This window comes from Nipponia nippon, unplaced genomic scaffold (assembly GCF_047370975.1).
Source record: "Nipponia nippon isolate SJK-2023a ecotype South Korea unplaced genomic scaffold, ASM4737097v1 scaffold_4, whole genome shotgun sequence".
Taxonomy (NCBI): Eukaryota; Metazoa; Chordata; class Aves; order Pelecaniformes; family Threskiornithidae; genus Nipponia; species Nipponia nippon.
The window spans coordinates 100,378,929-100,485,721 of NW_028262358.1; the positions used below are offsets into that span (position 1 = coordinate 100,378,929).

Sequence of the window (106,793 nt, forward strand, 5' to 3'; positions counted from 1 at the left end):
AGCAGCCAGCCCCGAGAAACGCCATGGCATGTACTCTTACCCTGCAAGAGCAGCAAGGCGAGTCCGTCAGTACAGCCGTGCCAGCCTCAGCAGCAGCTGTGAGAGGTTTCTGCCCCCGGGGTGCACCAGGTGGTAGCGGGGACACCGTTAGCATCAGAGTCATTTGCACTTGCTCACACAAGCTTCTTCAGTTACCTGCAGGTAGTTATAAGGTCTGTGGCATTTCTGTTGTCTGTGCGTGGCTGTAAGGCTGCCAAGCCCATGAAGATGTGACTGGTGCCCACAGGCACCCTACTGCAGTCCTAACCTGCGGGTGAAGGCAGCACTCGTGCTGAAGAGGGCATCCTTTTCTTTCTGTCCTGCCTTATTTACAGCCTGATGGATAATGCATTTTTTTTTTTGAGGGGGACAGAGCACTTTTGGGCCCTGCAGCTTTCAGCGTGGCTCCTCTGTGGTTTACCTAAGGTCACAAAAAACGTAGGACAGGGAATCAGTCTTTGGTGCTGCTGAAACAGGATCTCTGCCATGGAGCTTGCTGGGGCTGAGCATGTGCTTGAAAGACTCCAAGCTGAATGAGTCCCTCCTAAAAAAAGTATGGTTTTGCAGTATTTCCTTGGAAGTTAATGTAGATTTAATTAAAATAGATATATAGAACACCTTTCACTCTTTAAAGCAGTGTTTGGGGGAAGTGTTAAAAAGAGTATATCCAGTTTGAATTACAGGGGAATTTTAAGTAGGCAAAAGTCTGGTATTTGCACATTAGGGTTACTATTCTTGCAAAATAGATCTTATTACAGCTTGGCACAGTGTATAGCAAATTTATCAGTAGAGAAACCAAAATAGCTGGCAGAGCAATACAGTAGGTAGAGCGCTCAGGTTGGATATGGAAAAAACAAATCAAGGTCCCTGTTGCAGACTATCTCTCCAGTTCACATGCTCATCTTTTTATTTTACAGAAATAATTAACTCATTTTCACAATGTGTAGAGACTTCATCAACCCTACCTTAAAATCGGCCATCCACAAGTTACTCTTTCTTTATTTTTCTGGCCCTAGTAGTATGAGATTACTTATACAAAGTGGCATTTATGCAGAAGTCTTGGAAGAGAGTCAGCCCACACCAGCATTGTGGTTAAAGTAATCTTTGAGTAGGGAAGTTGAGGCTCTGATTGTCATATGGATTATGTGATTGAAGCTGGGTTTCCCATATGTTGTTTGAAAGCCTTAATTATCAAGTTACTGGGTTTTCTGGGATGAGGAAAATCTCCTTGCTGCACTTCCGCCCAATTATTCTGAAAGATCATGATTTCATGCCAGTGAAGAAGAAGAAAACATTTAAAAGCTCAGAAACTTTCATAGAACAAGAAAAACGTTTCTAGCCCAGATCTAATTGCAGCACTTCTCATATCTCCTGTCATAACTGTCAGAGGAAAGAATTCCAAGTTTACTTGGTCCTTCAAAACTGCTGGATGATGCTGATCGTTACGAGGATTTGTTTGTTTGGCATCGATGCAGGGTTCCTGTTAGGAAGAAGTGGGGTTGCCACACACAAAAACATAGCTCCAGTAATTGCTCTGTCACTACATGCTCGAGAGCTGTGTTGTGCCATCAGCTCTGCTCCAAGACTTGCAAACTCTCATCTCATCCCTAGTGTCCTCTCCATGCCCTACTGCCAGCGCTCAGTGAGTTTCTGAGGAAAGAGTGAAACCAGAAAGAGAAATAGGCTTTGTATGAGCTAAGGAGAAGAGCTAGGTGAGAGTTTCAGGGGGTGGATCGATGCGAGAGGCTTGGCTGGGCAAAATTAGGCAATGAACTGGGAGCGAGTGATGGAGTACTGGGGGAGGTCTGCCTCGAGGGGGCAGTCTGAGTGACCCACTTGGGGCTGGGTGTCTTGCTGAACACGGTTCCTCAAAGCCACCTTCTGTGAAATCAAGGGCTGTGTATTTGATCCTAAACAGTAGTAGTTTGTACATTTATTCAGCAGCTTAAAAAGAAAACCCGATTCTTTACCATCTTTATTTTGAAAAGACTGCAGTTCCCACTGAAATTCAATATGCTTTCACAGTATCTCCAATCTGCATAAGGAGCTTCAGCCTTCCTAAAGGCATTATTGGTGTGATTACTCAATACATTCAGACTAATGCATGTAAAGATATTTTTCATAACTATTTATCATAGTGAGCTAAATATGGGGTTTGGGGTGCATAGTGTTTGGCTGAGTATACACAAAGGGCTCAGAGCAAACAAAGCAGTCACGATCTCAAGCTGAGCCTGAGTTTTATTAACGTCTTTAATTGACCAGGGTCGATCTTCGTGTGGCCATGGCTGTGACGCTCGCATTCCACCAACAAATCAAAGCATGCTGACTTCAAAGAAAAGGCTTTACATTTTCCAGCAAGAGTGCAGTAATGGTTGTGCATGGATTAGAAAACATGGTTATAATTGCCTTAAGACCTGTCTTTGCTGATACAAGTATTTTCCATATTGCTGATTCTGGCTCATGCACATGGAGCAAATAATAACAATTATTCTTGTTTATTGGGCTAAGAACAAATCTCTTTAAATGTTTGTGCTTTTTTTCCCACTAAAAATGTTAAAACATTACTACATGACCTGCTACTGCTGCATGGATTGGTAGTGTTGTCCTTAGTCACTCACATAGACCAGTTGATTGAGCAAATTAAATATTTTTTCCCCAAGATTCACTCATACCTAAAAGGATACATCTTGATAGGCTTAAGATATTGCCATAAAATGTACTACCCTCTCTTTTAACAGAGAAGATAATTCGTAACTTGATTGCAAGGACTTCAATCAATATCAAAATATTTTACAGTAATTAATTTCTTTGCCATTGGAAAGGAAAGAATCACAAAGACAACAGGTTATTTTCATTATATAAGGGAAACAATGTTAAGAATATCTGAAAATTAAAAAACATATTAAATCAAAGTTTGATTTTAAAAAATTTATCATGATTTGCAGCTAATCCTGGTACTGTTTATTTTTTAAAAGACTTTGTTGTGTGAAAATTAATGGAAAATGAGAATGAGTAGTTCCAAGACCAGCTTGCATGCCGCATAATAGCCAAATACGCTATCAGTTGTCCTCTGATCTTGAAGACCAAGTAACAAAAGGTTTTGTGGTTTTTGCCCTAATGTACAACCAAAGTTTCAGAACTATGGGAGATGTTTGATTGCATCAGCCGTAGTACATTGAGATGTTGAGGCATGCCCCAGAAGATGGTTATCTCTATACTGCACAGCTCAAAGCATGTCCAGCGTTTTCTGGAAATTAGAAATCAGTTTTGTGTTTTCAGTGGGGATATTTCCCCATTGTTGTTTGTGTGGTTTTTTCAACACTGAATCATATAAGGATGCTGGAAACACATTTGTAGAGACTAAAGATTTACATTGATTTTACAATGTGCTAATAGATTTTAAAGATATGGTATGAAAATTAGAATAATCTTTTATTTTCTACAGATCATGATAGTATATTCATTCTGAAGAAGAAGTGTCCCCTTTATATAAAAAAAAAAAAAAAACAACTGAAAAATAACAAAAGATAAAAAGATATTCTTTCTCTGAAAAATGCTGGCTTTTTAGGACATCTTAAAATTACAAAAATTGGTAGAAGTCTGAGTATGATCTGTTAGAAAAGAGAATACTGAGTAACTCAGGTTCACTAGTATGTATACGTTCGGGAGTCTTGTTTTAGAAATATGCCTGTTCTATCTATAAAAACTAATTTTTACAAATTCTTAAAACTCATAAAGCACAGTGGGTAACATATTCTTTGTGTAAAAATCATTACAGCTGTTCCTGTTAAGGCAGAGCTTCAAAAACAGTTAAGGATAATTGTCCACGTAAGGAATTTCATAATTAGATTGAACTGGTAAATTAAAATATATTGAGATGTGTTAAGATGATGATAGACGTCATCCTACATATTAAATTGATGTTATACTGAGTTGTATATTTGAGGCACTCCACACATGAGAAAAAAAAGACATAGTATAGTAAGGAGAAATTCCTAAAACATGTCTTAAAATAAGGCTTCGTCCTTAATTTTTCACAGCTGTGGCCCTCTTTTTCATAAGGAAAGCTGATTACCTTGTTGCTGTTGAGAGGGCTTGGCTTTGCATCCCTCTCCTTCACTCTGATTTCACGTTTGCTCACCTCTCATTCCCTATTCTGTTTTTTTATTTTTATCTTGTAACTTTTTTAACTCCACTAACACAGTGATGCCCTTTTGTTCAAAATGACAAATGTTATTTTGCAGCAGTAGTTGTAATAGCCCATCCAAGCCTGGAGGCAATCGAATAAATCTACCAGATGAAGCATCACACAAAGAACAGCCAAGAGAAAATCTTCCCTTTCTCTGACTTCCACTTCCCCCCATATCCTTCCCTTCCCATGCAGTCACTCACACCTCTTTCACCTCTCCCGTGGGATGAAATTCTCCTGGGATGTGGAGTTTTGGCTTTATATTATTCCTGAGGTTGACTGGCAAGAGGTGGAGGTAAACTATTCTGGTGTATGGTATAACCCACAAATTAGGATACCTTCTTGTGAGACAGAAGATCAAAGTTCACATCTCTCTGCAAATATACCAGGGGATATGAGCCAGCATCCCTGAAAGCCGAGGCAAGTCTTTACAGAAGCAGCGACCTAACTCCAAGAAATAGGACATGGCTGTGAATCCCCATCAGCTGATCTCCTTCCCTCTGCCCAGAGTTAAGCTCCGAAATCCTAAGAAAGTGGAACTGAAGTGCCAGCTTTTCCTTGGCATTTCCTGCTGGTTATTTTAGGTCATGGAATAATATAATCACAGAATGGTTTGCATTGGAAGGGACCTTCAAAGATCATCTGGTCCAGCCCCCTGCCATGGGGCATCTTTCACTCGGTCAGGTTGCTCAAAGCCCCATCCATCCTGACCTTGAACACTTCCAGGGATGGGACATCCACAGCTTGTCTGGGCAACCTGTTCTGGTGTCTCACCACCCTGTCGTGGTTTAACCCCAGCCAGCACCTAAGCACCGCACAGCCACTCGCTCACTCTGCCCTGGTGGGATGGAGGAGAGAAACAGAAGAGTAAGAGTGAGAAAATTCGTGGGTTGAGATAAAGACAGTTTAATAGGTAAAGCAAAAGCCACACATGCAGGCAAAGCAAAACAAGGAATTCATTCACTGCTCCCCATCAGCAGGCAGGTGTTCAGTCATCTCCAGGAAAGCAGGGCTCCATCACACATAATGGGTATTTGGGAAGACAAACGCCATCACTCCAAATGTCCCCCCCTTCGTTCTTCTCCCCCCAGCTGAGCATGACGTCCTATGGTATGGAATAGCCCTTTGGCCGGTCTGGGTCAGCTGTCCTGGCTGTGTCCCCTCCCAGCTTCTTGTGCACCCCCAGCCTACTCGCTGGTGGGGTGGGGTGAGAAGCAGAAAAGGCCTTGACTCTGTGTCAGCACTGCTCAGCAATAATGAAAATATCTCTGTGGTATCAACACTGTTTTCAGTACAAATCCAAAACACAGCCTGATGCTAGCTACCATGAAGAAAATTAACTCTACTGCAGCCAAAACCAGCACACACCCTCGTCATAAAAAATATCTTCCTTATGTCCAGTCTAAACCTGTCCCCCTCCCTGAGCATCCTGGCTTTTGCCCAGGCACCCACCTTTGAGGTGGGGAAGCCAGTGGTCCACCTGGGACAATTATTGCCTGCTGTAGATCTACCTACCGTCTTCACCTTCCCCTCCCTTTCCTGCCTTGTACCTGTGCCTTTGCAGGACCCAGGCTTGTCCCCCCGGTTTCCAGAGGCCAGGCAGCCCCAGAAGCTGAGCTCCCGTGGCGGGGCAGAGGCAGGGAGTGAGGCACGGAAAGGAGGGGTCATTTTAAAGAGCACTCGAGCGCAGGCTCCAGTCTCTTGCTCTCTGTGACAGCAAAGCATCGCACTGGAAACCACAAGCTGGGACTTACCAAGTGGCCTCTGATCTTTCTCTCTCTTTTTTTGCCACCTTTCCTCTCTTTTTGTCTTCTCATTTTTCCAAGGAAGAGGCATTTTCACTGACAGCTTCTTGGACAGCTCTGGGACACCATTTTTCTGAGGAGGGTAAGGGGTTTTTAACTCCTCACTTTGATAGTGATTAGAAGTAACATTTTAAAGGAGGGGGGAAGGTTGTTTGTTTGAATGCATTGTTTTGGGACCCTGAGTGTCCTTTGGCATGAGTTGTTCTTAAGCTAAAATAAATTAGGTGAAAGCAAATAGCTATAGAAAACCAAATCATCCAGGGTTTCCAAAGTTCAGTAACTTGGATTTATTATAGGACCGTTTGATTTGTTTCACTGGTTTTGCATGTCCTGTCACTTATGTGCTTATACACTAAACTAGCTGGTGACATTTCTACTGATAGAAAAGTATTTTTCAGGAAAAAACATTGGAGAGTGAACATTTTTGAACAGAGAGCATAAAATGTCATGGATTTAAATGAGCTCTGCAATGACGCAGTGAGGCAATAAACATTAAATGCTGCGTGTATTAAAATTTGTAAGTTATGGGTCTCTAAAAATATTTAGAACCACAAATATGACTGCCAAAAGAATATTCCCTTGCCAGCTATAAAATTGTGGCTATTAATATGCAAAGATACAACTACATGGGTAACGTACAGAAACATCCAAAAGTTTCATTTTGCTTTTATTCTATGTCAACAAATATACATGACACTTGCGATGGCATAGGTTTTTTTGCAAAAAAGTTGTGTTAAACAACCAAAGTATACTAAAACACCAGCTATACCTTTGATTGAACCTGTCTTAAAATGGCAAGCTGCTGGGAGGTTGCTATTCTGGGAGGTGACTCTGATAGGTCTCAACAGATGCAGCTCCTGGAATGCAGCCGGAGCGGCGGGAGCCGGGCAGCAGCTGACCCCCGCACTGGCACACCGACATTTCGGGGATCACGGCTCACGTCAGCGCGGGCTGACACTGACGCTTTGGGCACACATGGCCTTCTTCTTCGCCTGCTCTGCACATGGCCGTCACCCTGCAGCAGCAGCAAAAAAACCCCTGGTGCTCACAGGCAGCAGCCATTCCTTTCTAAAATTAAATTACCGTTTTGTTACGTGCTGTGTGCTTAAGGAGAAATTGATGTGCTGAGATTTTAGATTGAAATACTACTGGAGTTTTTCATTAGGTTACCTAAAATAATCCAGATATTTGTTAGGTAGCATTTCTTCATGAATGAGCACAAGGATCACAGAGAAAATTAGCTGGTGTAAATTCTTTTAAAATCAATGGATATATTGAAGATAAATGCTATATTTGAATATATTTGAATGCTGATCCCAGCAATTCTGTTTTAACTGGGTTATTGATGATCAGTCCTTTCCTTCAAGGTGTATTTGCATATACATACATTTATTTGAAATAGCTCCTTTGAAAATTACTTAGGGGCCGTCTCACATTGCATTTGACAAAAAGTTGGCTCTTCATTTCAGCAAGAGCTGGAACTTGTCTAGAGTCGATAAGTCTAATTCAAATACCTGTTCTAACATAACTCTATGGGAGTAATTATTAACCTTCATACATAAAGAACTTGTTTAAAATAACACATTCTGCTAGTGTTTGTATGACATTTTTCTCAAATAAAAGTTAGAAAAAATCTTAAATGTAGGATTATAAATTTCAAATTACTGATATTGAAAAGCTAGCACAGTGTGCTATGAGTAGAATGTATTTGTGAATCTGACATGGGAAGCAGAATATCATCAGTCTAGAAAATCAAGTCACAAAAACCTGGAAACAATTTGGAGCAGATACTAAACCTAAAATCAACATGACATCATACTAAAATTCACTTTGTCTTTATGTCTTATGTTGCGGGTTTTTGTTAAAGAATTTCTCCCACTCTTAATATTTCGTGGTCAAACTCTGAACTCACCTGTAAGTCTGTACTAGCCCTGGAGTAAGGATGGACAAAGCTGAGGGCCCATATCTTTCCTATGCTTCAGACTAATTAATTCATATCTAGAGCCTGGATGATTTCAATGTGTATTTACAAAATTTCACACTCTGGCAAACACCTTTAATGTTTAGGAAGAGAATTTAACTCTTTGGACGTGGTGACAATAGGGGAATGTTATTTTTATGACCTTGTTATTAAAAAAAAAGGAATATTTTTAGGTGTTGTAGGTGTATTCTTCACAATTTGACTATCCATTGTTATTAATAAGCAGCCACACTACAATCTCAGATAGTATAATGGTTCTTAGGAAGATAGATAGATTATCCTGCCTGTTTTGGTTTTGTGGCATTTATATTTATTGACAAAGGCTAAATTTGTTGCATGATCCCTCCGCTATTACACTTCACAACTGCAGTGTAGCTCTAAATGTTTTAATTTTATTTTTAGCAAGCTCTCGGCTGTAATATTTCATTGCAGTCATGGCCCCTAAGAAGAAGAATGTGAAGAAGAACAAAGCAGATATCAATGAAATGACTATCATTGTGGAAGATGGCCCTCTCAGTAAACTAAATGGCTTGAATGGACTCTTGGATGGAGGAAATGGTTTCAGCTGCATCTCATCTGAAGTTTCCGACCCATTATATAGCCCAAATCTCTTGGAAGGTCTAAGCAGAATGCGACAAGAAAATTTTCTCTGTGACTTGACTATCAGTACCAAAACCAAATCCTTCAGTGTTCATAAGGTAGTGATGGCTTCAAGCAGTGACTACTTTCACAACATCTTAAAAAAAGATCCATCCACTCAGAGAGTAGACCTCAACGACGTATCCCCATTGGGTCTAGCTACTGTCATCACCTATGCTTACACTGGAAAACTTACTCTCTCACTTTATACAATAGGTAGTATTATTTCCACAGCAATTTATCTACAGATTCACACCCTTGTAAAGATGTGCTGTGATTTTCTAATCCAAGAAATCAGTGTTGAGAATTGTATGTACGTTGCCAATATTGCAGAAACATACGGACTAAAAACAACCAAGGAAGCAGCGCACAAATTTATTAGAGACAACTTCATTGAATTTTCAGAAACGGATCAGTTCTTAAAACTTACTTTTGATCAGATTAATGAACTTCTCGCAGATGATGACTTGCAGTTGCCTTCTGAAATTGTTGCATTCCAGATTGCAATAAAATGGCTGGAATTTGACCAAAAAAGAGTAAAATTTGCTGCTGATCTCTTAGGTAACATCCGTTTTGGTACCATCTCAGCCCAAGACCTTGTCAATTATGTTCAAACCGTACCAAGAATGATGCAAGATGCAGACTGCCATAAGCTCCTAGTGGATGCCATGAACTACCATTTGCTTCCCTACCACCAGAATACATTGCAGTCCAGAAGAACAAGGATCCGTGGAGGTTTCAGAGTCTTAGTTACTGTTGGGGGACGCCCTGCTCTAACAGAAAAGTCTCTTAGCAGAGACATCTTATACAGAGATCCTGAAAACGGATGGAAGAAGCTGAGTGAAATGCCTGCTAAAAGTTTTAATCAATGTGTGACAGTGATGGATGGATTTCTCTATGTGGCTGGTGGGGAAGACCAGAATGATGCCAGGAACCAAGCCAAGCATGCAGTCAGCAATTTCTGCAGGTAACTGGTTATTTATTTAAAAGGGATGGAGAGATTGATTCCACACAATGCCAGTAGATAGACCAAGCTGGTTTGTGACGTGCAGCATGAACCGCTCAGATAAATAAAAAGGGGACAGGGTTGGGGAGGTATGGATGGTATTCTATATTAAAGTTTGCATGAACAGAAATATGCATCTGAAGTTATGCAAAAACTTCACCATGGTTACACATGCACAATGAGAAGTGAGGAAAACCAAGAAAACTTAGTCCAAGTGGAGGAAATAAATAGGAACACAAATAAGAGGTTCCAGGATGTTCTAAGGTACCGTTAAAATGCACCAAATCAGACAAGGTGAGACTTTTTAAATTGCAAGAGCTTCTGATGCCTCACAGAAAGTTCTGAAAAACACCTTTTAGGTATTATAATCTTGACTTTCTATGCACCATCCACCATATTTTCAACAGCTTTTATACTGCATTTCATATCCTTTAGCTTATTTATCAAGAGTTTAGAAAAAATGTCACTGTCTCTTGAAGGCTATATTTCTCTTCTACAATGTACTCCACTTCTGAAATATTACAGTTCCTATCTATAGTCATTCAAGGTCTGCAGTGGTGAAAGCAAGGTCAGAAGGCTAACATGCAGTAGTCAGATGGGTGATACTGGTTTTTAAATAGTTCAGCCTAAAAGCTGACAGCACACAATAGCTTGAAGCAAAGGCTGGAAGTGAGACAACTCAGCTTTTTATCTACAAACAGACTATGGACGTGCAATGGCAATACGCAGCCACAGTCCTACCAGTGCTTCCTTTCCTGCTCCCAGAAGGAACATTCAGCTAACTTCTGAAGACATCAACCGACATGCAAAGTTAATGAATAAGGAATCTTCTCTAGATCATTTTTATTGTGTAATCTACTTTGTCAGAAAAATATCTCATGTAAAGGAAATTAAGCTGTTGCTCTCCCAGTCTTCTGTTTTAAGCTATGCCTCACATTCGCACAAGGAGCTGTGTACTCGGTGCACACCTTGCTGGTGGGGAGGAGGTGGGAGATTCCTTATGGTCCACAGCTGAACAGGGTCTGCTTCCTGTTCTACCATTAACCTCGCGCATGTCAAGTCGCGTCAGTATGTCTGTGGGCTTGCTTTCAGAGCTGCAGATGACGATGCGGTATGACAGCTAACTATTACTGTTTACTTTCCCATAGTCTTTTTCACATGTGATGCTCTGGTCGCCACAGCATGCAACAGGAGAAATGTATGGGCCTGCTAACGTTCCTCACTCAGCTCCGTCAGGAGTCATAATTCGCTATGCCCTATTTCAGAATTGCTCATTTAAATGTCAAGAACAGAGAATGTTATTTCAGATAGGTATGGTGTTAGGAAGCAAAGATGTTCTTTCCACATAATTCTTACACCATATGAGTGGCAGGGAAAGACTACTTACCATTTAGAAAGTACTAAAAAGATGGAAGCATAAATCACCACCTAACATTTTTTAAAACTCTTTCTTTGAGTAAATTTTGACATCTTTGCTGTAGGTGTAAATTGCAAAAAAACTTCTAAAATTTCTATTGTATGTTGAAAGTATCTCTTTCCAATATTCTAATGAGGTTATACAAAATCAAATTACAGAAAAGAGTCAGATTTACTTCATTGAAATAATGCCAGGTTTGAATGATACAAACACATTTTTTCTGCAATCAAAAACTAAATTTATTTGGCAATCTAACCAGGAATATCAGTTTCATTCTACTGAATTCTGTTGGGCTAAATAAATAACTAAAATTTTAGCAACTTCGCAGCTGCAGCAGTAGTGGGACAGAGACAGAACTGTAGAATTCAGCAGGGCAGTATGTGAGACAGTTACCCTCTTTTTTTAATGCTTTCAGATACGATCCTCGTTTCAACACCTGGATTCACCTGGCAAACATGAACCAGCGGCGCACCCACTTTAGCCTGAATGTGTTCAATGGCCTCCTTTTTGCAGTGGGTGGTCGCAACTCTGAGGGGTGCCTCTCCTCGGTTGAATGCTATGTGCCTGCAACGAACCAGTGGCAGATGAAGGCACCCCTGGAGGTGCCCAGGTGCTGCCACGCCAGTGCAGTGGTGGATGGTCGGATCCTGGTCACAGGAGGTTACATTAATAATGCTTACTCTCGCTCGGTGTGCATGTACGACCCCAGCAAAGATAGCTGGCAGGATAAGTCTAGCCTCAGCACCCCAAGGGGGTGGCACTGCGCAGTGTCCCTTCTGGAGAGGGTCTACGTCATGGGTGGGTCTCAGCTTGGGGGGCGAGCCGAAAGGGTCGATGTTCTCCCCGTGGAGTGTTACAGTCCTTACATGGGGCAATGGAGTTACGTGGCGCCGCTTCAAACCGGAGTTAGTACGGCTGGCGCCTCCACCCTTAACGGGAAAATTTACTTAGTGGGTGGCTGGAATGAAATAGAGAAAAAATATAAGAAGTGCATTCAGTGCTATAACCCGGATCTCAATGAATGGACAGAGGAAGATGAGCTGCCTGAGGCCACTGTGGGCGTATCCTGTTGTACGATATCCATGCCCAACACCAAGACGAGGGAGTCCAGGGCCAGCTCAGTCTCTTCTGTCCCAGTCAGCATTTAAGTATGGGTCTAACCAGCAATAAGTAAAAATGTTTACCAGCACAGCAGTATAATTAACCCTTTAAGTAGCATTTTTGTGCTTATATGGAAAAAAGTCATTGGCTTTGCAACACTTTTAACAGTGCAAATTGGCCAGTTTTCATGATCTTTAATACAGGTGGTGCGAAACAGCATATTAGGGATAAGATGAATTTTCTTAGCAGGAAGAGAGAGTTAACCCATAACTGCAGAATTTCATTCTCTTCCTGACTTTGTCACTGACCTACTGTACTATCTGTGGCAAATCATTACTTTCTTTGTGCCTTGGTTTCCTTACCTGTAAAATAGAGACAAACTTGCTTCAGAAAATTGTTGTGAGGCTTTTTTAATACTGAGTGTTAAATGCTTTCAGAACCCAAAATGAAAGTCAAATATTGCTAGTAATAAATCTCAACATACATCAGAAACGTGCTATGTCATCATAAAATTGATCAGTTTTGTTCTTTTCTAAGCATTTTCTATTTTGACAAACAGAAGGCAAAAAACCCCAGACCCCCAAAATATAGCATATAGCGTGTGCAAACTTTCCTTTTGGGGCAGTGGTATTCACAGAAAATTTCTCAAAACATTTTCTCCTTCAGAAGTTTGAAAGAGATCCCTATCTTCTGCCATGAAACCCTTTAATTTTCATATCTAATGCTGTGACATGGCTTTCAAGACCTGAATCCACAAAAAACCTTAGCTCCTATAAGCACAATGGGCCAGCCCCATGGCCTGCCTTGGGTGCCAGGTTTCTCTCCTGACCTCCATGTGTACACCAAGGAGCAGACCACCCCCCCATCCTCCTCTTCACACCAGGGAGACTCTGCTGTCACTCCAGGTGGAAGGCATGAAGGCCAGTCAGTATCTATCCTCCTGTTCCTACTCTTCCCATCTGTGTAGGAATGTACATCCAGGTTATCTTCTTGTTCAAGAAGGTCCTCACCAATGTAAGGAACCAGCAGCTGCCGCAGCAGGGCCAAAATCTGGAAGCTGAGTTTATGCCAGGAGGCACCAAGGGCTAATGGTGTCTAAGAGTGGAGATGCACAGAGCATCCCTCCTACTCAGCATTATTCTGACAAATTCCCAGTTGACTGAGGAATGAAGACAGAATAAAGACTGCAGGATCTGCCTTTAAGAGTAGGGTATATGTGTGGAAAATGGTAAGTCATGGGAAAACTGGATGAAATTGAAGAGACTTTCCTTAATAGTACCAAAGAGATACCTTAACACCTTTCTTACCAGGTGCAGGCAGAACATCACCCAAAGTAACCTTTTCCTGGGCATACCATTATGTATGTCCTTTTGAAGCCTTCATTACAGCCCTATATATGGAGCCTTTATTCACGTTTTTCGAAAGGCTAGACTAATGCTGTTCCTGTTGAAGTCTGTGAAGTTTTCCCAGTGGGCAGAGTGAAATCTTTGCTCAACTTAGATTACCTTCCAAGAACTTTTCTTCCTAATTTCAGCATGCAGTGGGGGAATTAAGCATGAAACCTAATCCTATTCCCTTAGCCAAAGGGATATGCAACCCATAATGTCCCCTGAGAATTTGATCCCAAAGGACTGCTGTCAGCACAAAATGCCTACACCCTTCTGTCGGGGAAGGAAAGAAGCAATACAAGGAACTAAAATGATTTAATATAACCAAAAGGGTAGACGTTCACTCACCTTAACCATTTCATAGAGGCTTGACATGCAGTTTCCTCAGGTTATCATTGGCGTCTCCAGGCGCCGGTGCCAATGAGAAGGCATGCTCTTAGCAATGTTTACAAGGCATCCAGATTTTTTACCTTATTTGCAAAAGGGGAATGCTATAAAATTGTAAGTGCAGATATTGTTGAGGCAAGCATTTTCAGGACTTATGCTCTGCTCTTTGTAGCTTTGTTGCAGCTACATATTGAGCATCAGCACGAGCGTGACACGGTATTAGAGATGAAGTAATTCACTCTGTCAGTTGGGATTAAACTCCATGGTACTCAGTCCTGTTTTCCAGTTCTAACTTATAGTTCATGTCTGCATCCTGACTACACAATTTTAAATCCCAAATTCTATTTTTGAGTGCTGCATGTTATTGGAATATACTGCAGAATATACTGCAACGGCTTTTGGTCAAAGTAACACTGTCATGTAGGTTTGATTAATTTAATTAGCATACAGTTATCCTTTTTCCTGTTTCATTCAAATGAATAATAACTCAAATCCACAGTCACAGAACAAAACATGGAATTGTGTAACAGAGTAAGAATATTTTGTTTTAAATTCGAAAATACTGTTCTTGCCCATTCCAGTCACCAAAAGCATTCTCGTGGATGAGAGCAAAATTTCTCTTTTCCCAAAGTCATGACCATGTGTTCCATATTAAAGTATTTAAAAACCTCTTTGAAAAATCCATCTGCTCCAATAATTTTTTTGTAAAATTTTAATACTATTAGATGAAGTTGATTATCCACCACCAGTCCAATGAAGACACACATACACATATTCAATTATAGCTGTATACATACTCCAGTTATTTAGCGTCTCTAAGGTACCCATAAGATGGTATTTAGGAACTGAAGAAGCAACAATTTTGGCCTCAGACAGACATTGGATGAAATTCTGTCATATGCAAGTGTCTCTTTTCCCCTTTGGGAACTGAGTTCCAAAACGCTATGAGAAATCAGACGTTGCTGCACGCTTTCCTCTTTGTGAGCCAACACTTCCTATACATCAACAACCATCTTCTGTTTTCAAGTAGAAAGGTATTTGTGAACGATGGGCTAAGTGCAATGAAACTACTCTCTTACTACTTAAAGGGTTAAAAACTTTGGGGGCCAAATCCTTTTCATCTTACTCACAAAAAAGTTCCATTGACTTCACTGGGACTACTGAATAAGATGTACAGGATTTTGAACTCTTGGCCAAATTCTGGCAGAACAGTAGATATAGATGCCTGCCAAAACTGTCATACCCTGCAGGAAGACTGCTCCTCAGCCTCCACTGCCCTTGGCCACGACAAGTCCGTAAAGACGTGCCCTAGGACAGGATGCAAGCACCATTGGCCATGTGCTCCTTCTGTAGCACAAATTAGGTACGTACTTCAGGCCAAAAATTTTAGGTAGATTAACAAATGGTACTGTTATCAGTAGCCACTTCAGTGTGGCTTTATATTATTTTCTCTAAACATCTGTTTAGGCTTCAACTGCACATTGAGCCAGGATTTGGCCCTTAATATGTGACAATATCAGCTGGACTTAATATTATTTTGATCATACCAATGTACTGAGCTATTTGTGACATTTTTATGTACAATCCTGTTTTGTTAGAACTGTGAAAAATGATTTGTATGTTGTGTTTTATGGGACGGTGTTCTTTCATTGTCCGGTACCGTATTTTCAGTCTCCAGATGTTCAATAACATCTCAGCTGGACATGAAATATTGTATATCCCAAAAAGAAATTTTAAAATGCAGTTTAGGAAGTACTGTATATGGTAATATTAAGTAGAGCAGAGGGCTTCCAACTGTACGAGATGCAGATTGTTAAACCACTACAGGGATCTTCTTCAATGCTATACTAATAGTAAAAAAAAAAAATATATATATATATATATATATGCTGTTATCTTCAAAATTCCTTATGCCCATGCATTTTATAGTCAACAACATCTGTGCTTCCAAGGAATTCAAATCTGAAAATAAGCTTTCTTCAGTCTGTGAGTGAAAGAGTTTGATAATGTTTTCTTTTCTTGTTTATTCATGCTTGTGTAAGTGCATGGGAGAGTGTGTTACAAGGTTGTGAGGGAGGAACTTACTGTTGGAAAGTTATGCTGAAAGGAAGATTCTGTGCTTAGTTCTTAATCAAGATGAGATCATGATCATTTAATCTCTTCCTGAAGTTAACCCGCAAGATCATCTGTGGATCGGTGAAGAGTTCAATAAGCTTAAGCGCCAACTTCTAGCTGGTCAAAAGGGGAAACAGACAAAATTAGCATCATCCAAAACTATGAGGTGTTGAAAAGTGTTTTGTGTTGAGAATTTTAAATGGCAGTTCTTGCAGGAAAAAGTACATGGTGAATAAAATTACTGAATAAGACCATGCTTTATATTATCCTGAAACTTAGATTAGTTGATCCTACAGTTTTAACTCTTTCCAAACCCATGCTGGGTTTAGGGGGAGTTTTTCGCTGGTAGCAGCTGGATTTGGCAATTCTAGTTGCAAACCCAACAGTCAAACAAATAGTTGTATGAGCATGCGTACCTTCTTGAATTCAGTGGGATTTCTCCTATACACAATTATTCTCATGTGCTTATGTTTGGAAAATTAAAATACGAGAACTAAATCCATGGATAGACAAGTATCAAAGTCCAATGAAAGCCAACATGGAGGTATTAGGCTGATCCTCAGTATCACCATTCAACTACCAACTTACGATGCAGACACATGAAATTTTTTAGAGACTAGATTTCCCATAAGGATTATTTCCTTTGGGATGGCTGCTTAATGAAATCCTCTGTATGCTCCAAGGGTTTTTGTGCAACACACAGGATAGGAGATGCAAGCAGCTCCAGACAGTGGCAAGGGAAAGATGGAGCCCCTTAGTACGGTCAGTAGACTAAGATTTTTGTCCCCATTTCTCAATGATGTTTGAGAAATATGTGCTGGAAGGAAGCACCTACTTCAACATACACATTTCCATAAGCAGCTTTTCTTTATGTTACCTAACTGAGGTAGTCCAGCCTTTCTTATGAAAAGCAAGACTAAATTTTCAATTGCCTGTAACTTGAATTCTCAGTTGAATTGAATTTTCAATCCATTTTAACCCAGTTTACCCAAGCTGGCAGATCTTTTTCAAATTCTGAATCTACCTGCTTGGAGAAGGCAGCTGAAGCCAGTAGTCATACTATAGTCTCCTGACCTTTTTGCAATGAATCTTCTCATCCTTTTGTTAAAGACCTGCTTTGTATAAGTAATCAAAAACATTATAATGCACAGATTTGTAGTTTGACTCCTCCATGCAGGAGGAGGATCTCTTGTCCCTTTTATTTTCTCTTTTCTTGTCCATAACTGAATGACTCATAGGGCACCAAAGAAGATGCACAGATGTGAACAGTACATAAAACCTCATCTGTGAATCTAATTCAAAAAAATCTCATCACTGGTGGCCACAATAAAGAAAAGGACACATTCTGCAATGCCTGTTGGAAAAAAAGGGGTAAAAAAACTAGTCGCTGGTGCTCATTCGCAAGTGTGGCACTGCTCAGATCTCTGTTCCCAGAAGTTCCCTAAAGAATAAAGGAAAAGAATACATGCAATTCTATATAGCTTGTGTGAGAGAGTCAGTTAATACCAGATGAGTTTTGCCATGCAAAAGGCTAGTATGAGTTCATTGTTGTCTCAATGAAAATTAAATTTTCGATAAAAAACATAGACAATTAGTAAATTTATGAGGAATACAGAGTCAATTTCTGTTGGTAAGAATGGGAACACACATTTAAATACACTGGATGTTACACTAGTTGCTGCCTTGGCAGTTTTGTTGTCAACAAGAAAAGTTAAAAATATAATTTATTTGTGTAAAGCATTTCCCTGGCTTATAAGTGTTAGACATACTGCTTATACAAATAGGTTTTCTGATTATACACTTTAAGGATGGACTGTGATAACACAAGGGAACATATTTTAACAGAAAAAATCTGTAAGTGTAATGTGAGAATGTTACTACTTAAAAATGAAAATTTGTAGTGCAGCAGTTGTCGTTGAGAGGAATAACAGCATGTTGGTATTTTTCATTGTATGCTTTAAATAAAACTGTCGACACACAGTGCAAACAAATTATTCTTATTGTAAAATCGGTTGGAAACTGCGAGACTCTTTCTGACAAATGCCTGGTTGCCGTTGAAATATGCTTTGTTTTCTGAGCCCCATGCTGATCCTTGCTTTCATATCAGTTAACCGGAATGTTTGTTACACCCGGGCTGTCAAACCACCTTCACAATAAGCTACACAGTGTGACACTGGAGCCACTTTTATCTTTTTCCTTTTATTACAAGGGCAACAACTTGTTTTTTTAACAATGAATTTCACAGTCATTTGTCATAATCAAAATGCCTAACAAGAAATGACGATAGATCAGATGTCTGATTAGCAACTTAACATGTTTTCATTTGGATTGTATGAGTAACATTATCAGAAATAAAAACATCTAAGTTTCAAGGAAAAAAAAAAATTAGTCCGAATTCTGAAGCGCAATTAAGTTGTGCCACAGACGAGAAGGTTTGAAGCACCAAAAAGTATTCCCTGCGTTTTGACACCAAGGGTTTGTTTCAAGGCGCGATGTGGCATTCGGCCGATGTCATGACCTGAAGGGTTACCCGTCCTGCGGTTGTGTAGAGAGAGTGACCGTGGGCTCCTTTTTCCTAGTAAAGAAAACTTATCAACAATATAACAGCAGTTATACTTACGATAGATTACTTATATGAATATATATCATATTGATATGAAGCAAATTAGACAGACTTCAGAAGGAGCCAAACCATCCCAAAAGGGAGGAGAAAAACAATCCCGGGGGGACACCCAACCAGCCCAAAAGAGGGGAGGACAGACCCAAGCAGTAAGATAACAGACGGAGTCTCCCTTCAAAGCAGATCCTCGTCACAGAGTCTGGAGTCAGCTGGGCATCCCCACAGAGAGTCCAAGAGCTCGTGGAAAGTTCATGTGGGATTCATCTGGGAAGTACTCAAAGAGAGAGGCTCCATGTTGAATAAAAATTAAGTCCTTTTTGTAACAGAAATGTAAGAGGGCATAGGACATCCTACTTTGAGCAGCCAATAGATGCTGCTAATTTCTATTTTTCACCTGTAACAGCCAATAGGTGATGCTGTTTTCTGTTCTTTCAGAGCAATTTTATGTTTCCAGGCTGTTTTCCACCTTCTCAGATGATAAGTTGCCATTACAGTCCCTTGTTTTTGCCTTATCAGTGGTATCTCAGGATGTCTCTGGTTTCTAGGTCCCCGGCTGCACTTTTCAAGGATGCTTGTGGTTCCCAGGCCTAGTCCCCAGGCTTGCAGTTCCAGCCTGGCAAGCCTTTCTCTGTCAGTATTTTTCAGCAGACGATTTCTTCTGTTGACTAATGTTCCCCTTCTAACCAGGCCGCCTTTATGGCTGATGACAGCCAGGTGAGCCAAGACAGCCAGGTGAGCCTGCTGGCCATGAACCAGGACCCATGCACACCTAGAGCAGCAGCTGGGCTCTCTTGGTCTCCTGCCAGGGCTAGTAGCACACAAGTCCTGACTTCACGGAGGGACTAAAGCCGATGTGGCGTTGCTATGTCCTCGCCACAGAAAGGCTAAACAACGTGCTACTGGCATAAGTCATTGCTAAGTGACTTCTTCCTGAAGCCAGAGAGGGAAACAGGGAAGAAACGTTAAATTTCCAACCAAATCTTCTACAGCAACACAACTACCCATGATCTCTTATCGAGAGCAGATAGTAAAATGATCATTGAAGGCTTATCTGTAAAGAAAAAGAGAGAAACTAACAGTTTATTACAACAATTTAGGACCTGTCTCTGAACTGGCAGGCCCTTCATCTTCTGGTTATAATCTCCAAAATAGTCCAAGTAGTTGGGGTGGAAAGAATAATGTTAAATAATGTTAAAAGAAAGAATAAAAAAAGTAAAGAATAACGTGTATCACTGCTGGGAGCTGAAGTAGAGCAGATCAAAATTCAGGGATGATTTTGAGGAAGCAAAAGGGATGATTTTGCTTCAAAATTTAGGGATGGTTTTGAAGAGTCAAGCCATGAATCTGTGTGGTAAAAACTGCTAAAAAGACAGAACTTAGACTATGGTACAAAAGAAAAAAGATTTTAAGCAAGTCTTGACAAATGCATTATTTGCCAGCATCACTAGTAAGTCAAAAATATGGATTAAAGTAAAAATTAGCTGCATCCTTTATCTCTTATGATATTTGCCTTGTTACTTAAGGGTCTGAGAAAACTTATTTTCCTATATTGCAGATACATTTCAGAGCTTATTATATCATCGTTTTCCTTGAAAAACAGTTAAATAGTATAAGTGAAATATTTACTTAATGAAAGCTGATTTCTCCTAAATTATTCATAATTTAGCTGTAGGTCTTGCGTAGATTTATGGTGTCCACTATACCAACTTAAACCCAATATGTAGAGACCTATAAATTGGTATGTTTCTTCTCTCTGTGAAATGCTCACAAGGTAAATACAACCCAAGCCTGTGGCAATGTATTTTGTTTCATCTGAAGGACACAGTGTATTCCTTAAGTAGAATCCCCACATAGCGACACGAGAATAGCTGTAGAGATCAGTAGAGTCAGAATTTTGCTGCAGTTAATTAGAAACAGCCAAATCGAACAGATTGCTTTTATTTTGTGTTATTTATGTATGGGATTATTCTGAGCCAAACAGGGAGTTTGTTGAAGTTACTTATCGAAACAAAAATTCAGAATAAAAGTCTTGCAGTCTGTAACTCGTGTTCTTATCACTTAAACTGGCCACAGAACAAATCACGACTTCTCATTCTATGTACGGTAATGCCATACAGTGCAAACGGTTATATGTGGGGAATATATAGGGCCACAAAAACAATCAGAGGGATGGAACACCTCTGCTATGAGGAAAGGCTGAAAGAGCTGGGGTTGTTCAACCTGGAGAAGAGAAGGCTCCGGGGAGACCTTACTGCAGCCTTTCAGTACTTAAAGGGGGCCTACAAGAAAGATGGGGATAGACTTTTTAGCCAGGCCTGCTGCGACAGGACCAGGAATAATGGTTTTAAACTAAAGGAGGGTAGATTTAGACTGAACACAAGGAAAAAATTTTTTACAATGAGGATGGTGAGACACTGGAACGGGTTGCCCAGAGGGGTGGTAGATGCCCCATCCTTGGAAACATTCAAGGCCAGGCTGGATGGGGCTCTGAGCAACCTGATCTAGTTGTAGATGTCCCTGCCCATTGTAGGGGGGGTGGACTAGATGACCTTTAAAGGTCCCTTCCATCCCAAAAGCAGCACTCCAGAATAGCTACTCAGGTACTACGAACGCTGTGTTGCTTTCCTGAATGTAGCAAAACTTGTCTCTCTCAGCCTAGGTTAACGCCAGCAGAGCGCTTCCGTTTCTTGCCTTTAGTCAAAGATACACTGCTTACCCCGTAAATTAAATTCAATTTACCCTGGTAAAGTAAATTCAAACTGAAACTGGGCGCCTGATGCTCACGCATTCCCATCTTTTCTTAAGGGCTTTGCGCTGCTGAGTCGTTTCGGGAAGGAGACGCTGGAGGGCACCCGAAGGACGGAGCTGGCGCCGGGGCGGGCGGCCGGAGCCGGTACCGGGGGTGGAGCGGCCGGATCCGGTACCAGGGGGGAGCGGGCGGAGCGGGCGGAGCCGGTACCGGGGGCGGAGCGGCCGGAGCCGGTACCCGCGGGGAGCGGCCGGAGCGGGAGCGGCCGGAGCGGGAGCCGCCCTCCTGGCCTGGGCACGGAGCCCCGCTGCTGCCCCGGCCGCGGGGAGAAGCGCGTCCCGGTGGAAAGCTCAGGGCAGCAAAGGGGGAAGGCAGAGGGAAAGCCATAAACCACTTATTTCAGCCGGCAATGCTGGTGGCAGAGGGGAAGGGGGAGAACGAAAAGAAAAACATCAAAGGCAATAGTCACATCATGTAAAAAAGTATATTTCAACAGTGGCGTGCCCACTTTCCTCATCTCATGTCCATCTACTGTCTGCAGACATTTTGGAAGAGAAGACTGCAACTCCGCGGGATCTCAACGGGCTGGCGCAATGATCTGAAAAATGCAGGGTGTAATTCAACAAGGATGAGCTGAAAAATCCCAATTCATTAATATTAAAGTGCACAACAGCGCATGAGGTTTGACAACATTTTCATCAGGAAGAGGCTTCTCAGGGCCTCGTCACCACGAAAGAGCATCGTCCCTGCAGCCGCGGTGAAAAGGATGCTCAGCCTTGCCTGGGGAGGACGTATGTCTTTCGTCTTTTCAGCTCACACCAGGAGCTTTGTTTGCATGTTCCAGATCTGCGATGTCACCACCAACCTATCTGAATGTTTCTCTTTCTCAGTCTCCTCTGTCAGAGCTGTTCCAGTTTGAATAAATAATGTAATATTTACCACCCTTGGAGAGGGAGGGTGAATAAATTTCTTTTCCACCTCCCAAACCAGTGCCCTAAATGCTGATACCTCGGCTCAGGACAAGCTCTTGTAAGAACATTTTTTTCTTTCATCCCAGTGCAGCATGGATACATTTTTGAAATTACCAAAGTTTAGCAGATGGGAAAAACAGTTCTTTCCCATGTTGCTAGCAGAATGGTGCAGCCAACAGATTCCTGGCCCAGCTGCTGCTCTGAAGCTGTTAACGCTGGTCGCTGCATACACTTGAGAGTTCAGCCGATGAATTATAGCTTGCTATAATAAGACTGTTCTGCTTTCCATTAGATCACACTCGCTGGAACAATAGCAAAGGCACTGAAGCAGCCAACGCGGCTGTCAGTGACATTTCAGGGTCTCTTTGCTTCATTGCTGGTGTCAAACAAGTTCTGGCAAAAGGACACCTTGGTCACATTGTCAGAAGTAACAGATCAGCTCTTCTGAAGGAGAAACAGATGTGTCAGGCCAGGTGAACAGCAAAGCACTTAGGCTCCAAAGGAATCTTAGCAAAAGCTGAAAAAAAATGAAAGCGGAGATCATAAATCATGTATTAAAGCTCAATGCAGAGCTCTCTTGTGGTGTTACGTGAGTAATAAATAACACCCGAAGCTGTTAGCAGCAGCTTGAATACTTCTTTATCAAACCACCCTTTGAAACAAAAGATACGCCTATCTCCTGGACTGAAATTGTTGCAGGGAGTCACAGAAAAGAGGCTGGTTCACCCAGCAGAAGCAGAGCAGGAAGATATGTCAGTTTGGGTCACACTACCAGAAGTTGGATCCGTTCATATGAGAAATAAGTGTTCAAAGAATTCCCATATGATCATATCTCCTTGGAAGGGCAGACCACTTAAAAAAGGCCAGATCAGCCATGCAAGTCAGGAAACTGAGTAGTCGCAGGCATTAGCTGCTGGGTAACCTAAGTGTTTCATATCTGCCACTGCTCCTTTGAAACACCGAGGGCAACTCAAGGTCAGGAAGCATAGATTTAAGCACCTATATATGCACTAGATGTTAAACCTCCAGTTACAGGCAATACAGCCAAAGGTACAATATCAGCCAATACAGGCATATAAAGTGATTTATTCAGTCACGCACAAGGTCCTACTTTAGGATGACCGGAGTTGCTCCTTGGGCTTTACTGACTGTATTGGCTAGAGACAAGATTCACACATAAATGTCCAGCACCGTCTGAGCACTGGGAGGGTGTCCTGTCTGGCATCCAGCCATCCCAAAAGGACATGGGTTTCCCTTGTGTTGTGTCAGCCACATGTCTCGGACTTGTGAAATACTTCAAATGGCACCAACATTTAGGCAACTGAATCGAGCTGCTGGTCTCCACTGAGCCATTGATCTCCATAGTCAAAACATAGACAGCAAGCATATTTTTATATATACCTACATGTAGACATGTTAATTTAAGCGCCTCCACCTTGAACTAAATTCCATTCTAGATAATTACGTATCTTTCTCTGCACTTGAAGATTTTGTTGGCTTCAAGTTTTGTTTTGAGGCCGTCATGTCTTTTAATTGTAGAAGCTCTCGCAGTTTGTTTCACTCACCTGAGATACTGTTCAGCAACGGTTCGCGTTCCTAAGCCTTAACAGGCTGGTGCCGAACAAATACCTGTGCACGCAGGTAGCTCAGTGTTTAGAGACTGCTTTTGAACCTTTCTAACTCTGGCTTACTTGTGTTTTGCAGGAAAGTCCCTGGAAGGCAGCCCTATGGCCCTCCTTCAGAGTACACAAAACATCGTTGGGTAGTTATGGGTGAAGCAGGAGTGAAAGTATATGAGAGCACCAGAAAAAGCAGTAAAGTGAGGACAAAGGAATGGTCAGTATTGATAACCGAGGACATGAATGGAAGCAGTCAGACTGGAAAACACTGAGGAATAAGTTGTTCATTTACATCATGACCAGGAGGCCTGTGCTCCCTCAGCAAGAGGACGGCAACAAGGATGTCACATGTGCCATGCTTCTTTCTGCTGTCCCACCAGGAAGATGAAGATACCCAAAAAGAGGAATCACGGACAACAGACAGCAACCTTGCTGGAGATTTATGGAGAATGAAGTTTTTGAGGATGAAACGAGGATCTGGCATTCACTGTTCAGCATTCAGTGTAGGACTCTGAACCATATTTTGGACAGCATCAGCTTGGGAGTGATTGTTCCAGTTAATTTGTTTTGAAGCTTTTCTCCTGGCCTGTATTACTTGTTTTGTTCTTCCTGGAGTGAAACACAAACAAAACCTGCCTGCCATTCAAACTGCTCTGCTGATGAGTCACTGACCCACTCCATAGCTTCAAGCAAGCAACTAGCTCACTCCCTATCTCAGTTGTGCCTTCTGAGAAATAGGGTAATGAGTTATGCTTTGCTGATAATGAAAAAGTGAACATGAATAGAATTGTTCCCAGAAAATAAATTACAAAATAAATATGCATTAACAAGTGATCCTAAGATGGGAACATGCTTCTGGGAGCAACTGCCTTTTCACTAAGGCCAGTCTTGAATAATGCCCTGCCTTATTGTGCTGGTTTTGGCTGGGATAGAGTTCATTTTCTTCATAGTAGCTGGTATGGGGCTGTGTTGGATTTGTGCTGAAAACAGTGTTGATAACAGAGGGATGTTTTAGTTATTGCTGAGCAGTGCTGACGCAGAGTCAAGGCCTTTTCTGCTTCTCACACCACCCCACCAGCGAGGAGGCTGGGGGTGCACAAGAAGCTGGGAGGGGACACAGCTGGGACAGCTGACCCCAACTGACCAAAGGGATATCCCATACCATATGTTGTCATGCTCAGCATATAAAGCTGAGGGAAGAAGAAGGAAGGAGGGGACATTTGGAGTGATGGCATTTGTCTTCCCAAGTAACCGTTATACGTGATGGAGTCCTGCTTTCCTGGAGATGGCTGAACACCTGCCTGCTGGTGGGAAGCAGTGAATGAATTCTTTATTTTACTTTGCTTGCATGCATGGCTTTTGCTTTACTTATTAACCTGTCTTTATCTCAACCCATGAGTTTTCTCACTTTTACTCTTCTGTTTCTCTCCCCCATCCCACTGGGGGGGAGTGAGCCAGCAGCTGGGTGGGGCTTACGTGCTGGCTGGGGTTAAACCATGACACTTACGAAACACTGAGAGTCACAGTGACAAAGCACAAATTGCTACCACGGTTATTAAGGTGATGGTGACTCTTTTCATTCAATGATATTGCAGTGATTAGCAGAAGATAGGGCCCTTTCTGGGTTTTTGTTTCATCCTGTTGTTGTTGTCCGTGGCTGCCCCTCCTGCAGACAGGGCTCAATCCTCCTTCTCCATCTCCTTCTACAAAAAAACAAATGACCGAGCTTAACCAGGCAACTTCTTAGTGGGGAGTGTGTTTTAGAGACATTGTCATAACAACTCCCAGACCCTTCATTTTAGAAGGAATACCACCAACATTCACACATTCAGGACAGAACCGGTACAGTCATGTATTCTCATTTATTTACCTGCATTACCATAAATTTTACAGACTCAGGTTTGTTGACTAAGGCTTTTACTGTGCACAACAAAGAAATGCTCTGACCTGAAGAACTTGGGCTGGGAGGCATCAGGTGGAAAGCAACAGGAAACAGAGACAATCGATCCCAGGCAGCAGTCTCAGCAAAGCAACCATTCAGCCATCATCAGGACTTTAGCAGGCCTGAGGACTTTCAGAGAAAAGAATGAGGTGGTTTTGAGTTGTTTGTAACGACTTTTTCAGAGAAGAGAGAGTGGCTGTGGGGAAAATCACCAAAAGTGCTCATTGGAAAATTATCAAGTTGGAAATGGAAATTTGCATCATAAGCTGATCAGAGGTAGAGCTTGACCTCTAAATGCTGAAAGGGTTATTTTAGAAGTTGTTTAATCTGAGCAGTCACAGCACACAGAGTTGTGATGAGTTCATGGGAATAAGCAATTAGTTCTGTGAGCAGTAAATCCAGTGAAGCCTTGTTTATTTTGAACTAGTGCCTTATTTTCTTACCTACCCAACACAATAACCCTGACAGCTCTCCTGTCCCTGAAGCTCTGTATGACTTTCTCCTCACCTCAGCAGTTCACTCATCTTTTTCTCATGTCCTCTAAATACCAGCTAGGAGAAGGGCAGCATGAGCTCCCTCCGCTTCCCGACAAGGGGCGTGGGCTGGCTGGCAGCTTGATACCCACAGTGACTGGCCCCACCACTGCTGGGAGCACACGCTTCAACTTTTGTCTCATTAAACTTCCTTTCTTATCTAGAGCTGGTCTTCAGAAGTCACGCAGAAAATTCCACTATTCCACTATTCTTCATCTCAGCCACTCATCCTAACTAAGCAGTAAAGAGAGAAAGGCACTCTTAGTCCATGATTCATCCCATCCCAAAATAGACTTCTAAATCAGGTTACTTGAATCATGGTTAAAAGTGCCAACTGGTCTCCACTAACTGTAAGGACAACCTAAGGTGACTATCTCAGATGAAGACATTGATACTACAGAAGTCTAAACTTAGGTGAAATGAATCCTACCCTAATGCCTTTGAGCGGTGTGTCACACTACTGCACGATGTTAAAGTGTGGCAGTTGGTTTAAAAGTTATTAGAGTGGGACAGATGGATGGACGTTGTGATCACCGAAGCCTTCCTTCATCTGGATGCTAGGATGAAAAATCAAAAAGTATTGTGGAAGAGTGAGAAAATAAAAACATATCTGTGCATATTTCCACAGAGGAAGATGCTACATTCAATCAAGAAATTATTCATTGTGTCACTCAGTCTGTTCTAGATTCCATGCTTGTACATCAGGTGTAAATATTTAAGATCTGATCTCCCACCTAATAAACTGCATAAAGCTGCACCCAATAGTTCCTGCATAAAATTCACAGCTGCTCATTAAAGTAGAGAATATAGGGGAAAAGACAGAAAACTCTCCAATCGAGACAAATTTTTTCTTTGAAAAAATAAATTCAGAAAATTACATTTATCCCTTTAATAGCTTAAAAAGAAATTGAGCTTCTATACAGCAGTTCTTTCAGTCTTCAAGCCATTCTCTGCCACTTTTTGAGCTCTCTCCGTCTGCTCAACAGCCCCTGTATGCATGTGAGTGCTTGGAGCAAGGCACTCCAGAGCTGGTGTCACCACCATCTTCCCAGCGGTTAAAACCACCGCACATTGTTTGACAGCAAGTACCAACAAGTTGACCTATTCTGCAAAGGTGAAGTTAGTTCACTTACCTTTCTGTCTTTTGCAAGCCTTTCCAAGAATTAACGTGTATTTTTCCAGTCATAGTTAAAGAAAGAAGGTGATGAATGAAAGAAGATGAAAGAGAAGTCACACAAGACCTATAGGTTCCAACAAGATGAGAATATTTAGTTTTTCTGTGTTGGAAAACAGAAAAAAACAGCCATTAACTTGTAAAGGACCTTGAAACTTTCTCTTGCATGCCCTCTTTTGAGGACAGCCCGAGTTTCCTCATGTCTCTGTTTCTCCAAGCCTGGAGCTATCCTGCAAAATCCCCACTAAGGGCTACCGTGCAGATGCAGAAGTGCTCCACAACTCCAAATTGGTTTCTCAACACAAAAAAAAGCCTATTTTGTGCAACGTCATTGTGAAAAGGTGCCCTGAAACACGCAGTTGTACAATAAATGCTCACCACTTACCTCGCGAGTGAAATCCCGGGACAGCTGGGGAGGGGGCACCTCCCAGAGTCACCTACACACCACTTCTCATATGCAGCCCAGGTTGCCACATGCCCATCTCCACAATTTTGGTGACCGCTTGCTGCTGACGTGTCTGCCGTCCCTAAAAAGGGGAAGTGAGGATCAGAAAGATTTCACCAAGACTCACGAATTCCTGGTGGAGTTGTGAGGTAACAGCCACCCCCAGGCTCAGCCATCTCACATAACCTCGCCCTGTGAAGAAGCACAAGCCCCCAGAGCCAGCAGAAGGGACCACCTTGCATCCTCCTCCCCAGGCCCCCGCAGGGGCAACTCTCGCCATCCCCTCCAGCTCTGCCTCCCATGGACACATGCATCCATGCGGCTGGATGGAAAACCACATCAGGACCTGGAGCCAGATTACAGCTTGTAGTTTTTCTCCCGTTGGCTGAGATTTCAGCCGGATCAATTCCTCTGTCGTTCAGACCAGGCTGGTACGAACTCAAGGGTAGGAATGAGCACGTGAGGGAGGCAGCACTACATCTTTTAGCACCGATTCTGGCTAATGTCAGCTTAGAAATATAATTCCTACCCCTGAACCAACTTCTCAGCCCTAGCAGAGCAGTCCTTTTCAGCTTTTTCTCCATGAATGCGGAGGGCACATGACTGCTGCTGTAACTGGGCTGCACAAGCCATACAGATCGCAAATAGCAGGGGTTGTTTTGAACTGGAATGCAAACTGAAAATGCCAGGAGAGGAGACTCTGAAAGTATTCGCTTCAGAAAAGTCACCAGGTTTTTGAAAAGCTAAATGAAGCAGTCAGCTGCCTGCATTGCATGGGACTCCTCCTGACAGCCCCCAGGGCACACAGGCTGTTCTTTGGTGGGACTGGCAGGCAGAGGGTGAGCTGAGGCAGCCGGGCTTGCGGACTGGCCCTTCTGGATCCAAGCGCAGACCTGCTGAAGCTTCTCGCAAAGCTGGGGATCTCACGCTTTCCATTCTTCCAGCTCTGCTGCAGAAAGCCTGAGGTGCCATCTCAGGGGCAGCCAGCATGGCAAGGCTGTGTCCACCCACCACCCAGCAGCCAAGTGACCTGCCACATTCCCGGGGGACCCCTCTGGTTTGAAGCACTGGTTAAAACTGGTGTGTGCCTATGAAACATTTCCAGTGAATCTGCAGTTCCCCATGAAAGATCAATCTTTCAGCAAATTCCCCTGGCTGCATCCCCCAGAGCCCCAGCCCAGTGGCCAGGGTTTCTGTGCATGGAGGGATGAACAGGAGAGGGAAAGCTTTGGTCATTCTCCAGCATCAGTGCCACACTGCCAAAGGAGCATCTTCTCAGTCCCAGGGAACTGGCCCACAGAAATCCAGCTCAAGTTGCTGGGGCCACTGAGAGTTGCAGAAAACTGCCATTTTGTGGCAGTTAGGATTAAAGATTTTGAGAAGTTTAAACAGAAAAAAAATAGAAAAAACGAGTGCATTCCTTATATTGTGTTAGAAAGACATGCAGTTTAATAAAACGAAGACTTTCTCTAATGTACTGTTTCTTATTAGCCTGGTGAAGGAGTGTCAGCTTTCTTCTGCTGGTAGCATAGCAGAGCTGTGCAATGACCGTCTGTCCCAGCACCATGTGGCTCTAGGTGTTTCATGCTCAGTATATCGTGCAAATACAAAGTTATTGGTTTGCTAGCAAGTTTGCTCATGTGAAATGGGGCCAACAGAGGATGACTGGACAGAAATGATAGGCACCTTTCACATTATAGAAGGGCACATGGTACATGAGCCGCACCATGGCCTGAGACCAGGGACATTCAGCAAATCTAGAATCATGTTACAAACAAATTATGTTGTCAAATCTAAATTAAATTACCCTGAATTTTTATTTTTTGGAGAGGACTGTTATTACATGGATAATAGTATATAGAGTTTTTTGCTCCATTATTTTAATTATGCTCCAAGTTGGTAGTGACTAAGCAACTTGACAAATTCTCATTCCCCGCTCTGCAAAATGAATTAGTAGATTTGGGCTGTATCAGCCCGTGACATGTGTAAAAGGCATCTCTGTGTGTGCTGCTCATTGACATGGGCAGGAGACACCCAGACAAGCCGCTCTCCCCCCAGGAGGGCTGCCAGGCCAGTCTGGCCGGGTGCTGGTGAACTCCTAGGAAATGATGCTGCTACACCGTGACCTCCCCGCAAATACTTTGAAGGCTGCTGCCTCCTCTGGCTGTACACGCCCTTCTCTCCACAAACAGAAATGCACTTTGAAAAGAAAGTCACCTGAGTTTAATTCCTGAAACTATTTTTTCTCCTGAAACTGTTGTGCAAGCTGTGCTCCCTGGAAGTACCAAAATTCTGTTTACATCTGCATTTTCCACTTGAAGCTTTTGGAAATAATTTACAGTGCAAAGGATTAAAATAAACCAACTCACTAGCCAGAAGAGGAGATATCGGTTGTGACAATTATCCCCTTTTCTGTCTTAGATTGTTTCCTACCACTCTTGGTAGGAAAGTGGCAAAGTTGGTGGCAAATTTGATCTATCAATCCAAATGAGGAATTAAAGTCAATTAGGAAGAACAGGTGCCATCTGGAAAACAAGCTGAGAGCTTAAAAATAATTAAGGCTAAAGCTATTCATTTATTCGTACTCCAGAAGACTGTCCTTTGGACTCTCCTGAAGATAACACATTAACATTAGGATGAAATGTTGGCATGCTGTCCAAACTTTTCACCTGATATTGAATTACAAGCTACAGATGCTGAGTCACTGATCTTTTTTAATTTGATCAGAGAAATAACATGACATTGCTCGATGATGGAGACAAAAATGTCTTAACTGGCTGATGAATGCATAAGTGCCAACATGCATGTTGTATACATAGGAGGTCTGCATTTTCACCTTCCCCTTTGTAAACCTAGGAGGTTATTGACACACACACCCCCAGCAAAAATGGGCCTGCACTGAAAGAAAATTATTATTGCAAAGTCAGTCCCGCTAATGTCATGAAATGCTACAATTAAGCTTGCCTTTAATGTGGCATCCTGTTGTGTATATACTATGATACACTTTTTTAATGATACAACTGCATGATGCTCTTGTCAAGAGATCCCTGCTTCATTCAGTACACAGGAACAGCTGCGATGAGAATCTAGGCAGGATTTTTATTAGCACTGTCCTTCTGCACACTCTTATTTACTGAACTCGTTCCCAGTACAGCTCTGAATAGAAAATTTAAAATGTAATATTTTATGTCATTATTCTGAAAGTTCAACTCAGCTGCAGCTGAGTGCTAAGACTCAGTAGTCCAAGATAGGAAACTAAAAAATGTAGACTAAGCAAGCTGTGAAAACCTAGTTTTCAGGTCTTGTGTCCCCCAGGTTGTGTGACACAGCCGTGTCCAGCTGCATTCACTGTGGCACTACTCCTACTCTCCTTGAAAGTTCCCAGTTAACCCTAAAAGCCAACCACATTCTGCAGCAAACACGGCAGAGACCTTTCAGAGAGCAGCACGTTTCAGCCAAACCCCAGAAAATATACATCTTTTACTCTTTTACACAGTTACACCAATGTCCTCAGGCTGACTGACTGACTGTAAGATATGTTTGCACGGTACAGAATCCTACAGAATACAGAATACCTGAAGGTATCATAGGGAAATGTGAAGTTGAAAACCTGAAATTGCCTCTGATCTATCCCAGAATTGACCACTATATCCAATGCCTACATGCACGCACGCAGAAGAACGGACTCCTCTCTTCAAAGGATCCTGAAGGTGGACAGATTGACCAAAACTCACAGAATAACGCAAAGCATCCATTCCTCCTGTTTCCTAGGAGGCAACATGAGTGATGCATTTGTGGCACCGGGAGCGCTGGCCTGAGAGCTGCTGTAAGGCAGTGGCAACTGTGACAGGGGAGCCTCCACCTTCAGACCGCCAAGAGGTCCAATATACTACGCCAAAGAAAAAAGCAACACAAATAGCCTGTTTCTTAAAAAGAAGCTACAGTGGAAACCCATAATCCATTTAAAGGTTTCAGAGGAGAATCTGTTCAGGAAAACCAGCAAGTATGCTCTCTGTGTGGGTTAGCTCTTTCACCCGTGACTTCTTAACATACCAGATCTAGAGGATCTTCAGCAAAGATGCAGGTTTTCATACGTAGATGCCCTCTTGAATCCTCTAGGATATCCTGCCCAGGGGTGCAATAGGTCCTACGTTGTACCTGCAGCACTGTGTGGATGTCTTGGCTACCCTCGGTAGCTTATGTCCAGGTGTCTGCCTTGCTCCCCAACAGCTGAGCTTGTCAGCGTTCTGGCATGCATAGCCCATTTGCTGGCCTACACCCGATACTCCCACATACCTGCCAGCCGCACCTGCCTGGCCAAAGCAGGGTGCCAAAGGCAATGGTGAGTCATTGCAGTGTTCACCCCAAGACGCTGTTGCGTGAGGAACATGGGTTGTTCTTGCTGCATTTTGTTTTTAATGGGGCTTAAGCTGTACTTGCCACAGAGCTTAAAAAGTGGAAAAGAAAGCTGTGCTGGTTTTGGCTGGGATAGAGTTAATTATTTCCTTCATAGAAGCTAGTATGAGGCTATGTTTTGGATTTAGGATGAGAATAATGTTGATAACACACTGATGTTTTAGTTGTTGCTAAGTAGTGCTTACACTAAGTCAAGGACTTTTCACCTTCTCGTGCTCTACCGACTGAGAAGGCTGGAGATATACACAAGAAGTTGGGAGGGAGCACAGCTGGAACAGCTGACCCCAACTGACCAACGGGCTATCCCACACCATATGACATCATGCTCAGCATATAAAGCTGGGGGAAGAAGAAGGAAGGGGGGAACTTTTGGAGTGATGGCGTTTGTTTTCCCAAGTAACCGTTACACATGATGGAGCCCTGCTTTCCTGGAGATGGCTGAACAGCTGTCTGACAGTGGGAAGCAGTGAATGAATTCCTTGGTTTGCTCTGCTTGCATGCGCGGCTTTTACTTTACCTATTAAACTGTCTTTATCTCAACCCACAAGTTTTATCACTTTTACCCTTCTGATTTTCTCCCCCATCCCACCGATGGGGAATCGAGTGAACAGCTGGGTGATGCTGAGTTGCCGGCTGTGGTTAAACCACAACAAAAGCCTTAGGTGGCCTTTCAAGGGAGGATAGCTTGAGAGGTGCCTTTTCTTTTAAACTAATCTCAGCAGAAGAATGAGGAAACAGTCAGATAAGTTTTTAAAATTAATGATGAATCCACACATCAGATAACTGAGCCAGTTTTGAAATCTCGTACGTTTTTATTTTAGATTGAAAAACAGGACTGTTCAAAACTTAAGAGATTAACTGCTTCAACTGCAGCCAATGGAAATATTGTCTTTGACTTCAATAGAAACAGAAAATGTCTTGAGTTACACCTGCAAAAACTTTGAAACACTGGAGTGATTACTGGTTGCTGCCAATCATTAGCTTTCCTCCTTTTCCTCCAACTGAATGATGTTAAATCTTTCATGGGCAGTACATTTCATTACCATTTATTTATTTGCTGTCTAGCTTCATAGTTTCTCTACAGATTTTTGAGAGGAAGATGAATAGCTGATCTGTTTCCAGAATCTATCCTAGGAAAAACCCCAGCTAAACAAACAAATAAACAAAAAACAGAGAAAGCAAGCCTGCCTAGATCCTATGGAGATGGCAAGAGAGATTGCTGTTATCTCTTGGAGGGAGCTGAGAGATAAGCTTACAAAATATGCAGATTTTATTGACCGTCTTCCCTTAGAGCAAAGCCTCGTTGCTGCTGTCTCACTGGCTAATCTGTCGTGTTGCAGTCCCAGCTTTATCCACTTACAGCCACTCTGTGAAAGACAAATACAATCCGTAATGACACATAGAAGTGGCATGTATGTGCAGGATGATGCTGAGGGTGGACTGTGCATGAACAGAACTTGGTTGTTTGTTATTCAGGGGTAGTGGCACTTTACCACAAAGCAGATTAAGCAGCTTGCCACTGCTATAAAGATCTTGTTTCCTTTTTCCTCCTCTTCCTTTCCCTAGACCCAGACCCAGCCACACCATCCTATCCTGTCCTTTGCATTAGCTTTGGTGCTCTTCAGTGACATTCATGCTTTCGGTCAACTCCATATGCCATCACAAACGATTCACCTTTTTTCCAGTTTAATGTTCTTCTTGATTCCAGTACATTGAATTGGCTTGGTGCAGGGTCAGAAAACACAAGCCAGCGTATGTGAGGGGAGGAGAGCCAAGGCAGGAGGAGAGCAGGGAGAAGGGCACAGAGCCTTTTCCTTTATGTGGAAATGAGCTGTTAGACCATCTCAAGCCCAAATGTGCAACTTCACCTGTGGCAGCTTCGCTGCAGACACTTTAATTCTTTGTTATGTGCCCTGTAAACTTGTCTTAACAGCCATTTGCAGCCTGACAGTAATTATATAGGCTGCCTCAGAGGATTGAGCAATAATGTGATATATGGTAAACATAAAGAACTCCAAGAGAAAACTATCTTGGAGACCAGATATTAAATGTGTTTAGAGGCCTAAAATGTAGAGTAGCATCTACTGAGCTGTTTCCAAAGCACTTAGCTATCTCTTGAGAGCTTTCTTTTTGTAGCATCTTTGTCATTTGAGAACCTGGCCCTCACCTCCACACAACTTCTTTGGTCATTTAGGGCTGTGTCTTGCTTTCTACAATGCAGCCTGAGAAACAAGTGTGGTAACACCACCAAAGACCCGGCAGCCTGTGGTCCATGGCTCCTTCTTTCAACAGCGGTGTTTACGTCGTGTGTGGGAGCAGTGGTGAGGCAGCAGCTGGCAGAGCTGTTCCCTCACACAACACGGTTTCTCACAGGGAGAAAGCAGAGCTATTGAGATCATATTCCACCCATTCTTCAGGACCTGAAGCTCTATCCAGGAATACAAGCTGCCAAAGAAAAATACAAGTGGGACGTAAAATTATTTGAATACCTGAACTACTCAACGGAAGGCCAATGTTTCCTTTTTTGATATAGTTGGTCTATTTGCAAATTGGCATTTCAGCTTCATTAGTATTTGCGGAGCTAGCTAACAGCATGTTTTACTCCTGAGATGCCTGGAACGTGCTTAGGCTTATTAATAAATCTAATCTTCTGTTACATATAGTAATACACAGGTTTCTACTTGGGATTTTGAACAACTCTTTCATGACTCCATTAAAGCCTTTTCCTCGGTGGAGTGCCACAGAATTATACAGCTCTTATGAAAAGGAAGATTAGAGCAGACTGGTGGAACTGGAGTAATGAGAAATTTGAGAAGAACAAAGGTTTCTCATGGGATGATCCATATGACCAAAAACTGCACACATGCATACACTAAAAGAGAAATTATAAGGTAGCATAATTCCCATATCAAAGTCCAAGGAGAAAATAACTAGCATTAGACTGAATTATTTTGAGCATGGAGTCTTTTGGCTGTATCTGCTCTTCTTCCCTCTAGCTCTGCTGCTATACGACAAGAACAGCCTGCGCTGCGCGAACATTGCAGCCTTCTCTGCCCCTTTGCACCATGAATGGATCCCTGCGGAGCACAAACCCCGCCAGCAATGCTGCCTTGGCGCTGCTGCTCTACAACCCTAGTTTTGGAAAGAACCAGCTGGCAGCAGCTAATCCCAGGGGCAAAAGCCGGGAATCCTGGTGTCAGCACCACGAAGCGTGGGAGCGCTGTGGGTTTGGCAGGTGGATGGTTGCTTTTTTACACAACTGTGCAAAGTACAGTTCTTGTGATAAAACATTACAGTACATTACAGGTTATTTGGGGCAAAGGTTACATTTGCCCTAGTCTTATCGTGGTGCCTGAGGCATTCTTTGGCAGAAATGGGGATTTGGACAAAGATTAAAGAAGATATGGATATGAGCAACTGGGTTACCACATGGAGGCTGTATTACTGTTACTGGCAGTATTAGCAAGGGTTAGAAATGTGAGGCGTATAATCATTTACAGGCATAGGACAGAAACCAGGCTGTTATTTTCTATAAACCTCAAATACCAGAACAACGGAGCCTTGGGGGATTTAGTAATGTGAAACACGGTTTGGGTTCCAACTCTTACCTCACCTGCTCAGCTTTAACTGTTTCTTTATATTTGAAGTAAAAATCTTCCTGAATGCCACTTGAAAGGCATAGATATATTACAGAGCCTGAGCTGAAAGAGGGAATATAAACAACTGAAATGCGAACCTTGTGCAAAGCAAGGTTATAAACGCAGACTCGATTATATAAAATTGTAGCACTATTTTAAAAGTTTTTTGCCTATCTTTATTATTTTATGATCATAGCTTTAGTATCCGCTGTTGAATGGCCAGGAGAATATGGTTTGTCAACCCTCCCAAGGGAGCGAGTCCAGGAAGGGGTGAGGACACAGTACACACTTCATCCACCCGCTCCTCCGACCTCCTGCACGTGGAGATCAGTAGGTCACCAGCCCTCCCCGAGTCCCACATCAGGGGTTTGCCAGCGAATATACAGCTCAGGCCAACAGGTCCCTCAGTAGTCCTGACCTTTTCAACAGCCCTCTTTGACCCGGTGCTCTCCCCTGTACTTCCCAGTCACTGGTGCTTCGGTCTTCTAAACTCCTTTCTGAGTTACAGCCCACCAAGGACGCAGTGTCATGAGCGCTGAAGGGCTGGCATAGGGCAGGGATGCCACTAACCCGTTGCTGGCTCCTGTTAGCTACGCAGATGCAAGCAGAGGAGACAGGATGAGAAACCACGTCTGCCAAACCACTGCCCAATTCCGCGTCTGCCAAACCACTGCCCAGTTCGCTGCCTGGGGGGCCCTGCTCAGAGCGGGTCGCAGCGGTGGGGGCACAGCGGGGAGGGAAGCTGCGTGCCCTGCCTCCGAGCGCTCTGCCTCCCGCAGGCTGCCTCTCCTTGCAGGCGGCCTTGTCACCCTCCGCTGCCGGCGTCCGCGGGGCACCGTCACTACTCCTTCTTACGAGGAATTTCATGGCAGACCTTATGGGAAACTGAGGCTCTTACTCTAAGATAACTGGATCAACCCCTGGAGCTGGGGGCCTACAGCTAAGGCAAGCAATAATTATTCTAGGTACTTACTTAACTTAAGCATCCTGGATCCCACCCAAAGCAGCTTGACATCTCTGCTCCTCAGCTTGTCTACCCATACACTAGACCACTTGCCAGTTTCTCAGGGGTGCTGTAAATAACAACAATGTATTAAAAAGTGCTATAACTCTAAGTACTAGGCCAACTTTTAAAATTGTATCAGTTAGTCCACGTAGAGAAATTTCATAAAAGGCATTTTCAATATCTTCCGTTTGACTTCTTTTTGAAATGGGTTCTCCAAAACATTTCTAACTTCCCTCTGGAAGAGAGACCTTGAGAGGTACTTGTCTGGTGGAAACACCTTGGAGGTATGAACGCTGATAAGAGTTACCTACAAAGAATATGTTATAACAAATACTGAGTTTCTCTCTCAATGATGTTCTCCTTTTTCAAGGTTTCTTCTTACTATATTGATTTTGCACTGATCTCTATAAAAAACCTTTAGAAAATCACCAAACAACCAATTTCATCAAAGAGACAAGGCGAATGCATTTCCAATATTTTTCAACTTTTCAGTAGAACTTCATACTCCATATAAAGTAGGTTATACACAATGTACAATATGAAGTACCTGAGATGAAAATACTTTGTAATTAAAGATTTGGAGATAAACTTGCAACCGAAGAAGGCGTAATTGATCTCTGGAGACTATTCAGTGTGTGATTACTCGTGGACTATTTTTTCTACTCCTGCTACTTAACATATCCTGTTTTTTCACTATATTCCTGAGAAAAATACTTTGGTGTAATATTATGTCTGAAAATAGATTAGTCTCCACTAGCTACCAAAAGCCAGCGGAACTAAGGTATGGCACTCAATAGAAATTTGAGATTGCTTTTCAAGAGTTTTATAATGGCCATAGCTAAGTAGTACTATTATATAAAAGCCTGTAAGTGATTATTTTTCTTGCCATGGGAAGAGTGGGTTAGTCTTTAAGGAAAACGATGCCCTGGTTATTAGAAAAATACCAAAGGGTATTTGCTGACTGCCTCAGTCTTTCTACCTAGTTGCAGTTCTTGAGACTAAGCTACTGACTGGGACTTAGTAGTTTGGACAAAAATCAATAGAAGAAAACGTATGTGTAATCTTTTTGTGACCATCCCTGCTTCAAATTGACAAAAAGATTGTTTAAATCCGATCATTTTTTGAGACTCCGGAGTTACGTAGGGGCTTGGAAAGCTTTCACTATAGTTTCTGAAAAACTCTTATCAAATCCTGCTCTGCTATCTCATTTTCTTCTTGAAGGTTAGGTTGTTTCCTGCTGCTATTTTATCTAAGCTACGAACACCTGTATGTATGGCCATTTAAAACGCAAGAGGATTATTCCCATTTGGTTCATTGTTATATGACCAAAAGCCTACAGAATGAGCGATCTTGTAACTATTGACTACTCCCACCAGGAATCAATCCCCCACAACTTACACCGCAGTAACAATATTGAATGATGAAAGGAGACAGAACTGCAACACACAAAAAGCTGCCAGGCAATGAACAAATACACAAAGGGGGGAAAAAACAGATCCTGTCTTGGGAAATTTGTGGTATTTTCAGCTTTGCAGATCTAATACTGTGGCAGTTCAGTATCTGAGCTGGACCTGAGCTGAGCGCGTGTGGGTACAGAAGAACTGGAGATTCATCTTAGGTATCTCCCTACATAACAGACATCTACTTTCTCTGGCAGGGAGACTTCACTACATGAGGACACATCAGACTGCTCCCAGGATGGGAAGAACTTGTGGCTCTAGGTTGCTGCCTGGCAGAGGAACATGCCTCCAAGTGGGACGGTTGAGCCCAGGCCACCTGCCGTGGCCCACCCCCAGGCAGGAGCGCAGCATGCTGCTACGGCCACCTTGCCCCTCGGTGGCCTGGGGTGGGTGTACCTGGCACAGCACCTCACAGGCTCTGCTTTTACTTCCCAGTCTGGAAAACACTTAAGGCTGAAAATTGGTGTTAAAACCAAGGTAAGAGCTGCTACTAATGCATCTTACTTAGGAATGCTGCTTTTTTACGCTATGGATCAGTATTTCAGTCTTAGCTGCTGAACTTCTCTGTATAAAACAAATATGCTACAGTTTGAGTACAGCAGGAAAGACAACACCATTGCTAAAGAGAAAAATATGATTTATTTATTCTGCTTTTCAACTAACTTGCAAATACTCCAACTAATATTCAACTAATATTTGGGGGTTTGTGGGTTGTTTTCAGGAGAAGTTAATCATGGATTTAGGACTTCTTGGTGTATCCTCTTTCAGTGCACGACAAGTACACAGACTGACACTCCTGCCCGTGGTAGGAATCCAAATAATCCAGGAATTCAGTCTCTTTCATATGCTGCACACATGTCCATATTCAGTCTTTCGTAAAGCTTAGCTGTCAACAAAGCCTTTGGAAGGACTTTGCACGCAGCCCCCATTTCAGGTCGTGCCTCTATTGTTTCTCCCATCTTATGCCTAAAGAGAAATTTGACTGTTTCTGATATTGATGATGAATTAAATGACATGTTAAAGATAACAACTTGGCATGCAGAGAGGATGAGAAGATAGTCAGTCTTCTGCTTCGTTACTGAGCACCTGGCATTCTTTTATCTTATCTTACACAGTTATTATTTACTAAGAAAAAAACACTGAGGTCAGCCTGTGGAAAACAATATGAAGATAGTCCTCTAGTATAGGCTCCCCAGCTTAGAAGATGCTGGAAAGAAGATAAACTGGGAAATAATTTGGAAGTTCTTACTCTCTTTGGAAGTGCTTTGTATGTTGGCGGCCATCACCAAAGAAGAGCCTCTTTAGCAGAGATTAGGACACAGTGACGGCTAAGTTGGTAGGAGAGGGCGTCTCCAAGGGAACGGGTCGTGGCAGGAGAAAAGGTGAAGATGCAACAGGCGTCCGTCACCAGCTAGTCTGCTCTGAGAGGGAGCAGCTCAGCATTTTGCACACGGAATAACTCACACACTGCAGCCTCTGTTATTACCACTAGCAGCATTCATGACATGATTAGATATGCCAGACTCAATCAAGACACTGCAATCATGTATCGCATACAGCAAAAGAATACGTGGGCTACTAAGAAACTAGAAATTCAAGATCTCTGCAAAAGCAATATGCTGATACAGACCAAAGTGATGAAAAAATGTGATGATTTTCACTTTTGACATAAATGTATGAAACTTTATAGACTGAAATGCACAATTCATTCTTGTTGAAGTAAGTAAAAAGCTCCAACCCTCAAAACCAATTGTATGAATGAGAAATCCCACAAAAAAACCCTAGAAATGCACCACTCGGACTCATGACAGAATTTAATCTTACTGCAGTTGCTTCCATACATCAGATGAGAGCAAGAAAAAGAGGTTTTAAAGCAATACTGAGAAGTCACAACAGTGTTTTCCATACGCTAATTGAGAAGTTAGCTTGGAGAGGAATCAGCATTATAACTTTGACTGGAATAAGTCTGTTAGTCATCCTCCTCACTGCAGAGCAGGAAGGCCTTCACTCGAAGATCCTTCAGAAGATCCTTCACTTGCATCTTTTCAGTGTCTTGAGTCCCCTCTCCCCCCAAATAGATTATTTAATCCAAGTTACTAGTTGGCAAGACTTTCTGCATCAAGAAATCATTGCCTGAGCACAGATCTCTCCAGTGCCTCAGAAAATGCCTGGAGGCCCCCTTGCTCACAACGAGGCCGTTATCACATCTGCTGCTCACCTGAGTCAGTTATACTGGACACAGGTGCATATCATAAATTATAGACCTGGAAACATAAAAATTTGATCAAAAAAGACAATGATCTTTTCTTCTACCAAACATACCATTCCAAAACTTTGAAAGTAGATTGTTCCATCTGAAGTCTTTTTATTTTATTCAGAGAATAACACAGTATTCAGGAATATCAACTTGACAATCACCTCGAACAATGCTGCTTTAAAAATCTTTGCAGATGATTCATAAAGAAAAACAAACCTTTCTTTCTTCCCTGTAACAACAGCCTCATCACAAGACATGTACTTTTTACTTGTTACTTCTAATGACAGCCAGTAAAAGAAAGGATTCTGTAGGAGTGGTCTCACCCATGAGTTTACACATCTTCCATCTCTCCCAGCGGGTATATTCTCAAAGTGCCAAGCTACTCTATTTAGATTTAGTGGCAGCTGATTTGAATGGTTCTGCAGATACACAAGACGAAGTGGATTGTCCTCTGTGGGATTTCTAGGAAGACAGGAACACATGAACCTTAAGGGCAGCTCCTCACAGTTGCAGGTGCCATGTCATATATTCTCCTCCCGCCAACTTACTATCTTCAACCTAAAAGTACATGGGCCTTTTCCCTCGACTATACCAACTGTAAAGCACTTCCACATCCCTACTGATCTTCATCTAAATCCTAACAGCTGATGGCTTTCTAATGGTTTTCAAGGCAAGGATCAGTAAGTCTCCTATGATTTTGTAACTTCAGTACATCTTTATTTCTTAAAATATTTTTGTTTCCTAGCACAGACATTTCTGGGTGTTGTCATGCTGCATCAACACTATCATAAACAGCTGAATCTCACCTGCAAATAATTTTTCCATCTCTGTAAAAAATAATGTTTCCTTTTCACAACTTGATGCAGACAATTTGCGTTCCTTTTCATATAAGGCTTCTCCATTAAGTTTCTGTTCTAAAACAGAGCAGGGAGGAGAACAAAAAAAGTATTTGCTTAACTGGACATACAATTTAATTAGAGCAATTATTCTAATTGCTTCAACTGAACACAAAGTTTAAAAAAAAAAAAACAAAAACAAAAAACCAACACCCCAACAGATTGAAAACGTACTGAAGTCACACTCCCTGGTCACATTTCACAAATAAATGCTAATTTGCTCTGTGATCGGTGGATACTACTTCAGAAATGGGGAATAGTCCCTACCTGGGACTGAAAAGCAGCTACTCAAGAGATAAGGAAATAATGAAGTGGCCTAGTTATAAAACAGATCTTGTTGGAGCAAAGGGAGGGTTTAAGGGGAATCTGGGCTGAGTCTACTCTTAGAAGTTGCATGTTGCTAAGTTTAAGCAAAGGATGTTTCTCAGGAAGAGATATTTCTTCTCCACAAAATGCTTTTCTAGCAAACATATTTTTTTTTTCCAAGTTGAATCCAGAAGATTTTCCTTTGGACTGTCCAGAGAAAGTAGTCAAGTCTAAGGGCTGGGGATATTGGTATGGAGCTAAACTAATATCATCATCCAAGATACTGCCTGTATGTTTAGAGAAGCTTTTTTTCATATTAAGTGTACTGGAAGTAATTATACATGATACTAAGTGTACTGGAAATAATTATACAACATTATGCATGTAGGCAGATATTATACAATGGTGGTTTGTCTTGAAGTCATATTTTATGTGATGCGCAAATGAACGCTTCTGCATGTGATGCTGTCAGCCTCAGAATGGCTTATACTCCTCCTCCGTGCCACAGTTCCCTGCAAAGGAAAAAGACTATAGATAGCCCCGCACTGCCAGAACACGTACATTAGAACTGAAGGGAAAAAGGCATCAGCTGAAGATGGTAAACACCTCATAAACAGAGCTGACTTGTCACACTGTTACGCTGAAGATTACAACATGAGAAAACAGAGTTTACATTTTTATCAGTTTTACTGGTGCAAAAGGAAAATATCTTGGATTTCTGTTATAAACACTGTACTAGCTCTATGGTTGATAAGACTAAGCACAGAGGACTGGAAATAGAGCAGATAATGGCACCGAAATAACACAAAAATGAGCTGAGTTTAAACACGGAGAAAGACAGACACTGAAAATGTGCTTTTGAATTTCAGGCCAAAGAGTAGCATTAGTGGTCAGCTGAAGAGTACGGACTGCATAATAGCAGCCTGCGTTATAATAAAGCTGATCCTGGTTTGGAAATTTTGTGTATGTTGCTGGAAATGTTTACAGTCGACTATACACAGCAGCACACTCAAGCAGCTGGGATCATACCAAATACCCAGTGCTTTCAAAAACATCTCTCAGCAACACAGTGCTCTCACTATCAGCCAAGTGAACTGGGAGCATGGATCCTAAATAACCCAGACAGGTTTGCCCAGACTCATAAGACAACAATGTTAAGTTTGCTCTGATATAACGACATTTGCTCCAAAACCCGGCTCAACTGCCGCAAGAGAAGGAAAGGGGCTAACGCAGCTGGCAGAAAAGCCATTAGGCACTACTTGGCCACATCTGTCACTGCTGGGGCTCCTCAGGTGCTCCAGCTCAAACTTAAAGCTGTGGAAAACCTGAGGCTGAGTGGCAGCGTGGTGGCACCAATGTTGAATCTTGATCTTTTGGTGCAGCTGTCCTCAAATATGCAGGGTGGTGCACAAAGTCTCTTTGTCCTCTCAGATCTGAAATAAAGTACAACTCTGCTTTTGCATGAGGGATACACCTCATCAGACTCCTGTTGTCAAGCATGAGATTTTTTGACCTCCTGATTTTTCAAAAATGAAAAAGGCTGTGGGATTTTTTTAACTAAAAGAAAAGATTGTTCTCTCCTCCCTTAAGCTAACCCAACAGGCCTTCTCCAGATCTACAACAGTACCAACAACAGCATTGCTTTCAATTAGATCAGCCATTACAATTTCAGTCAAAAACATGAGTTTCAAAAAAGTCACGAGCCCCTAAAAACAGCACATTATAAATTAAAGGTTTGTAATTTTAATTATACTGGTCACTGCTTGTTCTTGTTCTGTCAATGCCCTTTTTGTACAAACTTAGGTCATTAAAAAAATAACCAAGATATAAAACATTTCACTTTTGAGTGGTTTCACTTTAATATTTGATAACTTCCACTAATGCACTTTAGATTTATTATCCTAACATGTTGGGAGCTTGTCCTATCCTTGAGGCATCTCATGTCCTGCAAGAAAGACAATTAGGCAGTTCTTGTTAGTACAGTCATTCAGTTAATGAAATATCTAATAATATAGTTCATCCATTAGTGGTCTATACCGCAATTTAAATATTCTACTAATTCTGAAACCCTTAGCTGTGCAATCCTTCTGCATAACAGCCGTGCTTGTCCCCGAGGCCTATGAAGAAAGAGCTCTGGGAACTTAATGAAAACAAGGGTCCAGGCATAATGAATTTCAGCGTCTCAGAAGTGAGAGCCTTTCTCTTCATGTTAATGTTCAGTTCCTTATTTTTGTCTCTTCATTTAGAAAACACTTCAAGTAGCACTGATAGGCCTTCTTTCTATTTTGTATATCAAATGTAAAATCCACACCATGACACACCCCTTCTTCCTCTTTCATAGTATCACAGAGTGCTTTGGGATGGAAGGGACCTTTAAAGGTCATCTAGTCCATCCCCCCTGCAATTGGCAGGGACATCTACAACTAGATCAGGTTGCTCAGAGCCCCATCCAGCCTGGCCTTAAGTGTTTCCAAGGATGGGGCATCTACCACCTCTCTGGGCAACCTGTTCCAGTGTTTCACCACCCTCATTGTAAAGAATTTCTTCCTTATATCCAGTCTGAATCTACCCTCTTTTAGTTTAAAACCATTACCCCTTGACCTATCGCAACAGGCCCTGCTAAAACAGTCTGTCCCCACCTTTCTTATAAGACCCCTTTACGTATTGAAAGGCCATCGCTTTCCTGAGATGAATGCTGTTCCGATTCCCTCCAGGACAATTCCCAGGCAACTCACTCATTATTAACACTAGCGGGGCCGCCTCGCGCCGCAGCAGGGCGTGGGCTGTACTCCTGAGCAGGTGTCTGGGGCAGACGAGGCCTCTCTCTCTGCAGCCTCGCTCCACCCACTCAAAGCATCTATAGGCACCTCACCTGAGGTGCGTGCTCTGATCTGTAATAAACGCACAGCAGCTTGCAGCCCACCGTCCGCGCCTCAGGCCCTTTCAGTCGGGACCTGCGTGCAGGCCCTCGCAGCCGCACCTTTCGCACACCCGGCTCCCCTCCCACCAGCCGGCGGCCGCCCGCTCCAGGCCCCTCTGCTCCCACACCCGGGGCGCGGTGTGGGCCGGCCGGGGGACGGAGGAGGACGTTTTCCCGCCGCCATGTCTGCAGGCCTTCCGCAGGAAGGGACGCCTCCTCCCCCCGTGTTCGGGGCGTGCTCCGGGAAAGCAACGGGGCAGCGGCGCTCTCACACACACGGGCGCCGGCGGAGCCGCTGTTCCCCCGGCGTTTGCTTTCCTAGAAGCGCTCCCTTCCCCGCCAGCGCCGGGGGGAGGCCGCCGAGGCGGCGGCAGCCCCGGGGCCGGCCGACAGCGCCTCAGCCCGCCCGCAGCGAGCCCCGGCCGGGGGGCGGCGCCCGCCGGCGGAAAGTGCTGAGTCACGGCCTGACGCGCCGCCGCCGTCACGTGCGGCGCCGGCCTCGGCTCCCGCCGCCGCCGCCGCCGCGGCGCAGAGCGCACGCCGGGCCGCGCAGGCTCCGCTCTCCTCCTCCCCTCTCCTCCCCGTCCCGGCGCCGCGGGCCGGCATGGGGCTGCTGTCGCAGGGCTCGCCGCTGAGCTGGGAAGAGACGCGGCGGCACGCCGAGCACGTGCGGAAGCACGGCATCCTCCAGTTCCTCCACATCTACCGCGCCCTGCGCGACCGCCACAAGGACGTCCTCAAGTGGGGCGATGAGGTGAGACCCCGGCGCCCACCGCCGCGGCCTCCGCCGCCCGGGAGCCGGTGGGCTGTGCGCCGCGCCGCTCCGGTGCGGCCCGGCCCCGGCCCGCCGCGGTGCCCGGGAGCGGGTCCGGCCGCTGGGCCCCGCGGCTGCTCGGCGGGAGGGGAGAGCTGGGGCTGCCCGGCGGAGCTTTGTTCCCCCCGTGCACACGGTCGCTCGCCGCCTCCGGGTGCGCAGCGGGGTTGCCCCGCTCTTGCCTTGTGATTTTTAAACGCTAAAACAACTGTCGGTGCTTCCGTCAGGCATCCGTAAACCCGCCCGGGCAGCCCCCGCGGAGGGGTGTTCCCGGGAGCCTGGCGGCACTCGCTCGTTCCCATGAGTTTGTTTATTTTCTCTGGAGGGAGGTCTGATGGAGGCATGCGTACGTCTCGGCTCCAAGGTAGTGCCGACGCTGCCTCGGGATCTGTTTTTGGGAGGGGGGCTGGAGGCGGGCGGGTGGGCTCAGCAGCGGCAGCCAGGTCCCTCCGTGGCCCTGGCTTGTCCCTGTGGAAAGGGACCCGCCAAGCCTTGCTTTATCCCGCAGTCTTCCAGGCGTCCAGCCCAAGTCAGCCTGCCTTCCCAACAAGGATGAGGATGATGGCTCGGGTCACGACTTGAACTTTGTTACAGGTGCTTTGTGCCCAAGGACTGTGACTTTATCCGCAGGTCTGACGCGTGTTGCCATGCAAACCTGCGCTGACTTGTGTGCCAGCCTGACAGCACTCTGCGGGGAGCAGAGTCTTCCTCCTGTATTGATCAGTAGGATTCCCAAAGGTCCTGACTTTCCCTGGAGACAAGGAGCAGTTTCGTATGTGCTGTGCTAGAAGCCGTCCTTGATCGTGGTGTTGGTGTGGTCTAGCGTTTGCCACTTGGAGGTGTCTGTGATGTGACTGCAGGGAAGTTGGAAGAGCAGAGTAGGAAGCGAGCAAGGATGGGGGCTTGGCCGTCACATCTCCATCTCATGCTCCTTTTACTTTCTGAATGGCAAATGGCATCTGTGAGAAAACTTTATCCGGGTGGTAACGGTAGCTGTGAACAGATGCTCTTTGCCAGAGGAAAATGCTGTTCCCCTTGTGCACCTTGGGAGACTTTGTCTCTTAAAGTCTGTTCTTCTTTTAAGGAATTGCTGTCATACGTCACATAACTAAGCAAGGCAAGCATTGGAGCACAGGAACTGCTTTCAAGAGGAGTGAGTGGGGGCCTGGCTACTAAAATCTGTCCAGTGAAGGGAATGATGCTGCCAGCATGTCTAGTCTACACCACAGGGTTTCGCAGCCAGAGTGGTATGGACTCAGGAAATTTAAATATACTTACATTTATCCCTGTCTGACATCTCTGTGTTCCTACTTCTCTTGTATGACTGAAGTTATGCTGGCAGAAGAGCCTCATGAACAGTCTTTAGTTCAGGAGTATAGACAGAGCAGAGTCTCCCTGTTGCTTGAGGGTTTTCTCATTAATCTTTCAGATGGGGTACTCATTCTTCAGTGGGTGTTACATTTTAGTTGTCCTTGCTTTCTCAGGGTGAGATTTCACAAGATAGCTAAGGTTGATCCGCTAGCCAGCTGGTTCAGCTTCCCTCCCCTTGCTCCAAGCTTGTGTTTCTTCTGCCTTCTTTGTGTTGTTACTGGCTACACGCATTCAAGAAGTTAACCCAGCAGAAAACTCTTCTCCCGTTCAGTTTTTTAGGGTGGTTCGTTTTCTCAGCAGAGCTTCCGCTGTTTCACTGTGAGATCCAACAAGTTCTGCTTAATGTGAGGCAAGTAGCAGGAGTGTGTGGAGGAAAGGGGCAAGCAGAACTGGCCCCTGCAGCACCCGCGGCTAGTCACTCACTAAACTTAGCTGTATGGTGAGACTGCACCCCAGGAGCCTTGGTTTTCCTTTGGCATGGGGACCGTACTGAAGAAAATATTTATGCTTGGTAAATGGTGGTGCGTTATGTTTAAGGAGATTCACAGTTTTCTTCTGTCATGCCTAGTGTGGCAAGGGGCGGAATTTTAAGAGCAGTATGATTACAGCCGTGATTCTGGTAAGGAGGTAAGAGCCGTATTTGAAATGCCTGTGAACACTGAGAGAAGGTCAGGTAACCCTGATCATCTACCTCTGATTTTAGCAAATGGTATTAAACTCAGGTGTGACAATTTATCTTTATTCTACTGTATTATGCAATTATTATTTTTTTTACATAACACAGCATTTAGGAGTGCATTAATGTACCAGATACTTGTTGCCAGTCTGCTCTTGTGCGCAAACAAAAACATACCTACCTCCGTAACTTAATTTCAGCTGTGCTGTAGACTAGTGGGGAAAGCAGTAAATTCGTTTTCCATTTTTCCTCTCAAATATCTAGTTATTAGAAAGTGGCACGACATTTACATGCAGCTTAGATGAATCAACTCACTAATGGGACAATTTTCATAAAAAGCCTTTTGTGCACTTTGACCTTCATGTATAAAGTCATAGCCTGAGGGTGTTTTATTGTTTTAAAAACCTCTTGAAGATAGAAATCAGGAATGAAGATGATAGACCTCACGTAATGGTAGAGATTAAATCAGAATAAACAAAATTACTTTTGTATTCAAGAGATGTTCCTGAGACTGTGTTTGGCGAAAGATGGGTTGTTTTTTTTACATTGTTTTTAAGGAATGCTTATGAGGGAAAAAGCAACTTTCTTAGCACATACTGAGTTTGTCTTTCAGGGCAGATGTGAATACTTAAAGATTGTCCCCATCTAGCTGATGCCATTATGAAAAAGAAATCCTGTGTTTGCTCGTGCGTATAGAACCAGCCTTTGCTTTGGATCTGTGTTCAACAGGACTCCACTTCGCAGTGTGTGTTGTAAGATTCATTATAGAGCTGTGGTGGTCCTTTGGGGTGCTTGTAACCTCCTAGGGATTCCATTCCCCGTGATCGAAACTGGGGGGAATCGTCACATACTATCTGTTTCTTGGATGCCAGACAGAAGTGTTGAGGCTAAGTGCTAACGGAGCAGAATGGTGGCATTTGCTTTGAAGGAAACAAGGCAGCGTCACAACTTGCATTGCAGGGTAGTGTTCTCTAGTGCTCCCATCCTCCCCTGAGTAAAGAGCTGGAAAGCTCAAAACACTGGTTCTGCTACCTCTTGAAAAGTCAGCTATCTTCTTGCTTGCAGGGTTAGTAGAACCAAGGGGTTTACCAAACAGCTGTTGTCTCTTTTGGGGGCAGTTCTTTTTTTACTCTGTTTTCCACAACCATCAAGTCTTTGCAATGGTAAAAAAAAAAAAAAAAAAAAAAAAAAAAAAAAAAAAAAGCCTGCAAACATGAGTGTAACAGAGGATTAGACTTGCTTAAATCTTTCTAAGAACCTACGTTTGCAGGCAAAAGTCCTTTGCCTCTTAATCATCCTTGTGCCTCATTTAAAACTGACAGTTGGCCTCCCTGTTTATGCTTGGCTTCTCCTGACTGTGGAAAATACAAAACACTGAGCTATCTCATTATCCCTCATCAAACTCCTCCTTATTATCCTTGCCTTAATGCCCACAGAAGTTGGGCAACAGCTAGATCTTGCTGACGAGACCCTGTCACACTAACCAGTACGGTGTCACGGTCTCCTTTTGTTTTCATCTTTTTCTCCCATCCAACAGTGTATGCTTATCTTTGGGTTCGCAGAGTAGTGGCCATTAAGTTTAATTTTTTTTTTTTTGTGCAGCAGATGTAAAAACCTGCAACTTTTTGGTACTGTGTTTTAAAACTCCAGTAGAGTTGGTAGGTACTATGTAAAACAATTAGTTAGTGCAGCTTGGCAGATGTTAGTGGTACCAAAAGAGTTTAAAGGGGGTTTGAGAGTAAGGCAAAGCTTATTCTGCTGCTTCCCAGCTTTTGTCCCAAAAACCTCTCTTTTGTGCCAGCGCATTACCGGTCTCCTGTGCTGTTCAGTGCCTCTCGTCTGCTGATTGTATTCCTCTAGCTGGCGGATGTTGCTTAAATTTCACTTTGTGGCTTAATGCGGACACTGGGATCAGACAAGTGGAATGGCTGGCCCTTGGCTAGGCTCGCTGCCATTGCTTTGTGGTGAGCGTGCACACGAGCATATGAATCACGGCACTTTGCGTGTAACTATGTATACGTATGTATTCATACATGCATGTAATACTTGTCTCCTGTGGTATGTTTTGCTGCTAAATGGTACAGGTTGGTTGTTCTCCAGGCTGAACACCTATCTAGACTGGGAAGACACGATGTAAGGAAGAAGAGTTGGAAAAGGAAAATTGACGGGGACAAAGAAACAATAAAGAGTAAGGAGGAGCTGCTTCAGCATATTAAAGTGTCGAGAAAGGCATGCTGGAGGGAGATCCACTCAGAAGGAGGGGTGTAGAAAGCAAGCATGGGCAAAACATGACAGTTTTATTTGAAAGTGTATGTGAATGAATTGGCAAACTTGCCCAGCCTTGTTTAGTGAAATTGGACGTAATGATCCTTCTGTTGTGTATGAGTCTTGTTCTTGTCAGTGTTGGGATGTAGCACACAATAAGCATCTTCAGCTTTTAGAAAGTTGTTCTCTTCATGGAAACTTGAAGTGAAATTTGGAGGCCTTTAAAGTAGGTTTGATAATAAATTGTGTAAGGCAGTGTGAAAAATGTGCCATTGCACTGCTTGCAAGTTGAAGTCTTCCTGACTTAATTCTGGTGTTTTTCTCTGCGTGTTATCTCTTTCTCAGTCTTTTTTAACCTTCTTTTGGTCTTCTGTGCTTTTGATTCATTTCCCTCCTTATCCGTTAGTTTTTTAATTATACCTTGTAAGTAAGTAAAATGAGAGCTAAAATGAATATTTGCTGCTCAGCACTTCCTCGTGCAAGAAGCGAAGCAACCCTTCTCAGATGCTGCAAGAAGAGAAGCCAGAGGTTTCTTACCAGAATGTCCCAAAGGTGTTGCTTCTGATTAGAAGATGCATGACTCTCTTTAAAGCTTTCTGCTTTTTCCTAATGAAAGGCTGGGCTGTGAAAAGAGCTGCTTTTCCTTTTGAATGATTCTTCCCAGGGACCTAGCTATTGCATTTTTCAGGGCAGTAGCAATGTGTAAATGATGATCAGTGACGTTGCATTACAGTCTGCAGAACTTCAGACTGGTAAAGTAATTGCTACATCTTAAGGAAATGGATTTGTGTTCAGATGCACGCCGTTTGAGGCTCCTGTTTGTCTGTCACCCATTTAAAACTAGGAACGTTTTTTAGGGCGTTTTTTAACAACAATGAATCTAGCTCTCCAGCTGCATAAAATAAGTACAGCTACTATCCCTAAAATACACAGATGAAGTTTTGGTCATCTCTTTGCTAAAAAAATAATAGTGAAGCTTGGTGGGAGACACACACGTGTGCACGGAAATGTTCAAATAGAGATAAAAAAGGACTGTGACTGATAAAAGCAGCAGTAGGCTCAGAGAGCATTACGGTGTACAGGAAAGGTGGTGTTTTCTCATTTTACAAGAAATTTGGCTAACCTAATGGAACAGAAAAGCAGCAGATGTCCTTTTAAGATAATTACTTACTTTACAAAGCCTAGATGTCCTGTGGAACAAGATGGCGTGCAATAGCTTTGAAGCGGAGACAGACGCTTACATCATGACAAGAATAGGCAGTTTATTATCACAGAACGGTTGGGGTTGGAAGGGACCTCTGGAGATCATCTAGTCCAACCCCCTGCTAAAGCAGATTTACCTAGAGCAGGTCTCACAAGATCGCGTCCAGGTGGGTTTTGAATATCTCCAGAGAAGGAGACTCTACAACCTCTCTGGGCAGCCTGTTCCAGTGCTTTGTCACCCTCAAAGTAAAGAAGTTTTCCCTCAGATTCAGATGGAACTTCCTGTGTTTCAGTTTGTGCCCGTTGCCCCTTATCCTGTCGATGGGCACCACTGAAAAGAGTCTGGTCCCATCCTCCTGACACCTGCCCTTAAGATATCTCTAAGCGTTGATAAGATCCTCTCTCAGTCTCCTCCAGGCTAAACAGACCGAGCTCTTTCAGCCTTTTCTCATAAGAGAGATGCTCCGGTCGCCTAATCATCTTTGTAGCCCTCCGCTGGACTCTCTCCAGTTGTTCCTTGTCTTTCTTGAACTGGGGAGCCCACAACTGGACACAGGACTCCAGATGTGGCCTCACCAGGGTAGAGGAGAGGGGGAGGATAACCTCCCTTGACCTGCTGGCCACACTCTTCCTAATGCACCCTGGGGGATACCATTGGCCTTCTTGGCCACAAGGGCACCTTGCTGGCTCATGGTTAACTTGTTCACCGGGACTCCCAGGTTCTTCTCTGCAGAGCTGCTTTCCAGCAGGTCAACCCCCAACCTGTACTGGTGCATGAGGTTATTCCTCCCTGGGTGCAGGACCCTACACTTGCCTTTGTTGAACTTCATTAGGTTCCTCTCTGCCCAACTCTGTGGCCTGTCCTGGTCTCGCTGAATGGGAGCACAACCTTCTGGTGTGTCAGCCATTCCTCCTGGTTTTCTATCATCAGCAAACTTGCTGAGGGTACCCTCTGTCCCTTTGTCCAGGTCATTGATGAAAAAGTTGAACAAGACTGGAACCAGTACTGGGGAAACACTGCTAGCAATTATGGCTTCTTTAAACTCCACATGCTGCAAGATGTACGTCCCTCTATCCAAACCACTTAGATAATTGTTGAGTGATTCATGGAGTTTCTTTAATATTCAGCTGAAACTTTCTAACTAGCTTTTTACTGTATATGTTATAAATAAAACAGAATCACAAAAAAAGCTGTTGTATTTTCCTGGCTGTCAATAATAATCTTCTCTAAAAAAAATTCAGCCAAGTCATTATACAGACATTCATCATCAATATTATGATGATCTCACATTCTCAGTTTGTACAAACAGCTGCAGTATACTGGTGTACAGAAATTGCTTTGTTTTAAAGCTTTTCCTGGGAATCTCATGCTCATAATAAAGCTCATGTAGCCTGGAGTCTTACAAAATTGTTTTTTACGTTTGAGCTCTTGTCATTTTAAGACAATCACTTCTAGTCTCCCCCTCCCCCAGCAAAATTCCTTGAACAGAATGCGTTTTTGAGTTTCTTTCATGCAGAAATTCCTCACGATGGCCCTCTGCCAAACACGGCATGTGTGGATGCATCTGAATGGGAGCTGTCTTAATCGATGTACTCGCCTGCTTGCCGCATGGGGGGAAGCAGCACTCGGAAATCATTTGGTTATTTGTCACGTGTCTGCTTGTTCATCATTTCCATCTGAGCTTTATTCGGCTAAATAAAGGGACAGTGCCATTATTTGTTTACAAATAGATTTAGTGCTTCCTTAATATGTTTAGTGGCTGCACCTGCTATTTATCATAGTGGCATTTCTGGGGCAGGGTCTGAAGGTATGTTGTTCATGCATCAGCTAACGCTGCTTGACAGCTTTGAGTGTATATATGCAACCTCTAAAATAAGTACACTAATGCATGCAAATATAACTCCTTAAATCTTGACTTGAACAAGGTGCCCTTGAAGAGTCGCCATGTTTATTCTTTCCCTGGATGCTTTGGCTGATGGTCATGGAACTACTTTTTCTGCCTAGTTTCAATCCTCGTGTCAGGGAAAGCCTGAACTGAATTACATCTAAACCCTCTAGCTCTCAAAACATGCATGATGTGTTAACCTCCCTGATGACTGATTATTTTGCTCAGTTCTTCTGTGGCTGGGTGATAAGATATGCGTAGGTTGTAGTGCGGCACCACCGACCTACCTGTGAGCTTTGCTGCTGGATGCATTGTGCATGTGACAGGGCAGGCCTCGCTGTAGTTGAGAGGGGATGCTTTTTCAAAAGCTAATTTTGCAATTCATCGAAACCAGTTTGGAGGGGTTTTTTGTTGATTTTTTTTTTTTTTCTTCTTCCCCCTAAACAAGCTGCAATTTGTCATAAACAGTGACCACCCCCATGGTATGCACGGATTTCCTCCCTCCCGATCTCGGATCTTAATAAGAGAAGCTTAAACAATCTGCTCTTTGTATATTTCCGATAAAGAAATATTCTGTTCACAATGAACTTCTTTCTGTGGATGTTAAGTGAATTGCTATGGTCCTGTCATGGGGTTGTTGTCAACTGCAATTCTTCTTTTGCCACAGGACTTTCTCTTCTTGCTACGCGGATGCCTTATTTTAGGAAAGGGCGAGTCGGAAAGATGAGTCAAAGGATGAGTACAGGAAAGATTTTGTTGATGGTGTTGCTTGTTTGTTTTTTTTTTTTTCTTCTTGCTTTCTGATGCAAGAGGCAACTTAGAAGTTTGCGGCATCTTGTTTCACAGTTGAATAAATGGTCTTTTACTAGTCTATGAGAACAGCTAGCCTGTGTGGAATAGAAACTATAGCTGTGCCAAAAAATCCTTGTTTTTTTCTCTTTTAAATATAAAAATTCATAAGTGCGTCTTAAAGGTGTCTTTGCTGCAGAAATCTAAAATTAACAATATCTTAGTCTTTTTTTTAATAGTATTAACCTCAGGTGTTACATAGTACAGCAGTCAAAGAAGAGACACTTAGTTCTCTAATGCGCCCCATCTTGTTAGAAGCATGCAAATGGTTATAACCTCTAGATTTTAGCTTTCAGTAACCCAGTTTCCTGGTTTGTGGTATGCGCAGCACAGGACGTCCTCTAGTCACGTCATATCACATGCAGAAGAAGAAAATCTGCAGCCCTAATGCCAGCAAGTGGGAGGGGGAACAGGCAGGAGCACTTAGCTGGGGCTGGCTGTGTTGAGATGAGAGCCCCTGCATCCTCTTCGTTTTCTTTATCTATGGTCATCTTTATTGTGACATAGAAGTTCTTAATTTTTTGCTTGTCAATGTAATATAAAACAGCAGTTGTGTTTTGTTTTTAGGGCATGGTTTCTGCGAGTTGGTTTCATACAGAGCTGGAGACGGTGCTTTGTTGGATTGGTCACTTCCAATCTGCTTGATCAAAATTAAGCATTTTGGGAAATACATTTGTATCTTGGTCTTGCTGTTCATGGCAGATTTTTGGAATTATTTCTGTGGCAGAGAACACCCGTGGTAGTCTCATGAGTGTGGAAATGCTGTGCCTCATGCCAGTGTGCAGTTTGGGGCTTGCTGGCTATGAACAGGGTAACCAGCCTCTGTGGCACTTCCAGTCTTGTTTTCCTCTGAAATTTGCTCCCTCAGGGCTTAGACTCGCCTTTGTGGGCCAGTAAACCTTTCATTAAAGGTACGTTACCAGCTGATTATTACTGTGGCTCCATGTTTTATTACAGCAGTGGCAAGAAAATAACTGCATTAAAAAAAATTCTTGAGTATTATGGTCTACATCCATTGGAAGTATGTGTACCTATGGAAAAAAAATCTACTTTTTCCATCTTAACACTGAAAACTTGTGGCAGAGGTTCTTTAATGAACAGCAGATTATTAAAACTTTGTTCTCCTGTAGACTGTCATTTTAATGATACATGGTATTTTAATGATGCATTAACTGACCAATAAATGTATGGGAGAACTACTTTTTTTTTTTTTGGTGCCATAATGGAGCTTAATAACTAGAGAAATGGGTTTTGTTTCTTTGATGCTCTTGAGAAGAAAGTTTACCTCAATTTTATTTTCTACTAAATACATAGATATATGAGGCATACTGCATGAAAATATTTATATTAAGTGTTCTAGTGGCTTTTGGTAATAGTAAACAAAAGCCATGAGACCTCATTGAGTGTTTAGGAAAAATTTCCAATTTCTCTTAAAGCTCCAGGCCTGAGGGAAGGTATGTATGAAGAGACCACTAACAATTGCTCCAAGTACATGTGGCAATAATTGCCCAGTGGAAGGACAAAGAAACCATCAGTAAGATTGTCCTTGAGGAACAGTGGTGGTCTGTGAGTCACCTGTCATCAGTTGTGTTGTAGAATTACAGAATGGTTTCAGTTGGAAGGGACCTTCAAAGATCATCTAGTCCAATCCCCCTGCTATGGTCGAGGACACCTTCAACTAGATCAGGTTGCTCAAAGCCCTGAACAACCTGACCTTGAACTCTTCCAGTGATGGGGCATCCACAGCTGAGATGGATGATCAGGAGTGTGGTAAAAGGCGACCGCAGGCAACTGTTTTTCACAGGTGGAGAGCATACAGACTTGCATTGCTTTCCTCTCAAAAAAGCTTCTCTTCAGATCATTCTTCTTAAATTTTTTTCCTCTATTACATAATCTTCTCAGAACCTTACTTCTGAGCTTACCAAAGTCCAGACTGTGTGCTTACCTGTGTTTCATATGCAGAAATAAATACCTTGTGGCGAATACTTTTAATGTTAAAAGGATTTTGACATAAACTCTGGAGCAGAGGCTTTACTCTCAACTATTGGATAGAGTTTGTTCCCAGTGTACTTAGCACGATGGTGTTAAATTGAGTGTGGGAGGAGAGGTTTTGATATTGGAAAGCAGACCACTGCCAAGGCAAGTATTGGGACAGTGATACTATGTCGGATGCGCATTGACTTCGGTTCTCCTTGTTCCTTAGAATTGCTACTAAAGAGTCGCTCGACTGATATTTTTTCATTTCTAGGTAGTGTGCTTTATGCAGAAGTCATATGTGTAATTATGGTCAAATAACTCAGGCATTCAGACGCAATTTCAGACATGCTTACCCATGTCCAGAGAGCAGTCATCTTTCACTTTGCTACCAGGCATGTCCAGCACAACTGTTTGGCTTAATGCATGGGGAGTGGCTTGGCTCCTCCCCAGTTGAGGGCCTTCAAGGTCTCACTTGTGGTTGTATTTCCAGAGGCAATGTCTTTTCAAAAGCCTGAAATTTCCTTGGTAGCCAACTGTGAGAAATAATTGTGACAAGTGAAGTAATGCCATTCTGGGTGCTGTCCTGCTGGCAAGCTAGTGGTGCATAGTCCTTCCCTAGAAGACGTGGCTGTGGAGCGGAGCTGGCGTGGAAGTACTCTGTAGATGCAGGACGTTGCAAGTCAGTATTTGAGAGGAAGGAAGCCTGTAAAGAATAGGTTTTCTTTGTGTTGGCTCATGGGTAGATCTGTTATACTCAGATTATTTGCTTTAACTGAGAATTTATTTGCTTTTTTAATGCATTTAACTTTGAACGATTTTTTTTAGGCTTGCTCTGTGTGTGTGTATTTACAGGTTTCGCTTTGCAACCTTGCTGGCCCAAGTATTGTTCTTTCCTCCTGGTAAGGTGCCACAGCACTTCTGCAAGCCAGACAGACCTGGGCTGGTCGGAGAGGTTCATCCACTGAAGCAGTGTTGTGCGTGTCTGCAGGGAGAAGCTGGGAGGCCACCTCCTGCCCTCGGCAGCCTTGCAGCACGTGCCAGCCGGAGGAGAGATGCGTAGGGTTTGCTGCAGGGTGAGAGCACCGGCTGGGCATGCGTGTCCAAAGTGGCCGCCTTTCTTAACATGGCAGGGTGCGCTTTCCTCGCCGGCTCCTAGCAAGGCTGCTTATCAGCCATCTACATCAGTAATTTGACCTGACGTGTCTTTTGCTGCTTGCTAGGGAGACTAGTTAAAAACAGAGAGAAAAGCAAACTCTAAAGAGCTTGGCAAAATGATGAATTATGAATGTTGGGTAAAAAATTATCAGTGTTGGCTTTTGGACTCTTGAAGCTCTGCCAGGCGTGCTGATGCTTTCAGCTTGGCTGCAATTCTCTGAACTTTATTGTGGATAGAAAACATGTGAGAAGTCTGTGAATGATGAGCTGAAGTTAAATGTAAAAATGTGTGAACTATGAATTTGTTTCTCTCTTTCTAGCTGTAGGCTAAATCTTTTGATGAGCTTAAATTAAATTCTTTAAGGATGCCTATTGAGTCAGTCCCTCTGTTGGCAAGGTACTCTGTGGGTTACTTGGAATTGTTGGCAGCCATCTGAAGCTTTTTTTCTTTCTCATTAAAATTAATGACAGATCTTCTGTGTGTTAAGACAGCTTTGAAGATTTAGTCAATGTTTCCGGAGGCAAGAGTAGTAGTTGTTTCTAAAGCTGGATGCATAAATGCAGTATATTCAGTGCTGCACTCGGGTTATGAAACATTTTGGTTTCTTTGGTTTTGCCGCCTTGGCTTCATGTTTCTTTACGCTTTTGGCTTATTTTCTTTCGTGAAACTTGTAATATGGTTTATAGAGAAGTACAGTGTTCACACCACCAGCTCATTGCAGTTACATTTGGAGAGGGATTTTTAAGCCAGGAGGCTAGTCGTAGTAACATATTCATGTAGCGGTGGACAAGTGTTCAGCTTTGGGGTCTCTGGAAGGCAGCTGCAGTTCCTTTGCCCTCCCTTCTGCTACCAGCCCAAGCGGGCGGTGTGCTGGGACGCCAGGCGGGCGGTGGGCCCGATCCCTGTTCACGCGTCCATCTGTATGGCTCGGAGAACAATGCGCTTGCATACCTCCTCTGGTTTAGGCTGGCTCTGAGTGAGGATGATGCTTTTCCAATGCAGGAGGAGATGGTGTTGAACGTGGTAGGAAACTGGAAGGCGTGAGAGAAGTCCCTTTTTATTGCCAATAATCATGGGCCAAGTGTCACTAGAGAGACTGGTACTAGATAATAACTAAATCAGTGCTGGAGTGCGTTCTGGTTGACTATAGTCTTTAGTTATCTCAAGTAGAGTATTGTGGCATAATACACGCAAACCACACAAAGAAATGCTGTCTTGCACAGAAACTAGAAATCATTATTTTTCTTTAAGGGATTAAAATTTGATCTTAAAAAATATAGAGAACATGTATAATTGCTGAGTGGGTCTTTCCAGAGTTTGTGTCTAATCAGATTCTGTAGAACTACAGACACTCTTGGGTAATGCTAGTTGTGATTTAATCGCAAATCACAACAGAGGATTATATTTGTTGTCATGGTAGCTAGCAATAACGCTTCCATGAACACTGCAGCAACCAAAGAACACGAAGTGCACAAATCCACTTACAGCGTGCTGGGAAACACTTTACAAGTTCCCTGTGTTTTGGCAAGCTGTTTTCCTATATGCATCAGACTTCTGTACAAAATAGAAGTTTCCATGATTTGGTATGCTGCAACTTTAACATCAGCATCTTGCATGAATCTGAACTCCTGGGGCTGGAGCAGTGGCGTTGGTAAGCACCGGCAGATGCAGCTCTCGGCAGTGTCGGAAAACAAAACTGAGGAGCACGGTGCAAAACCTCTGACAAATTGTAGCTGTGGAAGTGCAGTCTGAATTTTTAACTACAGGTTGATGCAGTTGTGAAAATCTCAGAGGCAGCGGTTTGAGAGCCTCCAACAAAAGGCTCTGCGTATCACTGCTGGTCCAGCCAGGGGTTTTCAAAGCCAGCACCCTTGTGATGCATTTCCATGTATGACTTCTGCTTTTACGTGGCAGGAGACATGTCGCGCTTGGGGGCTGTTTTATATGTGCTTCCTAGAACAGCACAAAGCATCCCCTGCCAAATAGGCGTCAGGAAATAGATTGTATCTGTAAGTATGGAAGGGTGCAAGGTGCAGGCAGCTGTTGGGTTACTATACTCGCTGGTGGTCTAAAAGTCCGTACGGGAGCTTTGATAGCGAGTATGCATGGAGATTAGAAAGTTTGACATGAGGGTGTTCCAGGTTTGGCTGCTTTCAGTTAATCTCTGTTAGGGAAACAATATTCTCCAGTGCTGGGACGCAGCACCACTGTAGTTAGTGGCTTGTTGGATCAAGTGTGGGTTGCACCCTGGGGTGGGGACAGGGACGAGGAGGCAGAGGTCCTGGGGGCAAGGTGCGCTGCTGGGCAGGAGGAGAAGAAAAGGTGGCAGCAAAGCTGAAGGAAGAAGGGGTGGAACCCCCTATGCTGTGCCAGGAGCTGGAGCGCGGTAACGGCAGGACTGATGCTGTCTGTAACAACTGTGGTCTTTCCGCAGTGTAAATGAGGCTCTGTCCTGCTGGTCTTAAATAGCCCCAACCAAGTGATGGGTGTAAATGGACACCGTCTTTGTAGAATGACTCTTGTTTGGTTTTTGTCAGCAGCAGAGGCTGTAACTCATGGGATGAGAGAGAGGTGTTTGTGGTTAATAGCTTGCATGGGGTTTTAAATTTTTTTGTCTGAAAAATAATGTGGAGGCAAATACAAATTCGGGAATCTTTTTGCGAAATATCCACAATTAGAAATTGAGGGAAAAAAATTTCAGGGCCGATTTAAAGGAATTTCAATTCTTCCTTCAAGATGAAATAGGCACGCCGCCATCTTTGGCGGTATTGTTTACTGCATTCATAGTTAACGATGGTTTTTAGGCTTCTGTAAATTTCAGTCTGACATCTTTGGTTTTTTTTCACTAGATGCTTAAAATTCTGTGCCGATGTATTTGTGGGTGAACAAAATCTTACCATTTAATTGTTTATTTTGTTTTTATTATTTATAAGGTGGAATATATGTTAGTAAAATTTGACCACGAGAATAAGAAAGTGCGCTTGGTGCTCTGCGGTGAAGAAGTTCTTCAGACACTGCAAGACAAGGGGGAGAAGGTAAACCCCAAGTGAGTAGCTGTTTCCTCTTTGTTTTGTTTTTTTTTTTCTCCTCCTGTTGTGATACTGTACAGAATTTTGTAGACCTGGCTTAACTTTCAAGTCTGCTGTAGGTAAAACTGTAAGCCACAGATACCAATATTTTCAGATAAAGCTGAGGTGCGGGAAGTGAAAGATTTTGAGCACGCTTGCAGGCAGTCCGTGCACCTTTTGTGTTATGACTTGAAGAAAAGGAGGATGTAACAGTGAGCCCGCGGAAGTCGCAGTTTGGGTATTTGTTGTGTCTTGCTTTGGTTTTGTGTCTGTGTGTACACGGTAATCACGTACTACGCCTCCCCTGCCCCGTAAAGCGTATGTGTGCATGCACTTGCCCGCGTATCCCTGGCTGCAGGAGCAAGTGAGGGCTGTATAGGGGAGCCTGTTGTCTGCAGGAGCGCTCTCCCATTTTTGGCAGAATTCGGAAGATAGGTGTAAGGACAGCAGGGCAGTTCTTCCCCATCCTCTCCCATGGAGTTTTCAGGAATAATTGGATCATATCCCTACTTCAACTAGCCAGAGAAGTGTGAATTGCCTGTTAATTGATGGCAGCAGGGAAGGTATTGGGAAGGTATTACTTTTCAGGGGTGACTAGGTGCACTCAAACTTCTATTCCTTTCTTAACCTGATAAATTCCTGAAACAGGACCAGGTATTCCCAGGCAGTAGAAAGAAGAAATTGAGCATAACTTTCGCCTCTTGTACTGTGGAAGCAGTTGAATGTTCTGTATTTTCCAGTTTCAGTTAAAACCCCAAGAAACAAAGCTTGAAACAGATAGGCAAATCCTACTTACGGCACTATGCAGCAACGCTTCCTACTGCCAAACCATGCTTTAATTTCTTTTCACTGCCTCCCAGCCCTGAGGTGCATTGGTAGGTACATTGTGTTACTCTACCAAATAATCAACTTAAGGAGATTTTTCTTGCAAGTTGCGTTCATTTCAGAAATTGTCGCAAATAATCCATCTTTTTTGAAGTTGTAGAAATATTTAAACGAGGCTATTCTTTTATTATAGCCACCCAACACTCTGGCGACCAGAATATGGAAGCTATATGATTGAAGGGACGCCTGGGCAGCCGTATGGGGGAACCATGTCTGAATTCAACACTGTGCAAGATAACATGAGGAAAAGACGGCAAGAGGCCGCTTCTGTGCTCAAAGAAAATGAGGCTGTTTGCACTGTGACATCATTTCCAAGGTGAGATGGTTGCTGAACTGTAATGCTCTGTTCACTATTCTCCTTATATGCTTTTTCTCCTTATTGCATATAGCTAAACTGTACAATGAAATCGAGCAAAATACGCTTCAGTTAAAGTACTTTGACTTAATATTCTGGTTGCATTTCCTAAAATTTTTATTGCAGTGAGACAAATAAGCATATTCTGTATTTTTAGGTTACTTCTAATCTGTGATGATTTTGTATTAGGAGAGAATACTTGAATGCTCGTAATATAAAGTATTGTAGGTAGAGTAGTCTGCCATCTTGAATTGATATGACAAAGCATATATAAAAGGTTTCTCTTTACCTATTTTGCAACCTTTGATCTTTATAAATAGCAGTTTTGTAAAACATGTCTAACCTGATCTATTCTTTTAACACTACTTTTTCACTAAAGCATGCACAGACTTCTTTTGGTGGCTTGTAGCACACAGTAGAACAGGAATGTGATTCTCCTTAGAAAATGAAGACTTAAAACTTCTACAGTACTGTACTTACTGAGTCTAGACAGGAGTGCACCTCTCCTGGGTTTATAACACCCTTACAAAGGGCAGATTTCCTCCTTTTTATTGTTGTAAAGAGACTCGAAGAAATGGAATTCAGGATGTACTTCATTACCTAGGAGAAACCGTGCTTTGTGACCTTCCTTTCAAACATAATCCTATGCAGGGATTTATTATGCTCATTCTAACTAGCCTGGTCAGTCAAATGAATGAAGATAGTTATTTTTAAAATAGTAAGAAAATTGCTTTGCAGTAGAAGAGAAGCAGCAGGCTTCGCTGGCTGGTTTCTTGTGTAGTACAGAATGCAATGGCCCTAAATTCTTGCTGAGAGCAGGAAGGGTACAAAATGTGACTTAGCAGCAAAGTTCAGGTACCAAAATGCCTGCGTTATGCCCCGTGAATGGTATTTTAAGAACACACTGTTGAGAAAATATGCTTCCTTTTTATGGGAGCCATACTGGATATCTTGAAAGTAATAAGAGCTTATTTGAAGTCCAATGGTTAAGTAGCTCTCAGTGTGTTACAGAATTGGTTGTTGGGGGTTTTTTTGCCCTGCAACCTTACACATAGATTATGTCATTTAATAAATTTTGTATACAAACATTTCAGACCTAGTTGTGCAAGGAATAAAGGGAGAGGAGTTCTTCATCACTTTGTAGATACAGAGAAATACTTCTTACATCACTGTAGGAGCAATATATTGGACTTCAGTGAAAGCCAGTAAATATTAAAATGTAGTTTGTTTATTACTTATGGATGAACCCAAACATAATTTCATCCTTCAGAGGCTGCTTTCCCTAGGCTGTTTAGTTTCTTATTTCTGCCTTTTGCTATCTTGCCATTCAAGTCCCTGTTGGTTTGACTGGAGTCTTGCTAATGTATATTTCTGAGGTTTTGTGGGTTTGGGGTTTTTTGCTACATTCTCTCTACAATAGCATGTACATATGCTTGTGTGTGTGCATATGCATGTGTGTATAATAAAAAATACGTGCATCTGAAAAGACAAAAAAAGTGCTGACAGAAGAAAGATAAAGAAGTATGCTTATTCAAATTAAAATAGCTCAGTTAAAAATTAACAAACTTGAAAATGCTTAAATATTTAAAAATACTACCTTAGAAGCTAAATGAGTATCCCTAGTTCTTAAATTTATGAGCCCTTGCTACTGGACCAGAAAGCTGTTTTCCTTCTTGAGGCCTGGAGTGATGCAGTTTACAGTGTTGCACTTATGTAAGTGACTGACTTACACATTCTCCTGGAGAAGCTGGCTGCTCATGGCTTGGATAAGTGCACTCTGCGCTGGGTTAAAAACTGGCTGGACGGTCAAGCCCAGAGAGTGGTGGTGAATGGAGTCAAATCCAGTTGGCAGCCGGTCACAAGTGGTATTCCCCAGGGCTCAGTGCTGGGGCCGGTCCTGTTCAATATCTGTATTGATGATCTGGATGAGGGGATTGAGTGCACCCTCAGTAAGTTTGCAGATGACACCAAGTTGGGTGGAAGTGTCAATCTGCTGGAGGGTGGGAAGGCCCTACAGAGGGACCTGGACAGGCTGGATCGTTGGGCCGGGGCCAACTGCATGAGATTCAACAAGGTTAAGTGCTGGGTCCTGCACTTGGGTCACAACAACCCCATGCAACACTACAGGCTTGGGGAAGAGTGGCTGGGGAGCTGCCTGGCAGAAAAGGATGTGGGGGTGTTGGTTGACAGCCGCCTGAACATGAGCCAGCAGTGTGCTCAGGTGGCCAAGAGGGCCAATGGCATCCTGGCTTGTATCAGGAATAGTGTGGCCAGCAGGACTAGGATAGTGATCGTGCCCCTGTACTCGGCACTGGTGAGGCCGCACCTCGAGTACTGTGTTCAGTTTTGGGCCCCTCACTACAAGAAGGACATTGAGGTGCTGGAGCGTGTCCAAAGAAGGGCAACGAAGCTGGTGAAGGGTCTAGAGCACAAGTCTTATGAGGAGTGGCTGAGGGAGCTGGGGTTGTTTAGTCTGGAATAGAGGAGGCTGAGGGGAGACCTTATTGCTCTCTACAACTACCTGAAAGGAGGTTGTAGTGAGGTTGGGGTCGGTCTCTTCTCCCTAGTAACAAGGGATAGGATGAGAGGAAACGGCCTCAAGCTACGCCAGGGGAGGTTTAGGTTGGATATTAGGAAAAACTTCTTCACTGAAAGGGTAGTCAGGCGTTGGACCAGGCTGCCCAGGGAAGTGGTTGAGTCTCCATCCCTGGAGGTATTTAAAAGATGGGTAGACATGGTGCTTGGGGCCATGGTTTAGTGGTGGACTTGGCAGTGCTTGATTAACGGTTGGACTCGATGATCTTAAGGGTCTTTTCCAACCTTAACGATTCTATGATTCTATGAAGTTGGGTTTAGATGCTGTAGGACAACTGGTATACTTAAACCAGGAAGAAGAAACCAATAGTGAAATACGTGTTGAGCATAAATAATATTTCCAGAAATGTGAGTGTTTCCTGGTATTTTGAGTAGTTTGCTTGTAGTTGTATCAGCTAACCCTTTTTTTATACATCCAAATAGTAGAGCCTCTCAAGATAGCACAATCTTTGGCTTTTATACTGTGCAGCATGGAGAAATTAATCTTCTGCAACTTTACCTTCAGCTTCTCAAATGCTCCTTTGTCTCAGTTGTACTGAAAACCTACTTATTCTTGTTTCAGACGACTCTTAAGCTTACAATGGAGCTTCCAAAGGGGAGGGTTGTATTCTGATATACTTGCATATCTCTCAGCATTTTACGCCTAATAGCTGTAATTTTTCTTTGCTTATTACATTTCTCTCATGGGTTTTTTCAGAGTTCTAAATTACAAACTGCTGTGAGACTTGGGATGTGTGTATCACTTGACACTACCTCTAATTCTTAGAGAGTTGGTTCGGTACATTTTTTTAACGGGGGAGATTGTTGGGAGCAGAGCTGGATAAATTACTTCAGCAGTCAACATTAACCTGTACCCCCTAGAGAAACTCTCAAAGGCACAGAATGCAGCTGCATGTCAGTGTTAATGACAGGTGCTAACTCACTAAAATGTGCCTGTACTCTGCATAATACTGTGAAGTTTCCTGCTTCAGCCACTGAAAAGGTCTATGTTTACTGTCTAATGATAGAGTAGTGGGGGGTTTTTTGTTTTTGTTTTTTTATAAAAAAGGGGTCTGTTTTAATCACCACAGAAGCTGGTTGTTGGCAAGCGCTGACCTTTTAACGGCAACTGTTTTAAGGCGTCTTACTGGCAATACCACATGCATAGGTAGCAGTCTTGAAAAGCGCTTCAGAAATACTCGTGGTAGATGCAAGTTTTAGAAAAATCTCTTTTTATTCCTTTGTCTACTAGAATCCTAATCGCTGATCATCTGACCGTTTCAAAATCACAGTCTGTTTTCATTACAGCTTGGATCTCATTGTTGTGTTACATAGGTTAGGGTGTCCTGGGTTTACACTGCCGGAATATAAGCCAACGCCAGTAGAAGGAGGAGCTTCAAAATCCCTCTTTTTTCCAGATGAAGCCATCAATAAACATCCTAGATTTAGGTAAGAGCATTTGGGGAGTGTGAATGAGAAGCTGAATGTTTTTCTGTGCCTAAATATCATAGGCATGGCTGCAACTTCTTTACATTACTGGAATAGAGAGAGCTATGTAGCTAGTTGCTGGCGGTATCACAGAGATGGTTGTGATGACATGTATTTTCTGTCAACGTGACTTAAAGTAAACTGTTAAGTTCAAGTAACTATGTAGTAGTTCATGCCATTACGAGGGAAGAGGTGTTGATTATGCTACTGCAAAATTGTTTCCAGTTTGAAATCCCACGGCTAACTGCTTCCATCACAGTTAATCCAGCTCTCGCTCAGGTGTGTCACAGCAACATCTCAGTGTACTCAGTAACTTGCCCTAGTTACTCTGAAATGGAGCATGGTGTCAAACTACTTGTATAGTCTGAGAAGGGTTTTAATCGTAAGGTGAGACTTCAGAGAATGAAAACCATTCTATTTAAAAAATAAGCATACCTTTTCACTTGCCCTTGTATTCTTCAGGTCAGTAGCCTCTTACTTCTGCCTATTCCATCAGCATAGTACTGTCAAGTTCGACAAAATAAGACTGACTTTACTGAAGAAAAATTCAGCGTAGTATCTGTTATAGACTATCTTAAACTAGGAAAAGAAGTGTCCTGAGGGGAAATGCTCAGAAGAAATATAGAAGGTTGACATTCTGAAACCCTGAGAATTGCTGAGAGACTAACTGCATTTGCATAAAGAGAAACTTTCAGATATTTCAGCAAACTTTTTTTTTGTTGTAGTACGCTGACCAGAAACATTCGGCACCGAAGAGGAGAGAAGGTTGTGATAAATGTACCAAGTGAGTAAATTCAACCTATCTTTTTTCTTTTTCAAAATAATTGTTCAATCTAATGCTCTGGGTTACTGAGTACCTCCATTTTCCGCACAGTATTTAAAGATAAGAACACGCCATCACCATTTATCGAAACGTTTCCTAATGATGATGGAGAAGCAGCAAAGGCGGCTAAGCCAGACTATATATACATGGATGCTATGGGTTTTGGAATGGGAAACTGTTGCCTTCAGGTAAAATACATCTACTTTCAGGATGTTACTGAATGTTGTCTTCCCTAAATGCTTACCTTTTTAAGACTTGCCTTATGTCTAATTTCTCTCGCTTAATTCAACTGATGCATTTTCAGAGTGGCAGTAGGGGGAAGAAAACAACAAATTTAATCTTATACCTGGTAATCTACTCTTAAAATCCAGGTTTGTTTGTTTCTGTCATGTTTATTTTCTGCTAATATTCAAACGTAATTGAATGCCTTGCTGAAAGGGTTCTTGAACTGGTTAAACCCCATTCAATCAAGCACCTGGTCCTGGAAGTTCAGCACTTTTCAAGTGTGAAAGATCATCTTCCACTGTGGCCTTCTTTCAGGCACGGCCAAGAGACGCTGTGGGAATGGAAACTGAGCTGTCTTGTAGGAATGTGTGGGGTTTTTTGGCTATTCATTTTGGGTTTTTTCCCCTCTTCCCCATTCTTAGAACAGCAAAAGCAGGGAGTGACAAAAAGTCATTGGAATATCTTTAAAAATAAGTAGCTTTCTCCTTCTGTGTAATTTTATTTTATTTACAAACAGCATGAGCTCCTGTATAAAATTTCTCATTCTTAAATATTTTTAGCTATCTGCTAAGGTGTCGTCTTCTCACTGCTTGTACCATGAACCTACCAAATCCACATGGGTAGCTGTCTTCTGTTACTGTGTGCTGGGAGACATTCTTGGTTCTGTTTCCTCCTATTAATGCATGCCCACTTACATGGGCAAAACAAAAGCAATAAAGTTTTCATTCATTTGCCTGAATTACTACTGTTTTACAATATTCTCTGTTTAAATTCAGGTGCTGTGTCTTGGGAGTGCTTTAATCCTTTCAATATTTGTTTGTTTTAAATGTTTCTCTATCATAGTAACCTGATGATAGGGGCTGATGCCTTAGGTAGTATGATGTATTTGACTGTTGATAAAATCTGCCTGTTGCCACCGCCGTCTTGGAAGCAGAGCTAGGACAAGGCTAGTGTTAAGTCTGTAGGGGATTAAAGAAAATTCTCCTAGCTCTTCTTGTTTCACAGCAGTGGCAGAAATAACTCCATTCAAAGCACATCCCTTTGAGACTGAGGAACTACAAAAGCTGAATAAATAAAATCTTGGCAGCAGCTAAGTATGATTTCTTGTCACTAAGGGTAAGCTAGGGAGAATCTGATGAAGTAGTAAAGTGTACATAATGCTGTGTGGTTTTACAAGGTGTTAAGTTTCATATGGTCTATTTTGTACCATCTCTTTCTTATTTAAGACCAATAAAAGAAATACAGCCTTACCATTCAGTCATTGTATGAACTTAGTTAGAAATATATTAAATTCCCTTTTAAGGAATACCACTTTAGTATTCCCCATTCTTTTAATCAGTGGTCAAATTCAAATTTGGTAGCCTTGTTATCATCAAAGGGAGAATGAAAACAAGGCTGGCAGGTACTATAAGCAGCTGCTTGTGTATCAGCTAATAATTCTTGATAACCAACTAGAAGAAAACATGTATTCACCACCTATTTTCTGTAAGGTAGTTTGCAGTATGCATACTTCCTTTCGTTTTTTTCTCACTATGCGCCAAGCTACAACTCGGTTTGATATATTTCCAAGGTTAAAAATAATGTCCTGACGAGCTCAGCTGGGACATCCCGCAGCGGCGGTGGGGTGAGAAGCACTGCCCCTGCGAACGGCAAGGCGAACCATTGCGCTCCTGTCCCTTTTGAGGCTTCACATCCCCATGCCTGCTCAGCCTTGTGCTCGTGGCTGCTGCTTTCCGCAGTCCTTGCTGTGCCTGCAGCCCTCCTCTGGAGAAGACTGCCGTGCCCTTTTCCTCTGTAATGGCATGTTTGGCTAGAAACTGGGTCGAATCCCAGATCTAATGTGATTTGGAATAAACATAAAAAGGAAGGAGAGGCAGATATCACTGTGTCAGGGGAAAGAGTGTAGGTGTCCTGTCCCCTCCCTGCCCCAAGGCAGGCTCCCTAGTGCTGGAAGTCAAAAATTAGTGATGAGAAATCATACTTAGCTGCTTCTTTGCAAGAGTATTAAATAATCTTGTCTTTTCTAAGTGTGTTGTGTTGTGTTTTGTTTTGTTTTTTCCTAATAGCTACTTGAAGGATAGACACAGAAGAAAAATTTTCTCTACTGAACACCCTTTTTCTAACTTGTGATGCTTTAATGATGTTGGCTGCAGATATAAAAAGACAAACAAAACAAATGCAAACAAATGCTGTATTCCTCCTACACCCCTCTCCCCCCAGAAAATTTACCACTGAGCCCACCAGTGAACTCGGGAGCTTGTTGTTTGTTTTTTTTTTTTTTTTTGCTTGGTTGGGTTTTCTAAGGCTTACTTAGGGTTGGATTGGGCGTCAGTGGCAGACAGAGAAGAACCTGTGTGTTTTGTGGGACTCTCTAATTGTAATCTATGGAAGAGCAAAATCTGTGTTTGGCTGGCATTCTTCAGGGCAACAAGCAGCGATGGTAATTTAGAGCTGAAGCCTGTTGTACAATGTTATAATAGTGGTACAAGGGTACGCTCCCACCTAAGTTACCCTCTAATCTATGAATATGTAAACTGTGAAGAAGGAGAGAGAAGCTTTTAATCTGTTTAGTGTCTTTTAACAGTTTTGAAGTGATTGATCCCCTTCTGCATTTTTAAAATGCATAAAGTGTCGGTTCGGGAGGTCTAGAGGGTAAGGTCTGCTACTAGAAATGTGTCTCGTGTTTGATGCTGCTGTGAGCAAATTTCACCAAAAGTTGCAAAGAAGTTATATTTTCCAGTGTCCTATGTGTGGTAGGGCTTCCACGTCATTAATGGCTTCTGCAGATAACATTTCTTTTCCATCTTTTGCTGTGTCCTGACCTCTAACGCAGGCAAAACTGGACTTTGTGGTTTGTTGTTTTTTTTTTTTTAATAAAAGTTACAGTAGACAGGAAGGTATTTATTTTTCCAGGATCAAACAAAGGTGGCTTGAAATGTTCTTTAAAACAGGATTAGCTGTCACATAAAACAAATGTTACATTAGCTGTCACATAAAACAAATGTTACATCTACAATAGTTTGACTGTTGTTTTAAGTAAGTAGGTTCCTGGCTTATTTCCTGAAGGTGTATTACTGGCCCATGTGCATTGTAGATGTTAACTCAGTTTTCTTTGGTTCTGGCAAGTGTTTGTATATTTAGCCTCACAGCTGAAGTGTTGTGGTCTGAAATCTTTTAATGAACATGGAAATGGTGTGGCAAGAAGCTTGTGATAGAAATGCTGCTGATAGAAGGGGCAAAAGTTTGTCCAAGAATTGGGAGGGAACAATCCCACACAAAAAAACCCCCACAAAACCAACCAAACAAAAAAAACCCTTAACATTCTTGGTATTTAAGTCGTTTTATTACATCATTGATTCTAAATCTAGGAAGACTCTGCTTGCGCTAGGATTATAGAAATTGTGATAGCAATTGTACTTTTTCCAACAGGTAACATTCCAGGCTTGCAGTATTTCTGAAGCAAGGTATCTCTATGATCAGCTAGCCACGATCTGTCCCATTGTGGTAAGTAACGGACTTCTATCACATCGGCTCTGTGCAAAAGCCACTACATGTACAAAAATAAAATCTCAATTAAAAAAAACTTGAATGCTACTCACAAATTTGGTACTCTGGGAGAAGCGTCAGTCTCTCGCTAGGTTGTCACATGAGCGGTATGATTTATTTAATGTTCAAAGTACACCACAAAACAGATGATGTCTGTGTCTTCTCTTTTGCCCTCCTTCCGACATGCATGAGACTCATGTTGAATAGTTCTAGAAATACATTTGGGGTTGTTTTTCATGAAAACAAGACAAGCTCACTCCTTAAAACAGTTTATAGTTTTTCAACTCTGGTCTGGTGTTACAGAGGGTTTCAGCTTAAGTTGTCTAAATCTGTCCCTTTTGTAAGCATGTGGTCATAAACAGGTGTTTATAACAGCTGTTATAAAAATAAACTATTGGTCTGGTCTAGGTGGTGAGCAGATCCTGCTCCAAATGAGGTATGTTCCAGCTGTGCTGCTAAGGTGCTTGGCCAAACAAATATAAACAAAATAAAACAATTCCCAGGTGAACTTTCGGAGTTTGGAAGTGCGTGAGCAGAATACTTGCTGATTTGTCATGAAGTTGCTTCTGCCTGTATCATCTTTGTGTTCCTTAAATGCTGATCTGTAGAGGTAATAAATTTGGAGAGCGTCAGATCCCACTTCAGTAATACTAACCCTTCATCTAGGCATTTTCTGGAGATAGCAGTTGAGAGATTTGTGGTTGTATGGGCTTTGGCTGTACGTTAAACTGAAGTATATACTTCAGTTACTTCTGGACCAGCAAGTTTCGCTTTCCAGTGGGGTTGTATTTTGCTTTTGGTTCCTTGGCTTGTCCTTTGTTTTCATATCAGGCTGTTTTATTTCAGATGGCGTTGAGTGCTGCATCTCCATTTTACAGAGGCTACGTGTCTGATATTGACTGTCGCTGGGGGGTAATCTCTGCATCTGTAGATGATCGAACGCGAGAAGAGAGGGGGCTAGAGGTAAGTAACATTAGGTAGTAGATGTCTGGTTTTTTTCAGGCAAAAAAGTCAAATCTCCTTTAGTATCAAATTCTGCTTGTGCTCATCAGAATCCCTAACGAAGGAACATGGCAGTCTTTGTGGTAAACATTCTCCTTGGTTGTACAGTTTACGTTAGCAAATACATATTTTTAGTTAGGTATGGAATCTCAGTAGAACTCCACTCATTCTTCCACAGCTTGCTGAAAAGGTCCTCCTGTGATGAAACTTTCCAGTCTTCTGCCTGAGCCCAAAAAGCAAAAATTGCTTTGGATTAAATAGCAGGTGCTGCTGGGTAATCCAGTAGTATAAACTAGAACTATGTGAAAAGAGCCAGTTGTCAGATCTTGAACTTAAGGAGTTTCTCTAAGCAGGAATTGGTATTCAAGGCACTTATAAAACTATAGAAAATAAATAATTTTTAAAAACTCTACTTGAAATATTTCTTGAACTACCCATTTTAAGAGCACCTCTAACAATGTGCGCATAGAGAAACTGTATCGGTATGTGTTGCAATAGGTATAATAATGCTTTCCAGGTACTTGGGGTAATGGTATGTTACATCAGGAAAATGTTTCCACTTTTAGTGAATTCTAGTCAATGTGTGATGACTGTTTTTTCACTGATACATACATCTGCAACAAAATAGACATAATTCCAGGATCGCTTTCTATTAAGCCTATTTAAGACTCGTGCTTTGAATAGTTTTAATTGAGGCTGTAGGGCTTTTTAAACAGGATAATAATTCTCACATAAGTGTCATTAGTGAGCAAAACTTAGGTAACATTGTTAACAAGCTGTTAAAATATTGTATTCTTAAATTATATAGCCACTGAAGAACAACCATTATAGAATCAGTAAATCCAGATATGATTCCATAGACAGTTATCTATCTGAATGTGGTGAGAAATACAATGACATTGATTTGACAATAGACAAAGATATCTACGAGCACCTAATAAAGGAAGGTAAGTGTTTGCTTCATTATGAGCAGGTTAAGAATTATGCTTGCAGTGTGTGGGGATATTTTATGTTTTCATTCTTGTTTGTTTCAATCATTGTGCATCCCTCAGAGTGACTCCTACTCAGGAAGTATCTGTGTAGCGTGGTCTTGAGAATTTTTTAAGAAGTATTTGTTTGTAACGGAAACTGTCCCTGATTCCAGCTTGAGAAGCTCAGCGTTTGACGCATTAATGTTTTATCTTTGTGGAGAGAGCAGAACTGCTTTAGGAAACATGGCACAGAGATGCATCAGAAAACAGGAAGAATGGCAGCCACACCAATATTCAGCTGCCGTTTCCAAACAAGAACCTGTTCTTTTTTATTTTTTTTTCCCCTTCTCTTTAATCATTTCCTTCCGTCCCGAAGTTGTCATTTAAACTTTAACAGGATGTGGTGGGTTGAGGTGGCATTGCAGAGTTGGATGTTTTCAGTCTTGTAAAGCAAGTAATTTCCTAGAGCCTGCTTTGCTATGTGTGAATTGTTTGTTTGAATTTTCATTTTGTAGGTATTGACCACCTTTTGGCACAGCATATTGCACACTTGTTCATTCGAGACCCATTGACTTTGTTTGAGGAGAAAATACATCTAGATGATGCAAATGAATCCGACCATTTTGAGGTTGTGTCTGATTTAGAGGAATTTAATAAATATATACATAAAATTGCTTATTCTTTATAGTACTGCTTAATTGGAGGATGGCTATATTAGCTGAGAATTTTTTTCCCTGTATTTTTCAATTCAACTAGTTCTTTAGCATATGACTTTGCAGTTATAAGTACATTTATTTATTTGCTTTATCTTTTATTTGGGAGAAGGTGGTGGCTTATAGTTTTTAAACCCAATAAAATATGAAGAGCCCAAACTATAGCTATGTATATAAGTGTTATAGGGAACTGTCTATTTTTATGGCTTCCTAAAAACTGTTTTGCCTGACATTTATATATAAATGTCTCTCTTACACAGCTTTATGAAATAATAGCTATGGTAATAGTAGGTGGTTTTAGTTTGGGATGCATCAGCCCCTCATAAAAACAAATATGTCAGCTAAATCTCAGCCCCCTAGTATCTTATATGTAATCCTCAAACAAAATAGCATAAGAAAGTGTAATAATGTGTTTGTTCCTAGGATGGGTAGTTATACTGTGGTTTTTAGGAAGTCATGCTACTTAGTTTGGAAGCGCTTCTGTAACTTGATGGGCTGTTCCAGGGAAAACATTAGGACTCTAGTTATCTGCTTATTTTTCCTTGATTGTATTATAGAATGACATATATCTTGATTGTGACAGATTATTTCATGTGCTTTGCAGAATATTCAGTCTACAAACTGGCAGACAATGAGGTTTAAGCCACCTCCTCCAAATTCAGATATTGGATGGAGAGTGGAATTCAGACCTATGGAGGTAAGGAAGGCGTCAGTATGCACAAAAGCACGTTTCCTTTTAAGTGGAAAAGTACCAGGCATGCTGCCATCCAGTATCAAACCCTTATTACTTATGCTGTGTTTTCTCCCCTCTGAATTGGTAGACGCAAGTGAAGTGGACAGCAGTGTTTAATCAGACATGGACTGTGGGAATGTAACTGACAGGAGAATCCACTGCAGCACAGCAAAGCATGCTAATGGATTTGGGGTGATGGGGAAAGGAATTAGGCTTGTATGAAAGCAACAGTAAACAAAGCCCCATTTAGCTTCTAGGGACTGTATTTCTCCAGTACTTTTCCTGGTGCTGAACAATTCCACGGTCATTGTTTTGTTTTTCACAAGTGCTTTTATTTTATAGCTGTCTGTTTCTGAGCTCTCTGAATTTAATCCCTTTAAAGTGGAAATTTAAAAGCTATTATACATTTGTAATTACACAGAGAGCCTGAAGGTGCAGGTTATTAGATAGTCTTTTGAAACGCAAGTGTGTTTTGGCATTGGATTAAAGGGTTGAATTTGAAGTGCGTGCATGCATCGTGCATTTGAAGTCACTGCTGATGATTCCAGCTCGTGCATCGCCATCTCTGCTAGTAGAGCGTGTGCGAATACAAGTACCAACATGAATGTTTGAGTCAAACTGTTTTAAACTCGCACAGATATTTATCTACTTCCATGAGTGTGTTCCCACTAAAGTAATATAATCCTTTCATGTCTAGGTCCAGTTAACAGACTTTGAAAACTCTGCATATGTTGTGTTCGTCGTATTGCTAACCAGAGTGATTCTGTCATATAAACTGGATTTTCTCATTCCTTTGTCCAAGGTAGGTGTGAAAGATCCGATCTGTTAAGAGCTAAATGCAACGTATTTGCATCAAGCCCAACTTTTATCCTCTGCAAGCTAGGAACTAATATTTGTGCGCTTATGGAACAGTCATTTATATCTTTCAGTCAGTTCTCATCTATACCAGTACTTGAATCAATTTCAACTCTACAGTATTAAACAAATATTTTACTGCTGTCTCATGGAATTAAGTTTATAGACAAACACTGTGGGAATTTCTGTAGTGCCTAACAGTGTCTGACTACTGCAGAAGTGTCGAGAAATACCATTGTCACAAGACTGTTTTCAGACTGGGAAAGGGCATGTTTCCACCATTTTACATGTGGGGAAAATAACCTGTGGAGGTCAAAATAAAAACTTCAGGTATTTATTTTAAATGGCTGGTGCCTAGGTCTCATTGCCTCTCTCTGCCTATTCTCTATTTTGTTCGTATCTGATGGAGAGGGAAAGGAGGAGTTCAGCATGCTTAGTGTTACACAGTATTTGAATAAAAACAAATACTGCTGATTGTGGTCGCAACTGTGACTTGTTTTTAGACAGACCAGCCATGGAAAATGTGCTTTTTCCTTAATCTTGTCCTCACAATTGTTGAACTGTTTTGGGTGAAACTGTCCTTGCAGTGCTTCTTTCTGGGGCACCTGACCAGAAAATGTCTTTAAATGGATAGTCCTGCAATGTTACAGGTAACTTTAAAAAAGGTCTTGTAGTGCAGAAGGCTTTTGACAGACTGTATGCTAGAAAAGACTGCCGGCATGGGTTACAGCATAGCATTAGTATCCTGTGGCTTTTCTTAGTGTTTTTAATTAAAATGGAGAAAAATACTCAAGTTGTAAATTAATAGTAATCATATGATACAGTTGGTATGATTTCTAAAAGGAGAAATTCTCTTCCTGATGTCAAGGAGTTCAGAATTCATAAATAATGCGGCAATTTAGCACTTACAGTGCATAATTACATTGTTATTTGGAATGTCTCAAAAGTGCAAAATTTTTAGCTGATGAATACCAGTTAAGACTGAAAAAGAGATCAGGTGTTAAAAAAACCTGAACAGAGTTGGGGGACTGAGGGGGCATAAAATTCCTTGAGGTTGCCAAGCAATTTGGCAGGTAATGCAACACAGAATTGCACAACCATTGGTAAGCCTGCCTCTTTCAAGTAAAATAATATGGGCTTATGGGGCTAATCTCACACTAATCTTTGCTGTCTGATAGAGTGCGGTTGTACGCCCATCAGCTACGACTGGAGTTCTTTCAAACTTTCAAAATAGCCTGTTGTGTAAATAGGTTTCATAATATAAAATGAACGAAAACAGATTTTTGAAAACAAAGCTTTGAAAGGTAAGAAGTAAGTGAAGATTTTGCATTGCCCTTAATTAAAGGTCAAACAAAGAATTCAGCAAAGCATATCCCTTCTTTGGAAGACAATACAGTAAAACTAATGTCCAAAAGCTGTGTGATTTTAATTCCCTGAGAACGTAGCGACCAAAGAACTTGGACAAAAATCTTCCGTCCAGAAAGACAGAGCAATGCTTATGTCATCTGCAGAGTGCGTGAGCAGTGCTTTGTAGTTTGTAGACTTTTTGAGAAGCCTGCAATTTAGAACTTCTTTACTAGCGGTCTAAGTTTATCTAACTGTCTAACAGATGTTTGGGTATGGAATAGATACGATTCCCATACAAAGTTACTGGAATTCTGTTTCTGGAAGTTTGTTTAATACAGTAATAACTGTTCTAAAGACTTCAATGATTTTATTAATAAAAGCAGCAAACTATGGCTAGGGAAATGGCAATTTTCTTCTTCTGTACTCATTTAAATTGCATCTAAATGTGCAAGAAGTCTGCCAGATGGAATGCAACCTGCTAATCACAGCTGTTGATGTGTTTTCTTCCAAACTTAGAAGATTAGCGTAGCATGTTCTAACATAATACCGTTACCTTTTCTGCTGGAGACCTAATTTCATAGAACGTCATCTCTTTGTGGTTATGCTTGGGATCCCTGAAGAATGAGATAAACCTTATTTCCACAGCTTGGCCTTGTGTGATGAAATAGTAAGAAACATAGTAGATGTTTCAACTAATGAGACCAAAACGTGAGGGTTTGGGAGAATCCTAATTTTCTAAAATGTCACAAATCTCTGAAATACTTCTTTTGCCAGGTGGATGAAAACATGAAGGTGGCCCAGAAAAGAGATGCTGTCCGGCAGGGAATGTTTTACTTCAGAAAAGATATTTGCAAAGGTATCACAACAAGCAATCTGATTAACGCTGTTGTGGATGTTTAGTGCATCTCTTGCCTTCTAACCGTTTCTTCCTTTCCCTTTGTCATCCATGAAGGTGGAAACGCCGTTGTGGATGGATGTGGCTCTGCACAGAACGGGACAGGCACTGACGCAGAAGAGTACACCTTAATGAGCATTGATACAATTATCAATGGGAAGGTCATAGCCTCTTCTACCTGGAACACACAACTTTCCCCTCCATTCTGCCCTCCCAGAAACCAGACCGAGCGTGTTTTATGCTGACTCTGTTCTCTTACACAGGAAGGAGTCTTTCCTGGGTTGATCCCAATTTTGAATTCCTATCTTGAAAACATGGAAGTGGATGTGGACACAAGGTGCACCATCCTAAACTACCTGAAGCTAATAAAAAAGAGAGCATCTGGTATGTTTGACACTTTTGGACGTTGATTTTCCTGGCGTTTTTCTGCTTGGGCTGTTCTCTAGTTTTCGGTTGGGTAAAACTGGTGGCAGCTGTGGCTGTCTGGTTAAGTGTTGAGTCATAGGAGCAAAGGACTGCAGTGTGTTCTCTGGCTTAAATCTGGTCCTGTCTAATTCTGATTAGAAATGTTTCGTGATCCATTTTAGAACTTAAATTAGGAGTAACTGGTACAGTTACGATTACAGCTTAGAGGGCAATGTATCTCCAATCCAAGATTTCTCTTTTCAGCACCACTTACTGCTGCTTTTGCCAGTGTATTGTCCGCTTTGTATATATACTAATCCTCTTTGCCTGTCACTTGAGTGTTGCGAGTATGTGAGGCTGGGTCTGATAGCCTGGTGTTACTGGTGTGATTCCAAAGCGTGCTGCTCCAAAGCATTCATAAGTCTTAAATTCTGGTATGCTAGAGCATGGGACCTAGTCTTTAGCTCCCTGACAAGAAAGCCCTTCTGTAAGTAGCAGAACTCCTTCAAGGCAGAGCAAACCAGGCTCTTCCCCTGTCTTCCCAATGCTGCAGTGTTTTTGAAGACAGGCAGTATAATGACTCTTTATGCTTCTTTTCAAAATGCAGCAGTATAATGAGTAAAAGATGCAGGCTAAACTTTAATTCAGAACTGGGTGCGTAGCACTGTCTGCAGCAGCTTTATACCTTTCTATGTGCAAATCCTTTGTATGCCTGCCTTGTTGTAAATTTAGCTAGACAGTTAATTTTAGTCTCATAAGTAAAGACATCTTTTTTTTTTTCCTCCCCAATTTTAGACTGAAGTGTTGCATTCCTTTTTAATTCTTTAAAATTGCTGTAGAAGCTTCTAGGTAAAGACCTTTTTAAAGCTGAGGTGAAAATCAGGACTTTCAGTTTAGCAGTAATTCATTTTAGCAGTACTTCAGAATGGTAACAGGTTTTAATTAATTACAGCTTTCACTGTAAATGTTCTTTCCTAAGGATGCTTGTTTGTAGGAGGCTTCTGTCCCTCAGGTAACATAGACAGGGATTTGATGCTTGGCTTAACTGAGGGAGAGAAGAGAAACTGGCAGGAAAAAAAGGTCTGAGGCACATCAGCCCTCAAAATAGCAATGCTTTCAAAATATTCCAGTGTTTGTTGTTGGTTTTTTTCCCTTCAGAAAAATGCTGTTGAAAAAACAAGGAATGCCTAAGTCTTATAGAGGTTTTTTCCCAAGAGCTACTGGCCTGGGCTCGACACCCCGCAGCAGGTGTTCCCCTTCCAAAGAACAATTTTGCTACCTGGTGCGAAGTTGCAGGCATTGCAAAAGTGAACTCGTGTATTTACACAGACCTAAAAGGTGTGAGAGTGAGGTAGATAGAGTCTCAGCTTTATATCTTAACTCTGATAAACTGAAATTATTTTTAAATTATGCTTCTTAAGAACCAGAATTCACAGAATAAAAAGCATTAGGCATTGTATTACTGTGCCATGATGTTACTCAATTGTGAGGTTTGGATTATTCCAGCTTACTCTCAATCTTAAAGCAAATGTTCCTGAACGGCAGCCTGTCCAGCATGAGACATGTCTACAAAGAGTGGCCATTTTTCACATTTCTCTCCTCAAATGGTGAACACAGAGCACTCGTGAGAGTTAAACACTGGCACCTTAGCTGCTGTGGCTTTAACCTTGCCCTGACATAGTTCATCTGTGCTTCGTTCGCATCTTCTCTTGCAGCACAGCTGGGTCTTGCCCTCCTGGTCTCTGTCTAGCTGGTGCGTGACTGCCACCACTCAGTGAGACTACAGATTTGCTAGGCAAAATTTGATGGTGGTATATATTCACCAGATATTGATGAAAGCAGTATTACGATAGCCGCATCAAGTGATCCTTGTCCTGGCGTGCTCTCCTGGTTCCTGGCTGTCCACAGTGTAGGCGGTTTCTTGGCCGAAGGTGGTGCGCAGTAATCATGGTGCTTGATAACCATTCGCAAACATGATTTCCATGATTGTTCCCTTACCCTTCTTGAAGCAGTTACACTTTTGGTCCCCTTCTTACTGTATGACTTTGTAAAGTCATACAGTAAGAAATGCCACGATTTTATTATATGGTCTTTGAAAAATGTAATTGCTGTAGTTTTGCATGTTTAAATGCTCTTCCCAGTCACTTCATGCTATGCCTTCTAGTTCCTGCATTGTAGGATAATGTTTCTCTACTCACTTCTCATCGACATTCATAATTTTGCAAACTTCTCAAGTGTATTGTTGCTTCCGAACTTGCGATTCCCTTTGTCTTGTCTCTTCTCGCTTGGAAGTTTTCTCACGCCTTTTGTCAGTCTGTGGTGCCTTTTCCCAATACTGCTATGTTCTCTGAGAGCTGCACGCGGTGTTCACGATGAAGGTGCTGCAGATTTACACCAGTACAAAGGATGGGGAGTGACTGGGCTGCCTGACCACTAGGTGTCTGTGCTGGTGTAAGCAGGACTGCTCTCCCATCTCCTGCACTGACGGCCTGCAGCAGCTTCTAGTCCAAAAATGCATCCCTCTTTATGCTCCGCTCCGCTCATTTCCCAGCCCCACCAGTTTTCTTGCAGGCCCCCTGCTTCTCGTTGGTTTGAGAAGGTTTTCTTGTGAGTTTTTAGTGCCTTCAACAAATAATGCTTGTTGGATACTTTTTTCCTGCCCTCTTTTCATACAGAAGCATCAACTCTGGCCTTATTTCTTTAAAACATGATTTCTGGTTTTTGAGGGACATTTTTATTTCTAATAACCTTTTTTATTCTGCTTTTTCTTTCCTGTACTTTTCGCAATTTTTCTGATTTGTGTTGATGTACCTCTGTTCAAAACCACTGACAGGATATCTTTAAAGAGTCTTGGATGCTTTTTACTTTTTATTTGTGTGTTCCTCCTTGTTTTCCCTAACTTGATTCTTCTTGCTTTTTATAATATTCTTAACCCAAAGATTTCTGTAGTGGAAGCACTTGACTCTTTCCACTCTTACAAGGAAGCTGAGGTTCCAGTAGCTAATAATGGAAGTTTTGTGAGGCTCTTTGAGCATCCCATCAGCCTACCTTAATGTCTTCCTGTCAGAGTTGCCTTACGCTTGTACTAGTTAAGGTTTGCTTGCATATGCTACATTCAGGAGCAAGATTCAGTAGCCTAAACACTGGTGTCCAGCTGGTCTCCAGCTGCTGCCTTACAGGGATGCAGGTGTCCTGCAAGAGGTGTGTGCCATTTGATGACCCTGTGTAGGAGTGTCGGGGACCCTTAGGCACCTGCTGGCTGCCCCACGGCCTGCGTAGTGAAGCAGAGGCAGTGTGTGTAAACCAGGAGCTGGTATAATAGGGAACCTGCCTGGTTTTTGCTAGGGGAGCTGCCAGAGGGAGAAAGAATAGTAAGTCAAGGTAGACAGCAAAGCTAGCAGCTGAGGTGGATGGATCAACTACAAAATTATTTTATATATATGTAGTTGTTGTAGAGGTGTCTATTGGTTCACCTCAGCCAGATTCTCTGTTAAATGTCATTTAAGACCTCTTACTATACAATCTGTTGGTAACAGCTGGTCCAATAGCTGCTTCTCTCTGCACTGTCTCATTATAACATCTGAAAGTCTAAAGATCACACCAGACGAGTGGGTTTTAGACTATCAGCGATATGTCAGCTTAATTATGCCTACAGTTTAGCCATATTTAAACAAAATACGTATAGGAATGCGTTTCTCATGAAAGCACGGACTATTCATTAATTGTGTATATAATGCATAGAACTTTAGGTGTCATACTGCTAAATTAGATGTATAAACTGTGAAATTTGACTTCCCCTTGCCCACAGGAGAATTAATGACAGTTGCTCGATGGATGAGGGAATTTATCGCACAGCATCCAGACTACAAGCAAGATAGCGTGATAACTGATGAAATGAATTATAGCCTTATTTGGAAATGCAACCAAATCGCACAAGGCCAGGCAGAGTGTCCTGAACTATTGGGGGTAGGATTTAATAAGAAACAAAGTGGAAACAAAACTGGCTCTTTGTAATGAATGTTTCTTAAATAATAGAAAGTTTAAGCCTTTTAGCAAAGCACTAGCAAAGATACTGTGAATCTGGTACAGTTTCATGGTGTGAAGACCAAAACAGGGATACTGCACTATAAAATGGGCCAATCTGCCTAAATATTCATTTAAGGCATCCTAAAATGGGCATATTCTTATTGTCGAGGTTTATACAATGTACATGTAAATAGTAAAATATTTTTATGATTAACATCAATGTATTTTAATAACATTGTATCTAAAGTTATTGTGAATTAGCTTGTAGCTTTTTTATGCTTATTCTAGAAAGAAAAATCATCCTGAACAGCTTTGTAAATGTAATGGTACTTGTATATTATATGCATTCCAGTTACTGAATGTTTACTGTAATTTTTTTTAACCTGGAATGTGCTAAGTAATCTACCTTATTGTGTAAGAAAACAAAACAAAACAAAACAAAACCAACTTCTGGACCTACCTGAATCACAGGTACTTCTTCCTTCCATCTGTGTTTCAAAAGTATGTAAGAACAGATAAATGCATGTGCATCCCATTTGTTAATCTTTACAGCAGTTTCTCAGTTGCCACAAGGCCTGGGTCCACTCATAAACTATAAAACTCAGAGGAACAGATCTGTCTTTATTCAGATAACGCAAGTCTGCCTGTCCGCAGATGCATCGTTATTTTTTCCCCTCTGAAGTAAACTTGTACACTATCGCAGTTCAGAAATTTGCCCGATGATTTAATAGAAAAGCAGTAACGGGGGAGACGTGGTGAAAGAGAGGAGGAAATGAGAGCTGAACATACAGCTCTCTTTACGAAGGAACCAAGAGAGACCTGCTCCGGACTTCAGCGCTCCTTAACTGCTCTTTCCCCCACGTTGCTGTTCCCACAGTGACTGCAGCACAGAACCAAACGCCTGTCCATTCTTCCTAAAGGTTGACTTTCTCATTTGTCATTCATTACTATAAATATTTTTGTCAGCATGTTTATTTCCTATAAGGTACTTTATGTAGATAGCTGAAGTACCTACATAGCTGTAGGTATGGACAACTTAATCCCCTCCAGAAAATAGTGATAAAGAAATCCTGGAATGCACTAATCCTTTGAATTGGGAGCCAGTACTGGGAGTGACTGTAAAGTATTTAAAATTTAGCCATTGCAACTGTAAATAAAGCAAACTTAAGGGGCCTTTTTGATTTAGCTTCTTAACTGACTTCTAGAAGTGAATTGCGTTATGGGTAGATTATGCAAAGCTTAATGCAAGCGTATATAAATACCTAAGGTGTAATGATTTTTTTTAAAAAGAACTAATGGAGAAACTGCAATGAAGAGGTGCACTAAGAAGAAGCTTTTATGTACTGACATTAGACTTTGTTCTGTGTTCACAGGTGTGCTTTAGAGAATAAAAAGAACGCTTTTTTCCTGCGGTGGTGAATTTGTTTTAATCAAGATGTAGGCATATGCTAATTTAGTTTCTGTAATAAAGAAATAAAGATAAAATTTGCAGTACGTGTTGGTCACTTGCATGACTTGAACCCATGTTTTCATATCCAAAAAAGGAGGAGTTGCATACCTGGCAAGCACAGCTAATCTCATCCAGACTCACTGTGTTCACGGTGAAACTTCTTAGGACTAACGCAGATGGTCTGCCACCCCTGCAACAGAGAAGTCCTTGTCATTGTCATGGTAGCATCTGGTGCTGTGCTTGGAAGACCCCTAAAAAAGTTAGAGTGCTTTCCTGGTTCTGCATCAAGACATGTCCTTTTTCCCTTTCAGTTGACATTTAATCACTCTTCTGGCCTAGTAGGTGGCTACTGTCCTGTAAGCGAGGACAAATTTTGTCATGATGCCTAAAAGGTGTGGCTGGAAGTTTCCCTCATGAGTTCTTGTATGCATGTTTTCAGAAAGGATGAGAAAATCAAACTCGTAGCAGCTGCTTGTTTGTTGAGGTGTCCGTGGTTGTGGTATCTAAGCAGCTTACGTTCCCTAGATGAAGAGTTAAGGTATGTGCTGCAGCCTGTGCTCCGTAGTGTGGCATGGTGAAGGCTCTCACGGGTAAACCAGAGTTGCTGCAGGGAGGAGCAAGCTTTGCCACTAGTTTTGAATATACCTTCGAGGTGGCTGGGTGGTATCTGCATGCACTCCGAGGTGGAGAAGCAAGCCCTAGCCCAAGCCTCAAGCTCTGGCTGACCTTTTCCAGAGAGCATGAGAAACTCCCTTGGGCTACGAATTCAGGATTTTTGGTCCTGCAGTTATGAAGTGCGTTCATGGAAACACCGACCTTTCCAACAGCCCCCTGAGCGAAGGGAGGGGAAGAAGCACCAAGGACCTGAGGTGGAACGTGATTGATTCCTTGCCCAGAGACCTTAGTAATGCGTCAGTCTTGGCACTTCCCATGATCGCTATGTGTTGGCCCCAGTTCAACCCCAGTAATTTGCTTCATGCCTTCTGCTCAGTTTTCAGCGAGAAGATCCTGTTGTGACTCGATGCTATAAACAATACTCTGAGGCCCAGTTTTCTCTTGAGACTCAAACTACCTTGAGTACAAGCATCTTTATTTCTGCATTATTTTAGCTATGCTTTTATCATGGCCTAAATCTTCACAATGTGGCTCCTTTTGTGTGTGCACAGAGCTCTGCAAGCAGTTTGCCTTTCTGGGAGTGGTGTCTCAAGAGCCTCGTACAATACTTTGGTCCTGCAAAAGCAACCTGACCTCTGTGAAACAACCGTCACGCAGCTCGGAGAAGCTGCACTGAGGTTTCTTGAAAAATTACCTCATCTTTTGTTGGCAGTCATTTTGTTTAATATTTTTAAGTGGATTATATTCAGTGTGGTGATACGGTTTTGCGGCAAATTTGAGAAAGACTTCCTGCTACATGGGAAGCTGGTTGCAGGAGCGGTGACAGCTGAGGTTATTCCAGCAGCTATCTGGATGGTGTGAGCTGGGTTTCAGCAGGAAAGGATTCCTGCAATCCCTTCCCAAGAGCCAGGCCCTTCCCTCTATCTGCCTCTTAAGGATAAACAGCGACACATAGGCATGCAGAAATACGCTGCTAAGGATGTTCTCTACTCCAGGAGAGCAGATGAGGGGGCAGAAATGCAATAGTTCCCCTTGCTGCAGGGGGTATCAGGAGACGGCTGTTGACTGTAATGCTGAGCAGTGCAAGAACCTGTGATTTACAAGAGAATAGAAGCAAGAATGTGCAATTTAAGCATTATAGCAGAAAACTTCGGTCCCTCAAGGTCTGAAAGACCTGACACTTCATTGGAATTTTCTTGAAGCCAGTTTGGTGAGAAACAGAAACAACATTTGTAAGCAGTGATCTTTGCAACAAGCGTACTTGTACCGTGAGGAGGAGGGGGACGGCGCGGCTCCTGTGGTGGGCAGGTGGCAGAGCAGCAAGTTTTGTGATCGTCATCATGTGAGCTAAACCAAACCCGTCCCCACAGCATTGTCAGTCTTGCTGTGACCTCTTCATTGTGCCCCTGAACCGAAGGGCACCAGGGTGCCTGCAATTGGGAGCGTTTTATAGGAATGAGATCTAGTTTGAATTAAAGGAGAGCTGATCCGCAATCTCTCTTACCTGTAACTCTGGACCACTAACACCAACAGGCCCTGTTTCAAATACTTGCCAAAAAAAGAAAGGTGTGAAGGGACTAATAAACTCGGTTTGCTTCCTCTCTTTCTCTGTGTGGTGGGTTGACCCCGGCCAGCAGCTGAGCACCCACAACACCCACTCGCTTGCTCCCTCCCAGCGGGACAGGGGAGAGTAGGAAGAGCAAAAGCAAGAAAATGTGTGGGCTGGGATTAGGACGGTTTGATAAGGGAGGAAAGAGGGAAAGAACAAGTGATGCAAAGGCAACCACTCACAAGCAGCCCGATGCCCAGCCCATCTCTGAGCAACAGCCGCCCTGGAAGACAAAACCCCCGCCGCCTTCTGCTACCTCAGTTTTATCGCTGAGCACGACGCCATATGGTACAGGCATCCCTTGGCTCAGCTGGGGTCAGCTGTCCCGGCTGCGTCCCCTCCCGAGCTCTTGCCCCCCCCAGCCTACTCGCTGGGGGACAGAGTGGGACACAACGATGGCCTTGACGCCGTGCAAGCACTGCTCAGCAATGGCCACAGCCCCGGCAGGTTATAGACGCTGTTTTAGCTGCAAGTGCAAAGCACAGCACTGCGCAGGCTGCTGCGAGGAAAGGGAAGGCCGGCCCAGCCAGCGGCAGTCCTCTGCGGCCAGGTCACTTCACAGTTCCCCCATCTGTCCTCCTCCAGCCTGCACAGCCGTGCTGCGAGCAAGAAGATGGGATATTGGGTTTCCCCTCGCTGACTATGTGTGCTTAATATTTTCTCTATCGGGATTCAGTGAGTTGCAAATTAAGAATTGAGCTGCAGTGTCCTCAGCATGCAGATCAGGGGGGAGCGGGTGCTGGCAGCCCTGGGTGTATTCCCCCGGGACAGCCACCTCCTGCATTCCCCGCTCCTCAGGTGAGGGGAAAGTGGCACTTAGCCTTTTCTTATGTAAAACATCATATCAGCAAAATATGGTACTGATGCCAAGTAAGTGAAACACCCCACAGCATCATGAGGTAGCAAAGTGTTTTCCGAATTCTACAGAAGAAATCAAGAAGGAGGAAGGGGCAATGAAGCAAAAGGAAATAAAATGGCTCGTTTAAGGTTATGCAGTACCAAAGAAGTGAAAATCCCTTTTCAAACCCTCCTGAAAATCTTGTCTTTTCCGGAAACAGACTGGAACCAGGGGCTGACACTGGCAGAGGTGGTGCAAGGATTTGGTGCTGGAGGGGTCCGGCTTTGGAGGGCTGCAAGGTGAGCCATGGCTGCTGAAAGCCTGGGCAGACCTAGAGCTCCAGGGGCTGTGCATGGCAAATTCAGAGCAGTCATGTCCAATAAGAGCATCTGACTAAGGATTTGTCTGGTTTTGATCCAGCCTTTTCTCCCTCTTTGTGCAGTGCTCCACATATGTAGGTATAACTGCAATGTGAATTTCCATTGATTTTTTCCATCGCTTCATTTAGGAAAAATTCAGTGTTAATTGTATTTTCTTTTGAAGGCCACAACAATTCCTGTGCGTACTGGATAAAACAACTCAGTGAATCTCAAATCCTTGTGATTGCCACAGTGTAACTTTTATTGACTGCTGCGGGCAGGTATGGAGATCTCCGCAGGTTTCGGCGTGCAGGTGCTCACCCTCGGTGCCTCTCGGCGGCGGTTGAGCAAAGCCCTGGAGATGGCAGCAGCAGAGCTCGTACCTTTCCCTGCTGCTGGTCCTAAACCCCACAGAGCTCTGCTCTACTGTGCTCTTCCCCAGAGTCTGGAAGTTTAATGTGACTCCTGATGTCTGTCATCAAGCTGCGGTGTCCCAAGGCGGTGCTCAGCCCGACCCGCTCTGCATGAACAGACCTGGTCCCAGGGACCTCCTTCCGCAGGTGCCCATGCATCATTTTGGCTGCGATCTCTCAGGGCCACGGTGTCTTCTCACCAGCCACAGCTGAGACGCTGCTCCCTGTACTTCACAAACACTCCTTTTCCAGAGACCACTATGATTTGGTGGCAGCACAGCCCGGCTTTTCCAAACATAGCTAGCAACGTTTCCCAGCCAGCTTCAGAAATCTGGCTTCCCACATGGTTCCCCTAATAAACATTCAAATTGCACAGGAAAAATATCTTTCATTTAGAAATCTGCAATTTGTTCATATTATTTATTAGAAAATCTCCTGAAGCTAATGCACATTTCCCCCTTCTACATATATTTGCATGCAATATAATGTTTGCATTGCTGTGCCTTAGTGAACTTACCTCCTCCCGTCTCGGGGCAATTTCTTGGTTTCTTTAAGGTGCCCACTATAGTGTTTATCCCTGGGGTCTTTCTGAGCTCGAGGAGAACAGCAGCAGGTATGCCAGTAGAGCTCTAATAAACTTCTGTGGACACTAGGAAGCCAGTGACCCCCCAGCCCACCGTTTTGTAGCTAACAGCACTCTGCAGAGCCTAGTAAAAAAGACATTTGAAGCCAGTATTTAAAGTGGGAACACTAGATATAATAACTGTTCCCTGGAATAAGATTCTCCTAGAAAGGAGAATATCCTTCTAAGATTCTCCTAGAAAGGTGAAGTCAAGAAGGCTTTGCAGGCTTCGGGGCTCTCTGTCCATTCCCTCTCAGGTAGGAGGAGTCACTGTAAAGCAATGGGAGAAGGAAATGCAAGTTTCTACAGCTTGCCTAGCTGTAGGTGTGAGACATGCTCTCCTCCCAGCGCTTCGCCTGCAGCCCAAATTAAAAAGACATCTGCAGCGCAGCTAACGGCGCTGCTTGGGCAGGAGTGCCCCGACGGTGAGCGCATTTCCAGGCAGAAGCCCACCTGGTTTCTGGTAGGACTTTATCAAAATTGACAGATGCAGTATTTATTCTGACCATATTGGCAAATTATAACGGAAATTGTTTCCTGAAAATGTCCCTGATTTATTTTATTTATAACCTCCCAAATGAGCATGAGGAGCGCAAAGGCTGTAAGGTGAGTAACCCTAAAGGTGAGCCATGCTGCAGGCAGCACTGCTGAGCTACACCCCACTTTTGGGTGTTTCTGGGTCCTCCTCACTGAGATACCACCACCCTGGGCAGAAATAACACGGTATCCACTAGCACCAACGGCAGGTTGCAAGCGTTGGCAGCAGCCCCACCGAGCGCCCCGCGGCTGAGGGAGGATTGCTGCTGCCTGCACCGCTCGCCCTGCCGTCCCCGCTGCAAGGGCGTAGAGGCAGGAGGACAGCAGCTCCTGTCCCAAAACCTTTAAACAACACAGTGTCTTTCCAGGAGAAAAGTGTAACTGTCCATAAATGCTGGCTACGAATTGAGCAACTGCATGAAATCCTACGGCTTATGTGAAGCAAGAAATGGTTATATAGTCTTTTCTAAGTCCAACTTAGAAAACAGTCTAACAGTCTAACTGTTAATTTAGCCCTTGAATTAGTTACGTATCTCAAAGATATTCCGAAAACTGCCCCTGTTACATGACCTGAAGGGAAAGCTGTTATCACGCTGGCAGTGAGAAGGTAAAAATGACCCCAGTGAAGCAAAGTGAGGGTAATACCCAGAGACATCTTGTGCTCAAAAATGACAAATGAAAGTGTTGGTGCATGATGGCTCCTTGTCATTGACTTCCAAGAGTTTGTGTTCTGGCTGGAAAAAGGCTACTTTATAAAATTTTTAAGCAACAACAATTGTTCTTACCCTGGAAAAAGTCCAAGCTCGTATTAAATGTAATTAGATCAAAAGAAAGCAGGTTTTTATGAGGATGACAGTACAGCTTTTGATGAAGGCATCTTAGAGAGTGCCTTGTTACCCGACTACAGCCAGTCTGTGTGGAAGCGAGGAGTCATTTTGTGTACGTTGCTCTGGCAGGTCATGTTCAGAAGAAGAGGCTGTGGGCAGTGGGGAAGAAAGCGTACAGGAGTGAAGCCTATTGGCATCGCGCCTCTGAAACGCCCCACTTTCTCCCCACTCTTTGATTTGTGCTGGGGAAGCAGCTGTGCCAAGATGACCTCGAGCTCTCCAACATTTTTCAGTTACATTTATTCTTTCCCTTAAACTATTTACTAGTTGGACTATATGCCTTCCCATCCGTTCCCATCCGTAAACGCACAGGCAGTGCTGGACATCTAATCCCTGCCAGCTTACTCACAACATGGGCATTCAGAGGCCAAGAACTTGCAGTATTTTTCTTGGCGGTGTAAGGGGCTGGGACTCCGTGCCCGGAGAGCAGCATCACACAGCTGCCTAATGAAAAACAGGAAAGGCTTCCAGAAAACCTCTCCACCGAGGGGAAGGAAGGCTCGGCATCACCCACATTTCATACCCTTCACCCCACCCTGCAGCGTTCCTGTGCCTTACTCATCCCTCTGGCATCAGCTTTTTTTTTTTTTTTTCAATAGCGGTAGGACAGAGGATTGTCAGGGATGTTACCGGAGGGAGGTTAAGCTCCAGAGCCCCCTGATTTTGGCAAGCAGGAGATGTGGCTGTGTAGTCTCAGATACAAACTGGAGTGCTGAACACAAACCACTTCTGCCTGTAATTTCTCACCCCCGCAGGGTGAACTAGAGCAATGCAATATAAACTCTGCTGTGATCCCTGAGCTACAACAGCGTTAACATCACCAGCAAAGCGAAACAGCCCCGGCACGGAGAGTGGAAAACCAGCCACGGTCCTTGCTGGGGTGTGCTTATGGCGCAGGCAGGGACGAGGTCGGGAAAAGCTCATTGCTAAGCCCAAGGCCAGCCCTAGGTGGCCTTCTAAGTTAAGAGGCGATGCAGTGAGCTGGAGAGAGAAAATAACTGTTCTCTGGGGAATAAAGAGAAAAAGGAGCCAGAGCCACAGCAGTGTTTCAGGTCCAAATCCTCTGTAGATTTTGGCCCAAGTGTTTACTCATGGACTTAGCCCCAGCCCATGCGATCGGTGCAAACCTCTTCATGTCCTGGTGTCCCGGGCACCTCTCCAGGAGCTCGTCAGAGCGGTGACTTTGCAGCCCTCACCTGCTGCTTTCCCCAGGGGAAAGGGCGGAGGGGAGCTGAGGCTGGCGGTGGGGCTGCCCAGGGGACACCCCAGCCAGGACCCCTCCGGGCAGACGTGCTGTGTAAATGTCCCGCCAGCAGGGCAGACCCTCTGCATGGTTTGAAAGGGTATGCCGTAGCAGAGCCTGAAAAATAGTCCAGCCTGGCCCTTTCAGGCATGCAGTTCAGCTGTGTAATTGCACTGCTGAGAGCAAAATTGCCACTGTCTGAATTAAAAAGTGTAACATCCCAGTGGTTCCGGACATGATGCATCCTGAACAGCCACGTGAGGTGAACAGGAGAATTCCCCTTTCAAATGCACTTAAGTCTTGCTCTTAAAATAGTCACTTCTAGACAACAAACTTCACTCGCTGTTTTAAAAAAATTGTCTGAGCCTCCTCAGCAAATGGCATAAAATAACGTATTTCAGATTTTAATCTTTTCCCCTTTATTTATGGCACACCCTGACCGGCACAAGTCCCACTGCTTCTGCTGGTTGAGGGATGGGGTCATTTCCAGAGGCACATGTGAAAAGCAGAGCTCCGGAAGGGAGTGACCACATGTTCCTGGAAACTCATTCTGACTTTCCGCTTCCCAGTCATCCCAGCACACGTGGTGTTGTCGGTATCTGCCCATTCCCACTCAGGCTGCAAGGGTTCGAAGACGTGGCATGGCAAGGAGGGGAGAGGGCAGTCCCGCAGCCTGCTTCGGTCCCTCCGGCTGTGACTCCAGCTTCCAGCAATGCAGCATGTTTGGCCTTGCCGTGAGCTGATAAAACGTGATGCCTGCCCTGAACCCAAACTCAGCACTAGGACAAGACATTATTTCTCATCCTACCTTGGAAAAGCAAAATCCATGCAACAAGAAGGAAACTCGGAAGATTCAAACTGTGCAACAGGAGTATCCAGGGAAAAGCTCTGCAGGCTGCTGTGTTTCTCACTGGCTGCCTTCTGTGCTCATGTGTGTTTACAAAGCTTTGTAATGGTTTTCAAGATATACCAGGGCAAGCTGTTCTCCGAGAGAGAGGAACGCTTCCTCCAGGACCATGCTGTCCAGAGGAGGGGACAGTCTGCCAGGGGCATCGCTGGTCAGGGCTTCAGACAGCTGTCGTCTGTTTCCAGCTCTGCTTCCATCCTGAAAGGGAGGTTTTAGCTCCCTTTTGTCCTAATGCAGCCAACAGAGTTTTGTAGTGTGAAAACTTCGGTGCCAAACACGTTTGCCGTTGCAATAACATGCTACAGCACCGCATAGTTAGATCCACACATTTTAACAGGCGGTGGTCTTGATGCTGGTCTAGGAGAGCCCGTGGGATGATGTGGTGTAGCGAGTCTGATGCTCTAACTGCAATTAAAGTGAAAAGCATTATGATCGATTTTATCATCAAACCGCTCTGTCTTTAGCTTTCCCTGGCTGCGCCCAGTGACCGAGAGAGATGACATAGTGACAGCTTCGCACAACCATTTCCTATCTTTTATCACAAACAAATACAGACCATGTACAAATTTGGTCTGTACTGGCTACCTCCTTGCAAACAACTTTTACTGGTGGAGCCCACTGGCAGTAAGGACTCATAATCAGTCAGATTTTGTTTCTCTGATATGTACTGTGAGAAGACATCTGTAGGCTGTGCCCTGGGACACCACAGGCTGCATGTGCCCCCCAGGGGACATTACAGATAGCGCTGAAATCACTAAACACCAGTGCTGTGTCTTCATGGCATACCTCCAGTTGGAGACCAGCTGCTATGACAGGCCCTACAACAGGAGCTGGTGATTTAGCAGCCACTTTCAAAAGCTCTTTCGATGGGGTAGGAAACAGTGACATAATACAAAGTTCCCAGTTTTGTGACCTGCTTGATGATTTCTGTCTGGACAGGCATGAGGAGAAGATCTGAATTCCCACGTACCCAGCAAATCCCAGCCGCCTTGTCCCAGCGCTCCCGTGAGCTCTGTCCTCTTCAAGAAGCAAAGCTGAACCTAGTCTAGAGGAACTGCAAAGATGGCTTTCAGGGAAAAAAGGCTAGTTTCATCATTTCTTCCCTCTTTGTCAGCCTTACTTTCTCCTTCAGGACCACCCCCTCTATCTCCCTCTCTCCATGGTTGAGTCTCCAAATGCTTCTTTTGCTCCAGCAGAATTTTACCCTCCTGATTTTACCCTGCCTTCTTCAGAGCAAGGCAGCTGCCTGCCCTTCTGCAGCTGCAGCCACCCCAAGGATGCAAAGTGGGAGACTGTGCCTGCTTCCCGCTGCCCAAGTGGTGGAAGAGACAGAAAAACCTGTGCAGCCAGACGCAGGCATGAGCCACCCAACAGTCCTCTTAAAATGCCTCATTACTTGTCATTAGAAGGAAGACACTGTAAGGCTTAGGCAGCCTGGACGTGGGGACTGAGTGCCCAGGCTACAAGCCTGTGTGTGGCTTTTTTGTCCATTGTTAACCAAAAAAAAAAAAAAAAAAAAAAGGAAGAAGGAAAAGAGGGAGGTGCTGAAGAGCTCCAGTTTGGCCAAGCTCAGCTTATCTGGCAGCTAATCTCAAAGAAACAAACTGAGATTTCAGTGTGGGCAGAAGGCGGCAGGTCTGACAGAGAGAGTAAGTTGTAAATTGTCTGCAAGGAGACAGGCAAATGAAATTCTTCTTTTATCCAGAGACAGAACAGACAGCAGAAATGGAGACCCACAGGCTATGTAAGAGAAGTGAGAAGATGAGGAGAACCCACCAAAGGCAACCTGATAAAGAGAGGAGATAGTCAGGAGGGAACCCAAGAGTGGCAGAACAGAAGAGAGACAGGGAAGATTAGATAGCAGGGAGAGTTCAGCAGTGTCTGTGAAGCCTGATGGTCCAAGGGAGATAAGGCTGGTGTATTATTTGGGATAGAAGACCTTTTTGTTTGCAAAATTTTACCTTAAAAAGAAATTTAAAAAAAAAAAAAAAAAGAAAAGCTCCTCTAATTTTGAGCCACTCCTTGCAACTTAGACATCCTCAAATGATTGCCAAGGAATGCTTTCGTGTTCTTACCTCGTTAGCTTTGGCATGTGGCGCGGCAGGCAGGCACTCCTCTGCATCTGACTACCGTGGAACCGGTTTTTGACATGCAACTGGCAACTCTTTTCCAGAAATCTTAGCAGTTCCTTCTTCCCAAGAAAAGCTGGGTTTCCATCCTCCCTCTGCTTTTTTCTGTGTGGCGGATAGAAACTGAAAAGGAATGAAGCATTTCTGGGGTAAAATGGTAATTTTACAGGGAGACCGGGCTGCTAGCCATGCCTCAGTCGAAATGTCAGGGCTTGGCACTGAGGAGAGGGAGCTTCTCACGGGTGAGGCTGGAGTGCAGCTGGGTCCCACACAGCCGATGCAGCACTGAGACGATGGCTGTGTGTCCTGCTGCCATGGGACAGCGGCTGAAGGTTTACGTCGCTCGTGGCAGCAATCCTAACACAAACTTCGGCTTTTGCAAGCTTACAGAAATTTTTTATCTTGATCAGGGTGATGAAAGTCCATCTATGTCAACAGTTTTTTCCAAGATCGGTTGAGGCGTCAGACCCTTGCTCATTTGTTGTCTTCTACAAGGGTCTAAGCTCCAGACTCCTCTCACATTTGACCTCCAGTTTCTCTGGTGTCTTGGCACCCACCCCTCCAGACAGAGGGGAGCGCCAAGAGACCTGTGTAGTCCAGTCACTGCTCACACCAGCAATGCCCAGGTCCCAGAGGGACTCAGTTTGGAAGGTAAGCAACAGGCAATGGCAAGCCACAAATTGCGGTAGTGGCCACTTTCTTTTTTTCAAGAGGGGCTTAGCAGAAAAAGATGTTGTCTCAAAGTTCATATGAGACCCTTGTGGTTAGGGCACTTCTCAGAAAGTGGAAGGTCAGATGCTCTGCTGCCTCAGATGGTTCAAATACACTTAGTCTCCACACAGAGTACCTAAACCAATTCCTTAACTTATTTTCTAAGGGGTCGCTAGAAAGAATGGAAATTCTCCACCCTTCTTACTGGACTTGCTACCACAGAGAACAAAACAGAAGATATTTTTAAACCTCTTTATAAATCTGCAGTGTGTTGACATCATTCCTCTGCAGTGCTCTTCCTGCCTAATCTCAAAAAGCATAAAACAGCGAGAAATGGCCAAGGCCAAAGAGGATTCTCAGAAAAACAGGTCTTTCATAACAAGGGAGATAAAGTAAGTTAGAACTTGTTCTCTTGGAAAATAGGCATCTGGGAGAGGGGGGTAACATGATAGGGGTACAGAAAATTAAATCATCTAAGTAAATTGTTGAACTGATCACTGCAAGATGTTATAGAGGCCAAAATATGGAAGGGTTCAGCAGGTGATTACCGAAATTAATGGAGAAGATGTAGCTACAGTAGCTAGATAGTGGCATCATCGTCACTGTCATTACTATCATTGTTATTATCTGGGTTAATATTCAGCGTTCTCGTTGCCGTGGTCTGGGTGCCATCTCTGTCTGAGGAAATCCCCAAGCCACAGGCTGCTGGAACATGGAAAATATGTCAGGGAAGGATCATTTTGTACTGTCTGTTTCTCATGTTCTTTCCCTAAGCATCTGCATCTGCCAGGGAGAAAACATTGTCTCTCTGGTCTGACTGAGTTACATTTTACACAATTCATGTTAATTGAGAAGAGGGCACAGGAGAAAGGAAGGACTGCAGCCTAGCAGGCAGATATTGGGTTAGGAGTCCTGGGTTTTGCAAGCTGGATCCGTATTCAAGCAGTCACTAGTAGAGTACAGAAAAAGAGAATATGGGCCACTCAGACCTCTGCCCTAGCAGGTAAACTCCCAATCACCAGGCCTACACATGCCCTCCTCTGCTGGGAGTCTTGACCACGCCTGGTGGCTCCTCCTGTGAGGTGACTGTTAGTGGTGAGCATGCAACTGAATTATAGTCTTCAGCTTTCTGGGTGAGCCCTCCAAACACAAGAGTATTGCACAGAAGACAACTAGACTGGCTGCAGCTGTTCCTTGACAGAAGGGTGTAAGGAAAACCTCAGTGTTTCCTATTGATTTTGCTATACAGCAGCATTTTCCAACTGTTTTCCTCCCTGCTCCTGCTCTAGGTGAACTCAGTCATTCATACCCTTCTCCCTAACTACTCAAGTAATGTATTCATCTACCTCTAGTTGCTCTTTCTCATGCCCCAATTATCTTCCCAGTCATGTCTTATAACCTGATTAATGGGTACAGCCCACATCTTGGGAAACACTGCTCTAACAGCCTGTTAACATTAACAAGCCCCTTGGATGGAAGTACTGGTTGCTTTGAACCATGGAGATACCTAACCCTACCCATGAGGTGGAAAAAGAGTTTGGGACTAATATACAGTCCTAGGAAAGCAAACAGTCCTGGCTGGCCATATATGCACAGAAAACATATGGTTAGCTTATTCCCGGCATGGTCCTAGCCTGAGCTGACCAGCACTCTGCAGGCATGGCTCGAGTTATGCAGGCAGGCAGGATGCGGCCACACTGCTCGGAGGGGGAGAGAGTTTAGCTGTATAGACACAAGCTGCACTGGCCTCAAGGTGAGTTGGCCCCCTTGGACTGTTTCATTTACTAGTACAGATGTAGCATATGTACCTCCCACCAACTTCCACTGGTGAGGCTATATCTATAAATTAGGCATAATGACATTTAACTTCCACGTACCCAAATCTTTTCTTGATTTTGCTGCCAGACTCTCTACGGAACTAAAGGACTGTTATGCCTTTGTGGTTACATCCAGCAGTACTTGATGGCACATCATGTACTATACAGGACCCAAGGAGCCCTTTACAGATGAGGAGGCTGGTCAAGTACTGCAGCTCCAGGCAATGGCAAAGCCTCAGAAATTTATGATTCAACCTTATGAAAATCAACCAGCATTTGAGTCTCGTATAACAAATGTTCTTTTTACACACTGTCTACAAGTCCAACTTTTTGTAAAATATCTGAAAAGCTACATCCAGACTTTGTGTCTGAAATAGCAAACAGATGTTCTCATGCATGGAGAGGGTCTAGTATCACTGACTGTTCCCTGTAGTGTGAGCAGTAACTGATTCGCTTTCCTGGTAAGTGCAGTTCAAATGCATAGCAATTCAGAAATTACAGAACAGAAGTACGTAACAGTTGAGGTTGGAAGGTACCTCTGCAGATCATTTAGTCCAACTCCCCTTCTCAAGCTAGAACAGGCCACCCGGCACTGCGTCCTGACAGCTTTTGAATATCTCCAGAGATGGAGACTCCACAATCTCTCCAGGCAACCTGTGCCAGTGTTTGACCACCCTCACAGTATAAAAGTGTGTTCTTATTTCAGATGGAACCTTCTGTGTTTCATCTTGTGCCCATTGCCTCTCATCCTGTCAGCAGGAACCACTGAGAAGAGGCTCTGCCTTCTTCATTCCCTCCCATCAGGTATTTATATGCACTGACAAGATCTCCCCTGAACCTTCTCTTCTCCAGCCTGAACAATCCCAGCTCTCTCAGCTTCTCCTCATATGACAGTTGTTCCAGTCCCTTAGTCATCTCTCTGAGACTTCATGGGACACTCTCCAGTAAGTTCATATCTTTCCTGTACGAGGGAGCCCAGCACTGGACACAGCACTCCAGATGTGGCCTCACCAGTGCTGAGCAGATGGGAAGGGTCACTTCTCTCGACCTGCTGGAAACACTTTGCTAATGCAGCCCAGGATGCCATTAGCCTTCTTTGCCATGAGGGAGAATCACTGGCTCATGGTCAACTTGTCCACCTGGGGCCTCTTTCTGCAAAGCTGCTTTCCAGCAGTTGGCCCCCAGCCTGTCCTGGAGCATGGAGTTATTCCTCCTCAGGTGCAGGACTTCTTAGTATTTTTCTTTACTGAGTTTCATGAGATTCCTCTCTGCCCATTTCTCCAGCCTGTCCAGGTTGCTCTGAATGGCAGCATGACCATCCGGTGCATCAGGAACTCCTCCCAGCTTTTTATCATCTGCAAACTTGCTGAGGGAGCACTCTGTCCCATCATCCAAGTTATTAATGAAGATGGTAAGTAATATTGGCCTTAGTATCAACCTCTGGGTACACCACTAGTGACTGGCCTCCAGATGGACTTTGTGCCACTGATTACAACCCTTTGAGCCTTGCAATTCAGAGAGTTTTCAGTCCACCTCACTGTCTACCTATCGAGCCCATACTTCTCTGCTTGTGTATGAGGATGTTATGGGAGATGGTGCTGAAAGCCTAGCTAATGTCAAGATAAAATACATCCACTCATCCACCAAGGTACTCATCTCAGGTTGGTTAAGCACAATTTCCCCTTCATAAATCCATGTTGACTACTCCAAATCAGTTCGATCACTTGAGGCTTCTTCCAGTTATCTGAAGAAGACCTCATCTACTATTTCTTCCCAGTCCGATGATCTGTACTAGATACCCACAACAACATAACCTATGTTGGTCTGTCTACTAGTACAAAACAAATGATCATTCAGCTTCATGCAGGTTTCCAATCTAGTCCAATGGTCAATAACCGAGTTAAGGCAGAGACACACACAAACAGAGAGAGGAAAAGAGCAGAAAATGATGTCTCACGGTTGATGCAGAGGACGATATTGCTTTTTTAGATTAGGCAGCCAGAACACTGCTGTGTGTGATGGAACATCATAGGTCTGCTCTGAATATCCAGACTAAAATGTTTTAAGACAAAGCAGTAAGGGATCTTCTCCAAGAGAAAGTTTTGTTGAGGCCTAAATACTGCATTGGGAAGTTTGGACAGGACATAAGGAGCATGTCCTGATGTTTAGAAGGTGGATACCGTGGGTGTGCGTCCTCCCTGTCTCCCCACTCCTCTGTTTCTGGGCATACCCAGGACCCATACAGAAATCCAGCACCTTTGGAAAGCTGCAGGGCTGCGAGCAGTTCACACCTTTTACCTCTGGTACCAACCTGCAGCCAGGGGTAAGGTTGCAGCTTGCAGCAGAGAAGAACTTCCTTCCTCTGAAGGCCTGAGAGGAAAGAAGGGACAGAGAGAGAGGGAGGAGCACAGAGGGGAGGAAAAAGGACAGAAGACAAAGGGGTTTTAATAGGAGTTCTCATACTTCCTCAAATTTGTACCAACAAACCTGATTGTATCCATGAATGCTTTGCAGGGCCTCTACCTGTGTTAGATGACAGGTAGGTAGTCACATCAACAATTTGGTTTTAGTTGTTTCAGAACAGAGCGTATCTCCTTATATGCCCACCTTGTGATGAATGATGGCCTCGTATCCTCTCTCCCAAATACTCCCACTGATGCTTGCTTTCAACTTCCAGCTTGGTGCCCTTTCCCTAGACCATTTTCGGTGCCTGGAGAAACTTTCCTGGTCTTTTAAGCACAAACACATGTCCCCTCTTCCTTCAAGTTCTCATCATCCATATGGATTTCCAGTGCAAGGCATGTTTCCAACACTACTGACTTCATGATTCACTCCTCAACTTCTACTGGTTGTATGGCATTTGTCTAAAAAAGATCGCACCTCGAAGCAGATGTGTTGACTGTGCAGAGCCAGGCAAACCATTGCCTGATGGTAACAGACGTCCAGAGCATTTTATATCAAAATGAGGTAGGCAGCCAAATTTTAGCTCTCTCACCTCTGTTGCTATAGATGTGGACTTACAGCACTGAGGTTACCTTATTACGCCGACAATAAGTGACAGCAGAAAGTCATCCAGCGGGAGGGTTTTGCAATTGGAATGGGTAAACAGATTATCTTTTGTTGTTCTTATCTGCTTATCCATTCACTGGTAATGTTGTATAACCTACACCTGCACTCAGGGTTTGTTTAAACATATAAAGGCAATATCCTTAAAGTCCTTTGCAAATATACTAGATTTATTTTGGGGAAAATTTTGTTTAACATTTTTATAACAGGAAGGCAGACCAGGAGAACAGCATGTTTGCCTGCTGCCCAGTCCTTTCCACTACAGCAGATATTAGCATCAAACGGGGAGAGAGAGAAAGCTGTTTCTGCAGACCATTTTCCACTTTTGAATGTTGCATTTGAATTGTGCATTTTACAGGGACAGGGAAAGTAACACAAAAGTCACAAAAAGCTTAATTTTGTTAAAAGCTTCATCCTTTACAAAATCCAGAAGGTACGACAGGTGACTTTGCTGCATTTAGACCTTGTCCTTAATTGTCCCTTTTGCAGGAGATGTAAGAGAATGACATATAATTTCAAATTACCGCAACAGAAGACAGTGGTTATTGCACTACTGACACATGTACTTCCATACATCTTTCTGGCAAGGTAAACCAGCCTGCAGTGTATCCACATTTTAAAGCCTTTTCCCGCTGCCAGAGGACACAAAAGTGCTTTAAGTGGTTTCTCTTAAATTATTTTCATCTTTTGGTAGTTGAGATTAGCAAACAATTTAAGATTTTAATGTGAAAACTTTTCACTTGTTCTGTTTTCATAGCAAAACCAAAATCATCTCTTGCTGCAAGCTAAATTTCCTGTAGATCCTGGAAGAACGAGGAAGAAACCAAGCAAAGGAGTGTGCAGACGTCAGAGCTCGTCCTTGTACTTCCAGTAAAGCCCTCTGTGGACCACAGAAATACATTTGTAGCTATCATCATATGTTTGGCTTCTGCAGTTGCTGCCTGGCAAGAAATATTGCACTAGCATATCCTTGGTAGTATTGTAAAAAAAATCACAAGATCGGCTTAGGAATATTTCAATGTTAATAATACCTTGTGTTTATCTAAAACAGGCTTATTCAGCGACCTCGGCGCAAACACCGAACTCAACAGCTGGGAGGGGAAAGAGGGAAACGCGGCTTTCAGGAGAAGTGCAAGCGCGCTCCGGCCACGCAGTGGAGGGGCCGGGCTGTTTGCCAAGGCTGGGGAAGGTTTCGCTGACAAAGACGGGAAGTGCTGATGCCATTTTCCCCCAGCAAGGCATTAAAACTCTTTCTCCCTGCTATCGATGCCACCATTTTCGAACATGCATTGAAAACAAAGGATATTTGTTCTTATGGGATTAAAACCATACAGTTTGCTTTATATGTAGCAGGAATAAAACTATTTATTTTTTCTTCTTTGTCAGGCATGGTTCTATTTGGGCTTATGGCCATTCATGTTCAAACCCTAATTGTTTTCCCTTGTGTTTCCAGAGGTGTTGGGTTTTTTTTTTTAAAGCAGTTGCTCCTCTCTAACTGGACGGCAGCAGAAGTAAATCAGCTTCCAAATGTTTAGAAACAAAGGAACAATGAAACATTCAGCCAAGCTTGCCTCAACAGATCTTTTTTTTTTTATATACTTTCAGGGCAATTTGCAACAGGAAAACTGCCAGAGACCTCAGAGGATCTGGGAGGAGGAGCTCCAAGCAGCAACTGTGACTCTCCTGGGAGATTAGGGGCCAGATCCTCCCCTCACTTAAGCTCCTGGAAGTTGTGCAACTTCCCAAACAGAGCTGGGGAAGAATTTGATCCGTTTTCTTGCAGTGGTATGCTGAGGGTAAATTACTGTGATTAATGAGCTACTGTTTGTCAACTGAGGCATGGTAACTGGACGTGTGACGGCTGGCTCCAGGTTTCTCAGCAGCCTAAGCAAAATTAAGTGTGTAGCCACGCTGCTTATGGTCCTGGGAAGAGGTGGAGGAGCAAAGTGGGACCAGGGCGGGCAGGTGCCAGGATTTTGGGAGTGAGTGCAGCCAAGGCAGGCAGCCCATGGCTCCTCGGGCTTGCTCCCGTGGGCAGCCACCCACCCTGCTTGTAGCATCCACAAGTTCTGCCTTGCCTTCTCAGCCTGTGGCAGTTGTGAGAGAAGACCTGTTATTTAAATCCCTCTAGCTAACAGGTTTTACATGATCATCCCACAGGCTGACAGCAAACAGTTAGGTAACGGAGGCCAACTGTCACCTGGGAAGCTGTCAAGGCACTTTCATCCGATTGCCTCCTTAAATACTAGGTGGCACTTATATGCAGGGGTCTCTTCTGACTGGAAGCACACAGCCCCTGATAAGGCTGGGGCCATATATTGGACCTTGAGAACAATTTCCAGTTGTGTGACCTGAAACCATTGCAAAATTATTAACCGCCTTGCTCTAAGACACGAAAGAAACGACAGAGGCAGAGGGAGGAGGGCATCACCTGCACCCCATCAGTCGGGAGCTGCAGTCACGACACGGCATGAACACGTCTCCCGAGCACTCCTAGCACCTAGGACATGCAGAGAGATACCAAATCCAGTTCAAACTGCTGAAGATAATTTCAGCAGGCAGTGTGCAATCATGTGGGCTGGAAAACAGCCAAGCAGCTGATTAGCACCCTACAAAAAAGTCGCCGGGGATCAGTAATGATGAGGGCTATTTGATTAGTGGCTGCTGGGCTCCGAGTGCAGGGCGCTGCGTTTCCCGCCACGCTCAGCGGCTCTCCACCATTTGCCCTTCGCACCATGACCAGCTGGAGAGCTGAGCAGAAGCGGTGACAGTTCCCGGCATCTTTTCCTTCTGGTCTTTTGCCTTTCTTTGGGAGGAGAAGGATTTGGGTGCTTGGTGAAGCCGGGGAGATGGTTTGCCTTCAGCTGGCTGGACTGCTGGCGCTAGCAAATGTTTCCAAGAAAGCTAAGCTTCTATTGCTGTTTTAAAATAAGATATTTATGGTTCTGGGTTTTGCCACTGGTATTTCAAAAAGAGAATGTTAAAATAGATTTGATATGAATAGCTGTATTCTTTACAGTTTTACAGTTTAATTAGCCTGTTCAAAACGTCATCTTCTTTTCCAGGCAGCATTTCCTTGTTACTATCTCTTCAAACCTTATCTGATTTCTTTCTGCTCCTCAGCTTTGTCCTTAAGACAACTTCCCTTTGTTTTCTTTCCAGTGTTCTGCACCATTTCCACCAGCTTTCAGTTTTACTTTCTGAGCTTCTTTTTTGATTCTTTTTCTCAGCTAATTAAAATGAAGAGCCAACACCATAAATATTTGTGATTTTAGTGATATTATATAACGTAAAAAGGAGGGAGGCACAGGAAGGAAGTACATATTTTTAGAAGAAAAAGAGGATGTTCTGAAAGTACCTGCAGAGAGAGGCCAGCAATGCTGGTAGTGGTGTTGAAAAAATTGTGTATGCAATGGGTGAATGCTTTTATGATCTGGATTTATCCGAGGGATGAATCCTGGCCTGATGGAGGAAATTTGGTCCTAACCACAGGGATCAGTCTGTTCTTAATTTAAGATGACAACATGACCACACAAATTTAGTGTGAAGAAAGAGACTTCTTTGTTCCTCTGGTGAATGAGGCCCAAACACCCCCGTGCTGGGCTGTAAGGTTGCACTCAACAGCTGTGGTTAGAAGAGCACAGACTGACAACCTGGAAGAGACGTTAGTCAGTAGGACAGTCATTGGCGGTAGAAAACCCCGAGCGGAGGTTCATGTTACTGACACAAAACTGCCCTGCAAATGGGTGAGACCAACAAATTAGGTACTAGGTGAGGACGGAGGAAATTTGGGTCCCAAACTTCTGTTTAGCTCATGTCCATTCAGCCCTAGCCCACTACCCTTCCCGACAGGCAAGAGCAAGTCTCCATAACGACGCAGGCCGCCATGTTGCGCCAGGTGTGGCATCAGGACAGCCACGTCTAGCACTGGCTGCTAGAATTAAAATAATTAAATTTAATTTTTAATAAAAATCAAAGACTTGCAGCTCTCTCACCAGTCAAAGCTTCTGCTAATGATACCTCCTGTACAAATACTGTGCTCAGCAGAGGAGGGGGGCTCTCAATAATGCCAATTGATTTCTTTCCTTAAGGTCCATGGTTTGCAGCAGAAGCCTCATAAGATACCTCCTTTCCAGTCCTTATTTTCCTCTGCAAAACCATGTTCAGGACTTCACCCATCCTGTTCATTCTGTGAACCCTGTGCTGCCTTCCCGCCTCTGCCATGCACCCCAGAGAGATGCTTGCTGTGGCCTGGTACCGCTTGCCCTGAAGCAGGGCAGGGCACATTTGCACCTCCCCTGAGGCTAAAGCAATGTAAAGAGGACATGGCGCAAATAATTAGTCCCTACAGATCTGCTGTAACCTCCACCTGGGACGTTATCAGCAGGTCAAACTGCTCCCTGGGCACCTCCCCCGGCACCTTCCCAGGCGCTCCCAGGAGAGGAGGGAGCTTGAACCAAGCCAAATCCAGCTTGTCCCTGGATGTAACCAAAACCTCTTGGCCTTGCCAGCAAAAAACATGCCTTCAAGTACCTCAGGGAGTGTCCTGCAACGGCACATCCTGAGGCAGGAGGCCAAGAAAGCTGACTAAGGCCATGGAAAACAAAACACGAGCTTCCCAGCAGGGGCTGGGCTGAAAGCCCGCACCTGAGATGCTGCAGCCGCCCTCCGAGCGGAGACAGCGATGGGAGCACCGCTCCCTGCGTCGTGATTCAGCTGGTGAGCACCAACCTACAAAGCCAGGGTCACCCTGCTCTCCAGCCATCATTTCTGGCATCTGTAATTTCACTCCTCTACTTATGTTTTTTTTCAGAATGCAGAAGTGTTCTCCAGTAGATAAAACTGAACTGAATACAGAATTTGGTTTTTTCCCTTCTCAAGAGATCTTTTTCAGATAAAATGGCATAAAAGGGTAACATGATAAATGTAGGGTTTTTAATAGCTTTTACCCAAAGTGATGTAATTAGTCATGATCCAAGAACAGTTTGCCACATGAAATCCAACTTGTAGTTGTCTAAATCAAAGAGAGGCTCATTCCTTCTGCTGTTAAAATCAATGGCAATTTGAGGTTAAGAAGAATCTGGGCCCTGGTTCTGTGAAAATGTAAACCAGATATTTTCCTCTTGGTCCTGCTCTTTTTGAAAAAAAGAAACCCAGCAAACCTACACCACGTTAAGTTTCCCTCTCTTCTAAATATATGTTTCTAAAGAGGTTTCAAAAAATATTTCACTCTTTTGACTGAAATGTTTCCTTTCTATCATATTATCCATAGAGCTGGATCTGTGGCATTTCAGCAACTACATGTGAATTTCCCAAAGTACATAGGACCGGACAGCTTTAGTGTAGGTGATGGTTTTTCATAGCTGTGTGACTTTGGGGGCTCTTACCCTGCGCATCCTAACAAGCTTCAGGGACATTCCTGAGACCCTGGGAAGCGGAGCATCGCTCCCACCACCTGTGGACATGATGCAATTTGCAGGGGCCAGTCACGGCACTAAGTTGATCTAAGGCTTCACTGACAAATAGAAAAAACGATTGAACTGAACGAGGTCCAGTCAATACATGCTATTGTAGAACTGCTTTCTTTCAGCTGTAGTTGTATGAGATTTGACAGCATGGTTTTCTTCCTCCTTGCAAATTCAGCCAAAGAAAGAGGAGCTAATGCAGGGAAATAAACCTTTGGGGGAAAAAAAAAAGCACCACAAAAGAATAAAATCAGAAAAGGTATCAGGTGTCTGTTTTTGAGAGACTGCAAGCAATTAAAGCAGAAAAAGAAGTCTGCTTGAAACTAGAGGTGGAAATGAGAGGTCTAATTCTAGGTACCTTCTAGAAAAGGAGAGCATCAGCAGCAGAAAATTGCAGTAAGCATGTAGCACCCACATCTGTGTCTGCAGTGATGACTGACACCATAGTTCAATGATTCCTTAATCCAGCACGTACCTTCGCTCCAGCAGGAAGAGGTGGTTCTGTCTTTCCACTGCTCCCAGCTCTCATTCCCATCCTCTCCCTTGCACCTACACCAAAGTTCATGCAGCCTGCTGGAGCCTAATACTCTCTGAACAAGTTCTTTCTGATATCACATATGAGCAGGATTTAATGTTTTAATACTAAATTACTTACTTGATATTTGACGTTACACAGGACTTTGATTTAGCAGACCGACACAGCAATATAATAAAATCACAAGACAAGCATAATATAGCAATTGCAATACACAGCTGAATCACGATACAAACACAATTCCCATTACCTGTCTCTATATGCTCACTGTCACAACGCTGGGCATCTCCAGTCGCCAGGAAGGAATAGGTGGGTTGACGCCAGCTCAAGGTCATTGTTCTCTTCACACTTAATTTTGCTGGTTGTTTGATTTTCATACTCCATGTTGGGCTGAGCCATATATACGCTTCCCCCGTGCTGGTCTGGCTGGCTCAGGAAGATAAAAAGTTCTACTGACTGTTTTAGGGAAGGCCATTTACGCAACCAGTTGACCCACTTAACTGACACAGTGGTCTATCTACAATAAAGGCCACCCTCCGGGCCCCTTTGTGGTTAGATAAGTTCAGCTTCCTTTACCATAGCTGTAGTCACTTCCTACATTCTTTCCTGAGCTTCATGAGCACACCTCATGAAGCCTTCTCCTTGCCTACCTCCTCTGAGCCTTCTTCCATGGTAGGGGTTTGTTGATTGGTCACACAGCCATATGGAATACGCCTATTCATTTCATAGAATCATAGAATCATTAAGGTTGGAAAAGACCCTTAAGATCATCGAGTCCAACCATTAACCAAGCACTGCCAAGTCCACCACTAAACCATGTCCTCAAGCACCACGTCTACCCGTCTTTTAAATACCTCCAGGGATGGAGACTCAACCACTTCCCTAGGCAGCCTGTTCCAATGCCTGACTACCCTTTCAGTGAAGAAGTTTTTCCTAATATCCAACCTAAACCTCCCCTGGTGTAGCTTGAGGCCGTTTCCTCTCATCCTGTCCCTTGTTACTAGGGAGAAGAGACCAACCCCCACCTCGCTACAACCTCCTTTCAGGTAGTTGTAGAGAGCGATAAGGTCTCCCCTCAGCCTCCTCTTCTCCAGACTAAACAACCCCAGCTCCCTCAGCCACTCCTTATAAGACTTGTGCTCTAGACCCTTCACCAGCTTCGTTGCCCTTCTTTGGACACGCTCCAGCACCTCGATGTCCTTCTTGTAGTGAGGGGCCCAAAACTGAACACAGTACTCGAGGTGCGGCCTCACCAGTGCCGAGTCCAGAGGCACTGTCACCTCCCTGGTCCTGCTGGCCACACTATTCCTGATACAAGCCAGGATGCCATTGGCCCTCTGGGCCACCTGAGCACACTGCTGGCTCATGTTCAGGCGGCTGTCAACCAACACCCCCAGGTCCTTTTCTGCCAGGCAGCTCCCCAGTCACTCCTCCCCAAGCCTGTAGCGTTGCATGGGGTTGTTGTGACCCAAGTGCAGGACTCGGCACTGAGCCCTGTTGAATCTCATACAGTTGGCCCTGGCCCAATGATCCAGCCTGTCCAGGTCCCTCTGCAGGGCCTTCCCACCCTCCAGCAGATCAACCCTCCCACCCAACTCGGTGTCATCTGCAAACTTTCTCAGGGTGCACTCAATCCCCTCATTCAGATCATCAATACAGATATTGAACAGGACCAGCCCCAATACTGAGCCCTGGGGAACACCACTCGTGACTGGCCGCCAACTGGATTTGACTCCATTCGCCACCACTCTCTGGGCTTGGCCATCCAGCCAGTTTTTAACTCAGTGCAGAGTGCACTTATCCAAGCCATTTAATGAAGCCATGCCAGGAAATGTGTCCAGCCACTGGAGCTCAGGCATCCACACTTAAATAAGAATAGCAATGCCTTCTGGCCATCTCCCAGGTGAGTTCCTGGTTGTGACTTGGAGGTTAGCACAAGGAAGCACCACTCTCAACTGCATGTGGACACCCTGCTGCAGGTGGTCACCCTGCTGTGGGTGGTCACTTGGCAGTTATTCTGACAGCATGGGCACAGGCATCCTCAGTGCCAGAGAACAGTCTGGGACGATTTTCATTCCCTCAAGCTGGTGTAGGCTTTCTGCAGATCTTCCTTGCTTGTGCTGGTTTGGATTCCAGCAAAGGTTCAAACCCGAGATCAGGCAAGTGGCAACAAGGGACACCTGGAACAAGCGGCTGCAGAAAGTGATGGGTGAAGTAGCGGACCAGGCCTTTGATGGCAGCCAGACTAAGCTGACCGTGGCACTATAGCCTGAAAAAAGATGTCACAGGCACTGTCAAGAGGAATGAGTGTGATCTGCAAGACTCACCAAAGAAGACCCCATCTTCTTGGGGAGAAAGGGCTCATTGGGAAGTGAAAGAGAAATGCGGAGACATCAGATAGGCCAAGGTATTGCAGGGAGCTACTCCACAGCTATAAGCCTACAGTCGCTTATTCCAGCCCTT

At 43.4% G+C, this 106,793-nt stretch overlaps 2 protein-coding genes and 3 long non-coding RNA genes across 15 annotated transcripts; 2 read left to right on the plus strand and 3 right to left on the minus strand.

Annotated features, from left to right (window-relative positions):
• Window positions 1–5,944: 5,944 nt before the first annotated feature.
• KLHL31 (kelch like family member 31) lies at window positions 5,945–18,652 on the plus strand. 2 transcript variants are annotated; one of them, XM_009467031.2, is made up of 3 exons: window positions 5,945–6,115; window positions 8,417–9,620; window positions 11,492–18,652. In XM_009467031.2, the coding sequence occupies exons 2-3, from the start codon at window positions 8,449–8,451 to the stop codon at window positions 12,222–12,224; spliced, it is 1,905 nt and encodes a 634-aa protein (XP_009465306.1). In that variant the 5' UTR covers window positions 5,945–6,115; window positions 8,417–8,448; the 3' UTR covers window positions 12,225–18,652. The 2 variants fall into 2 exon arrangements, with proteins under 2 accessions (XP_009465306.1, XP_087633017.1); XM_087776891.1 differs by having other exon boundaries at window positions 8,447–9,620.
• Window positions 18,653–21,699: 3,047 nt separating this feature from the next.
• LOC148053453 (uncharacterized) lies at window positions 21,700–25,756 on the minus strand. Its single transcript, XR_015709025.1, has 3 exons — window positions 25,534–25,756; window positions 24,319–24,635; window positions 21,700–22,924 (listed from the first exon to the last, which is right to left on the minus strand). It is a non-coding gene; the product is annotated as an uncharacterized LOC148053453 (long non-coding RNA).
• A 7,551-nt stretch (window positions 25,757–33,307) lies between these two features.
• On the minus strand, window positions 33,308–37,247 carry LOC148053454 (uncharacterized). Its single transcript, XR_015709024.1, has 3 exons — window positions 37,148–37,247; window positions 36,593–36,764; window positions 33,308–34,981 (listed from the first exon to the last, which is right to left on the minus strand). It is a non-coding gene; the product is annotated as an uncharacterized LOC148053454 (long non-coding RNA).
• Window positions 37,248–39,129: 1,882 nt separating this feature from the next.
• On the minus strand, window positions 39,130–45,393 carry LOC148053455 (uncharacterized). 2 transcript variants are annotated; one of them, XR_015709022.1, is made up of 3 exons: window positions 44,972–45,393; window positions 41,704–42,611; window positions 39,130–41,359 (listed from the first exon to the last, which is right to left on the minus strand). It is a non-coding gene; the product is annotated as an uncharacterized LOC148053455 (long non-coding RNA). The 2 variants fall into 2 exon arrangements; XR_015709023.1 differs by adding an exon at window positions 43,425–43,532 and having other exon boundaries at window positions 39,130–42,611.
• A 96-nt stretch (window positions 45,394–45,489) lies between these two features.
• GCLC (glutamate-cysteine ligase catalytic subunit) lies at window positions 45,490–82,621 on the plus strand. Of its 9 annotated transcripts, none has more exons than XR_015709021.1 (19): window positions 45,490–45,773; window positions 56,913–56,959; window positions 57,049–57,133; window positions 60,150–60,262; window positions 61,303–61,485; window positions 65,407–65,547; window positions 66,312–66,370; window positions 66,461–66,597; window positions 70,064–70,138; window positions 71,027–71,143; window positions 71,991–72,129; window positions 72,669–72,781; window positions 73,471–73,563; window positions 74,297–74,401; window positions 76,576–76,657; window positions 76,754–76,857; window positions 76,960–77,080; window positions 80,910–82,047; window positions 82,501–82,621. XR_015709021.1 is itself a non-coding variant. In XM_087777544.1 (19 exons), exons 1-19 carry the CDS (start codon window positions 45,624–45,626, stop codon window positions 81,867–81,869), a joined length of 2,061 nt encoding a protein of 686 aa, XP_087633670.1. In that variant the 5' UTR covers window positions 45,490–45,623; the 3' UTR covers window positions 81,870–82,621. The 9 variants fall into 9 exon arrangements, 8 of the variants coding, with proteins under 8 accessions (XP_087633670.1, XP_087633669.1, XP_087633671.1 ...); XM_087777544.1 differs by having other exon boundaries at window positions 80,910–81,067; window positions 81,831–82,621; XM_087777543.1 differs by having other exon boundaries at window positions 80,910–82,621.
• The last annotated feature ends 24,172 nt before the right edge of the window (window positions 82,622–106,793 follow it).

What these genes read in the sequence shown, in the direction of transcription:
- KLHL31 (XM_009467031.2), top strand. Translation starts at nt 8,449, where the DNA reads ATGGCCCCTAAGAAGAAGAATGTGAAGAAGAACAAAGCAGATATCAAT. An exon ending in GCAGTCAGCAATTTCTGCAG is followed by an intron (nt 9,621 to 11,491) that starts GTAACTGGTTAT and finishes TAATGCTTTCAG; the next exon opens with ATACGATCCTCGTTTCAACA.
- GCLC (XM_087777543.1), top strand. Translation starts at nt 45,624, where the DNA reads ATGGGGCTGCTGTCGCAGGGCTCGCCGCTGAGCTGGGAAGAGACGCGG. An exon ending in AATAAACATCCTAGATTTAG is followed by an intron (nt 65,548 to 66,311) that starts GTAAGAGCATTT and finishes TTTTTGTTGTAG; the next exon opens with TACGCTGACCAGAAACATTC. An exon ending in GAGAAGAGAGGGGGCTAGAG is followed by an intron (nt 71,144 to 71,990) that starts GTAAGTAACATT and finishes TAAATTATATAG; the next exon opens with CCACTGAAGAACAACCATTA.